The sequence below is a fragment of the Pseudochaenichthys georgianus genome, chromosome 18 (genome assembly GCF_902827115.2).
Source record: "Pseudochaenichthys georgianus chromosome 18, fPseGeo1.2, whole genome shotgun sequence".
NCBI lineage: Eukaryota > Metazoa > Chordata > Actinopteri > Perciformes > Channichthyidae > Pseudochaenichthys > Pseudochaenichthys georgianus.
Window position 1 is genome coordinate 4445819 of NC_047520.1, and position 127279 is coordinate 4573097.

Here is a 127279-nt window from a genome sequence, read left to right on the forward strand (position 1 = left end):
TCTATTGTAGAGATACTGTATCTCCACCACGCCTACATGAACTCACTTCTGAAAGACATATCTGGCTGCTAAACAACACGAACTAAGACAAAGTTGCAGGTCGTAACACAAACATATTATAAATTGCTTCACTGATTTAATCCATTGTGACAATATTGATTAGAGCAGTTTTAAAATGTACCTTTATAATGGTTGTGTTTGTTGCAGCACCAAATCCCTTAGTCACTATGTACATAACATTATCTAAATACTCTTAAAGATTTACAAGGACGCACTGCAAACCTATGGAGGGCCTTACACTCCTCTAAACATTGTCATCTCAACTGTTTGCAAGATTATAATTAATATCTTCTGTATTTTGTTATTCAAATCATTTCATTATAAACTCAAAAGCGTGATATCTATACTGGTTCTTTTTGAAAGGTTGAGCCTTATTCAAGTATATTATTTGTCACAAGTTAGACACTTCTATTATTGTTTGTTTGATGGCTCATCTAAACTCTCCTGTCATTTCAGATCCCGCTTTCCTCCAGGCCCTTGTAATCAGCTCACTTCCCTCACCTGGTCTCCTCAGCCCTTCCCCTCACCTGTTACTCATTCCCTCATCACTCCACAGTATTTATACCACCTCATTATCAGTTGTCCTTCGCCAGATTGTGTTGTCGTTTCCGCCAAGCTCTCCAGTGAGTGTTGTGCGCTAGTCCCGAGTTTTGTCCTGCCCAGTTTTCGATTCCTGCCTGCCTGTCTGACGGATTTACTGGTTTTGACTCTGCCTGTCCTTGACCTGAAATAAACTGAACATACTGGTTGTATCTGAGTCGTGCTATTGGGTTCTGATCTGTACCTGTGATCGTGGCATTATTGGCAAAGACGTTTCCAGGAAAGCAGTTCATTTATTTGAAAACCTAACCGAAAGGATTTCACTTCCGAGAAATGAGTTGACATGTAAAGAGTCATTGTGCCTTGGGCTATAGAGGGTTCTTATTATAAATCACCTGGAGTAATAACAACCAATGAAGAGTAGGCAATATTCAACTGTATAAATTACATTGTCAGGATCTTGTCAGACACACAACTGCTGGAACTCGAACAGGTAACAAATGATTACTTCACTCTTTTTTCCCAGTTAAATAAACGTTAATAATAATCTTTTGTCGGTTTAATGTTTACATTTTAGAATTGTTTATTTCTAGTCTTTTAATTCCTACTTATGTGCAATGCAAAAATCTTTACCAAATATAAGCTTTCCTGTTTTTTACTTACCTGGATTGTGACTTTCACAACACGTTCCTATGGTTAACATTTTAATTTGTTTCTGGACATTTTTAAGATTGGAAATGTAAAGTTTTGCCATTTCTTATCCACTGATAGTTATAACCTGTTTCTTTATGTGTTCTTTCATCAGGCATCTGCAAACAGCCAAAGACGTTGGACCAGAAATCAGAAAACATCATTATCGCTGGTGCAGGTCAGTGAACTGTATTATATCAAATTAAATAAAAATCAGAGATACTTTTAACAATACCACTTTTTAATAAGTCAACGGAAATAGAATGTCTTTTTACCAACTTTAATTATATTCATTCAATCATTAGGAAATGCTTTATATATTTGAATCATGTAACACATCATTGAGAACAACGTTTGGGTATCCAGCTTGGGTAACTAACAGTCAAATCTTGAATAAATGAATCGGTTCTTTACTTTCTGCAAAAGAAATATAGAGGTTTTTTTTCTGAGAGCCAGCGTCTTTATTCGATGGATCCCATTTGGTGTAGTTGAAAAACATCTATAAGAAATAAAAAACTATGGTGAAATTTCAACTATTTATAAAGAAACCCAACTAAGCTTGATGGGAATGTCAACAGTTTTGCAGATATTTAGTCAATAACTAAAATATTGTGCATGGCAATTGATATCTATAACAAATATTGTGACAACCCAATAGTAGTTGGGGCATTTTACATTAAAAATAATGTCCACCTCATGATGGAAATGTAAGACGAGTAATAAGACAAAGACCATCAAAGTCTATTGTCTACACAAAGACATTCAAGGCAGTCGAATCGATCCAATAGTTGTGATATTTCGGCCAAATCCTAAACCACACCCTACCCCTACACACACCCCTCCGTTCGTGCGGAGGGTCCGTCACATTAAGTGCTGTTCCAAACCAACGAGTGTGGAGCGGTGTGGAGGGGGAGTGGGCTATCAAGCCCTCAAACAGCGAGTCTGCATCGGTGTTGACTGGAGACCGGTCTCTACCTGACCGGTCTCGACGCGGTGTGTGTGTCAGTCCAACACAGTCTCACGGCATTTCGTGTTATAGTCACAAAATTAATCTATTGATTCGTGTTCACCAACACGATTTCGTCATTTTTTTCGTGTCACACAGAACGATTTTAATAGCAATGTAAATAATAACAAATTAGAAGGAAAAACGGATACAAAAAAAAATACAGATTTCAGAATTCTGAGCCCCATTTATTTTCCTCGCGGATGGCAAAAAAACTCCGACATTATACAATTTAAAATAAAAGGGATGGTTAGGCTTAGTGTAAGATATTGAGTAAGTACATGTTTTTATGAACCACACAGCTTCCGGTCTTCCAAGACCCGACCGGACAAAAAGACGTGGTGCAGGCACGAAACATACTACCAATAGAAATACATTGCTTTTAAAATCGTTCTGTGTGGCACGAAAAAAATGCAAAAATCGTGTTGGTGAACACGAATCAATAGATCAAATAAATGTTGTGACTATAACACGAAATGCCGTGAGACTGGGTTGGTCCGTCAGGAAACACGCTGTTTACAAACAGTTCCAGCAAACATCCACTGATAAACTGCGATGTTAACAACCTCATGATGACCTCATATGTTTTAACTTAGGATCAAACCTGTGTTTAGTCTAGAAAAGGTAAATGTGTGCATTTTATTATAAAGTTGTGTATATTTACAGACTGTTGCAAAAACTAAGAAGCTTATAAACATCAACAAACTAAAACAGAAAATTAACATAATGAAAGATGTTTGGAGTTTTATTTTAGTTTTTTGTCAAAGAGATGCTGATTTGAAACACTTCCTGTTTCTGCCGGAGAGAGGGGAGGCCGTCCCAAAGCTTGCTGCTGTGTTTACTCCCTCCATCTGACAGGAGTTCACTACGTCACGGAGGGGGAATGTGTAGGGTGTAGGGCGTGGTTTGGGATTGGGCCGCCAAGGGGTGTACGAACCGATTGACGTCATCATCCATAGACCTGAGACACCATAGATTGGTACAGTGATGACGTATTTTTGTAGGCCGACCCGGAAGTGAGTGTACTGTGACAGTACAATGAAATGGTATCGATTATTGTACACTATAAGGAAATAAAAAGACTCCCCACAGGATGATCTTATCTGTCAGGAAGGATATTTTAATACCTTATCTCTCTTCATCATTAGAGGATACCTAAACCAAGGTGCAACAAAAATATGCTCTGTTAAAATCTGTTCAGTTGTGTGAACTTCCTTTTCCAATATTACATTGCATTTGTTTCTCTGTAGTTCCTGATTTCTCTTCATGCTGCAGTTTCAATCTTTCTATTCACACAAAGTAGAAGAATATCTCAGAAACAGAGCAGCAGATTATCAGTGTTGGATGTGAAGATGGGACACACTTGGCTCTCTCTACTGGGGTTTCTCTGTGAGTACTTTGAATGTTTTAATTTCCATTGATACAACTTTTTAAATACCTGAGGTTATGATGTGTCTGTTTAATAATGTCTGATGTAGTTTCAAACTTATTTCAGTGCGGAGTTTACTTTACCGTGGACAGGAGGCTCAAGGTAATTATACAATTTATTTCTTTTTTATTTACCAAATAAAGTAAAATCTACTTATTTAACTCTCCAGACAACATCCTCTTTGTGTGTGTTCCGTGTTGTCAATTTATTATAAATGTTTTTACAAAAAGAAAACACATTTTACCAGGGTTGCCAACTTTGGGTACCTGGCTGGAGTGAGATTTTGATATCATTGGTTTAATTACACATATGCACACTAAATGACTGCTATAGTGTCAGCAGCGGGACCTTAGCATATATATATGATCTATATACAATATATACAAATACACAATATTGGACACAGACTATAAAGGGCACACAGTTTCATTCACTAATGAAAGTCAAACACATGTTTGTTTCCACTGTTTTATTGTGTGCCTGTCGCGATAAGCAATTAATTGACTTATCGTACGATAAATAAAAATGAACTCGATAAATTGCCATTTACATGAGGACGTGACTAGCAGTTTGAAAGGATGTACTTGAAGTATTATTATTATATGTTATCATTATGTCAGTGGTCTAAAATGGTCATACAGCGGTGCAGACAATATTATCGTTTATCGCAATAATTTCCGGGAAAATGTATCCAACAAAATTAATGATCGTGAGAGGCCTATACATGAAACACACACACACACACACACACACACACACACACACACACACACACACACACACACACACACACACACACACACACACACACACACACACACACACACACACACACACACACACACACACACACACACACACACACACACACACACACACACACACACACACACACACACACACACACACACACACACACACACACACACACACCCCTACAGACTTACTCCAAACTGCCAAATATATTAATTAACGCACTCTCACTCTCATATACTCTTTGACTCTATGTTGGCCGAGTAGAACAATAAGCAGCAGACTTTACTTGTTATCATTTCTGCTGGATCTCAGATCTGCGCATGCGCAATACGGGTCGGGATTGACCAACCGGCTCCCACTGCTCTGCTGTCTGTTAGCGTTGTTAAGAGTGGTGGGGGCGGATCCACAGCTTGAGCAGCTGTCAACTCAACATTGTAAATAACCAATCAAAAACGATCGCAGGTTCATCTTGTTTTTGGCGTGAGAATAGTTTGGGCAGCGTGAGATTGAGAGTGAAAGCGTGTGTCACGCGCCAGATGCGTGAGAGCTGTTAACCCTGATTTTACTTCATGTATCTTGTGATGGTTTCTAGATGCTGTGCTGACCATTGAGCCAAACTGGGCCGTTTTTTTTTCTGGAGAGTCTGTTACCTTCAAGTGTGACATGACAGGAGGCAAAGGCAGCAACTGGTCTTACTCAATCCTCCAGGATGGTGGAGCATTTCTCCCGAACCACAAACAGGAGAAATATAAATTACATTCTCTAACTCCAGGCTACAGTGGTGCGTACCAATGTTTTTTTCATCAGAAGAACTCAACAAAGGAAAGCAATCAAATCTATCTAAATGTATCAGGTAAGTGATCAAAGTAATACCACCATGACCAAGTTCAATACAAACTATTTATTTTGAGCCATGTTGATATGAAAACCCAGTTTGGACAAGTTCTAATATAACCTGTGAACTATTTTAATATTTTAACATTAGAACAGCTTCACTGATGCTGTATAGGCAGGTGATGTATGCTGTACAATCCTGTGCTTTGTGTTATCACAAAATCACGAGTATTAAAATAAGTACAAAAAGACAGCTTCTTACATCAAAGCATTTACATAAAGATAATACTTTACCAATAAACCATGTTATACTTTATAACCCATCAGTTGACTTTTTTTACTGTATATAAATAAAAAGATTATAACGTTCACCCTTAAATTTGTTTTATACGTTAGTAGAAAATATGTAGGATCCAAGGAGAGCATTTAACCCGCCAACTATAAATCATAACTTTATCATTAAATCACTTTCCAACAGACACACCTCAGCCTGTCCTCTCTGTGTCTCCATCATGGCCGAGTCCTGGAGCCTCAGTAACTCTGAACTGCAGGGTTGATCATCCTTCTGCTGGCTGGAGCTTCTACTGGTATAAGGCTGTCCCCCAAAAGTCAGACTACTCCTACCGCTTTGAGCTGCTAGCTGGCAGCGAGAATGGGACTGAACAGCATCTCTTCATCATTGATGGACAAACACACACAGCAGGATATGTGTGCAGAGCAGGAAGAGGAGACCCAGTGTTTTACAGTTGGCACAGCAAACCTGCGTTTGTCTGGTCTGGAGGTCAGTGTGTTCTTCCTTTTTCTTCCTTCCTGTAGTTTTTACCACCATTAGGCCAAACAAAACGTCTTTATCGAAGTGTGTCTGGTCTGGAGGAATGTTTGTTTTGACTTTTCCATTATTACAAAATTGAATAAAGTCACTTATTTTGGGAACTTTTCTTTTACACCAGCATCAGGTCATAGTTCAGTTTTCAAAAGTATTCTCTAAAACAGAATGATGATGAATTTATTCAGCTTCTGGACTGAATTTGAACACGAGTTAATCTCCTGACCCTCTTTTCATCCGGACACATGAGTTGTTGTTCGTCATGGTTCAACCCTTAGACTTTGTAAATCCAAAACATAATCATATAAGGCTTCCCATTACATTGTAATTAGATATAACTGGTAAGGAATTCCTGTAACTTTTATCCATGTATTTTTCCTTTTAATGTTTATTTTATTAGCTTTTCTTTTTTAATGCTTAATGTCTTTCATTTTTTGTAAAGCACTTTGAATTGCCTTGTGTTGAAAAGTGCTGTATAAATAAACTTGCCTTGCCTTTATGTTTTTAGTTGGGAATATGTTTGAAGATATTTATCTGCTGGTTGAATGGTTTAAGACATAAACAATACATAATTAAAGAATGGTACTCGTACTTTCACCTTTGTTTTCCTCCTACTTTAGTTTGTTCCCGTTGTTTTTTAGGGTAAATTAAGTAGAAGTTTTGCTGTGCCAATGCATTGTCTTTTTCAGTTTGCATGGTTTAAATGTCCCCTCTTTGTGTGTTTCAGATATGAACTCAGCAGCGTCTCTCACAGTGAGTCCAGACAGTGTGCAGCACTTCACCAAAACGCCTGTGTCACTGAGCTGTGAGGGAAACTCCACTGAGTGGAGAGTGAGGATGCTTTCCAAACCTGACTACCTTTATCACTGTTCTATCTTGGGGACAATGACTGGATCCACATGCACCATAACCAGTTACAGGTTTAGTGGAGTGTTCTGGTGTGAGTCTGAATCAGGGCAGTTCAGTAATGCAGTCAACATCACTATGAAGTGTGAGTTTTAATTATTTAAAATGTTTGTTTCTGAAGTATTATATTGTTTTGAAATGTCAAGGTGAATCAATGTATCATCTTAAAACGTGCTAACATTCTCTTATGATGTCAACATTTACACTTTCATTCATAGGCATGTAAGTGTATTGTATCATGGTGCACAATTATAAGCTTTCTATGATTTTGTGGATTTTAATAGAGCGGTGCAGTGACGAGTCCAACAACCCGGAAGTGAGTTAGCATGTCACCACTTCCTGTTCCCTGGTCTCAGAGCCAATGGGATCTCTCCATAGGATTTAGAAATATAGCTAGAAATAAGGTCTGTGGTTGAGACGCATTTAAGAGACGGATCACGTTTTGTTCTACGACATTAAATCCATCAGCAGGGACCCCACAGGTGCTTTTTGAAGAGTTGACGTGTCTGAAAAACGATGGTTGTTACGAAGTGGCTGAATAGGAATACAGAAGTTGTCGAGGACGATGTACGTCATTACGCCGAACACGTAAACCCTCCTCTAAGTTTGTTTCCCCGTGTTCTGCTTGAAAGCAAGAACCTGCCTCCGGGAAACTGTTCAAAGAACGCTTCAACTCGTACCATTTAGAATCTGTATGTTTGAATATGGATCTTAAGTTGGCGTGGCGTTGAAGTCGTGCGACCCTGCTGTAGGTCCTTTATCGCATAACATTACATTTTGCTTCTGGCGATTCGATTTATGATTCGAAATTTATAAAAGTAGGGTAGACATGTGGAGATTATCCGGCTGAACAAAACGTGCATTTATCAAACAGGTTCATTTTCCACAGACATTATTTTGAGCTATTTTTCCAAAATCCTTTTGAGAAATCCCATTGCTTTGTTGTCGAGGGAACCCACGCGCAGCTTACTTCCGGGTAAATATGTCATCCCTGCACCGCTCTATTGTCATAACTTGTGTTCGATGCCAGAACGTCAATCATAAACCATTTGTTATGAAAGAAAAAAATTATATATAAATATGCTTAAACTATACGTCTTCTTGTTTGTTTCACCCTGCTTTAAACTTGTGTATTGAAAGCTATACAGTGGTTGTAAAAAGAACTGAAATCCATTTCTAAAGTAATTTATTAAACAACAGTTTGACTAAGAAATGTTGTGTACCATTTTAATCCTGCAAGGAATTGTGTAAATGCTTTTCAGTACATTTGAAGTCAAATACATGTTGATCACGTCATAAGTACACTTTAGGTTTGCATAGAGTATGGATGATTACCCCTCACGTGAAGTGCAGGGTGAGAGCTGTGAGCCTTTTTTTGTTTTGTTTTAGTAACATGTCAGAAACTAAACATTCAACAATAATATATACTTTTTTTTTAATGTATAATAATAATTATAACAAAGTACAAAACATTTAAAAAAAACAGTTCAACAGGTGCAAGAAGACGTTTCTGTTCCTACCCCCTCTAGCGTACTTTTCCTTATAAATAAAATATTAGATTACCGTCATCAGCGTCATGTTTGTCTTGTTTTTTTTACACAACAATCAAAAATAAATAACTTTTACAGTTACAAGAAATAACAAATATGATTTCACAGGTCCTGCTCATAACCATTCAGGAGTTGGCTTCTAAATAATGCTTTCAGTTTAGATGGACTTGGACAATATTTCAGTGCATCATTAGTTATTCCACAGAACTAACATGGGATGCAATGAAGTTTGGAAGTAGTTTCGTATTTTTTGAAAATGCAGTTTCCTCTCAACATGTGTATGTTTTCTCTCCGTGTGAAAAGTCCCTGGATATTATGAGGTAATTGTCGACTTGCGGCTTTGAACATCATTTGAATAGATTTGCACAAGTACTTGCGTACCATGCTGCGAATGGATCTGGCCCTTCCTACATCCAGGACATGGTTAAACTGTACACCCCAGCACGTGCACCCCGCTCTGCATTGGCCAAACTGCTAGAATCTTGAAGTGGATTCTAGCAGTTACTGGAAGCCAGTGAAGGGAGCGGAGGAGCGGCGTGGTGTGTTCCCCCAAACTTCCACACAGTACAATTAAGAGGAGATGAGACAAGGTTGTAACTTGTACTGCTTGTTGCTAGTGGATAGAGTACTAAAATAGAAAACAAATACATATTGTATCATACTATTTAGTTATTGTTGTTTGAAGTCAAGGTCAACTTACTAAATATCTTTAGAAGTGGCAGTTGTGAGAGTGAAGTGGGTATTGTTGAATGAATGCTTTTTTATAAGATAAAACAAATACATATAGCTAGATAGAAAAAGAATTACCAATTATACTATTCCCTTTTAGGACTACAACTTTACTCATGTGTTATACAATTTACAGCTACATTTGCATAACAGTACGATTATTAATTGGGTTCGAAGGGCCCTATGCTTTTTGGTGTTTCCCTTTCCTGTGTAATATAGACCTTTTTGAACAAAAACACCTTATCACAGTACAGGGAAAAAATACAATTAGGAAACCTGAACATGAGCATAATAGAGACCCTCTTAAGGTGCTCCAACTCATACGACCAACTGGGTCGATTGTTCAAGCGCTTAATACGACCTATAATCACGTTTGAAAGTGCTCCCGTTGAATGCAAACGTTACAGAGGGTCGTATATTCACAAATAACCCTCTCTGTAAAATCCTAAATTGTAGGATAGTTTGGCCATTAAACGCTTTTTGATTAGATTTCTAGCGAGAAGTGTATATTGTACTTTTGGAATCCACGTCCAGTCGATATGTAGGATCTATAGTTTGATAGATATTACGAAGGAGGATTTGAGGTATGCGGCAGCCTCCATGCAAAGTTACGGGTTGAAAACAGTATTTCCGGTCTTGACGTTTTCATAATAAAACCAATGATCAAATGATTACACAGTGATATCTGCACTACTCATCCACTAAAAAACATCAGTTTATCCTAGTTAATTATACGACATTTATTGGTTTAAATTGTGTACAATGCTTTTGTGTTTTTCCCATAGGTTTTTCTCTTTCGATTCTGAGACACATTTATTTTTTCAGAGGTTTTGATCAAACTACACCCATAATCCCGGATGTTTTAGCCGCAATGCATGTCGGGATATGGTGTTTATGTGATATGAAATCGGAAAACATTTAAAAAATAAAAATAATACTTTATTTTGAGTGTTCTTGCTTTTCTCTTTGGAAGTCGTCACATAACGGCATTGTAATACACGGTTCGGCTGCATTACATATTACTAGGGGTGTAACGGTATCCGCATTCGTCCCGTACCGTCACGGTTCGGACGTCACGGTTCGGCACATGCAGTCACACGGCGAATACGTCTTTTTTTTACGAGTGGGAAAAAAGTCTGTCCTTCAGGGCAGCATCCACTACACTATTTATAATCCAGGGGGCGGTATTGCGCCTAAAAGCTGTTTGCCAGCCGCCCTTAAACAACAAATGAAGAACAAGAAGAAACACAACAACAAAACGAACTAAATATAAGAAGAAGAAAGTTAGTATGGTGAGTTCAGATAACACACAGGAGCTAGAACCCACCTGCTTCTTTTAAATCAGCTGTGTGGGAACATTTCGGGTTCCCTGTGGACTACAATAACGATGAAGTGTGCGAGTGGTGGATCCGAGGGGGCGGTGTGTCGGCGTTGTTCGATAGCGGTGCGGTATGCTAATGGTAACACACGCCAAACATGCTAAATCACATCAGAAGGGATCACCCAGATTTGCCACTCACCGGAGCCCGGCAAAAGACAACAGCAGTTCAACAGCTGATCCCCGCTGTTTTAAGAAGCCAATAGACATGAGAGCAGAGAGACCAAAATAAATAACGGAAGCTTTTGGCATATGTTTTTCAACGACTTTGCATTTATAAAGAAACCAACTAAGCTTGGGAATGTCAACAGTTTTGCATATTTAGTCAATAACTAAAATATTGTGCATGGCAATTGATATCTATAACAAATATTGTGACAACCCAATAGTAGTTGGGGCATTTTACATTAAAAATAATGTCCACCTCATGATGGAAATGTAAGACGAGTAATAAGACAAAGACCATCAAAGTCTATTGTCTACACAAAGACATTCAAGGCAGTCGAATCGATCCAATAGTTGTGATATTTCGGCCAAATCCTAAACCACACCCTACCCCTACACACACCCCTCCGTTCGTGCGGAGGGTCCGTCACATTAAGTGCTGTTCCAAACCAACGAGTGTGGAGCGGTGTGGAGGGGGAGTGGGCTATCAAGCCCTCAAACAGCGAGTCTGCATCGGTGTTGACTGGAGACCGGTCTCTACCTGACCGGTCTCGACGCGGTGTGTGTGTCAGTCCAACACAGTCTCACGGCATTTCGTGTTATAGTCACAAAATTAATCTATTGATTCGTGTTCACCAACACGATTTCGTCATTTTTTTCGTGTCACACAGAACGATTTTAATAGCAATGTAAATAATAACAAATTAGAAGGAAAAACGGATACAAAAAAAAATACAGATTTCAGAATTCTGAGCCCCATTTATTTTCCTCGCGGATGGCAAAAAAACTCCGACATTATACAATTTAAAATAAAAGGGATGGTTAGGCTTAGTGTAAGATATTGAGTAAGTACATGTTTTTATGAACCACACAGCTTCCGGTCTTCCAAGACCCGACCGGACAAAAAGACGTGGTGCAGGCACGAAACATACTACCAATAGAAATACATTGCTTTTAAAATCGTTCTGTGTGGCACGAAAACAATTCAAAAATCGTGTTGGTGAACACGAATCAATAGATCAAATAAATGTTGTGACTATAACACGAAATGCCGTGAGACTGGGTTGGTCCGTCAGGAAACACGCTGTTTACAAACAGTTCCAGCAAACATCCACTGATAAACTGCGATGTTAACAACCTCATGATGACCTCATATGTTTTAACTTAGGATCAAACCTGTGTTTAGTCTAGAAAAGGTAAATGTGTGCATTTTATTATAAAGTTGTGTATATTTACAGACTGTTGCAAAAACTAAGAAGCTTATAAACATCAACAAACTAAAACAGAAAATTAACATAATGAAAGATGTTTGAGTTTTATTTTAGTTTTTTGTCAAAGAGATGCTGATTTGAAACACTTCCTGTTTCTGCCGGAAGAGAGGGGAGGCCGTCCCAAAGCTTGCTGCTGTGTTTACCTCCCTCCATCTGACAGGAGTTCACTACGTCACGGAGGGGGGAATGTTAGGGTGTAGGGCGTGGTTTGGGATTGGGCCGCCAAGGGGTGTACGAACCGATTGACGTCATCATCCATAGACCTGAGACACCATAGATTGGATACAGTGATGACGTATTTTTGTAGGCCGACCCGGAAGTGAGTGTACTGTGACAGTACAATGAAATGGTATCGATTATTGTACACTATAAGGAAATAAAAAGACTCCCCACAGGATGATCTTATCTGTCAGGAAGGATATTTTAATACCTTATCTCTCTTCATCATTAGAGGATACCTAAACCAAGGTGCAACAAAAATATGCTCTGTTAAAATCTGTTCAGTTGTGTGAACTTCCTTTTCCAATATTACATTGCATTTGTTTCTCTGTAGTTCCTGATTTCTCTTCATGCTGCAGTTTCAATCTTTCTATTCACACAAAGTAGAAGAATATCTCAGAAACAGAGCAGCAGATTATCAGTGTTGGATGTGAAGATGGGACACACTTGGCTCTCTCTACTGGGGTTTCTCTGTGAGTACTTTGAATGTTTTAATTTCCATTGATACAACTTTTTTAAATACCTGAGGTTATGATGTGTCTGTTTAAATGTCTGATGTAGTTTCAAACTTATTTCAGTGCGGAGTTTACTTTACCGTGGACAGGAGGCTCAAGGTAATTATACAATTTATTTCTTTTTTATTTACCAAATAAAGTAAAATCTACTTATTTAACTCTCCAGACAACATCCTCTTTGTGTGTGTTCCGTGTTGTCAATTTATTATAAATGTTTTTTACAAAAAGAAAACACATTTTACCAGGGTTGCCAACTTTGGGTACCTGGCTGGAGTGAGATTTTGATATCATTGGTTTAATTACACTATGCACACTAAATGACTGCTATAGTGTCAGCAGCGGGACCTTAGCATATATATATGATCTATATACAATATATACAAATACACAATATTGGACACAGACTATAAAGGGCACACAGTTTCATTCACTAATGAAAGTCAAACACATGTTTGTTTCCACTGTTTTATTGTGTGCCTGTCGCGATAAGCAATTAATTGACTATCGTACGATAAATAAAAATGAACTCGATAAATTGCCATTTACATGAGGACGTGACTAGCAGTTTGAAAGGATGTACTTGAAGTATTATTATTATATGTTATCATTATGTCAGTGGTCTAAAATGGTCATACAGCGGTGCAGACAATATTATCGTTTATCGCAATAATTGCCGGGAAAATGTATCCAACAAAATTAATGATCGTGAGAGGCCGATACAGGAAACACACACACACACACACACACACACACACACACACACACACACAACACACAACACACACACACACACACACACACACACACACACACACACACAACACACACACACACAACACACACACACACACACACACACACACACACACACACACACACACACACACACACACACACACAACACACACACACACACACACACACACACACACACCCCTAAGACTTACTCCAAACTTCCAAATATATTAATTAACGCACTCTCACTCTCATATACTCTTTGACTCTATGTTGGCCGAGTAGAACAATAAGCAGCAGACTTTACTTGTTATCATTTCTGCTGGATCTCAGATCTGCGCATGCGCAATACGGGTCGGGATTGACCAACCGGCTCCCACTGCTCTGCTGTCTGTTAGCGTTGTTAAGAGTGGTGGGGGCGGATCCACAGCTTGAGCAGCTGTCAACTCAACATTGTAAATAACCAATCAAAACGATCGCAGGTTCATCTTGTTTTTGGCGTGAGAATAGTTTGGGCAGCGTGAGATTGAGAGTGAAAGCGTGTGTGTCACGCGCCAGATGCGTGAGAGCTGTTAACCCTGATTTTACTTCATGTATCTTGTGATGGTTTCTAGATGCCTGTGCTGACCATTGAGCCAAACTGGGCCGGTTTTTTTTTCTGGAGAGTCTGTTACCTTCAAGTGTGACATGACAGGAGGCAAAGGCAGCAACTGGTCTTACTCAATCCTCCAGGATGGTGGAGCATTTCTCCCGAACCACAAACAGGAGAAATATAAATTACATTCTCTAACTCCAGGCTACAGTGGTGCGTACCAATGTTTTTTTCATCAGAAGAACTCAACAAAGGAAAGCAATCAAATCTATCTAAATGTATCAGGTAAGTGATCAAAGTAATACCCACCATGACCAAGTTCAATACAAACTATTTATTTTGAGCCATGTTGATATGAAAACCCAGTTTGGACAAGTTCTAATATAACCTGTGAACTATTTTAATATTTTAACATTAGAACAGCTTCACTGATGCTGTATAGGCAGGTGATGTATGCTGTACAATCCTGTGCTTTGTGTTATCACAAAATCACGAGTATTAAAATAAGTACAAAAAGACAGCTTCTTACATCAAAGCATTTACATAAAGATAATACTTTACCAATAACCATGTTATACTTTATAACCCATCAGTTGACTTTTTTACTGTATATAAATAAAAAGATTATAACGTTCACCCTTAAATTTGTTTTATACGTTAGTAGAAAATATGTAGGATCCAAGGAGAGCATTTAACCCGCCAACTATAAATCATAACTTTATCATTAAATCACTTTCCAACAGACACCACCTCAGCCTGTCCTCTCTGTGTCTCCATCATGGCCGAGTCCTGGAGCCTCAGTAACTCTGAACTGCAGGGTTGATCATCCTTCTGCTGGCTGGAGCTTCTACTGGTATAAGGCTGTCCCCCAAAAGTCAGACTACTCCTACCGCTTTGAGCTGCTAGCTGGCAGCGAGAATGGGACTGAACAGCATCTCTTCATCATTGATGGACAAACACACACAGCAGGATATGTGTGCAGAGCAGGAAGAGGAGACCCAGTGTTTTACAGTTGGCACAGCAAACCTGCGTTTGTCTGGTCTGGAGGTCAGTGTGTTCTTCCTTTTTCTTCCTTCCTGTAGTTTTTACCACCATTAGGCCAAACAAAACGTCTTTATCGAAGTGTGTCTGGTCTGGAGGAATGTTTGTTTTGACTTTTCCATTATTACAAAATTGAATAAAGTCACTTATTTTGGGAACTTTTCTTTTACACCAGCATCAGGTCATAGTTCAGTTTTCAAAAGTATTCTCTAAAACAGAATGATGATGAATTTATTCAGCTTCTGGACTGAATTTGAACACGAGTTAATCTCCTGACCCTCTTTTCATCCGGACACATGAGTTGTTGTTCGTCATGGTTCAACCCTTAGACTTTGTAAATCCAAAACCTAATCATATAAGGCTTCCCATTACATTGTAATTAGATATAACTGGTAAGGAATTCCTGTAACTTTTATCCATGTATTTTTCCTTTTAATGTTTATTTTATTAGCTTTTCTTTTTTAATGCTTAATGTCTTTCATTTTTTGTAAAGCACTTTGAATTGCCTTGTGTTGAAAAGTGCTGTATAAATAAACTTGCCTTGCCTTTATGTTTTTAGTTGGGAATATGTTTGAAGATATTTATCTGCTGGTTGAATGGTTTAAGACATAAACAATACATAATTAAAGAATGGTACTCGTACTTTCACCTTTGTTTTCCTCCTACTTTAGTTTGTTCCCGTTGTTTTTTTAGGGTAAATTAAGTAGAAGTTTTGCTGTGCCAATGCATTGTCTTTTTCAGTTTGCATGGTTTAAATGTCCCCTCTTTGTGTGTTTCAGATATGAACTCAGCAGCGTCTCTCACAGTGAGTCCAGACAGTGTGCAGCACTTCACCAAAACGCCTGTGTCACTGAGCTGTGAGGGAAACTCCACTGAGTGGAGAGTGAGGATGCTTTCCAAACCTGACTACCTTTATCACTGTTCTATCTTGGGGACAATGACTGGATCCACATGCACCATAACCAGTTACAGGTTTAGTGGAGTGTTCTGGTGTGAGTCTGAATCAGGGCAGTTCAGTAATGCAGTCAACATCACTATGAAGTGTGAGTTTTAATTATTTAAAATGTTTGTTTCTGAAGTATTATATTGTTTTGAAATGTCAAGGTGAATCAATGTATCATCTTAAAACGTGCTAACATTCTCTTATGATGTCAACATTTACACTTTCATTCATAGGCATGTAAGTGTATTGTATCATGGTGCACAATTATAAGCTTTCTATGATTTTGTGGATTTTAATAGAGCGGTGCAGTGACGAGTCCAACAACCCGGAAGTGAGTTAGCATGTCACCACTTCCTGTTCCCTGGTCTCAGAGCCAATGGGATCTCTCCATAGGATTTAGAAATATAGCTAGAAATAAGGTCTGTGGTTGAGACGCATTTAAGAGACGGATCACGTTTTGTTCTACGACATTAAATCCATCAGCAGGGACCCCACAGGTGCTTTTTGAAGAGTTGACGTGTCTGAAAAACGATGGTTGTTACGAAGTGGCTGAATAGGAATACAGAAGTTGTCGAGGACGATGTACGTCATTACGCCGAACACGTAAACCCTCCTCTAAGTTTGTTTCCCCGTGTTCTGCTTGAAAGCAAGAACCTGCCTCCGGGAAACTGTTCAAAGAAACGCTTCAACTCGTACCATTTAGAATCTGTATGTTTGAATATGGATCTTAAGTTGGCGTGGCGTTGAAGTCGTGCGACCCTGCTGTAGGTCCTTTATCGCATAACATTACATTTTGCTTCTGGCGATTCGATTTATGATTCGAAATTTATAAAAGTAGGGTAGACATGTGGAGATTATCCGGCTGAACAAAACGTGCATTTATCAAACAGGTTCATTTTCCACAGACATTATTTTGAGCTATTTTTCCAAAATCCTTTTGAGAAATCCCATTGCTTTGTTGTCGAGGGAACCCACGCGCAGCTTACTTCCGGGTAAATATGTCATCCCTGCACCGCTCTATTGTCATAACTTGTGTTCGATGCCAGAACGTCAATCATAAACCATTTGTTATGAAAGAAAAAAATTATATATAAATATGCTTAAACTATACGTCTTCTTGTTTGTTTCACCCTGCTTTAAACTTGTGTATTGAAAGCTATACAGTGGTTGTAAAAAGAACTGAAATCCATTTCTAAAGTAATTTATTAAACAACAGTTTGACTAAGAAATGTTGTGTACCATTTTAATCCTGCAAGGAATTGTGTAAATGCTTTTCAGTACATTTGAAGTCAAATACATGTTGATCACGTCATAAAGTACACTTTAGGTTTGCATAGAGTATGGATGATTTACCCCTCACGTGAAGTGCAGGGTGAGAGCTGTGAGCCTTTTTTTGTTTTGTTTTAGTAACATGTCAGAAACTAAACATTCAACAATAATATATACTTTTTTTTTTAATGTATAATAATAATTATAACAAAGTACAAAACATTTAAAAAAAACAGTTCAACAGGTGCAAGAAGACGTTTCTGTTCCTACCCCCTCTAGCGTACTTTTCCTTATAAATAAAATATTAGATTACCGTCATCAGCGTCATGTTTGTCTTGTTTTTTTTTACACAACAATCAAAAATAAATAACTTTTACAGTTACAAGAAATAACAAATATGATTTCACAGGTCCTGCTCATAACCATTCAGGAGTTGGCTTCTAAATAATGCTTTCAGTTTAGATGGACTTGGACAATATTTCAGTGCATCATTAGTTATTCCACAGACTAACATGGGATGCAATGAAGTTTGGAAGTAGTTTCGTATTTTTTGAAAATGCAGTTTCCTCTCAACATGTGTATGTTTTCTCTCCGTGTGAAAAGTCCCTGGATATTATGAGGTAATTGTCGACTTGCGGCTTTGAACATCATTTGAATAGATTTGCACAAGTACTTGCGTACCATGCTGCGAATGGATCTGGCCCTTCCTACATCCAGGACATGGTTAAACTGTACACCCCAGCACGTGCACCCCGCTCTGCATTGGCCAAACTGCTAGAATCTTGAAGTGGATTCTAGCAGTTACTGGAAGCCAGTGAAGGGAGCGGAGGAGCGGCGTGGTGTGTTCCCCCAAACTTCCACACAGTACAATTAAGAGGAGATGAGACAAGGTTGTAACTTGTACTGCTTGTTGCTAGTGGATAGAGTACTAAAATAGAAAACAAATACATATTGTATCATACTATTTAGTTATTGTTGTTTGAAGTCAAGGTCAACTTACTAAATATCTTTAGAAGTGGCAGTTGTGAGAGTGAAGTGGGTATTGTTGAATGAATGCTTTTTTATAAGATAAAACAAATACATATAGCTAGATAGAAAAAGAATTACCAATTATACTATTCCCTTTTAGGACTACAACTTTACTCATGTGTTATACAATTTACAGCTAAATTTGCATAACAGTACGATTATTAATTGGGTTCGAAGGGCCCTATGCTTTTTGGTGTTTTCCCTTTCCTGTGTAATATAGACCTTTTTGAACAAAAACACCTTATCACAGTACAGGGAAAAAATACAATTAGGAAACCTGAACATGAGCATAATAGAGACCCTCTTAAGGTGCTCCAACTCATACGACCAACTGGGTCGATTGTTCAAGCGCTTAATACGACCTATAATCACGTTTGAAAGTGCTCCCGTTGAATGCAAACGTTACAGAGGGTCGTATATTCACAAATAACCCTCTCTGTAAAATCCTAAATTGTAGGATAGTTTGGCCATTAAAACGCTTTTTGATTAGATTTCTAGCGAGAAGTGTATATTGTACTTTTGGAATCCACGTCCAGTCGATATGTAGGATCTATAGTTTGATAGATATTACGAAGAGGATTTGAGGTATGCGGCAGCCTCCATGCAAAGTTACGGGTTGAAAACAGTATTTCCGGTCTTGACGTTTTCATAATAAAACCAATGATCAAATGATTACACAGTGATATCTGCACTACTCATCCACTAAAAAACATCAGTTTATCCTAGTTAATTATACGACATTTATTGGTTTAAATTGTGTACAATGCTTTTGTGTTTTTCCCATAGGTTTTTCTCTTTCGATTCTGAGACACATTTATTTTTTCAGAGGTTTTGATCAAACTACACCCATAATCCCGGATGTTTTAGCCGCAATGCATGTCGGGATATGGTGTTTATGTGATATGAAATCGGAAAACATTTAAAAAAATAAAAATAATACTTTATTTTGAGTGTTCTTGCTTTTCTCTTTGGAAGTCGTCACATAACGGCATTGTAATACACGGTTCGGCTGCATTACATATTACTAGGGGTGTAACGGTATCCGCATTCGTCCCGTACCGTCACGGTTCGGACGTCACGGTTCGGCACATGCAGTCACACGGCGAATACGTCTTTTTTTTACGAGTGGGAAAAAAGTCTGTCCTTCAGGGCAGCATCCACTACACTATTTATAATCCAGGGGGCGGTATTGCGCCTAAAAGCTGTTTGCCAGCCGCCCTTAAACAACAAATGAAGAACAAGAAGAAACACAACAACAAAACGAACTAAATATAAGAAGAAGAAAAGTTAGTATGGTGAGTTCAGATAACACACAGGAGCTAGAACCCACCTGCTTCTTTTAAATCAGCTGTGTGGGAACATTTCGGGTTCCCTGTGGACTACAATAACGATGAAGTGTGCGAGTGGTGGATCCGAGGGGGCGGTGTGTCGGCGTTGTTCGATAGCGGTGCGGTATGCTAATGGTAACACACGCCAAACATGCTAAATCACATCAGAAGGGATCACCCAGATTTGCCACTCACCGGAGCCCGGCAAAAGACAACAGCAGTTCAACAGCTGATCCCCGCTGTTTTTAAGAAGCCAATAGACATGAGAGCAGAGAGACCAAAATAAATAACGGAAGCTTTTGGCATATGTTTTTCAACGACTTTGCACTCTGGAAACACTTTCTTATTATTTATGATGTAAGACATTCTTTTTAGTTTTACAGCTTGATGAAACCTTTTTGTTTGACATCAGCCATTATAGATAATATGCCCATCTGAGTGTGTGTGGTACTGTTTATGGTTTGTTTTTAACTGTTTAACACAGTTAATTATTCAAAATGTCAGAGTTCCTTATTTTGAGACTGAAACTTGCACTACTGTTCAAAAATAAATAACAACAAACCTGGAATTATGCATTTGGGACTTTTTTTTGCTTTTTCTTGTTGTACCGAACCGTACCGAACCGTGACCCCCAAACCGAGGTACGAACCGAACCGTGACTTCTGTGAACCGTTACACCCCTACATATTACATATCTGCCGTAGTTCTCTATTTATAGAGCCCTGATGAGAAGACCTCTGGTTCTGGACAAACTGTAAGAACTGCCGCCAAAACTGAATACGTGACGTAGATCATAAATATATCAACAATTAAACAACATCTTCCATTTCTTTTCACACAATACGTCTCCTTGTAGTATCAACACTAATTCGGCTGACTTTTATATTTGATCCAATTAGTAGATAGTCTGTATTTACACCATAACGGTGCACAGCTGATAGAAAGGGACTTGTAGTTTTTAAAGATATTATTTTCTGAACTACCTTTCCAACTCCTCATGCAGTTGACTGTTACAGGTCTATACAAGTTAATGGTACAATGCATAAGCTTCACATCGAGAGACTGAAACTGTATTTTCCTTTACCGTTCTGTTTTAATTTCACAATAAAGTTAATAGTAATATTATGTTTGATATTATTATGTTTTATTAACTAGACCACTGTTTTTTTTAACCCGCGCCGCCTAGTGGTTAAAGCAATGATAGAAATATAGAATAGAAAATATCAAGAAGATCAGGCCCGGTTCTACGGGGGTCCATAAAGGTGCATTGCACCCTCAGTTGAGTCGTTATGCACCCTCATTTGAAAAATGAAAAGTGAAAATAAAAGAAATATTAAAAGCGAAAAATATTACATTTGTAATAACAATAATAATAGTAGTAATAATAATAATAAAAAGAAGAAGAAGAATGTAGTTGAAATAAAATAAATTGTAATTGTGGTTAAATAGCATTGTCTGCTGCATTTATTTGGTCAATTTAAGCGGTAGGTAACGTTATTATGTCAGGTGTGCGTGACCTGTGCCCCTGCACGTTCGTCATCTGCAAGGTGCTTACACAGCAGTCAATGATGGATCAGAAAATGGTTAAAACAACCAGCCCTTATCGCCAGCATACACTGCATCTACTGCAGGTAATAACAGTTCAGATCATGGGGACATTACATTACCCGCAGCCACTGTCGTGGAGAGTCCAGAGCCTCTTTCAAGAAGAGATTGAAGGGCCATAATGACCATGTACCCTTGTGAGCTGTGCACCCTAATTTAATTTGATCACATGCTTTGTACTTCAATAGCACTTTTAAATTCGACAAGCAGGTCAGCACCGTATAGTAAAATCCTGCTTTTTTAAAATAAGACTATTGGCCAAAACCAAGTCGTATTTATCTTTTAAAGACCTGGAAAGGGTTATTAACGCCTTTGTGACCTCAAGACTGGACTATTGTAACGCTCTGTATGTGGGTATGGACCAGGCGTCAATTAGACGCCTGCAGCTAGTCCAAAACGCAGCTGCACGTCTCCTGACTGGCCACAAAAAGCGTGACCATATCACCCCAATTCTGGCCTCACTACACTGGCTTCCAGTCCGGTTCAGAATTGATTTTAAAATCCTTTCATTTGTTTTTAAAGCACTAAATGGGCTGGCTCCGGCCTATATAGCTGAACTCCTCCAGCGCTACACCCCAGGCAGAGCCTTAAGATCTGCTGACCAGCTGCTGCTGGTAGTGCCTAAGACCAGACTCAAAACCCGAGGGCACCGAGCCTTCGCAGCAGCTGGCTCCAGGCTCTGGAACACTCTTGCCCTCCATGTGAGGTCGGCCCAGACCCTAGGGGCTTTTAAATCCACACTGAAGACACACTACTTCTCTCTGGCCTTCTAGTCAGAGTGGGGTCACGACTCCTGACTGTTCCATGTGTTGTTTTGATCTGTTGTGATTTATTGTCTTTTATTGTGATGTAATGTGTTTTTATGTGTTTAAATTACATGTACAGCACTTTGGCTCGACCAAAATCGTTTTTAAATGTGCTCTACAAATAAAATTTGATTTGATTGTACTGGTGGGTCTCTTGTGCACTCATCCTAGGCTGAGATTGATATTGAAAGTGGATGAGATTGTTGATGATGTTGGAAATTGTTGATAATATTGGTGATGTTGTTAATGATGTCAGGAATTATGTCTTGAATGTTGTTGTATTATTGTTGTATTATTGTTGTATTGTTTTACGTGTCGGACCCCAGGAAGAGTAGCTTTTGTCAAGAGCACAAGCTAATGGGCATCCTTAATAAACATAAACACTAACGTCCTCCCGCCTCGCCCACAGAGGCGGAGCAGCTGCAGCCGTCTTCGTTGCCCCAAACACCGCCACCCCTCAGCGCCCACAAGTGCCAGAGGACCTCGGCAAAACAGAGCCTGCCCAGGTATATTTAAAAAGTACCCAACTCGCCTGTACAGTGGGGTAAGACAGAGATTGGCTGGAATATTCATGTGAAAAATATGTCATCTTCCCGCTCATCCTAATTTTCGGCCTTGATGTAACAATATTCACAATTAAGTAAATCTAACACCCTTTTCACCCATGCAGTTACACTTTTCATTTGCCCTAGACCAGTGGTTCTCAAATGGGGGTACGCGGACCCCTAGGGGTACGTTGGGGTACTTCAGGGGGTACGTGAGATGTATTTGATGTTAATGAAAAAAACAAACATAAGTAATGCATTTAAACAAACTACTAATAGCAGATGAACTACTTTATTCAAAGGTTTACAGAAATTCTGGATAATAAAATGGGAAAAATAAACGGGGTGCTCTCTTTTCCTCTCCCTCTCCTGACAGCCAGTCTCGTGCAGCTCGCTGAACCTGTGATGAGTGACCCGACAGTAAAGAATACACATATTTATCACTAGTTTAGCTAGTTCCAGAGTAGATCAACTTGCTAAGTGTGTTAGGTCTAACTAGTGTATTTTGCTCCGCTCAACGGTCCGTCACAGCGGGGGAGCTGTGATCACGAAGAGCTGCGTGTTCTCTGTCAGCAGCAGCTGATCTGATCTCTCTCTCGCGTCCGGTTAGACTTCACTCGCGTTTATGTCCAAATCTATCAGATCTAGTTAGTTCTAGCTAATAATATGACTGCCTGCTTATCAAAGGACCTAAACAATAAGCGTTGCTTGGCAACGGCGTGTGGCCGCAAAGTATAGCACAGCATTATGCATAATGTTTATATGAGGGAGGGGTCAACATCCCATGCTCATAAAATGCTCATATTTTTTTCTCTTCATTCCCCACGCCCCAAAATAAATAAATATACCAATTTGAGGAAAAGTAACAAAGTTTGAGCAGTGTGGGTTTTATATTAACAGAGTTGCACATATTTCAAAACGTGAAGTGTAATAACTGCAGTTTGCCTCCCTGTCAGAATGACAAAGATCCTCAGTGAAGCACAAGCCCATGTTTCACTACATTGAGTACAACTTATTAAAAAGATCAGTTCAATGCAGCTAATGTCGTCTCAGTGTTATTGCATGATGTTAAAATGGGTTTGCCATGAATTTAGTGATGGATTGTAAACATTTTAAATGTAGCATTTAAGTGTTTCTCAGTTACAAGGTTGTTGTTTAATAAATCAGACACTGATGGTGCAGCACTGTACTGTACCTGTTTATAGGCATTTCCCCCCTAACAAATAGTTTTTGTGCTGATCAGGGGGTACTTGCTGATTTTTTTTTTCAAAGGGGGTACATTATTGAAAAAAGTTTGAGAACCACTGCCCTAGACGATGGGCGCTGTAAGTGATGAAAGTGAGGTGTGTCCGCGGCCAACACCCCCCACTTTCATCACTTACAGCGCCAATCGCCTGAACACTGCTGGCTTATCAGGCGTCCGCAGCTCACAGCCAAAGTGGGCGTGGGAGCGAGGGAGCGAGAGAGATAAATGCAATTTATGAAAACAAATATTTCCAATGCACACCTTTATGATTATTGGGATAAACAGGTTTGAAATCATTTCAATGTATACTATAGGACAGTAAACCAAAAATATCGTTAAAAACTGGAGAGATAAAAGATTATGCACAAATAAGCCTTTTTTAAGGTGTTGTTCAACAGGATATCGTGTGCCGGTGGGGGGATTTTAGGGAATTAATATTTTTTTTGTCAGAAACGAAACTGAAACAGTTCAGAATTAACAAATAGGAGGAGAGACCGAGAGACAGATCACTCAGAGGATCGCGAGGAGAGAGAGACAAGGTAAGATGCAGTTTGACAGCTAATCTGAAGTAAAAGTACTCATAATGCAGATTTCATTTCAGAATAATATGATATGTTTTGATTATAATTATTGATGCATTTAAGTGTTATGAAAGCTGGTGAAGGTGCAGCTAGTTTTAATGACTTTGTATAGGCTACTGCATGGTTGTGAATTTACTCCTGGTGTCTAAAGTCTGATTTAAATGTATATTATATTTCAGATCATTAATCCAAATCTGTAAAGAAGCTAAAGGTATTACAAATGTTTAGTGAAGTTAAAGTACACCATTTACCTCTAAATTGTAGAGGAATAGAAGTACAATTTAAAAACTCGAGTACAACTTCAAAATCTTACTTAAGTAGCCTACAGTACTTAAGTAAATTATTCGTTACTTCCACCACTGATCTTTTCGCCTAGGGCGCCATATCTGGGGGGGCGCTGCACTTGCAGCTCTGGGAGGGAAAAACCCTTTGTGACTGTCGCCGCTCTGCCCGCTCATCCTAATTTTCGGCCTTGATGTAACAATATTCACAATTAAGTAAATCTAACACCCTTTTCACCCATGCAGTTACACTTTTCATTTGCCCTAGACAATGGGCGTTGTAAGTGATGAAAGTGGGGTGTGTTGGCCCCCACTTTCATCACTTACAGCCAACACTGTGGCTTATCAGGCGTCCGCGGCCAACACCCCCCCCTTTCATCACTTACAGCGCCCATCGCCTGATCGCTTATCAGGCGTCCGCAGCTCACAGCCAAAGTGGGCGTGGGAGCGAGCGAGAGAGATAAATGCAATTTATGAAAACAAATATTTCCAATGCACACCTTTATAATTATTGGGATAAACTTAAAGTAGCAGAGCTCTGTGACCGGATATAGTTTTTTTTCGGCTTAGTGAACGTGCTCCAATTTAACCCCTGCATACAGTACTGCCAAAGCTCTGTATAGTTGCAACATCTATAGAGTACCACAGTGACGCGTCCTAAAACCCGGAAGTAAGTTAGCATTTTACCACTTCTGGTTCCTTCGCCAAAAAGCAATGCCATTTCTCAGATTTTGGAAAATAGCTGGAAATAAGGTCTGTGGTTGACACAAATTGAAGAGACAGATCACGTTTTGTTGAGCACACATACGGGTACTTCTGCTCTGACAACCAGGCATGATGGTTCTGTGACGTTTCGCTCTCTCAAAAGTTTGGCCATTTTGACTTCATGCGTCAATCAGCAGCTCTCAACGGAAAGAACGAGACCCCGCCTCCCACGCTGTATCCAGTTCTTGTTGCAACCTTTATAGTCTATGGTTGCAACACAGGCCGTTTCTCAATGTGAAGTAGAGCTTCTGCAGAGCCACTATTTCAAGTATACTACGTCATCGAGTGGCGCCGAAGGACTGTTTGAATGCCCAGCATTCGGTGCCACTCGATGAAGTAGTATACTTGAAATAGAGAGGCAAAGTCCCTCCCTTTCCGGGGGAGCTCCATGGGACCTTATTTCGGAAAAAGTATGTATTGCAGTCAATGGGGAGAGAAAGATTATCTTTCGATTCCAATTGAATTGTGCCACATATGATTTTTTTCAAATTAAAAGATAATTAAATGTGTCGTAAAACTGTGAAGTAACACTTTTTTTGTGTGAAACCGCTCAATGAACTACATCTCCCGTCTCGCACCACACACCAAGACGGCCGTCACGTTAGCACATTTCACTTCTTTTGTTTAAAGTATTAAACGAGGTGAAAATCACTCCAAGTCTGGGCATGTTGAGAGCTGTACATACACACAAGCAGGGCCGCCTTAATGCACGGGCTGACCTGGGCTGAAGCCCAGGGGCCTACGGATATCAGGGGCCTATCATGAGCCAATAAAAAAGTATAAAATTTTTTTTTTTTCGGATGTTTTTGAAAAACATTTAAATAAACAAAGTCTTGGCTTTCAGAATATGAAACTTTTATTTCCAAAATCACACGATAAATACATTTTTGAAGCTTGTAAAGGGAAGATGACAGCTCTCACTCGCCACTCACTCCCCCTCCCTCCGGCTGAAATTATGAATGTAAGGCGTATAGTAATCATAGATAACACGTCAGGGTCCGTTACAGTTTGTTTTCATCTAGTTTCAAATAAACAAAGTCTTGGCTTTCACAATATTAAACTTGTTTCGACAAATTCAGATGATAAATACAACGTTGAAGCTTCGGCATAATTACAAGCGGAGAACGGAGTAACTTGACGTCACAGCAGGCATAACAACAGCCGGTGTTTCTCGAGAGTGTTTTCCCCGGTACACAAACACAATACACACAAACGCAAAATTACACAAACACACACGCACGCACGCACACACACACACACACACACACACACACACACACACACACACACACACACACACACACACACACACACACACACACACACACACACACACACACACACACACACACACACACACACACACACACACACACACACACACACACACACACACACACACACACACACACACACACACACAACGAAAATATCTTCCCTCCGTAGTATTTTGATAATTTGCTCCGCTAATCAATCAGATCGATGGATTCCAGAGATGACTCCGAAACAGTCAGTGGGCACCACGTAACAGCCAATCAGAAAGAGAATATGTTTCACATGTGCCTTATTCAAATTGCGAGTGATTGAGTGACAGATGAAGGTTGTTTAGGAGAAAAAGTTTGAGAAGAAAAAGTTTGAGAGTGGCGCTCGGAAAAGGAAATTGTTGAGGGAAAAGGAGTTTCGAGACCAGCAGCTATTACAAAAAATGCCGAAGCTTACAGGTTATTTTAAACCTGTAGGCCGGGATGAGGAGGAAGGACAGATGGAGTTCTGTGCTGAGCGGTAGCGGTGCCGGCCGCGGGGCCTCGGAGCCAAGTAGGCCGTCTGGTTCTGATAGCGATGGAGTAGCGGGAGAGGAAAAACAGACAGGAGGGAGGGAGGGGAGGAGATGAGAGGACGACGAGGACTTGCTACGTGGAGGGGAGCCAACGGCAACCGGACAAATACATGAGGGAGCGACGATACGTCACTCATCTGGAGGAGAGGACCAGGCGCGCGTAGAGCAGAGTGGAGAAGTGCGATCACAGAGCCTGCCGAGGCTATACATGACTTTCATTTGTTGTTTAAATAGGGGGCCTACAAAACCATCAGCCCCAGGGCCTGATGGCAGGTTAAGGCGGGCCTGCACACAAGGGGAGTTAGTCGGTTCCATAAGAGCCAGCATGCGGGACCGGGATTCTGGCATTTGTAGTCTTTCTAGTTGCGTATTTTTCATAGTCTTATATTTCAACAGTTTTACGACAAACTGTGACTTTTTTTACATGAGATTGACAAACATCATATTCAATTCAAACGGGATAGAAAGATAAGTTTTCTCTCTCCATTGACTTCAATACATACTTTTTCCGAAATAAGGTCCCATGGGGCGGAAGTAGATGGGCGGGACTTCGCCTCTCTATAGTGAAGGCTTCTCAGTACTCTAATTTCCCCTCCTCGGCTCCTCGACTCCTCAGCCCTCCGGTAGTGACCCCATACTTGCCAACCCTCCTGATTTTCGCAGGAGACTCATTACCCTCTCCCGGTTTCCTCCCGGGGTCATATTTCTCCTGCATTTCTCCCGATTCCTGACAAAATCAGATTTACTCAAGTGTTTCCACTCGGACTTTAATACAGCTACACCATTGTTTGGTTTCCATGGTAGCGCGTCTCTTTAGTAGCGTGCAACTGAAAGTCTGAGAGGGTGAGGAAGATAGTCACAGAACAAGAATCGACAACTCAACCCTCTGCTCACTCCTTTCCTGTAAAATACAGGTCCAGCCCACACACATGCTCCATCAAGGATGGTGCTACGGGCCGCAAGGCAGTGCACTTACACCTACAATAAGCATGTTAATGTTAATCTAATACAGCTCCGGCGATCCACTAGCACCACCACCCCACCCACCGCGGTGGTTTTGGAAATGCTCCCGATTTCTGAGGTCTCAAGGTTGGCAAGTATGAGTGACCCGGAAGTGGATATCAGCACGCCATGTTGAAGGACATCTCATTTCTCTAAATGCACATCGAGGACCGAGCATCGAGCATCGCTCTCTGGAGGAGCTATAACCGAGGATACACTGATGGTTCCTCCACGGCTCCTCCGCGGATGCATTTCCGGGAACGGTGGAGGAGTGACGCACGGCCGGACTTATCTCAGCCAATGACAGCTCTGCATGCATCCCCTAGATATTACTTTAGTAACTGCTCTCATCGCAACGCGATGTTTACAGTGAGAACAGCTGTGAGGTCCGTGCAGAAAGCAGAGCAGTGTGTAAAATATATATCACTCAGTATAACAGGCCCACATTACTCTCTGTATTTGTATGCTGTAGTTAAGTAGATATCTACAAACAAGGAGTTGATATTTTTCTAAGACCATTAGGAAATGTAGGTGTGTGTGGTTCAGTGCGTAGATGCGGCGGACAGACGGGTCTCAGTTGGTTTGGTGTCCTACTGTATGCTTACTTTTAATACTAAATTAAATAACAATAAGTCCTCCAACTCATACGACCAAATATGTTGTTTGTTCAAGCGCTTAATACGTCTTATAATTACGTTTGAAAGTGCTCCCGTTCAATGCAAACGTTACAGATGGTCGTTTATTCACAAATAACCCTCTCTGTAAAATCCTAAATTGTAGGATAGTTTGGCCATTAAAACGCTTTTTGATTAGATTTCTAGCGAGAAGTTTATATTGTACTTTTAGAATCCACGTCCAGTCGATATGTAGGATCTATAGTTTGATAGATATTACGAAGATGATTTGAGGTATGCGGCAGCCTCCATGTAAAGTTACGGGTTCAAAACAGTATTTCCGGTATCGACGTTTTCATAATAAAACCAATGATCAAATGATTTAACAGTGATATCTGCAGTACTCATCCACTAAAAAACATCAGTTTATCCTTGTTATACGACATTAATTGGTTTAAATTGTGTACAATGCTTTCGTGTTTTCCCCATAGGTTTTTCTCTTTCGATTCTGAGAGACACATTTATTTTTTCAGAGGTTTTGATAGGCTAAAACATCGAACTACACCCATAATCTTGGATGTTTTAGCCGCAATGCATGTTGGGATATGGTGTTTATGCGATATGAAATCGGAAAACATTTAAAAAACAAAAATAAAAATACTTTATTTTGAGTGTTCTTGCTTTTCTGTTTGGAATTCATCACATAACGGCATTGTAATACACAGTTTGGCTGCATTCAATATTACACATCTGCCGTAGTTCTCTATTTAATTAATTAGAGCCCTGATGAGAAGACTTCTGGACAAACTGGAAGAAATGCTGCGAAAACTGAATATGTGACGTGGATCATAAATATATCAGCAATTAAACAACATCTTCCATTTCTTTTCACTCAATACGTCTCCTTGCAGTATCAACACTAATTCGGCTGACTTTTATATTTGATCCAATTGGTAGATAGGCTGTGTTTACACCATAACGGTGCACAGCTGATAGAAAGGGACGTTTTTGTAGTTTTTAAAGATATTACTGATTTACTGAACTACCTTTCCAACTCCTCATGCAGTTGACTGTTACAGGTCTATACAGGTTCATGGTACAATGCATAAGCTTCAAATCGAGAGACTGAAACTGTATTTTCCTTTACCGTTCTGTTTTAATTTCACAATAAAGTTAATAGTCATATTATGTTTGATATTATTATGTTTTATTAACTAGACCACTGTTTTGTTAACCCGCACCACCTAGTGGTTAAAGCACGTTATTGAATTTAGTTGTTGAATAAGTTATATTTGATGAAAACATTTAAATATTAAGAGTAGCCTCCATACAAAATAGGGGTCAAGGATAGAATATAGATTAGAAAATATCAAGAAGATTCTGTAGTGATTTTGCAATAAAACAGTTTAGTGCAGGACGTCCAAAGATAGAACAGACAAACTAAAATGGCTGAATTTGACTCAGGTGTAACTAAAGTCTGATTTAAGGGTTGTTTATATTTCACATCATTAATCAGAATCTGCAAAGTAACAAAAATAAATGTAGTGGAGTAAAAATACCAGGTTAACCTCTGAATTGTAGTGGAGTAGAACGAAGTAGTACATGCTGCTGTAACAAAAACCTTTCCCAACTTGGGATCAATAAAGTATCTTATCTTAAGATGATTGATGGCTATGCCATATTTACTAAATGTGCATCTGAACCTTGACGAGTGCATGTTTCAGACTTATCAATTAACAACAGGGGTCACAGACATAAGACCAGCTGTTAAATAAAGCTCTTCTGACCTTAGCTGTCATATGGGTATACTAATGCTGCCCATTATGGACAAAAGCAATTTTCACCCATTTATTAATTATATTTTTTAAATGCGATAACACCACTGTGTGTCGTATCCCCTAAACCTCCAGGGGCGTAAACAGTTCAATACTGGCAACTTCTAATTGTGGGAAATACGAAAACGTCTTTTAAAACTACATTTCCCAGTAGAGACGTGCCATAGAACATGTTGCGAAACACACAATAGCGAGCATTTGTAATTCGGGGGGGGGGGGGGGGCTGGACCCGGGGGCTGGACCCATCCAGTTTTGGATAGTCTGCCGTGGTTCCATTCCATTTCAAAGAGCTGTTTGACGCTCAGCGTAACCTTGTCACACTGCTACTCCAACATCAAATCACAGAGCTTGAGGACTAATCACAGGGTTTGTAAAGCAAGGCGGATGTTGTAGTCCCAAACGATAGCTGTGGATTCTGGGTAGTGTAGTGTCTTCGGAAACTCTGTAGTGTCTAAACTCCGAAAAAAAAAAAATGTTTTCCCCGAATTGAAGGTTAAAAACACAAAAGCATTGTACACAATTTAAACCAATCAATATTGTGTAATTTTTTGCCCCACTGTAACACGTAATTTAGAACAACATTTGGGTATCCAGGTTGGGTAAAACTGTATGGTGGGTAACTAATAGTAACATCTTGAATAAATCAATCGGTTCTTTACTTTCTGCAAAAAAATATAGAGGTTTTTTTTCTGAGAGCCAGTGTCTTTATTCGATGGATCCCAATTGGTGTAGTTTAAAAATATCTATAAGAAGTAAAAAAAACTATTTATAAAGAAAACCAACAAAAGTGGTTTGAGCTTGATGGGAATGTCAACAGTTTTTCAGATATTTAGCCAATTACTAAATTATTGTGCATGGCAATTGATATCTATAACAAATATTGTGCATGGCAATTGATATCTATAACAAATATTGTGGCAACCCAATAGTAGTTGGGGCATATTACATTAAAACAAATGTCAATAGTTGTGATATTTCAAGTGGTGTACAAACCGATTGACGTCATCATCTGTTGTTATCCCCCCTTTAGGTGTGTGAATACTGCTGCAGTACATTTGTGGCGCATTAGCATCAAGTGAAGAACACACTTTCATCTTTAGCTCACCGTAATGGAGTCGACAGTGGAGGAAAGAGTTGAACAGCTCAAGCAACTGCTATCATCAGAGAATTTGTCACAAAACAATAAGTCCCCAAAGATGCAACTATTCTCTTTTTTGGCGATGTTGAACGCATACGATCCTGAGGCCTACCTCCTGATGTCTGAGTGTCAACAGATCCTCGGACCACCTGATCCCATCCATGGCGGCCCCCCCTTTGAAAAACGAATGGAGCCTTTCATTGACTTTATCAACATATCCGGTCCGTCTGAACCCAAATGTTCGATTTACCAAGTGTTCGCGAAGAGTGCTGTGAACGAACTAGCTGCCCTAGGTCTTTCCAGGAGTGCTACCATGAAGGAGTTAATGGTTTCACTCTGTGGAGATCAGATTCAGCCACATATAATCGACTCCATTAAAACATTGCTGACAACGAGAGTAGTGGAAGAAAAGGGTAGAGAGAAGTTCTCAAGGTTGATTTCAGACATACAGGAGAAAGAGAGTTTCTACAAGGCTGTGTCTGTATTGAAAACCGCAGCTTATAAACTGACAGGGAACACCATTTTCCCCCAAACACTTTCTCGTCTCTATTACGTCAAAGGAGGCATCATTGACTATACAAAAGCTGAGGAGTGGGCTAATACTGCCATTAGAAGAGCTCCAAAAAACTCTTATGTTGCTGACACTCTCGGGCAGGTTCATAAGAACCAATTTTTGGGGGAATCAAAACCTGAGGAAATCTTACGCAAGGCAAAAGTGGCCTTCCAAGCCTTTAAAGATGTTGAGGTGAAAGCTGACGAAGAAGTGAGCCCAGACATGGTAGACTCAGCAGGTACTGAAAGCACTTCAGTTACCTTCAACAACAGAGGCTACTTTGGCTTCATGCAAGTGGCAAAGATAGCCTTTGAGAAACTCAGCGGGTGCAAACTGAATCCCTCACTGAATCACAGCTTCATCCAGGAGAAGAAAATGGAAGTTGAAGCCAAGTTTGCCTTCTTCCAATGGTACCTCGCCTATTCTCAGCCTGACATGCAATCTTTGGAGCCATCTTTCTTCTGGAAGGATGTTGTTCTTTGTTACGAAATGTACACAACGAACAAAGCAACTGAGTCCATCACCTTTGCAGGCCTCCTCGATAGTCTGAATCGAGGCCTTTTCACTTCAAAGGGAAGGCGCGCTTTGTTTGAGGAGCACCAGGAAACAGTGTCTGATTTGGAGGCGAACCAAGTCTTTTTGAAAGCCAACTACGAGGTCAACTTTGATGTCAAAGCAGCTGAAATGTACATTCTCTCTAACATCAACTTGAGCAACAAGATGCACAACTCTCCTCTGCTCACCCCGGTGAAAGAACTCCAAGCAATAATAGACCGATTCTTGGACACAGAAAAACGCTGCAGAAGCCCTGAGTTTTACCTTTTGGTTCTGCTGTTGTTTTGGTCTGACGGACAATCTCTGGCCGTGCAGGACGAGGAGAATGAAGAAGACGAACAACAGAGCACAGAGGATGACCTTTTGGAGGACACAACGTGGGAGGATGAGGCAAGCGATGATGATCAAGAAACCAGAGAAGAGCTTGGACAACTTTCTCTTGACCGCTTACTTGACCCTGATCTGCAAGAGTATGTCACATTAATGGAGCAAGCTTTTGAGACAACCAAATATGCCAAGTACCTTCGAGGTCGGTACCTTTTGCCTCTCTTCTTTCTGGGGAAGGGCTCTGGACTTCGCAAATGGATTCACAAATCAAAGTTGGATGCAATTGTGGAAGAAAAAGTGCACGCTGAGCTATCTGATGAACAAGGGGAGAGAACGAAAGAGAAATGGAGGCGGATCCATAACATGTGGATCACAGGGGATGTGTGGCGAATCCAAGAAATCCAAGACATGCTGAGCCCAATCAACGTGGAGCCATGCCAGTCTCCACTATCTCCACAGGATCACAAGATGGTGTATGTTTCGGCTGGGGGGAAGAAAATAGAAGCTAAAACCATAGTTTACCCTGATGATGATTCAGCGCCAGGCCCAATGCTTTCCTATCTTGGCTTCACCATCCAGGGTCCTCTCGTCTTCAGAGTGAAGAGCATGTCTGGACAGTGATTGCATGAATGACCACTTTGGGACTACAAGATGAATGTCAGTTCCAAGTGTCATGGCCACCCATTCAGAAGTTGCTGAGATATGTCAGTCTGGACAAAAATGGTGGACTGACCAACATTGTTATCCCTAGAGCCTGCCTAATGTGTTTTACACAAACGTTGCATTTGTAACAGAAAGATACAAAAATCATGAAAAATAGGTTACTAATTATTTTTGGTGAATTGGTGTTGAATAGAGATTCTCTCAAAATCAGATATTCATTCTTGACTACTTTAACCTTATCCGTATCTTAACCACGTGGCTTCCATTTTAATAATGCTGGTAGTGTAATTGAATATAATGAGTATTGAGTCTGATTTCATATCAAAGACATTTTTATTTTAATGTGCTTTTTACAATTGTCAGGATTGGGGAATATAGGACCCAAATGCAGTAAAAGACAACACATCTTACATTTTGTAATATACAAGAAGAGACTATTGGCCATTTATTTTATGACTGCTTGTATTGTAGAATATTGTGGTATGTAGAATGTTTTATTCGGAAAAAGACGGGACACAAAGTTCAACTCCAGGACAAAGACATTCTTTTGTACTTCAGGGATGATAGTATGGTTGCAGATTTTGTCTTTTTTGTGCAATTAATTGTATTTTTAGGGACATTTCATATCCATGAAAATAAATGGGCTGACTACAAACCACATTTTGTACATTTCTATCAAGAATGTAAACAATATATTAGCACTATTAAGAACATTAGGAATAAGAAGGCAATCAAAACTAATTTTAAAGTATCAAAATGTATTTTTCTTTCTTTTTTTCTTTATTTACTGCATATGTAATGTCTTGTTGCTTTGTAATTCTGCCCATGGACTTTGTCTGTTGTACAGTATGTCAAGATGAATAAAAAATATACATACAAAAAGAGTATTGTATTAAATACACAGAAGGGTAATCACAAGGTGAAACACAACAGGTGAACACAATGAGACAATCAGACACAGGAAGACCAGACACGGAGAGAACAGAATTTCACAAATAAAACCATGACTAAACACACAAAACTAAAATCATGACAACGATGTACTTTTCCAACACAGCCTACAATACATGCATATTAAAATAAATAGGAGACGGAATTGATTGTATTTGCAGTTCTTGTATTTTTTGAGTTCTTAGTTGTATTTGTTGCTAATTTATTATGTATTAAAGGAACATACAAATATCTTTGGAAATAATGTATGCATGTTTGTTGTTTTGGCAATATATGTATTTACATATTAGAGTTTTGATAAAAATAAGGCCTGTTTTAAAAACCGTGCGGTCAAGCAATAGTGAAACAACGCTAATAACCAGTGGTAGAAAGTAATACATTTACACACATTTACTGTACTTAAGTACACATTCGAGTTACTTGTATTTCCATGTTATACTACTTTATACTTCTACTGTACATTTTGGAAGCCAAGTGTGTACTACAGTGAGGTGATGTGACTTTTTCTGTGGTATTTCAATAATTGTTCCATAAAGTTGGAAACAAATGTGTGTATGAAATATTTTGCTAAAATAAACAAATGACTTATTACACATTCTGGTATTCCACCACTGGATAAAACAACAGCATTCTCTGAAAATGGGACGCAACATTGATGTAACAGCGCCCTCTGCGGACACTCATTTCCGGTGAACATGGAATAGCAGCGTAATTTCCGAGGCTCCCTGAACGCAGCCTTTTCACCGCATCAACCTGCCCAGTTTATAGCCGTTTAGTCCGTTTGTCTTTCATACAGGTGTGTTTCCACTCGTCCTTTTGTGTCAAATGCAGAAAACTCCAGATTAGAATCTAAATGGCCGGTGACTCACAACAGACCGGAATGTTTGTGGGAAACAAAAAAACAACAACGGTGACATGTTAGCCTCAGTAGGACAGGTGCCTGTCGACATTTGAAACGTTAGCAGCATTGTTGTGCTACAGAAATCAGTGTTTTGGCTTCACGAAGACGGCATAAAAGGACATCATTTATCAAGGTAAGAAGAACATTTAACTGTCTGTATGTCTAGTTTTGTTAAGCTTATTGCACTCCCAGGAACTCAGCCAGTGTAGCTAACAAGTAGCAAATTAGCTAACGGTTGGTTGACCCCTTAACCTAGGGTAGTGTTAATGTAGCTAACGGTTGTAATCTGGGAATACGTGCTATAAATAACGACTTTCTAATGGCGTGTTAGAGCAGGTTCACAGGTCTGCGTGAGGTGGAAGAAGTACTCTTGTACTTCAGTAAAAGTAGAAATACCACAGTGTAGGAATACTCTGTTACAAGTAAGAGTCCTGCTATCAAAATGTCCCTCAAGAAAAAAGTAATTCTGCAAAGTAACTAAAGGCATTAAATAAGTGTAGTAAGTAAAAACACACTATTTACATTTTGAATTGCAGTGGAGTAGAAAAACAGTCCCTCACAATTATATTTAAGTACATAACTTATATTTAGTTACTTTACACCGTGTTCATAGCAGATTCACAGAGTGTTAACCCTCAGGCTGACAAGTGGAAAACTCTGTTGACTAATTGGGATACAACTTTTTGACGGATGTCAACAACACGTGGCAGGTTTCTACTTTATCTCGAGGTCATAGCATTTAAACAGTCTGTTTTAAACAAGCTTATCTGAGCCAGCAGGACAACAGACTTGTTTCAGAGGTTGTCTCAGGGCCTTACTGTAAGTTACAGTGCATTTTACTTTCATTTTTACTTTGTCTGTGGTGTGGTAAGTACATTTGATGTATAATGAGCATTTCTCCTGTTTCTTCTTAAAGCAACCAGATACCTCCAGAGGGTGGAGCTCCACATCAGGAAACCTGCCGCCTCCTCCCTCTCCCCCTCTACCTGTTCTGCCTCTCATCCTCTTCCCCCCCACTCCCATCCCTCTCTCACCTGTCCTCACCTTCCACCTTATTATCTCCTATCCCCACAACTTCCTCTTTTCCCCATCTCCATCCATCGCTGACATGGCGTCGGCTCAGTCGGAGCAGTCCAGCTTCCTGCAGGACGAGCTCACCTGCCCCGTGTGCCTGGACTTGTACCGCGACCCTCACTTGCTTCCTTGCGGCCATAACTTCTGCAAGAACTGCCTCAACCGCTTAAGGCGACAAGCGGATCAAGGTCGCTTCCGCTGCCCAGAGTGCCGCGACAGCCACCGCTGTGGCCTCAACTTTCAGAAAAACTTCAAACTAGCAAATATTGCCGACGACTACCGGCACCGGCGCAGCGCCACCACTGCGGCTGCTGCAGCTTCAAAATCCAGAGAGCCGCTGTCCTCTAGTGTTTCAGTGCAGCAAGGCAAGAGTGTGTCGGCTGTTCCCTGCGACTACTGCCCCGCAGCGGCTGAAGAGGCATCGGGCGTCTGCGCTGTGGACGACAAGTATTCTGCTGCTTCGGGATCTGTGGTGGTGATGGAGAAGCAGGAAGCCGCCGCCGGGTCGATGTTTTGCCGTCAAGACGTGCCTGAAGTGTGAAGTGTCGATGTGCCAGGAGCACGTGAAACCACATCTGGAGCTGCCGGCGTTTCGCGAGCATCCGCTGACGGAACCCATGAACGACTTGTGGAAGAGGAAGTGCCCGGATCACGATGAGATATACAGGTAGGAGGCAGGAGCGCACATTCTTAAGAGGAACTGCAAAATGATCCATGGACAACGTTTGTCTTGTGTTATATTTAATAAAGTAATAAAGAAAGCTTATATACAAGTGACATCGATCTCAAATGTAGGAACAGAGCTACTTCCCCCTCAGAGGACAGATGTTCTGCACCCAGAACACGGCTCACAGTCACACTATATATATATATATATATATATATATATATATAAAAGTAGATATCCAACTGGTCCCACCCTTAAATTCCCTTGGGCATCATCTACACATCCCCACCATTAAACCATTACACCCCCCAGTCCTTTAACCATTTGCTAATCCACCTTTCACCCTTCCTGAAATGTAAATCCTAAACATATGTCTCTGTTAAACACATAGGATCATTTAAACGAGTAAAAGGCATTCGGAGTACAAGACATAATATATTTTAAATGATTGTATGAACATTTGACACAACAGTAATATTTTTAAGATATTTAGTTGTTGCCCTTTCCTTAGCAAGCGCAGCTGTGTTTACAGACGACCTGTCCTTTGAAAGTATTTTATTTGGTGTGAAACTCCAGGTATTACTGCATGGATGACAAGATGTGTGTGTGCAACGCCTGCACCATAGAAGGAGGACACTCGGGACACAAAATCAAGACCCTGAAGAACACCATGAAAGATTTCAAGGTACACCTTTTATTATCACCATGGCTTTTACACGGGTTAGAAAACAGTCATTTTTAATATTATTTTGGTGATTATTGAGGCAACTTTCCCATTTTGTTTAAGTTGCTTTGGAAAGCCCTATATTTCCCCCGTTGCATTATAAGGCTAACAAACCGTGTGTGTGTGTGTGTGTGTGTGTGTGTGTGTGTGTGTGTGTGTGTGTGTGTGTGTGTGTGTGTGTGTGTGTGTGTGTGTGTGTGTGTGTGTGTGTGGTGTGTGTGTGTGTGTGTGTGTGTGTGTGTGTGTGTGTGTGTGTGTGTGTGTGTGTGGTGTGTGGTGTGTGTGTGTGTGTGTGTGTGTGTGTGTGTGTTGTGTGTGTGTGTGTGTGTGTGTGTGTGTGTGTGTGTGTGGAAAGAGTCACATGACCTTGTGGTCTGTCCATAGGAGAGTTGAGTCCACTTCCTCTGCCTCCATTCTCCGGCACAGAGTGTAACGCTGAGAGGCTTCCAGTTCCCTGCTCAGAAACCTGTTGAATTGAACATGTGGCATGAGTCACACAGAACTGACCCCAAATCAGTGTCTTTTCCAGAAAATGTCCCTTGTGTTGGCAGCGAATGGACTCAATACAACAACAGTGGAATAGACTCCTCGGTTTCTTTGTACAGACGGTGTTTATAAGAATCATTCATGACGACGTCTTGGATCGGATATCACTGGATATTTCAATGGGTTTTAGGTCTGACATTATAAGCAGCCGTGAAACAAAGTACTTTCCATTGGCTTTGGAGCGATCACACCGACAGACTTGTGTTTACATTGTTTAAATCTATTGTGACTTTATTATCACTTTGCGTCGTCATGGTCACCAGGGCACGCTGGATAAACAGATGCACAGGGTGGAGAGGAAGTACAGCATGGCAGAGAAGAAACTCCAGGAGCAGAAGGAGAAGGAGAGACAGAATAAGGTGAGATGGCTGTTATGGCTCACTGCGTGTGATCGCTCCTCACACCGACCCGCTTGACCTGTGGTGTTACAACGTCTGTGTGATCACGATGAGCAGTGGACAGACACGGCTGCTACTTCCTGGCACACAAGTTGTCTCTTGTTTTAAATCAACAGCATGATTTTTAACAATTAATACTTTATTTGTTTCTTATGGTTTCCCAGTAGCAGAAGGGTTCAGGATCTGATAATAGAATTGGGCTCCAGCTAACAATTAGTTACTTTCATATTGATTCATCTGCTAATTATTTTCTCAAGCAATTGACTAATATTTAGTAACTAAAACATTGCAAAAAAGAAAAACGCCCATCACAATATCCGAGAGGCAAAATGTATGCAATCAAATGTCTTCTTTTCGTAAAGAAGACATTTTTTAAGCAATAATTGACTGGTATGTCTAAACCGTGTGTGTGTGTATATGTATATATATATATATATATATATATATATATATATATATATATATATATATAGTCTACACAGTACAAGCCAATTAAATGCTTGCATTGTATACAACATGTTTTAAACAATTGCAGTGAAATATTCGTTGACATTCTGAAGAAACATTTCTAGTTAACTTTACAAGTCTAGTATATTTACATTTAAGTCGATGATAAATGAATCCGTCATACTTACCCCCTCCTCCTCCTCCTCTTCATCACTTCCCTCATGCAGACGTTTTTGGACGACTCTGAGCAGTGTTTGAACCGGCTGGTTGACGAGATGAAGGCCAAAGTTCTCCGCTTCGTCACCAGACTGCGGGAATGCACGCAAGCTCACTGCGACACCAACGGGCCGGGCATCCAGAAGAACATCTCCACGATCTGCCAGGACCAGGCCCGGCTGCAGGAGGTCCGCTGCGGCCTGGAGAGCCTCGCGCACGAGAACGACCCTTTCCGCTTCATCCAGGTGAGCGCCCAACTCTGCCCAGCTGTTGTTTAAAGGCCCCCTATTCTACTGTTTCATTCATATATCACAGGTCTCAGATATATCCAGAGCCTGTCTCTGATTGGCTGAAACACCAAACAGATCATTGCAGCATTACCCATAATCCCCTCTGTTTCAGCCCTGTTTCCAAAGTGCGGATTCTCTGTCTGTTACTGTAGATGAAAATAAGGAGCCCCTCCCCACGCCCCTCTGAGAGACATTTGGTTACAAAGAGGGGGGGGGTTACCTTGTTACTGATTGGCTAATGGTTACACAAGACAACACATCGTTATGACATCACAAAGTGGACACAATCTGATCAGCTCATTTTCAGACAGGTTTTTATAGAAATGGATCAAAAAGAGAGAGAATCTTTGTTCCTGAAACTTTCAGAGTCTCTTTCCACAGAGGGGACACATGTTGATGTAGAAGAGACATGTAGAAGAGGGGACACGTGTTGATGTAGAAGAGACATGAAGAAGAGGGGACACATGTTGATGTAGAAGAGACATGGAGAAGAGGGGACACATGTTGATGTAGAAGAGACATGAAGAAGAGGGGACACATGTTGATGTAGAAGAGACATGGAGAAGAGGGGACACATGTTGATGTAGAAGAGACATGGAGAAGAGGGGACACATGTTGATGTAGAAGAGACATGAAGAAGAGGGGACACATGTTGATGTAGAAGAGACATGAAGAAGAGGGGACACATGTTGATGTAGAAGAGACATGAAGAAGAGGGGACACGTGTTGATGTAGAAGAGACATGTTGATGTAGAAGAGACATGAAGAAGAGGGGACACATGTTGATGTAGAAGAGACATGAAGTAGAGGGGACACGTGTTGATGTAGAAGAGACATGTTGATGTAGAAGAGACATGAAGAAGAGGGGACACATGTTGATGTAGAAGAGACATGGAGAAGAGGGGACACATGTTGATGTAGAAGAGACATGAAGAAGAGGGGACACATGTTGATGTAGAAGAGACATGAAGAAGAGGGGACACATGTTGATGTAGAAGAGACATGAAGAAGAGGGGACACGTGTTGATGTAGAAGAGACATGTTGATGTAGAAGAGACATGTTGATGTAGAAGAGACATGAAGAAGAGGGGACACATGTTGATGTAAAAGAGACATGAAGTAGAGGGGACACGTGTTGATGTAGAAGAGACATGTTGATGTAGAAGAGACATGAAGAAGAGGGGACACATGTTGATGTAGAAGAGACATGGAGAAGAGGGGACACATGTTGATGTAGAAGAGACATGGAGAAGAGGGGACACATGTTGATGTAGAAGAGACATGAAGAAGAGGGGACACATGTTGATGTAGAAGAGACATGGAGAAGAGGGGACACATGTTGATGTGGAAGAGACATGAAGTAGAGGGGACACGTGTTGATGTAGAAGAGACATGTTGATGTAGAAGAGACATGAAGAAGAGGGGACACATGTTGATGTAGAAGAGACATGGAGAAGAGGGGACACATGTTGATGTGGAAGAGACATGAAGAAGTGGATTTAGCATAATAGGTGACCTTTAACCCTAACTGCCAACCTTTCCCCGAAGTGTACAAAAAGACCGTAGCTTCTAACATGCGTGTGTGAACTACAAAGACATGTCGTGTCCTAAAGATTCCCGGTGGAAGTGCTCGGCGCTGCGTTACTGAAACATTTGAATGAAAATGTACTTCTGTTGTGATTCCGTTTTCAAGCATGTGTTGTTTCCATCTCTCCTTTAGGCGTACAAGACGACAGGAAAGCAGTAAGTGCTGCTTCAATGTTTCCCATGTTCATTAATGTCCATTAGCTGCATTTGAGAGAAGCTGCAACCAGCATGTTTTGCATTTCTGTTTTAAAATGACCGAAAAAGTTCCAGATTTTTCGATTCAAAAATCAACAAATCTTTATTTTCAATATTTGATTGAATGAAAACGGAAGCGCTGATCCGTGGCGTTTGTGTTCTAGGTGTCGTAAGCAGCTGAGAAAGAACATGTTCTACCCAGAGTACGTGGACATGGAGACGGAGGTCCTCGGGGTGATGATGCAGAAAGAGATGAGGAAGTTCCTTAATGAGGAACTTCCGTGTCACATTGGCGCCGCCATCAACTCCCTGTGTAAGAACTTCGTCATCTCCGTACGCGCTTCACAACAATGGACGACATTAAGAGCGTAACACACGTTAGAGACACGATAATTAAACATGAATAAATGTGAGATGTGAATAGTTCAATAAAAAGTAGCGGCAACAAGAAAAGTCTTCAGCCTGGGTTTAAAAGTAGTCCGAGTCACTTTTCTAACCTCCTTACATGTGTATTTGATAACTCTTCTTCTCCACTTGTTTAAGAAATGCCACAAGTTAAAATGTTCAATGTTGTTGTTTGCGTTGTTTCAGAGATGTTCATTTAACGTAACGGTACATTCCCAGGCTGCCGGTTGTGGCGCTCCAACGTCACATCAGGTCATCTCTCAGTCGTGGAGGAGGAGGAGGAGGAGGAGGAGGAGAACGAGGAAGAGGCTGTTGACGATGACGACGACGACGATGACAGCAGCGTGGAGGAGATGAGGAGCGAGGGGGAGGAGGAAGACGAGGAGGAGGAGGAGGATGATGATGAGGAGGAGGAGGAGGAGGAAGAAGAACATGACCACAGCGAGGCTTACAGCTTCAGCCCAGGGGAGGAGGACGAGGACGAGGAGGAGGAGGACGAGGAGGAGGAAGAAGAGGAGGAGGAGGAAGAAGACGGTGAGGATGACGGGGTTCCCGCGGGGTCTTAAGAAGTCTTAAATATGATCCAAAAAATAAGCAAGATGTGATTTAGAAGGTTTTAACGCTCCTGTTGTCTTCACACACACACACACACACACACACACACACACACACACACATATGCACACGCACACACACACACTAGATGTGTTCCCCCCGCGTTTGCCCATCCCCCCATATGACACACACACACACACACACACACACACACACACACACACACACACACACACACACACACACACACACACACACACACACACACACACACTCTAGATGTGTTCCCCCCCACATTTGCCCATCCCCCCATATCACACACACACACACACACACACACACACTTTGTAAGTAATTATGGGACGTATTTCTTCTTCCATAGCAATTTTCCTTCATAGCTTCTTGCCGTGAAATGGGTCTTACATTCTTACAAAGTCTTACATTTGAGTTTGTGAAACCTGCAGGAGTCCTGGATGATACCGTTGCTGGAGAAGAGGAGGACGAGGCAGAGGGAGTTGTTTAACCCAGGATTTGTAAACATATATTTTTACACCTATTAAAGCACTTTGGGCTCGAGCAGCTAGCACACTTTGCCTCGAGCAGCTAGCACACTTTGCCTCCTACAATATTCTGAAACGACACTCTGGATGAACCCAGCGCTTCGGTTCGGCTGCATCCTAAGGCTAACTCTGCTCTGAGGACGTGGACGGGGAGCTCAAGCCCGGTTGCATTCTGCTAAGAACTTTACAAAGGTGCTTTAGAGTCGGAGACGTGTACATACAATGTAAAAGGACACAATGTGGCTGGAAGGACTCAAACGGAAGGTGGCCAAACCTCAGCATGGATTTTCTACAACTTTGGTTCAAACTTTATGGTGAATTTTCCGAATCAGAATTTGATCTAACCTTTTATCTGTAGATCTTTTGATATAACGACCGGTGCTCAGCAGAGAGAGCTTTTGGAGTTCCTTACATTCAATAAGAATAAGTGTTTGAATCTCTTGAGTTTCTCATTGCCGTGTGTGTGTGTGTGTGTGTGTGTGTGTGTGTGTGTGTGTGTGTGTGTGTGTGTGTGTGTGTGTGTGTGTGTGTGTGTGTGTGTGTGTGTGTGTGTGTGTGTGTGTGTGTGTGTGTGTGTGTGTGTGTGTGTGTGTGTGTGTGTGTGTGTGTGTGTGTGTGTGTGTGTGTGTGTGTGTGTGTGTGTGTGTGTGTGTGTGTGTGTGTGTGTGTGTTGTGTGTGTGTGTGTGTGTGTGTGTGTGTGTGTGTGTGTGTGTGTGTGTGTGTGTGTGTGTGTGTGTGTGTGTGTGGCAGTCTATAAGATGAGTTTGCTTTCTGTAGTTGTGCTTTAAAAGCTGTTCATGCATTATTTAAAACGTGCTGTGCACAGTTCATACATTGCTCCCAAAATATCAGTTTCAGATGTTGAGGAATTTTGCACTTTACTACTGAAACATTTTGTGTTCGGCCCGAAAATGAATGTACAAGACTGATTTTAATTTTGATACGGGTGACTTTGTGAGGGGCCTAAATAAAACGAGATGTCTACATACGAATAATAATAAAGCTTATCGAAATGTGCCCAGTTGTTTAGCTATCTTTTTGTAAATTCATTTTAAGAGCATGATTTAACTTTAATGTTTTGTGAATGGCAGAAAAGAAGGAGATACATAATCTACATTTAACTTAACTACATTTTAGAAGTTAATAAGACTGAATTTCATTACTGAAATGGCTGAAAAATAATCATGATGTGGGCAGTAGTTCATGAACAAGGCAACACATAATTACTTCTTCATGTTATAATGACCATAAGACATTTTGAGAAAGCATTAATTAATAAATGGATTTTTTGCATAAATACAAATATTTATGATTCCATAGCTTTAAATCCACAGTTTGAGTCTGAAATCAGGCTATAATAGATTTCAGAAGAGAACTGTCATTTTTGTATTAAAGAAAAAAAAAACTATTTTCACTACCAGCCTTATTTAATAACAATTTATCATGTACAAAAAGACAACACTGTAAATAACGCAATGACAGTGAAGCCTAACTGTTTCACAATTTAAACATAATACATACATTAACAAGTCAATATAATATATATTACAGAATATGACGGGATTCCCCAAATAAAGCAACACAAAATCAATATTAGAGAGAAAGTCCGAACGTGATTCCTGTCCCGGAACCTTCGTTCTGGACTCAAATACGGACGGACTCATCTCTGGTACACACTTCCGGTATCAGCATATCATGTGTTTTGAACGCTTTTAACACACATTTAATGTAAGCAAACATCAAGCGTGTGTTGTCTTTTAACACAGACATAAGGAGGTCGAGCTATGAACGCGGTCTTTCGAAAGGTAACTCTATATTTGTATGTTCTCTGCTAAATGTTGAGTTTATTCACAGAGGTCAAAGCTGCAGCTCTGATACTTTCAGCTCAGTTTTTTGTTGTTGTATCTGACTGTTACATTAACATTAGTTCCATATCAAACCAGGGTTAACAGTCACTGTTTTGCACGGGTATGTTTGTGAGCTTTTGTACAGATTTGACTTGATGGTGTTCTTCTTTCGATTAATCACCCTGAGCACAAGTTCGATTAACCCTCCTGTCGCGTTCGTTTCTCTTCGCTTGTGTCTGTTGTAACCATGGTTGTAACCTGGATGTATACTAAGAACGTTGTAACTGCTCTAACATTAACACAACAACCATTCATCATCGCCACTTTGTAATACATACCATATCATTCTTTAAACAATGTCTCAGACTACTGGTTTACATTCTGCAGTGAATAGACAAAGAATAGACGCCGAAAATGTTTTCCAAAATGTCCATGGTTGTTGTTTTTGGTTGTGTAATATCTTGGGTTACCCATTCATTTTGGACCAGGAACACCAATAGTCGTTATAAAGTTGACTAAACCACTCATAACTCAATGAAAGTAGGGATCAGCCGTTGTTTATGTTCAAATGCCTGCTGTTGAGAATAGCATCAGGCCGTGAAGAAATCAAATGTAAAACACTAGATGTATGATTGATGTAGTAAATCGGTCAGATTTGACCCGAACACGATAGGAGGGGCTTTGATATCTCTTCAACCATCAGTAAAAAAATATATATATAAAACGTTGAAAGTTAGAACCAGTTTGGTAACGTCAAGGGATTATCTGATAACAATTGGTCCATTTAAATACATTTGTAATGTTCAATTGAACAACCCAGCCATAGACTACAGCTGAAGAAATACACCCCAAAACCCACTAATCTGCATTTACCAGGTTACATTGTACATTGTTACATGTAACCTGGCAGTGTATTTAGCTTTTAACGTGATCTATACAATAATAACATCTTAATCTTACCAACAGCATATCTATACCAGTACTGGGTAGTATGGTACTGCCAGAATACTTTAATACATAACAATCATGTGATTTCAGCAAATATTGCCTGTGTGTCTTACATTAAAACAAACTGGATTTAGGGATTCTGTATTCAAAATGTGTTAAAACTAGAATATAGAGACAGCTATGTTGTAGCTGATGGTATTATTTGTTTCCAGTTGCAGGCGTCTGCCACCCAGCAGGCCTTTGTGTTGAATCACGCACTAACAACATGCAGGTAAGTCCTTTCAAATTCTCATACCTCAAATGTAATGGCCGATCATTCATAACAACATTCGTAGATCCTAAGCTCACATAAACCCTTTTTTATTTTACCCTTGGACTTCAAACATTTCCTTTCAACTTGTGTATTATTTAAAATTGTGTTGCCATGTTTGTTGGTTATGGTCACATTTTATGCATTTAAGTAACTGCGGCGACATCTCAACAAAAGTGGGGTGAGATGATCTGATTAAATTATAAGTAAATCAGAAGTTAAAAATAAATATCTAAGCCACCTAATTTGGCAGGAATCACCAATATAAGAAATGGAAAAATTACTTATAAAATAAGAATCTAAAGTTATACTAAAAGGCAACTATCCAATGTGTTGCAGGTGTACACCCATCAGTTGTTATTTCTAAGAACGGTGATATGATCCCTTTCTTTAAATCTAAGTGTTGTCTAACTGTGTGATTACAGAGCAACGCCATCCATCCAGCATCCTGTTTGGGGTGAGTATTTCAAAGACTACAATGAATACAACACATAGTATGTAGGAAACGTTATTTTTGATTAACTTCAAGTCATTTGTAGACATGTGTTTCCAGAATATGTATTAAATATGACGTTTGTTCTCTTCACCCTCAGCTTCTGTGAACGAGAGACAATATAAATCCATGCCCACCCACGGGATCGGGAGGTGGAGATATCTTTTACCTAAAGATCCGGTACGACTCTTTCAACTGGATTTCATTTTAGAAAGAATAGTTGATGCCTCTGAATGAGCTGTAGGTGCATCCATGAGATCATGCAGATAGTTTCCAGAAACCCAGACATCCACGTAAGGCTGTAGAAAATAACTTCTAATGGAAGGTTCTTTTTTGTTGTCGTTGAAAAATGACATTATATATGCAAGAATCAGAATTCCTTTATTAGTGGACATTGTTACAGCAGAAGTGAAGATAGAGGCACCAAATAAAACACTATTGGATAAAGGGCATGCACATAATGGTTAAAATACAAAAGGGAAAGTTATTCCAATTTACATTACATTGCATTTAGCTGACGCTTTTATCCAAAGCGACTTACAATAAGTGCGTTCGACCAACACGATACAAACTTGAAGAAAACAGAATCATATAAGTACATCAGGTTTCATAGAGCAAAAACATTTCAAGTGCTACTCAACTGGCTTCAGATAAGCCAGCCCTTTATTAGTATATAAGTGCTTTGTTAGTAATTCTATCGCTCGAAGTGGAGTCGAAAGAGAATTAAATATTGCACACAAGTGTTATACTTCCTTCAAGCCTGGAGCATTGTAATTACACTGCACACATTTTGAACAGCCAACGCTGATGAATGGACAAGGAAAACATAGACGGAAAATAATATCACGGATACATATTTGACATAAAACTAACTAACTGACTGACTGACACTCAAAACTCCTATTTTTTTTAATATTTGGGACGAGAGTAGTTATGGTGAAGTTTTAGATCTTCATTTACAAATGTATAAAGTGTAAAACATGAGATTGTGAGGAAACATGAATTGATTAACGAGATTTCCTGCTGATGGTAAATGCTACTTTTTTCCTCAATGTAAATGTAATTGTTTACATGCAATAGTATAAAAAAGAAGAAAATAATACAAACACCAAACTTTATTTACTTTTTTGGGCAAATTGTAAATGTATGTCCTAGCTTAAAGGGGACCTATCATGCAAAATGCACTTTGTGGTGTCTTTTATACATCAACATGTGTCCCCGGTGCGTCGGGGAACTCACGCGGCGTCAGAAAATAAAACCCTCTCTCTTTTCCTCCGTACCCAAATCTTTTAAAAACGAGCGGATACAGATTTGCTGCCGAACTGACATCAAATCGGCGGCGGACCCACAGAGAGTTGCTATCAGAAACAACGCCTGACGTGTTTTGGACGTAATCTCGTCTTTGTTTACATTAGCAAGCCTCGCTAACACTCAGAGCTAACCTGTACTGGAGAGCACGTGTTTTAAAAGCAGGAAATAAAAAAAGAATTCACTTTGTGATAAACCCGCAAGAGAAAAAGCATTTGAGCTCCAAACTGTTTCAGAAATAATCCTTGATGTGGTTTAGAACAGGATGGCGTTTTATCACAGCAGAATTTAACTTTATCTCCGGTAGAATTCTGATCAGGCATTAGCTCCGCCTCCTCTTATTTATTTATTTCAAGCTAAGGACCCAAGATCAGCGTTTCTCTAACAGGGCTGGAATAGAGGGCTTTGAGCAGCATGAGGCATGGCTGCAACGGGTGATCTGTTTGGGATTTTGAAAAAAAAACTTCACAGACATGTTTTATAAAGGTATGGCCCTCCAATATGTTTTTCAAATATAGCATGATAGGTCCACTTTAATTGAGTGGGAGGTCAATAGGAAATAGTGAATGTATAGAGCGCCCTCTGCTGGACCTAAAAGGCAACATATTTCAACGGTCTGTGAGGCTGTGCATTTTCTGAATAGATCATCACAGTTTGAGTATTTACATTTACTCAAATGTTTGCCCGACTCTTCAGTGGGTTTGATCTGCATAAGGCTGGAAAACAACTGCGTTTTAAATGTCTGCTGTAATTAGTTTTTGTTGTTTTCAGCCAAAGAAGAAGAGGGACAGGCAGCAGATGAAGGAGATCGTCGTGGAGACGGAGACGACGTACGCCACTCTGAACGTCAACGTGTCGGGTTACGACATGACGGTGGTGGAGCATTTCTCCCAGCACATCCACAACCTCTGCAACCGGCTCGGCATCAAAGTGTTGGACTGGTGAGGACATTCAGATGTAACCGTGTGTACTGTGTACGTTTAGGATGCAGTTAAATCTGGTATTTACCATTGAAACTGGGCTTTTTGTTTTCTATAGTTTAGTGAAATCATATTTAGTGTGATTTATATTATTGTTGTTCATATACATAATTTGAATGAACCACTTAGGAGAATAAAAGCCAGGATAAACTGGTGGTTTCTAGGAGATGTTTTTTATTTGAAAGCACGTAAAAATACAAAGTTTTGTTTTGTATAATAGCAAAGTATTATATCCCTTACAAAGACGTACAAGCCATAAACACATTTTTGAATTGTAATCCAGTCGAATCTTCAATTGTAAAGCACAAAAGGATGTTTACAATTTTATATATATATTTATTTTATTGTTTTTCTCACGCAGCTATGCTTTGCAAACCAAGACCACCGAGGTGTGGCTGATGCAGGATCAAGGAACCAAGATGTCTGTGGACTCCTTCCTGAAGACTCACAACCGAGTCGTGCAGGTACGACTCTGCCGGTTTCCTTTCCACTCAATGCATACCTTGTTTTTTTAGAAGTATTTAAAAATCTGACATTTGAACTGTGTTTGTCTTTCTAGTTAAGAAGTCTGAACGCCACCATGTGTCCTATTTTCCTGGAGGTTCTTTTGAAGAATCAACCCGAGGGAGTGCAGCTCTCTGTGCAGGAGGTGAGTTAGTCACATTATACTGAAGCTATGCTGGGAATAATGTGGACATTGTACACATCTTAGTCAAAGAAAATTCCCAAATTGGGATTAATAAAGTACATCTAATCTTATTTTAAATAGCTCTAGAAATGTCTTGATTTTCCTAATTTCTCTGTTGGTAAAACATTTTTAATTTCCGGAGATAAGTGTCCAAACCCAAATTTAATAAATATGAACCAGATTAAACACCTAATCATTATGCATACCCCTCTTCATTAGAGTCAGAAACACATCTTATTTATGTTTTAAAACTTTATTAATCAAGAGTGATTTACAAACCTTTAAGGCACTTATTTTAGTCAATAACATTGAAATACAGTATATGTTTTATGTAATCAAGTGACTTAGAGACAAACTCTAACCACACACATCTGTCGTGGACATCCATTGTCTCACACTAATGATTCCTCTTCCTGTTTCCTCTCAGCACACAGAGCTGGATTACAAAACTCGCTTCAAGGGCCGTCCTGAACTCGAGGGTCTCAAGGCGAAGATCACCAACTAGGACCCCAGACTCACCTTCTTCACTTTCCTGACTCCTCAAACTGTTCGTCACTCACATGTTGGATCTGGTGACCTGTGTTTAATTGTTTGTATTTATTCACTGCTGCTTAAGGTGATCATTTGCATAAAAAAAGAACTGTACACATTCATGTTTGACTTTCTTTTGTGACAATAAAACCAAGTCTATTTTTTACAACGCAAGACATTGTCATATGTATTGCTCAAATTCTGTTACTTTATTTTTTTTAACATTTCAATGACATACAATTTTTTCGGCATTAAAGAATCAAACCAACAAAAAAAAACTTCAATCTCTTCATTAGTCATACAATCCTAACATTATGTACATTAAGTCAAGCACGTTGCAATACAACATCAAAAGTCAAGGACTCTCATTTCTTTGATGAATTAATCTACTCACAAAAGCTTTAGAACTGCAATAGATAAAAAAAAGTATTTCAACATTATAATATCTGTCTTTTTAACTTGACATACATTGGGTTTACATCACCCAAGATATTAAACATGGAAAGAAAGATGTGTAATGTGTAGTTGTAAAGCGCTTTGAGTACCTTAAAAAAACGCTCTAATAAAAAATTATTAATATGAAAAATATATAAAAAATAAAATAAGTCTTATGACTTTCAGGGTTTCACAAATCCACTAATAAACCACTAAAATAGGTACTTTGTAAAAGAGTTTAAGGAGCTACATATCGTCACGCTGGTCCTCTGAGTGCCGATGATATTAAACTGTACCGTGACACTGGTTTTCACAGCAGATGCTTCAATCGTCCATAACAATACAACCTTTTACTTCCTCATCCTGAAGCTCAGAAACAAGAGCCCCCCCCCCCTCTCTTCATCCTGTCGAAACAACTCACATCGTAGGTCTCAGAGCTTGAGTTAATCCAGGAACGGTTCTGTATCGTTCACTGTGTTCATCAGAGCCGCCTGATGGCGATCCACGAAATGCTGGGGAAAAAAGCAAAGGAAAAAAAAGTAGAATTTCTAGTTTTGTGTTAAATTCTTCATCTATCAATCCAACGTTGCTCGTCTTACCTTGTTAATGATCAGCGCTTTTATTTTGGTAGTCTCCTGAAATGAAAAAAAGTCACAATGCTGGTGGTTTTTCCTGAAACTTTCAGAGTCTCTTTACACAGAGGGGACACATGTTTATGCTGTACTTCCTTAAAAGGGACCTCCAACAAAACAACATATTTGTCGTCTTAGCTGTAGTTCTATTTATCAATACAAATGGTTGTTTTGGGTTTATTTGCAGAATGTTGGAGATATCAGGCTTCAGAAACATTTACCTTCTCTTGGATATAGTAACATGTGATGGCACTCGACCACTTCTGCGTAATGATACGCGATAAATAGTTCGTAAGTGAAACAAGATACGTGGATTATCTTGAGTAACCAGTTCATTATTTAAAGAAAGAGACTTTGCTGCTGAGTTATTTCAAATGTACTTCTTTGTCACTTTGAGCACAGAGTCGAGTGCCATCGAGTTCCATTATATTACAGAGGAAAGGAATATGTCTGATTTCTCTCACACCACAATTGATTAATAGCAAAGAAACTAAGAAGAAAGTGTATTTATGATTCGGGGGATTAACCCTTTTCCATCACGTGGGGTCAGTGCATTGTAATGTGTTACTGTACTGAAGAGGCAGTCATTACCTATAGGTTTGAACCTCATCCACTCTGTTGACTTCAGGTTTAAGTTTTGTCAAATTCCTGGCATCCTGTTTTCAGAAGGGAAAAGGTTTTATGAGCAGTCATGGTTGTTGGAAAAGCAATTTAAATTAATATATATAAATGATCATCCATTTTTATTTCATGTTCGAATGATGGGAATTACACCTTGAACTATATTAAAAATGGCCAGATCGATGTTCACTTATGCTTGAATTATAGTATCTTACCCTTCGTGTCTGCAGTTTCAGTCTGGATGGCAAAGGCTACAGGACCTTTGATGGTGAATCCAAGGTAGAAGGAAACCTTGCGTTTTCTCCAGAGGCTGTTTCGGAGGTTTGCAACCACCTCGATCTCTTTCCCATCAACAGTTGCAAAGAGTCTGTACTCTCGTATCTCCCCTTGAACTTTAAGAAGGCGTTCTTTGACCGATGGATCTTGGAAAATCTTCTCATCGCTCCAATCTTGCATTGTCTCCCAATCGCCCTGACGAGCCGACTCCTCTAGGACAGTTCTGTGAACTATCCTGTTCAGTTCTTGACCTTTTCCGATGAAAAACAGAGGGCGAAGGTACCTGGAGCGAAAGTGTTTCGCATATGCTTGTTTATACAGGTCTTGCGTACGCTTAATCATTGCACTGAGGTCAAGGATGCATGTGTCTTCATTGTCTGTCGGCCAGTGCAAGAGGAGGGCTAACATATGGGCCTCAGGTTTATCCGTGAGGTGCATTTCCTGTTTGAAGGCAGTTAAATGTTTGCAATCAGACTGTGTTGCTCCCATATTTCTTAACATGATGTGAGCGAAGATGTTGTTGACCATAGCTGTGTCCGGATCTTTATGAAGACAGATTTCCTCCCACAATGTAGTTATTTCCTTAAGGTCCGATTCAGTGCATTCTCTGTCAAGACATGAGAGGACTCCCGTAGTGGTGGCAGCCTGTTTGAGTTTAAGCTTCTGGATCAGATCAGCGCCTTGTTCTTTCAAATGGCTGGACGTGGAGTCTCCAACATACTTCCTGTAGCAAGCCAAGGTTTCTCTTGAAATGTATTCTGGATCGTCTTCCTTTATGTCAGGCTTGGAGTAAGTCAGAAATCCGTCAAGAAAAGCACATTTTTTCTCAACTGCATCTCTGAGTCTGTATATGAGATCATCGAATCTTAAAAGTGAGCGATCTCCAAGAGATGGCAGGGCCGAGTCCAAAGACACCTTCTTCGTGAGAACTTCTCTCCAAGTTGGGTTCTGACGGACAAGTAGGTCATACACAAGATTGCAGACCTGCAGGAAACCAAACATCCCTCTGCTGTTAAAGAAGCGTGAGTCATGGACATTTCTTTTCATGTTTGTCCCAACTTCATCTTTGGCAAGTCTTTCTTCGTCTTCGAATGCTTGAATGGCCTTTAAGGCAAGAGCCAAAATGCCTCCTGGTTGGGCCGGTCGCCTCAGGTTCTTCAGACGGTTCTTATGGACTTGGCCCAGTGTATCAGCAACAACTGACTTTTTGTGATCTCTTTGCTTTGCCTCCTTTGCCCACATTTCTGCCTGATCGTAGTCTCTTAGTACTATGCAATGAAAACGAGCAAGTGCTTGTGGAAAAAACGGATTTCGATCAAACATATTTGTTGCCATCTCTAAAAGTGATACACACTGAGAGTCGTCCTCCTTTGTTTTAATATGTAGAATCAGTCGAGAAAATGAATCTGAAGCACTGCATTCTTTTTGTTTTGGTCTTCTTTTGGTTAGCATGTATTTCACAAAAGCAACCAAAGATCGAGGGACTTTATCTCTGCACAAACATGTCAAGAGTTGTTTTGCTGTGTCACTTCTGGTCACACCTGCTTCAGCCATCAATTCAGTACAACACTGTGCTATCAGAGGGTGGGCCATGCGGACTCTTTTTTCAGGACCATCTGGTTGGATAGTGATAATGAGATGGCTAAAGTCGTCCAGCCTGTCTTCCAGTGATATGTCTCTATGGCCGTCGTTGGCATGTTTGAACACATCCAGGCACTGAGACTCAAGGAGATAGGAGTCTGGTACATATGCGTTCAGCAGGGAAAGGAAGGCAGCAAGCTGGGGTTTCTCTTGTATTCCTGTTTCTTTGATGGTTTTGAATACAGAGCACGCCTCCTGGATGTAAGCCTCAGAAAAATTGCTTTGCATTATGTTAAAGCCATGGAATCGTTTGCATTTATCACCGTACTGCTTGTTGAGCTCCGTCTTTTTGTCATTAAAATGATTCTTCTCTGAGTCAGAAAGCACTTCTTGAAGGAAGACATCATCACTCTTTAAATCTGCATCTTCTCTAATACAGCTGAGTAAAACCACCACAGGCATACCGGTGACTATCTTCTGATTAGCAATCGTCCTGATAATGCTTACTTGTAGATCTTCCAAAACGTGCACACCATTCACCAACAGCAGCACGGTCTTCTGGTCGCCTCGACTGCCTGCTGTGAAAAGGTGGACCACCTCCTCTGCAACCTTTGTGATGTCCGAGGTTGAGTCTGTTAAAACAGCACTCCTTAAAGTTTTCCTAAAGTCCCACAACACCTTCATGGCCAGTGTTGTCCCCCCACATCCTGGCTGGTGGAACAGTTTAACTATTGATATTCCAGGGTGTTTTCTCAACTTGTGAATTTGCCTTTCAAGTTTATCGTATCCATCTCGTTTAATGAAAGGAGATCCGATGCCATCTAACTCTGCCTGTTCACTGATGTGAAAGTTTAACCATTCGGGTGGGGCCCCTCTGTAAAAGTTTTCCTCCGTCTCCTCAAGTATGTCTGGATCGAAAGACTTCCCTTCAAACTGATTTGAATGGAGAACGTCCAACAGTGAGAGGGAGCGTGTGACAGTGGACAGGGACGGTCCATTCGCCATCTTGGACTCTTAGTTTCCTGCAGCAACGGTAAACACACAGATTGTAAATCACCTTAACCTTTTTATAAATATATATATATATACACATATATTTAAAACCATAAATACATACACACACATATAGGGATGGGTATCGTTAAGGTTGTAACGGTACTACTACTTTTATCGATACCGCTTATCGATCCGGTCGTTTAACGGTACTCTTATCGGTTCTTTTGAAAAAATTCAAATGGAAAATTAATGGTAGGGTCGGTAAAAATGGAGAAACCAGCTTGAGTGCGCTAGAATTTGAAAGTACAGAACCGGGGAAAAATCTGCCCCTTCCTTCAGACTTCCTTACAGAGCCCCTCCTCCAACACACACGAACGCGCACATGACCAATGAGGGCACGAGATAAGTTTGTGCACGAGATGGAAGACTGACAGGCAGGTAAGCCATCCAATTATCTGCAGATAATTGGTCGTGCTTTTTACAGCGCCACGGCTTCCACAGATGAAATATTTGTATATATTTATTGTCAAAGCATTTAACTTATTCATTGCTATTGAGATGTTAAGAGCATTCCATGGAATATAACAAAAAGTGTTTCTGAAGTGAATTACCTACCCTACCTAACCTGTTGAACCCCATCGACCCTTCTCCGGGCGGAAAAACGCATAATCTGTAGGAAACAGCATCTGACGGCTTCTTAATATTTAATAAACTATGAATGCGTTATATTCATGTAACGGGAAGAAACTCAGCTAACTGATCAATATTTTTATTTTTTTGCAGAATAAACCACAAAGCTAACACTGAGCCTCGGAATTAGCCACGAGCAAAAAAATGCTAACGGCGGTTCTACAGAAACTCATTCATAACACCCTTATTACTTATCATAGCTGCACTTCCAGCATATCGAATAGCATTGTGAGAAGACACAGAATCGATAGGTATCTAGATCATCACTCCATGATAAGAACTCGTGACTTTATAAACAAAAACAGACATCACATCAGATGGCGCGGTAGCAAACACGGCAAAATGGCTTAACTTGGTCGTTGTCTGGTCAAAAGTGATCTTCAATGGCATTAAAATGATAAAAACTTGAAGGTTAATCCATAGGTTAATCCAATGTGTCTGTGTCCCTTTGAAATGATTTCTGATAATCCATCAGCAATAAACCTACTTTTAAGTTTTCAGATTTCAGAGCATGCGCGTAGCCCCCACTTCACAATGGTAACGTTGGTGTGTATGTGAAAATTCCCCTTCGATTCTATTGGCTCTAACGGTTACAAAGAGATGTCAATCACCAAAATCGACCAATGGGTTCCAGAGAAACGGCAACAACGCCCATTTCCACCCAAATGACCCCAGAGGTGGAGTTTATTTTTGCTAAATCTCTCTAAAAAGGTCAAATGTCACTTGTTTTGCATCAATCTTGATACAGGGTACTTATTATGTTATATTTTGGATTCCTAAAGCTTTCAGTCTACCTTACCATCATTCAAGGGTAGTTTTCACTATAAGTAAAAAGTAATTTTTGGACAGACACAATAATTTACAGTTTATAATTTATGTATATTTCTGTTATTTACAGAAAATAATTATATATCTGCTCAAAAAGTCCCTCTTTTTCAGATTGTAGCCATTTTACAAAAACTTCAACTTATATACTTACATAACATACTTACATACTTACTTACATAACAACTATGTTCAATCTCAATTTTCTTTAAAATAAAAAACATCTATATTGATTCTGACTTTTCTACATCCAACTCACAGGTTTATCATTACTTTGAGAGAAAAGGTCAAAGATTATAAAGTTACCTCTAATCATCAACCCATGTTTGTATAATTGAGTTAACTCTGTGTGTTGCTGCTAGCATACATAATACCTGAACTTTTGCAAGATGTTTAGACAAATGCTCGTGTTACCGCCCTTACATGCTAAACTCTTATTGCACTTTTGGCAACGAGCATTAGGCGCATTCACACTGCGGTACTTTTCCCACAAAGGTTCATGTGAACTCTTTAGTTCGCATGAACTAAGTACAGATCGCGTTCACACCGGAATAAGTCCCTGGGGGTGGATTAGGCAAATGAAGCCGCTGACGTCACTTCTTCTTCTTCTGCTTTGGGTTTACTGGCAGGCCGCAAACCACTTCACGGCGTATACTGCCACCCCAAGTCCCCGGCCGGAAGTCCCCGGAGTTGGGGAAGGCTTCAGTAGAAGCTGCTGGGAGTCCCAGCAGCTTCTACTGAAGCCTTCCGAGTAAATCGCCAGAACGCCGACACCTCCTCATCTCCACCGCTCCCATGTTTTATTTTGTGTTGCCATAAGTTAGTCTCTCTGCGTTTCTGCGCTGGGCTAATGCTAATGCTAATAATGCTAATGCGAGGATAATAAAATGGCGGCTTCACAAAACTGTTTGGGAGTTTTACGGGGCGTGGTTTGCAATCCGCCCAGCCAATCAGAAATATAGCTCTTTTCTCACAAAAGGGGGTAAAAAGGTTCGCAATCGCATGAACTAATTTTAGTACCGGCTCTTTTTGGTGTGAACGCGATGATGAACTAAGGGTGTGTTCACACCTAATAGTCCGCTCTCTGGTGCGCACCAGACCACAGTTTGTTACATTGTTTCATTTTTCAGAAGGTTCGGTTTGCGTTCACACGGGCAAAACTCAAACGGACTATAAACTTTAAACACAAGTCATGTGCTCGGAAATGCTGTTCAACCATTGGTCAGACATTAAGGGGGTACAAACGCAAATCCCGGCAATTTCTAGCGGAGCCTCCGCCATGGAGCATCGGCACTTTCGGCAGGTTATTCTCATGCTGCTTTTAGTCTGGAGATCAACAGACACTAACGGCCCGCGCATATGATTATATAATCAGACAACGTCCGTTAAAAAACATTATTACATGGCATTGTTGAATACTCGATTCTGATTGGTCAATTCAAAACACGTGACACGTTTTTAATCCAGAACAGACAGACCACTGTCAAGGATTTATTGACCGTTGTTAAGGACGCTCACATCTGCATCTCACATATTCAGTGTGCAGTTACTTTGGCATTAGGGCAGGGATATCTAGATACTCTCCAAGGTTTGACATAATGAATTGTGCTACTTTTAAAGCAAGCAACGATGTTTTCAAAGCTGTAATCAAAAAGCTCCTCAAAAACGCTATCGAAGCAGTTCCTGCCGTTGCTCCTCAAACAGTAACAACGGACTATTTTTCTTAGCGGATGCATGTCAATTTAAATCAATACATACAACTATTTTTTAAATCAATACAATCATTTTCTAAATCCACAAAAGCATTTCAATTAATATTGGGAGTCATGTCGTTACTTTGTTGAGAACGTGGCCGTGTAATAAGCGGGATAATGTGGGCAGCGACTTGGTCATTATGGGGAATCCGACAGGATCTAGATCCCTCCGCTTCGCGTCGGGCTCCTGATCAGCCTGTTGGTGTTCTTTTCCCCATAATGACCGCGCTGCTGCACATTATCCACGAAAGACGTTCTGCAGAGGAGGGGCGTTTCACCGAGGACAGGTGTTCTTACTTTGATGTAGCTGACGGAGAATTTTTACTTTACTGTTCAACACTTAATTCTGCTTTACTCTTTAACTAAACAACCGCGGATGTCTTGAAAGACTCTTTCACTAAAGATTTTTGAAGATATCCGCGTTCTTGTGACACGTAAATACTGCGCTTCCTATGTTTTGGTGCGGACTGCGTTCACACCAGCGATGAACCGCTCCAGAGTTCGCAAGCAAGCGCTCCGAGACCACCTATTTTAGCGGACCAGAGTCCGGTTGTTTAGTTCACTTCAGAGATCTCGGACTGCGTTCACACCGACTCAAATGAACCGCACCAAGCGGCTAAACGCACCAGGGTTCGATTCAACCGGACTATACAAGGCAGGTGTGAACGCACCCTAAGTTCGCATGAACCTTTGTGGGAAAAGTACCACAGTGTGAATGCGCCTATTGTCCACATCGAGACGGGTAAAGTGTAAACACACCTTGGAGCAGACCCGGCGTCATGGGCCCGCCCATCCAGGATTTGGGCCCGCCCATCCAGGATTTGGGCCCGGCCATCCAGGATTTGGGCCCGCTGTTTTAATCAGGGCTGAATATAGGGTGACCAGATGTCCCGCTTTGCGCGGGACTGCACAGCATTTTCACGACTTTTGGTGCGTCCCGCAAATTGAGACGATGTCCCGCATATTTCATTTTGATTGGCTAAAACGCTTTTCTTTAAAATCAGATTCATCCAATGGCTGTTGAGAAAGCAGGGAAGGCTATCATCAGGGGGCTGTGTTTGCTGTCAATCAAACTGTAACACACGGCGGGTGCTGGTCAAGTGTTAACCAATGAGAGTAACTCACTCACACCCACCCCCCCACCCCGCCAAACAACAACAACGAACGCAGGCGACGCAGCAGGTTATGGAAAATGGAGGAAACTGAAACTACAGCTAAGAAGATGCACATACAACAAAGACTGGGAAGACACTTACCCGTGGGTGCAGCCAGTGCAGGGCGACTCTCAGAGATTTTTTTGCAATCTTTGCAAGAGTAATTTTTAAATTTCACATGGCAGTGAATACGACGTCAAAAGACACAGAGAATGCGATTCTCACAAGAAACGTGTCGCTCAAAAAGAGACATCCCACTATATGGAGACATTCCTACTCAAACCAAAAAATGATGGTCACTCAGACAAGGTAACAGCAGCAGAAATAATCAGTGTTTACCATAGAGTGCAACACTCCCATTCATACCGGTCAAATGACTGGCAACAAGCTAGCGCCGACCATTTTTCCAGACTCTGAGATAGTAACGAAAATGTCATGTGGTCGTACAAAAGCAGCGTCCATAATAACAGATGTGCTTGCCCCTGCCTCTGTGAAGAGTTGTTTGACAGAGTCAAAGACACCAGTGGTTCTAGGTGACAAAATAGCACAGCAACAAAATAGCACAGCAACAGAAGGTGGGCCCCCACGTGTAGGGGCCCACCTTCTGTTGCTGTGATGGACAAAACTGAAAGCTATTTTATTTTATGTATTATTGTGTTTCTGTTCCCTCCTGGCCAGTGTTGGTTTTATTTTATCTATTAATTTATGTTGTGCCTACTTGTACAGGTAATACACTAGTTGAATTAAGAAGATGCATTTCTAAACACTTGAAGTGAATAATGCCTGCTGCCTTGGTTAGCCTTAGTTTACTTTTCTTTATTAAAAAACTGCATTTTGACTTCACTTTCTGCTCTGTTATATATTTGTTACGGTTTTTTTTCCGGGGGTTAGGGGGTGCTGTTGAGAGGGTGTCCCACATTGTCCCACACAACCATACTCCTTGTCCCACATTTGGTTTGTTGGGATCTGGTCACCCTAGCTGAATACAACATTTTAATTGTTTTATTATTATGTTCAGTGGCGGAGCCAGGGTATACTTGGGTAGGCTACAGCCATACCAATAAATGGCTTAGCCCCACCATGAAAAATGATTTTAAAGTAAGCTAAATAAAGTCCGCCAACTCGCGCGGAGTAAATTGCACAGACAGCAGTTCGTAAGATTGATTTCAGCAGTCACTTGTCTGGAAATACCGAAGACTAGAAACAGTTTGAAAACTTTTGTCACGTAGTGATCATCTTCTCAATAGAACATCTTTGATAATGTCTTCTGGCCAATCAGAATCAAGATAACGACGTGGTGTTGTTGCAGGAAGTCCCGACGGAGAATATTTTTGCTGTAGTTACAGTACATCTCTATATACATCGATACAACCTTACGCAGGCCCGGACTGGCCATCGGGAGCACCGGGAGGTTTCCCGATGGCCTGGCCTGTTAAGTGGCCTGCTGGCCTGAGGATTTTTTTTATGTATGTATTGTGAACGCAACGCTGGTGGGTCTGACTCTGCCTCACAGAGGGTGACTGGCTGTCTACTACATGATGTGGCCTGCCGACATGGCCACTTTCATACAGACCATACACTAATGCCCTCGATTGGTCATTCAAGCTCGGGAGTGTGTGTGCGTGTGTGTGTGTATGTATGTGTGGCGCAAGCGAGCGAGAGAGAAAGCGCGCGCACTGGTTACGTGTAGGCTATTGTTGTTGTTAGCATCTGGTGCTAACTAGCTGTGCTAACGGATATAAGGAGCTGTTTCAACAACAAGGTGGAGGAGAGTCCTCTCCTGTCAGACTGAGAGACTGATACATACAGCTCAGGTGAGTGTTTAGATAGTTAACTTAGTTCTCAGTGGGTCTCACGGTTTGGTCACCATTCATGTAAACACATATTTCCATTTGAAGGGGGAGTGATTAGTCAAATATGCATGAATAATAATAAAAAAACGTTAACTGTGGGAATAAATGTAAGATAAACTTTAAAACTTGTTGAGAGCTAAAACTAGTCTTTGCTTCTGCCACAAAGAGGAGAAAGGGGGAGACAGGTGAGGCTGGTTCAGGAGCCCACACTCACAACTATAAATGAACCAAAAACAAATAAATAAACAAGTTTCAATGTTTTTTCATATTGGATATGGTATGTTATTGGTTATGGCCATGTTATTATGATTGTATGATTATTTAAATGTATACAGTTCTGTTTCATGTGGGTGTAGTCTCTCTCTTTATTTCCCCCTCAAAGTGAACCAGATTGATGCATTTAATTCCAACATTTAAAAAAAATCTTACCGGGGGAGAATGCCCCCGGATCCCCCTATAGGATTTGAGGTCCACCCCAACTAAAAATATGTTCACATGAATAGGTTCCTAAATAGATTTGCACATTTGTTTAAATAGTAACCCATCTCCATATGTTTATTTTTTGGTAGTAGATTTAGAGGTCTATCACTGTGGGCAGCAACGCTGTAAATATTGACATGGTAGTGGCCTGGCTGGGTGTATAATTCCCAGCCTGACTTATTGTCCCAGTCTGGCCCTGACCTTACGTGATGATATAAATCAACACTTAATTAAATAAGACCCCACGGTTTGATGATTGATGTGTGGGCTGTCTTTCATTTTGACACACAGAACAATGGGGGCAATCCACCCTTATCCACAATGTAAAGTAATTCACAGCCTCTTCCCTCTTCTCTCTGTGAGGAGCAGCAGGTTCAGCTTTCAGAACAAAGTAACAAAAAACTGAAATGGCATTCATTTTTTTTTTAAATATGTTGTGTAGTAATAGATTTATTTATTTTTCTTTCTCAAGAGAGGACCAGAATGTGTATTTTATGTTAGTATTTCAAAAAATCTCCTGGGGGAGAATCTCCCCAGACCCCCCTGCAGGCGTTGGGTTTTCAGCATGTCAGCTCTATCACAATTCAGTTTTTCCGGGAAATGTAAGTTTCGGGGTGGGCCCGCCCTGGTACATCAAATGCCCGCCCAGACACATATGTCTGCCGCCGGGTCTGCCTTGGAGCGCTTGTGTGTGCGTGTGTGTGTTTTATGCATGTAGCAGCCGTATGTGTGTGTAAATTGCCCCGTCCCCTCGCACACAGACGGGGGAGAGAGATCTCTCGTCTGGATTGGAAAAATCGAAATTACATCATAGACACATTTTGTATTGTATAAGAGAAACGGAGTTGGCGAAACTAAAACTGCAATATAATATTTATGTATCAATAATACATATGACATAAAATATGTAAATGTCCAGTAGTAGCATACCAATAAAAAGACCGATAACTTCGGAGCTTAACGGTAGCCTACCACAGTATTTAATAATTCAGCTCGGTAGCCATCCCTAAACACATATATTTTGAGTAGTAGCATTTCAAACTTCTGCACCCAAGATGCTCCAAATGATGAAGTAAATGAATACATGTATACATAAATGAAATAGTAAATGTTAAATATACTCAATATAAAATAATTGTCTTACCTTTCCCCATACGATCCAGATGTCTCTGAAGTGTGAACATACCGTGCCACCGGACCGGTGACTATGTACTTTAGTCTTATGTAATGGAAGATAACAACAACATGACACACCCACATGTGTGTGTGTGCGTGTGATTGCAAACAAGCGCTGTAAAGATGTCACGTTGAGCCTTTTGTGGAGAAAAGGAAACCTAACATTGCAGTTTCCTTTTCTCCACAAACGAAACCTAACAATGCATCCTTTCTCTTACAAATTATTCACGATTTTAAACTGTCAATATTTCTCCAGAGCATGATGAAATATTTGTTTTTGCAAAATGGTTCCAATGTTTAACTATGTTTTGTAAAGATTAATCTGTGTGATGCGAGAAGATCCCATCACAATTAATTAGGGTCCAACGTGACATCTTTAACATTGTTTTGTCCGACAACTTTTTGACAGGGTATTTATGGATATAATTATTAAATATAATTAATTCATTTGAGGAGCTGGAACCATGTTACATGTACGTTTTTACCTGAAACATGAAAAAAGATCATCAAAATACTTTCCTATTCCTTATTTTCAATTTGCAAATTGACTTACCATTAAAATAAAGGAAAGAAAAAGCCCATATCCAAGCAATGAACAATTGTTTTAATAGTTTGAAAAGAGATTGTATTACTCATTTTGGATATCATGCTCTGTATGGGGCTGACATCTCAACGTCATAATATGTCATACAAAAATAAACAAATTAACCTCTCGAACGTCTTTGAAAGAAAGCAACTTCACATGATATATTGGTTAGCAAATATATTTTAATATATAATATTTATATTCATTTTAGCACAATGACAAAATGGCATAATTTCAGTTTAGTCTCATTTAAATCATGACAAAAAGCCACACCTTTATATCTGTTTGAATAATACATCATATCATAATTTGTTGCAGTCTTTTGCAAAATCACACCTTTATGTACTTATTGCCCCATGAGAGGAAAAACCTTAGCAGAAGTTTCTAACAGCATTGAGCCTATGGCATCCAACGGGATTATGTTATGAGCTGTAAACATGATGTAATGGCGCTCTTCACTGCATCGTTAAGAAGGGTCCATCCTCCAAACCCATCACTGAGAACTGGATAAGTTCATTGTCTTAAACCAAATTCAAATGTGTCGCATTGTCCAACAGCCGTAAATGTAGATTAATTATTTAAGAGCAATAAGTCTTGACTAACAGGATGGACTGGATTGACGCACCTGTCACTTGCTACACCTTTTGAGAAAGAAGCACATCACAAAGTAACAGGCAGAATATGAGAACACACACACAAAGCGCAACAAAAGTATTAGATGCAGCAACAACCTTAAATCAAAGATAATGTATTTCTATAGCTTGTTTCTAACACTATCAATCTCCACTAACACAACAAAACTGTCAAAAGTAAAGTTTGGAGCTGAAAAACAAGAGACAGGGGGGGGAGGGGGGGGGGGGGGGGGGCGGGGCATAAGGCAGACTCTTCACGCTAACGAAGGATCACTTCTTCTTCAGGGCAGGCTAAGCAGTTCGCAGGCTACTGTCCCGCAGCTTCTGCCTCTCTGTTAGACTCCGGTACTGCACATTACTCACGAGACGAGAAAAATTGCTTCAAGTGAAACATTCGGGGATTTTCAGAAAACATCCGGGGCTTGAGCCCAAGTAGCCACCCCCACTGACACCACAGTAAAGGTATAATTAATTAAACCGTAACAAAGTTCAGATTACATCTAAAATAGCCTCCATAGTCCACGCACACACGTCAGAGCATCCCAGCCACAAGCGTTAATGTGAGTCAGAAATTAAGATTGTTCACTACAAACATTATGAGACATTGTTTAAAGTCAAGCATGTCATGATCTCAAGTCCATGCATCCCAGCAGCTTTCAACTGAATGAAGTTGGCACTTTTACCACAATGTAAACTTTATTGGTTAAGCAGCTCTAGAGAAATGAAAGTAGGTGTTTTAAAGAGCGTGTGCACTATGCAAGGCATAATGTAAGTCACGCGCTTTCTGTGAAGGTTATAGGAAATCATAAAAACATTGCTGCACAACTTTATACGACATTCAGCATTCCTAACATTGACACACCTTATGATCATTAACACCATGTGACTGTACAGCAGCCTTGTGCAACACCTGCCACATACAAAACAAAACTTACTCGAGGCAGAGATAAACTCAGATGTTTATCAAAGCACAAGCATTTATTTTTCTCTGCCATCACCTCAATCAGCTACAACCCAAACTACTCTCACTCATGTAGTTGCTTCTTCACTTTATAACTTCATACATGCGTCCATTAAACATTCAACAACACCCACTTGAATACAAATAGCAAATGAAACTATGGAGCCTCATGTGTTCGATGTTGAACAGAAACAAAGTACATTATGAAACAAAATGGCATGAAAACATTGTGTAAAATATATAAAGAAATATACTTTTTTTATTCTAAAAGGCTCAACTTCATTAGGCCATTAATAGATGTTATTTAACCATTCTTACATTGAACAAATGTTAATTTGATTTAAATGTATTTTCTACCGTAGTTTTAAGCTAGCAAGCTCAACAAATGCTACCAACTTTAACTAGTTAGCTTGTGTTAGCATTAGCAAAAACAACACCCTACTAATTACAATTCAACCAACTAATAACAGAGACAATGACTAACCTTGTATTTGTTTAGCTCAACAAGCATAGACATGCTAACTAACTGCTAACTAGCTAGAATAGTTTGTTAGCAATATTAGCTTGTAGCTAAAGTGACCGCAGACTGTTGATGCTCATCTAGTTGACAGCATGTGCAGTCTTCTTTGAAAAAAACCAACATATATAACTAAAAGGTTAGTTTCCGTCTCTGCCGTTTATTTTTTTTACAGCTTGTTAATTGTTAGTTGAATCAGAATTACTTTGACGTTATCTTTGCAAGATCAGGAGTAAACTGGCTAAATTTGATAGCAGTGGTTGAGCTTGTTTGCACAGAAGTTGCTAAATTGCTAATTTAACTGTATGTATCCATTTGACAATTAATGTTATAATTAGGGCTCCACTCAAGTGACTGCTTATTTATCAGATAGGGGTTGCTACTCTGGTTTTGTTGTATACCCACTGGGTAATTGTTGTGCAAGTACAATGAGTTAATACTTTCAAGAAATCTGGTAATGAAAACCACACTCTACTAAGTCAGCAGTCATCATGTCTTAAACTTTCTATACGCACATGGTCAACATTTAAAGACAGTAACCTACTTATATTTCCCGCTCTTGGTGCGATGTGCAAGTGACAACAGATCTTGTATGAACAAAATGGCCGATTATGACTTTGTGACTGCTTTTATATTTTGTCATGATTTGGAAACTCTCTGAATAAAATCATTTTACAAGCAGTGACCACAACACATCTGATCAAATACAACACAGTAAAACATAATGTTACATAGCACAAAATACAATTAAATGAATGTCAATTTCTTTTTTTTAAATCATCACCCAAAGCCGAAACAGCAAAACATGAATGAGCAGAATAACATGAATTATAAAAGTGTTGATGCATGGTCTGCTTAACGTTAGATAAGCAACATGTTTTCTCCCCTTGATTTGTTTCCAGTTAGTTAAACTAAATCAGGATACGTAAAACAACAATATATAGGCATTAAATAAATTAATCAAGTTCAAAACAAACAGTGATATATTCAAAATACATATATTTACAACCTAATAAAATGAAAAAACGAAACCTCGTCTTTTAGGGTAAATGATGTTGGAATTAATTTTAATTGACGGTTGGCTGAATACCTTCAAAGCAATATTTACCTCTTGATTTCCTACATCTATGTATTGGCTATTATCAGATATTCACCATTAATACATTTATTTTAGTATGTTTATACTTTTGCAGCATTTACTAAGTTGATATGTACTTGGTACTTGAAAATCCAAATTTGACATAATCTGTGACTGATATGTTTATATAGTATGTGCCGAAAATTGTGAGCATTGCCAAACACTTAATGAAGTCAGAGGGGCTGTGCCATAGTGACATTAATACTGGTTGACTTTTGAGGAGTAGGAAACAGGAAGTGGAAAATGGGGGAGGGTGCGGCTCATTACACTTTGGTTTTATTAATCCATTGACTACACCTCTCACCAGAAGCCTCTAGAGAGCATCACGCAGTTTTTTTTCTTTTTCTGATGTGTACAGATATCGCATGGACACACTACTGACAAACTACCACTAAATTATTAACATGAATCCGTTGCCTACTGAAATTCTGAGAGAGAGAACAAAAAAAGTCAAAGTCACATACATCGAAATTCACAAGTTGCTATTCAAAAAGCACTTCAAATAAAAAGAAGAAGAATAAAGTAAAAGAAAATCGCCCAAATCCAACCCTGTTAAGATTTTGTACACTACTGGAAACACGTGCTAAGATCTGGAAAGGAAAACCTGCCTTGTGGTTTGTAAAGTCACCAAAGCGGAGTGGCAATTTAACATTTGCTGCCAATAATCACATCCATTAAAAGCTGGAAAATACCATTACCCACAGGTCATAGCAGTAAGTACAACTGCCTCCCTTTGCCCGGAAAACTGTCTCCGTGAAATGCAGCACTTTGTGTTCACTAAGATCGAGCTAAAGGGAAGGAGCTACCGCTTCACTTCGGGTCAGGTCGAGCGTGGGCTAGTCCGGACGCTGAAGGGAAAAATCCACCCAGAAATACTCAAAACACGGTCATAAATCTGTGTAAATCAGTGCATATACCGGGGTATAATTAAGTGTTGACTACAAATTGTAGTTTCAAATGGTGACGCTTGGCTAATTAATGTCTCTGTGCAAAACTACAAAAACACAGTTTGAAGAAGCTCGTTCACTTTGATTCTTAAAGGATAAGGAATAAAGAAAAATATACTTGAAATACAACTAAAGTATTACTAAACTCAGATGTGGCTTTATCGATAATTAGGACTAAAAGTAAGTCAACGCAGTTTAAGTTCTAGCTTAATGCTAACGTTTTTAGGCTAATTTGCCAAAAGACATCTTGGGGTCATAAACTCAAGTACTGGACAACACAAAACCTCTGTTGGCTCTAGATGAAAAGTCAGAAGATCACCAAAGGCATCAGGATTGATCCTAAAGCGGCCATGAATGTTTGTACCAAATTTCATGGCAGCCCATCCAACATTTGTTTTACACCTTATCACTAAATTGGTGGACCAACACTGCATTATGGGCCCGGTTCAATCGAACGTACAGCATAGTGTTCGAGTATTTCGGTGTGGACCGTCCCTCTAACAGTACAATAAAAGGCTTCATCTGGCCTAGATTAACTGTAAACTATATACTTTTGAATGTTACTGTATGACTTTGCTTGCAAAAGGGTCGAGTTGTACAGTATGGTTGGTCTAACAAGTGTTTCCCCCCAGCTTTTAACACGTTCCTGAACTGCACACTTTCCGTCATGCAGTTTCAACAACTTCTTATCTGGATTACGTGACTTGTCGAGAGGATACATTACAGTGCAGATGTTTCCCTACAGACGAAAATGCATAGGATAGAAATCAGTCCAACACTACAGTATACGGCGAGCAATACAAAAGAAGAAGAAAATAACGGATCACGTGAACTGTGATCGAAATAAAAGTCGTGGTCATTGGCACTGGGGTTGGAGTGGAGCGGTGAGGAGAAGGAAGGAGGGCCGGGAGAAATTACTCGTCAAACACTGATAGATTAAACGTTATCCGTTTTGTTTTTTTATCCCACAGCTTTGACAGCAATAAAAACGGGGGCAGAAATAAACCCAAAGACATTCTCGACACTGAAGTCCTTCGCTAATTTCAGAATAAAAGTGCCCTCTTTAAAAGTCAGAGCTGATTTTTGAATAACTTGACGTGTGTGCCCGCCATCCTTACACACACACACACACACACACACACACACACACACACACACACACACACACACACACACACACACACACACACACACACACACACACACACACACACACACACACACACACACACACACACACACACACACACACACACACACACACACACACACACACACACACACACACACACACACACACACACACACACACACACACACACACACACACACACACACACACACACACACACACACACACACACAATCTCTCGGGGTGAACAGAAAGTCCGCTAAGGCTTCAACGCGGGGAGAAAAAGAGACACAGTGTTCGAGAGAGCAGTTGTCATGGTGACGTTTCAACAGTCTTGCTAGCTATTGTGTTGGTGCGTGGCGGCTTACGAGTCGTCACAATCTGCTTTATGTACAGCTTATCACACGCCATGTTTGCTTTCCGTCCTTTCCTCCCTTCGTTCACCTTGTTTTTTTCACTTCTAGAGACCTTACTTCTCCGACAGTGAAATCTGTACAGCGAAGGGGGGAAATCAAATTTGCCACACAACGTTTACACACAGCAAATATAATGTGGTCTCTCAAAATATTCTGTAAAGTAGAAGTGCTTGCTAAATGTTTTTCATCTCAATTCGTCGAGGAGAGACGCTAAGTAGTTTCAGATTAGACAAAACGAAGGCGAGTGAAACTGACAGTGGACATTTGAGTGTCTTCTATGAAACACACAATATATTGTTTCTGCTATAGCCTCTGATATATTATTCGTATATATACAGCGCACACGACAGACCTCCATGCTAACGGTTTCCCCTTTGATGAGAAGAGAATTTATGTGTTGGAATAATTGCAATAGCTTTCTCTATATGTTTCTAAATAACTCTGATTATAAGCTAAAGGCAAATATTGGCTTTTCTATGCAAATCAACTTGAAGTATCTTCTAAAATATAAGAATTGTTTCTGCTTTTGAAACACGATATAATAATCTATGTACGAGTAAAGGGAGTGCATAAAGAACTGTCATGTACGTGTTATATTATGAACACGGTGAATGTGGCCGAAGGAGGGCAACATATGCAATGTGTTTATTGTAATTAACCAATCACGTGTGTTACATTATTACTCACGTCTCAAAAAGAGAATAATAGTCTTTTCGAAAATATTGAATAAACCCTTTCACACCTGAAATATCAACGCAGCTAAACACAAAAACCCTTTTAGAGATGAAGCAGTCATAGATGTGAGATTAAGGTGTTTTTCTAACTTTAACTGCAGTTTAATCTCGAAAATCCTTTTGATTTTATAGATTTACATGTTTCAGTTCTCCAGAAGAAGTTTTATGTCCATCATTTGTACCATTTTGGCCGTTAAAAGAGCTCTGCTGGATTATGTTAGTCGTAGTTATGCATCGCTGTATATCAAATAAGAACAACGCTTATTTGTTTTTATGGTGAGCCTCTTTGAAGGCAGGACACACACACACACACACACACACACACACACACACACGGCCCAATCTCCAGATTTCTTCTTCTTCTAATGTCTCTTTTTCCGCAGCTTCCCGTCAGCTCGAGAGGAGGTGGCCTCGCTACGATCTGATTGGTTGCGTGGTCGGTGGTGGTTGTGTGTCATGTGTTAGTACAAGGAGGGGGCGTGGCTGGATGTGTGTGTGTGTGTGTGTGAGGGGGGGGGGGGCGATGTGGGGCGAGCGATGGGGGTTTGGTCAGATTCGGTTGGTCGGTTGATTGGAGTGCCAGAAGTGAAGAAATCAAGGTGCAAAGATTGGGGCTGAGGGGCGGGGCCTCACACCTTTTTAGGGGGAGGGGCCAACTTGATGATCTCATCTTCAGAGGGCTGGCGGATGATGTCTTTTTGGCGAGGGGTAGGAAAAAGAGGGAAGAGAAAGAGAAAGAGAAATCATATGAAACATTTTCTCCAAACACAGAAATGTATAGAAAGTCATTACATCATATTCAGCATCACAAGCAGAGCTGGATAATAAACGGATGCTTTTTGTACAAAGTCAACCCAAATAATGAAAATAATAAAACAAAGAAAGTAGTTTAAATGTTAACTTTTGTAATAGTTATACTAACTTGGATATTATGTTTTTAGTATTTGAGTTCATTTCACTAATTTATAAGCACTTTTCTAGTCGCTTTACAACACATTTGAAATTAAGTAAAATAAAAACATGACAAAGAAAAATACTGAACATTAAGTGAGCATTACTTAGAAGTATTCATTTAATTATACTTATTTATATTGTTTGTGTGTCATTTCGTGCAGTAATAAGAAGCACTTTTCTTATCAGACTTTTTGTACTTAATATATAATATAATATTTCAATATATATAAGTACAACAAAGATAGTGCTCTCTAGAGATAGAAAGGTAAAAGACAATGACAGGACAAAGCAGCCAAAGGAGACGAATAAAGCAATAGACATAACAAAAATATAACATTTTTGTAAAATATCTGTAGAAAAATCACAGAGTATTTTTTTTAAAGAGGAACTCAAGTTATTTCAGTGCTTGTGTCAAAAGTGACGTTTTGAGAGAAGAACTGAGACAAGCAGACATTTCATCTCTTTTTATAGCAGAGGGATTGATGTTTTTAATTCAGCCATTGCACCCGTTGTAACTCAAACAGGCGTAAAGCTGTGAGCTGAACTGAGCTACAAAGACGTGTAGAAAATACACCTCATAATGGCAGCAGGAAGCCGGTTGAGAGAAGCATCCGGAACCTCTTCTTGAAGCTTTTTAATTTATTTGACACACAGAAGAACACACATACGTTTACAATTAAATCAAGATGAATGCTTTAAAAGCACAGTTCATCCAAATGGAAAACGGTGAAACCAAAGCAGGGGAAAATAAGTTGTAATGAAACACGGCCAGAAATGTAATTTAAAAAAAAAACTAAGGCAAGGAAAGGCTTCCACAGTAAGTGTCCTAAACGTAGTTTCTCAATAACAGAGACATAAGTCTAACCCTGTGTGTGTGTGTGTGTGTGTGTGTTACCTTTGTATTTCTTGGCTGAGGGGATGCGTGTGAGCTTGGTGTCGATCTCGTCGTCCTCGGAGATCTTCAGCACGGTGGTGCGGTACTCGATCACCCGCGTCAGCAGGTCCGGTCGCCGCGAAATCTCGAAGATGTGCTCGAGGTACGACAGGTTATCTGCACGGGAAATATGGTTACATCAACATGTGTCCCCTCTTCTTCATGTCTCTTCTACATCAACATGTGTCCCCTCTTCTTCATGTCTCTTCTACATCAACATGTGTCCCCTCTTCTTCATGTCTCTTCTACATCAACATGTGTCCCCTCTTCTTCATGTCTCTTCTACATCAACATGTGTCCCCTCTTCTTCATGTCTCCTCTACATCAACATGTGTCCCCTCTTCTCCATGTCTCTTCTACATCAACATGTGTCCCCTCTTCTTCATGTCTCTTCTACATCAACATGTGTCCCCTCTTCTTCATGTCTCTTCTACATCAACATGTGTCCCCTCTTCTTCATGTCTCTTCTACATCAACACGTGTCCCCTCTTCTTCATGTCTCTTCTACATCAACACGTGTCCCCTCTTCTTCATGTCTCTTCTACATCAACACGTGTCCCCTCTTCTTCATGTCTCTTCTACATCAACATGTGTCCCCTCTTCTTCATGTCTCTTCTACATCAACATGTGTCCCCTCTTCTTCATGTCTCTTCTACATCAACATGTGTCCCCTCTTCTTCATGTCTCTTCTACATCAACATGTGTCCCCTCTTCTTCATGTCTCTTCTTCATCAACATGTGTCCCCTCTTCTTCATGTCTCTTCTACATCAACATGTGTCCCCTCTTCTTCATGTCTCTTCTACATCAACACGTGTCCCCTCTTCTTCATGTCTCTTCTACATCAACACGTGTCCCCTCTTCTTCATGTCTCTTCTACATCAACACGTGTCCCCTCTTCTTCATGTCTCTTCTACATCAACATGTGTCCCCTCTTCTTCATGTCTCTTCTACATCAACATGTGTCCCCTCTTCTTCATGTCTCCTCTACATCAACATGTGTCCCCTCTTCTCCATGTCTCTTCTACATCAACATGTGTCCCCTCTTCTTCATGTCTCTTCTACATCAACATGTGTCCCCTCTTCTTCATGTCTCTTCTACATCAACACGTGTCCCCTCTTCTTCATGTCTCTTCTACATCAACACGTGTCCCCTCTTCTTCATGTCTCTTCTACATCAACACGTGTCCCCTCTTCTTCATGTCTCTTCTACATCAACATGTGTCCCCTCTTCTTCATGTCTCTTCTACATCAACATGTGTCCCCTCTTCTTCATGTCTCTTCTACATCAACATGTGTCCCCTCTTCTTCATGTCTCTTCTACATCAACATGTGTCCCCTCTTCTTCATGTCTCTTCTACATCAACATGTGTCCCCTCTTCTCCATGTCTCTTCTACATCAACATGTGTCCCCTCTTCTCCATGTCTCTTCTACATCAACATGTGTCCCCTCTTCTTCATGTCTCTTCTACATCAACATGTGTCCCCTCTTCTTCATGTCTCTTCTACATCAACATGTGTCCCCTCTTCTTCATGTCTCTTCTACATCAACATGTGTCCCCTCTTCTTCATGTCTCTTCTACATCAACATGTGTCCCCTCTTCTTCATGTCTCTTCTACATCAACATGTGTCCCCTCTTCTCCATGTCTCTTCTACATCAACATGTGTCCCCTCTTCTCCATGTCTCTTCTACATCAACATGTGTCCCCTCTGTGGAAAGAGACTCTGAAAGTTTCAGGAACAAAGATTCTCTCTCTTTTTGATCCATTTCTATAAAAACCTGTCTGAAACTGAGCTGATCAGATGTTGGCCACTTTGTGATGTCATAACGTTGTTTGGGCTTGTGTAACCATCAGCCAATCAGCAACCAAGGTTTGTATATATATTTCGATACGCAGGATCAGGTCTCCGAGTGTCTCACCTTGGGCCAGCTTGTCGTTTTTCTCCAGGTAGCTGAACCACTCCTTGGAGGAGGTGATGTTGTTGCTCTGGTCCTCGGGGATGTCCTCCTTGCAGGCGGACTTGAGCTGCTCCAAGTCCTCGTTGGTGATGTTCTCAGACAGGTCGCTGAGGAGAGAGCCGTACTCCGCCATGGTCTGCTCCACACAAAAGAGAGGGGACACGTTAAAGCTTTCCAAATGCAACAACAGAAAAAAACAGTGATTGAAAATATCCCCGTGTGCAAACAGCCCACCTGCTTCCCACACTCCAGAATGGGAAGTTGGGACATGTTAGCTAATGATAAAAACATACTGTAGGGGACGGATGAGAACATATTATATCAAACATGTCAATCGTCTCAATTTTGTAACTGAAAGCAGGGATTGTCAAAAAAGGTCATATAAAGGACGCCCAAAAGGGGGACATTTGCACAGTGACATGTCTCTTCACGACAGAGAACATACACAGTTATTCTGACTCGATCACACACATCGTCCCGCTACTTGAAATATTCACTATAGCACCAAATGTCACAGCTAAATAAAAGAAACCTCTTTGAGTAAAATAGGGTTTAGATAAGAGGCTAAGGAGATTCCTGAACCTTTAAAAATAATCAAACTATATACATGTGGGCGTTTTATTGTTTTCATATTTAGTGGGAACCAATTGGGTTGGAGCAAAAAAGGCACAGCAGATTTGAAATAGATGAACGCCTTTTCATGGGATATGTTGATAATAAGAAAACTACAGAACAGCCTCGTCTATTCTAACTGCTTAAAATACTTTTTTAAAGCTAGTAAAGTATAAATGTATCAACAATATTATGAGTGAAAACACATCAAATCAACTCTAATAGACATTTACGAGGCTCTCTATCTCCCTCTAGTGGACACATGGAAGAACTACATGCTTCTGTATATTAAACAGGTGTTTGTCAAATCTGGCTTATTCTTTGTGTGTTGGATAATAAGCAAGTCCTCCTGCGAGAGTTTCTGCTTCATTAATGTTCACGCTAATGATTTACGGAACAATAGGTTCCCTATTTATAGCCATCCTACTCGACAGAAATAGATCACAGACGGCTCGGCATGCAGCGAAGATACTCGAGTACTTGATTTCAGATTCAGACCTAACAGAGGAACAGTGGTGAAAGGATTCAGAACATAAGCATGCAGCGGGTACAAATCAGGCGAGTGTAAAGCAATGGGTTGCCCTGCGTGTGTTTGGGTGTGTGGGAGTGCTTTTGTTGGCATGTGAGGAGTTTAAAAACAGGCAGAAACCGGTTGGAAAACGATAAACAGACGTGATTCGGGCGAGTTGTGAGGCTCCTTTCAGCCGTTTAGACGAAGCAAAGAAAACGGATCCAGATGCCATCTCATATCTCGGGTATCAACAGATTTGGGTCGAGATACTCATTTGCATATTCATATACAAATGTACAGCAAGTACCTTTATGTTCCTGCAGATATCACACAGTACATAATATATATATAATCTGTTAGGGGTGCATGAGGTAAACCTTACTAATCAGTCAGTTCTCTGGGAACTTGTTATGAAGAATATTACCCCTGACATTTGATAGAACAAGCGATTTAGCACAGCCATTAATCATTATTTTTTGAATATCAAATAGTTTGCCGATTATGTAACTTTAAAATGTCGTGTCAAGTGTAAAAAATGTCTCCACACATGGTTTTGAAATGTCTTATTTGGGTAGATACATGATAGTACATTGTACATGATAGGCTAAGGGGGTCTAAGCAGTCGACCAATCACAACAGAGCTGGCCAGCTAACCAATCAGAGAAGACTGGGCTCTGGTTTCACACAGAGGGTGAAAAGAGGTGCTGCAGAACAGGCAGTGTGAGAAAAATACTTTTTGAACATTAAAGCATGGAGACATGTAGAGACACTACATACTGATATACACCTGAACATCAGCAGGAGAGGACTCTTTAAAGTAGAGACACTACATACTGATATACACCTGAACATCAGCAGGAGAGGACTCTTTAAAGTAGAGACACTACATACTGATATACACCTGAACATCAGCAGGAGAGGACTCTTTAAAGTAGAGACACTACATACTGATATACACCTGAACATCAGCAGGAGAGGACTCTTTAAAGTAGAGACACTACATACTGATATACACCTGAACATCAGCAGGAGAGGACTCTTTAAAGTGGAGACACTACATACTGATATACACCTGAACATCAGCAGGAGAGGACTCTTTAAAGTAGAGACACTACATACTGATATACACCTGAACATCAGCAGGAGAGGACTCTTTAAAGTAGAGACACTACATACTGATATACACCTGAAGATCAGCAGGAGAGGACTCTTTAAAGTAGAGACACTACATACTGATATACACCTGAACATCAGCAGGAGAGGACTCTTTAAAGTAGAGACACTACATACTGATATACACCTGAACATCAGCAGGAGAGGACTCTTTAAAGTAGAGACACTACTTACTGATATACACCTGAACATCAGCAGGAGAGGACTCTTTAAAGTAGAGACACTACATACTGATATACACCTGAACATCAGCAGGAGAGGACTCTTTAAAGTAGAGACACTACATACTGATATACACCTGAACATCAGCAGGAGAGGACTCTTTAAAGTAGAGACACTACATACTGATATACACCTGAACATCAGCAGGAGAGGACTCTTTAAAGTAGAGACACTACTTACTGATATACACCTGAACATCAGCAGGAGAGGACTCTTTAAAGTAGAGACACTACATACTGATATACACCTGAACATCAGCAGGAGAGGACTCTTTAAAGTAGAGACACTACATACTGATATACACCTGAACATCAGCAGGAGAGGACTCTTTAAAGTAGAGACACTACATACTGATATACACCTGAACATCAGCAGGAGAGGACTCTTTAAAGTAGAGACACTACATACTGATATACACCTGAACATCAGCAGGAGAGGACTCTTTAAAGTAGAGACACGACATACTGATATACACCTGAACATCAGCAGGAGAGGACTCTTTAAAGTAGAGACACTACATACTGATGAACATCAGCAGGAGAGGACTCTTTAAAGTAGAGACACTACATACTGATATACACCTGAAGATCAGCAGGAGAGGACTCTTTAAAGCAGAGACACTACATACTGATATACACCTGAACATCAGCAGGAGAGGACTCTTTAAAGCAGAGACACTACACACTGATATGAACCTGAAACTGAGCGTATGGCTCCTTTAAGGATAAACGTGTTCTAGTGGGATGACATTATGCTACAGTGGGAAAAAAACTAAAATACTTCCAACTGTTTCAGCCTCACAGCCAATCGAATGGCTGCCTCAGGATTTCCAAAAGCTCGGTCTCCCAACATCCTGCTGAGATTGTTCCCCCGGCAGCGGTTTAGCTACAGTATGTGCAAATGATTAAGGTCACTTAAAAGCAGCTGCATTTAAGGGATCCAGTCCTTTGCTCAGGGGCGCTTTGGCAACTTTGTGTAGCATTACAAGTTGCATCCTCCCTTTCCTCAACAAGCTTCCCACAAACATTATGCATCTCTTTCTGTGTCACACACCAACCCCCCCCCCGCACGTTCCTGGCATCTTCGCAGCTGGCGAGAAGGCTGCCGCTCAATGCAATGCATTATGGGCAATGGCACGAAGCTCAGATCGCCTCGCTCTCCTCGCAGATCAACACGGCGTGCAGAAAGCCCAGAAGAGGCTCTGCGATGAGAGCTGTGACCTATATAACACGGGCTGCTGTTACATGTAGCCGCCACCAGAGGGCGCCTCCGAACTGTGCACCAGATACCACAGATTAAGCATTTGATGGTGCAACAATGCTATCAACGTTAGCATGCTCACAGAGACAAATAGGAATTGATGGAAAAAAAGGCAAATTCAATCAAAAAAACTGACAATTCCAGTTTACTGACTGAAAGGTTTACATGTACTGACAAACGGTGAAGGAGTCTTCAAGGCAGCATGCATATTATGGGATGCTGCAGTCCCAAAGCGTCCTTGGGTCTCTTGAAAGGCGCTATAGTATACAAATTGAAAGTATTATTATTATTACTTTGGGTCATGATTTGTTTGTCTGTTCTCTAATGGCTAATTGGTGGCATTTTGTTTGGTCTGTCTGAGGCATAATCTCAGCCTCAGGGAGAGGGCACGAAGATGACAGAGCGCTTTTACAGAGCATGAGGCGAATGAGTGTGTGTGTATGTGTGTGTGTGTGTGTGTGTGTGTGTGTGATGTGTCTCATTTCAGTTTTACATTTCACATTCATCTCCTCTCCAACCAGAGCAACTTGCTCCATCAACACAAAGCGGTGCGTGGGAGCGAGCAGGGATATGCACCTTAACTCAGATGAATACAACTGTGAGTGTGTGTGTGTGTGTGTGTGTGTGTGTGTGTGTGTGTGTGTGTGTGTGTGTGTGTGTGTGTGAGTGTGTGTGTGGCTCCTGGCTTGAAATGCAAGTATGTGTGTGTGCGCATGTGTGCATGAACTTAAATGAATGTGTGTTTGAACGCTTCCACTCACAGCTAGTGAATTGTGTGTGTGACGGAGAGAATACGTGTGTGTGTGTGTGTGTGTGTGTCGCCCCTCTCGACCCAGGCCGCCCTGCCTGCTCTCGGTTTTGCACCACAATGGACTGGCGCTGCTTTTGTGTACTTTTAGAGGAGAAGAGTGAACAAAAAACAACAATGGATAGAGTGGCTACATTTACATTTTTTACTTAGTGTTCCTCTCTCTTTCCCACCACCTCGCTCACATCCCTCCCCCCTGCCTCCCACTTTTAACTCTTACCCAGCCAACACATAAAGATGTTTCCATCACAAACTGTCAGCGATGGCCATGCTTCAAATACACAAATGTTACGACAGCTTTGAAAGCCCACAAAGTACATTTTTAAAAGAAAAATGTGACAAAAATAATTAGTTTTTCCCCATTTTCTGATAGCCACTTACTTAATACATTAATAATAATGTCATAATTCTGTTTAAATGTTTTCTTTTTGGCCTAACTGGGCTTCTGTACAGATCTCACTCATGGTTTCTTCTCCTGTTATAAGGTGTAAGCAAAACGTCATTATTTAATATTGCTTGTTCGCTAATATTCTGCAAACAAAGCACTATTTAGTTACAAGAAACATTGTCATTATTATAACTTTATACATTTCGTTATTTATTATTTATTTCGAGAAAAGACATGTTAATGGGAGGTGATTGATTCCTCTTACAAAGACAACAATTATATATACAAATAAATGAAAGCACCGTTATTGCGTGATTATCTATCATAGTGGTCATAGAGAAATGTCACATCCATTTCCCCGCAACCATGACTCAGCATTTATGTAAAAAAAGCGACACAAAAAAGGCGAAACTGAAAGAAATATGTGCTTCTTTCATTTCCTGTGCGACACTGCAGTCATCAGGCGCACCAAGGAAAAAGAGTCTGTGAAATCCCCTCAAACTAACACCACCCCCCCCCCCCCCCGCTTCGGACGAGCCTGACACTGCGACCATACATAGAGACCCACTGTGCTTCACATTCTCATGCACACAGACGTGCTTTTGTCTGCTCGTTCCTCTGTCTGTGTGTGTGTGTGTGTGTGTGTGTGTATAAATAGAGAGTTGGCACTACATGTATGATTCAAAAGTGAGTATCCGCTATACATCAAAAAGTGTTCAATAAGTCTGAGCGATGCAAATACATGTTAAAGAATGTTTTTGGGATGAAACCAATGGAATAAAATATAGCAGTAAGAAAATACCCTCCAATATAGATGTTTAACTATTCTTAATGTATGTGGGTTTGGTGAAATATGGAAGTTCATTCGTGACGAAACTTCTGGATAAATGTTTTCAAGCGGCAAAATAAATACTTTATTGGAGCTCATGAACAACATTGGCACCCGGGCATCAAGAGAGTTACTTTTTAGTTTGTAATTCCTTGCTAAATGTGAGATTAGGAGGTTGATATCACGCCCATATTGGTCTTTTAAATATGAAGCTACAGCCAGCAGCTAGGCTAGCTTAGCTTAGCATAAAGACTGTACACGGGTGGAAACAGCTAGCCACGCTCTTTCCTTAGAAAGCTAAAAAAACAAGACAACAAGTCACCAGTGTACCTACATTCCCAGTCCTTATGCTAAGCTAAGCTAAGCATACTTAAAAAAAGAAGAAGCTTGAATTACTTAAGCACTATAGTTTTGTCGTTGATGAACTCCATAGCCCTCGTGGCATGAATGGATGCTTCTTCCTCTCCGTGACTAAACTGTTAACCCCCCCCACCACATCCTCCACAGTGAGCTATTGTGAAATGGAGCCATTATCCACCCAGACGAGCCCCACTGTTCTCCTTCATCACTCTTTCCCTGACCTCTCTTTTCTCGTCTCTTTCCCTGATCGATCCTCGCCCTAACGCCCGTCTTTCGTACACAGCATGCAGGCTCATTTAGAGACGACACAGCAGCAGCTTGATCAATATGTGGCATCGAGCTCATGAATGCAGTCCTGACGAGGCAGAGTCAGTGTGTAGCAATACAGATGGGAAAGACCTGGGTCTGAACGCTGTGAGGAAATGTTAGAAAGCACTTTACAGAAATAAAATCTCTTATTTCATTTTCCATCAACTTCGTAACACTTTCACTGCTCAATGTTCTCCTGCTTAGATAGTCAACCTGCTGACAGCTCTTTTGCACACACACACACACACACACACACACACACACACACACACACACACACACACACACACACACACACACACACACACACACACACACACACACACACACACACACACACACACACACACACACACACACACACACACACACACACACACACACACACACACACACACACACACACACACACACACACACACACACACACACACACACACACACACACACACACACACCTCCTTTCACCCTCCACACCAATGACGTTGCCATGGATACCAGGCCTAGCTTTTCCTTTAGGCCTGGAGACTGTTACCTAGCGACAGGGCAGAGACCATCCTCCCCTCCTCACAGAATAAAAGACCTCATTAGGGTGATTGACAAACTCCAATAAAGCTCACACTTGTTTCAAAGTGTGACGTTCTGGGATTATAATCCATTTGCAACCAAAGAAACTGCATGTTGTTACAAACAACACCCGTTTGGGTTCATCATAACCACGGTGGTGATGAAACATTCAATAAAGGTGTCAGGAAATCACCGTCCACACATCTGTGAGTGAGCACAGGAGGACAGTATGAGACGTCGTGACACTCTGCTCCATTTGCATGCTTACGCAACTCTCTTTTTCATCAACTCACACACACAAACACAGCGCTGGCCAACTGTGCTGGACTTCAGCATGGAGACAAGCCTTTAGATTTCACCATGGCAACCAAAGCACTGGGATAGCAGCTCAAAAATCTCTCCGACTGAGATCTGAAAAGAGGAATAGACTCCGTTGTAATGTTTTCATTTCAATGTTTCCAGAACCTGCGTCTTTGCCAGCTTTCGCTCATCCCTCCTTCCCCTCATGTATTGTCCTCTTGTTGTTGTTGTTGTTGTTGTTGTTGTTTCTAGTACGTTCTGGCACTTGAATTGATATATTACTTTGTGTGTATGCTGAACAATAATGCTTAGTTGAATACTCCATTCTGATTGGTCAATTCGGACATTTAAGAGGTTGTTAATACTTGCCAACAGACCGCTGCTAAGGAGGAACAAGGGACTATATTCAGTCATATCACGTAATCTGTGGACAACAAACACTAGTCTTCTCCATCAGAAAACATAAATACATTTGGAATATTCATTTTTATATTTCGGCCCACGCTGCACACTTTCACTTACTTACTAACATTACATGTCTCTTGTTAGACGCTTTTATCCAAAGCGACTTACATACTCAATACTGTGGACAATCCCCACAGGAGACATTTGGGGTGAAGTGTCTCAGGGACACAACGACTGCAGTGGGACTCGAACTTGCTACCCCCTGATTCGAAGTCCAGCACTCTACCCACTGAGCCACAGCCTCCCACCACTGACCACGTCGTTGACATGTTTTTTTTATATAGGTCGTTTTGGATAGAGATGCCCAAAAGGTAATATTGCCTTGTTGTTTCAACATTGATTAAAATAAACTACTTAATCTTTAATTATCATTATTTCCTTGATTTTATGTTATTTATTATTTATTTTAGATTTTATTGATCTGTGTGAATCTTTGCTGTACTTTTTTTTTTTTTTTTCACGCTTACCCTGTTGCTGCTTTGTACAACTGAATTTCCGCTCGGGGATTAATAAAGGTTCATCTTATCTTATTATCTTAAACTGCTTGAACTATCAGTGCATGCATATTTTATTCTATATTTTCTGGACTGCTTCCTTTCCATTAGCGAAGTCGCTCTTGATTGGCTGATATCACGGTGTTATTGTTATTCCTTTTAAAGATTGATGTTGTAGGGCTGCTCGATTCTGGCAAAAATCATAATCTCGATTATTTGGGTCAATAATTGTAATTGCGATTATTAAATGCGATTACTCATTGACTTTGAAAACATCCAACTGTTCAGAAAATGTTGAACAGTATGTTTTTGTTGATTACCCTGATTGTTAAATATAATTCAACTGAAAAACCCAACAAAAAAAAGTTATAAAAAAAATAATATAATAATAATAAAAAGATAATCGTTTTATTTCGATTACGTTGTTTTCGTAATCGTTGCAAGCCATACTCGTAATCGCGATTAAAATACGATTAATTGAGCAGCCCTATGATGTTGTACACCCTTATTGTTTGTGATGAAACTCCAGTTGATTGATGTTACATGTGGTAAATGATTAAATACTGCACAACTTCCCTACCTCGTCATACTCTCTTCGACTTCCCGCGCCTTTGTGATGCTTCTCGTTTTACTCGTCGAGCAGAAGCAGTTAGTCTCGATCCCCCTCATTACATCTCTTATTAAATAAACCCTGACATTTCACAGCCTCCTATGCTCTCCTTTTCTCTCTCTCAGTATTTTTTTTTCTCTTTAACTCAAATGAACTGAGTGTAGGAGTCCCTCCCACTCTCCATCTTCATATCTCCCATGAAACTCACGTCGACTTTAAAAGAAATCTGTTCGACTGTCCATGTGCGGCTTTTCCATTCTTAAAATACACAACATGAGAAATGACCTCGTTAAACTTTCCCTGCAACGCGTTTTCAAGTTTTAGGGATGTTAGCGTCTCCATTTTTCTTTTGGCTTTCCGTCTTTTAATCTATATGTCTCGCTCTCAGTGCCATTAACCATCTTCCTCTCGCTCAGAATGTGTCTGCAGTCCTGCAGGAGCAGCAGGGGGTGAGGATTAGAGAGCGGGAGGCAGAAGAGCTCACAGCTGTGGTTCGGAGCGTTTGTCCGCCTCCAAAATCTACCTCTCAGGTCAGAAGTCTAGATCGTTTTGAAACCTGAAACTAATCGTCTTATCAAATTCACTCGTTCTGATTCTCAATGTGAGACATTATTCAGAAAAGATCCAACGGTATATATATATAATATTCATGAATGCTTGGATTTACCTTACGTTAATACATGCGTTAAGAGTCCTTTTAAGGCAGCATGCATTACACTGTACTTGTTATCTTCATAATACCTGAGTGCTGGTATCTGTGGGAGCCATTTTGTTGGCAGAGCATTGGTACAATTCTTATATATTGGCTCTCAACTTAAGACTCAGGTTACAGTTAAATCTATAGTGTAGCAGAAGTATTGAGGCATGCCCTAACCCTAACCCTAGCCAAGTGGTTAAATCATGGGTAAAAATGCACATGGGTAAAAATGGCAAAAATAAATGGATCTTAGTTTTGGTGGTTGGGTGGTATCCTAGAGTTGTTTGCAGGGAGTCATTCTAGACCAGGCAATGATAGGCTATCCTCGGTCACACATGGAACTTATTTGACTGGATGTGGTTTCTTGCCATGTTGACAGATTGAACTAAAGACATGGTTAAATATTGGTTTTCATAATACCTCATTTGGTATTCAGTAGTTCAAGAATCCATTTCAACTTCTCATTATTCAAGATGAGTGAATGCGATTTAGAGGTGACATTATACCTCAAGAAATACATAATACATGCCTAGCTTAAAAACATACTCATAACCAAACCAGAACTTCCTGTTTGAGGTTGCTACAACAGTTCTCTGAGTTTCTTCCTGCAAATACTGTGGTGTCAGGCAGGAAGTCCACTGAACCACATGTTCAGTGGACTTCCTGCCTGAAACCACAGTATTTGCAGGAAGAAACTCAGAGAACTGTTGTAGCAACCTCAAACAGGAAGTTCTAGTTTCGCAATAGACCAATCGGACTGTCTCTCAAGCCACAGTCGGACATTGATCAGTTCTCAATGCCAGCAGCACGAAAGCGATCCAATGTGCCTCTCTGCGGGTTTCCTTTCCAATGGCAACAGACGACAAACGGACGACAGCGAGCGAGGGGGAGGAAACACGGTCCGGTCTCTCCAGGGGTCACGAAGCCTCGCTGCACATCGCTGTGTATCGGCTTTATCCACCGCTGCTAGACTACAGAAAGCAGCTGTGCTCCTTTTCCCTTTCTGACGGAGGAAGTTGGGGGCAATGGGAGTTTTATATATGTCCTGCTTCTGGCATTGGTTGACATCGTAAAGAATTTACCAAATGATCAAATAATAATAATAAAGCTTTATTGATACAACACATGCAGCTCAAAGTGCTTTACAAAATGACACATCACAAGTTGAAAGAAATTCCCCTCAGATTATTTGTTAAGAACTTTAAAAGGTGCATGCAGCAAAATATAACACTTGATCAGGTCAATAGACACAAGGAGGTAGAAGGTATGGTCATAATATAAATAAATAATGGTTTGCCTCCGTCAGATAAGACACAACTGAGTCGATGCAAGAACATCAAATATAATATAAAATAAAACCTCATAAAACTGTCGTCGCAACAAATCAGCTGCCGTCTCGAGTAAAAGACGAGTTGGGCAAATATGCAAAGAAACACAATATCGATATAAAGTATTTTGAGATCTTCATTTAATGCTTGCAAGCAGTGACAGCTCCAAAAGAGTGTCCTGTTCCGTCTGAAACAGACCCTCCTTATAGGAAGACAACAAAGGTTATTGACATTACAAACAACATGTTGTGAAGCTGGTGCCCCATGGCACTGTATGCAAAACCTCACACCCTACAAAGACGGGGTCTCCGCAGGAGTCCTGGAGTCAAATGTAACCTTTTAAGACCTTCTTTAAGACCCTTTCCATACATTTTAAGACCTCATCGCCACTTGGAGTTCTAACCGGTTACCTTGGCGACACACTTTACCTCACATTGACTATACAGTATGGATTGTCCTTCCTCCTTATCCTCCAACCATTTGGACGCAGACTTCCATTTCCCCATAACGATGCTGCTTAGCAACCGGCGTAAACGGACCTTCGTGCTATCGAGCAGTGAGCGTGCGATGTCCTGTTCAGATGACGTCAAACCCAACGGGACGCCATGAATAAACTCCACAGAATCACACTACACACCTACGCCATGACTACATTCAGGCAGACGGTAGAACACAACCTCTCTGGACCATTCATATACTTATTGAAAACAAGATACAACATGTAATACCTTGGGAAATGCCGGTTAATACTTTTTAATAGTATTAATTTTCGCTAAATTGATTTATCAACTTCTAATACTTTTTAAGACCCCGCGGACGCCCTGAAAGAACACATGGGATATACAGATAACCCCTTATCGTAGATTCCTTCCACTCATCGTGTCTTCCTGTGGTTGTCATAAAACCCCCTTCCAACGACATCCGTTTATCACAAATCCGTTTACATGACACTCTCAGGATGCAGCAGTTACATTTCATTACATACCTATCTATCTATCCATCTATCTATCTATCTATCTATCTATCCATCCATCTCATCTATCCATCCATCTATCTATCTATCTATCTATCTATCTATCTATCTATCTATCTATCTATCCATCCATCTATCCATCCATCTATCTATCTATCTATTTAGGATTACACTGTATTAAGCTTAACAAAACAAAGTGAACATATAGGTACAACAGAAATACAAAAAAAAGATTAAGACCTATACAATAAATATATAAAATAAAATATAAAACAATATAAAGGTAGGTAAATAATAAAGACTAAAAGAACATTTAAAGGGGGGGTTGCTAATAAAAAGCTGATCTAAAAATATGTGTCTTTAGCCGTTGTGAAATAAAAGTGTTAGTTGATTGGGTGTGGCATGTTTTATGTCGTAGTAGCAGATTCCTGTCATCACACTCAAGAGTTCATCCAGATATCTCCTAAGCCTTTTCTACTGTAATACTTGAGTTATTACCTCTAATGTGTACTTAAGAACAGCGCCGGGGTACTCACGGTGCAATACTCCACCACTATTAGGTAATGCACTTTCGAGGCTGGCAAATATCACAATTTAGCTGACTCAGTTTACAATAATCACATTTCTGGAAGTATGAAAGGGATCCAGTAATGGACTTGGTATGATTTATTCAAACCGGATGATGAGCTAACAGTTGAAGCACTCAGTCAGACGTGTGGATATTAAAAACGGGTTCTTTTAAAACGCGGGTTTAAATGAGGCAGATGACATTTACGTTGCCATGACAGTATGCCATTAAGCGTTGCTGCCACCTGGTACAAGTTTTTACGCACACACACGGACATCTCAAATCAAACTACGATCCCGTCTCTGAAAGGTCGAACGCACTGCGCCGAGGTTTGGACATGTGCCTTCCACACCATCCTCAAATGCCCCTCCTTTTCTGGTGCTTTCTACTTCTTGGTCTCGACCTTACTTTCCATCGTTTCTCTGCCTTTGCTCGATGCCTTCCTTCTTCATAACTGCAGCCCGTAGTACGCATCTCGGGGGTCTCTACAGCACAAGTCTCTCGCTGCCTGTGTACAGTCGCCAAATGAAACACCAACTCTCCTGTCTTTTCTCTCTTAAGCTCACGACGTGTGCTGGCCTTCGAGCCCCCTTTCTGTAAATCCTGCCGTTTCTCTTTTGGATGTCCCGTTTGTTTTTGCATGCTTTGGAAGAGATTCCCCTCCCCATGACCGCGGGATTAACCCTCGTCCGGTCGGTCGAGTTACTGCACCGCTCAACTGCCATTCCCACCACAAGCCTGGACAGCGAAAAGAGGGATATCTTAGGGAAAAGGAAGGGCAGAGGGAGGGATGTTGTGCACAGGATTATGGTTTGAGAGGGGGGGGGGAAGAGAGGGATGAGAGGGGGTTAGAGGATGGAGAGAAATAAGGAGGTTTGGTCCTTTTCCTTACAGACGGCCTCATGTCCACTGAGGCGGCGAGCACTGCCAGCTCTCATCAGCTCAAAGCCCAGAGCGTGAGGAATCGGGAGGGAGAGAGGGAGAGAGAGGGAGAGAGAGAGAGAGGGAGAGAGAGGGAGAGAGAGAGAAGAGAGAGAGAGAGAGACTGAGGGAAGGCGGAGGCGCTAATCTGGGGAGAAGCCGTGAAGCGCCGGAGAATATAGGCCAATGGTCCATTTTTCATTGAGGCGAAAAGAAGATTTGCTGCTTGTAAAAATAGTGCAGTTGATTTAAATATATTTTGTCTAAATCACTCGTTTCTGATTTGGTGCATTTGTGCGAAGCCTTTTTCATGAGCTCGGTAACTTTATTTCATTAACTTGATTTGGGACATGTTTGAACAAGTGAATCAATATAAATGTCACAAATGCTATTTTTGGGAACGTTGGCAGGATTGGCAATAGGTAGCTGTCATGGCAACCCAACGCTACCGTGCTTGTGTTTAGGTATACTGTTGTTAATACTTCTTAATTTGTGTTACTAAACTCACAATACGGCTGAGGCTGATGTGAACGATGTTTGATTCACAGATATTTAGTAATAAACCAGATTACTGGGCAAACCATCAAATCATTGTTGAATTTGGACTAAAGTGATCGACCAATCAAAGAGACCGTTGTCTGACGTCTAGAAATAATCCATGGCTAAAAATAGCCCACCACACATGCACATCTTACTCCTTTGAACAACGCTTTCTAAAAACTACAGTATCCATCTGACTGTGGCTGCGAGGGGGTGCGGTCGTCTTTCAACCAGAAGGTCGTGGGTTCGATCCCAGCCCGTGCCGCCAACATGTCGATGTATCCTTGGGCGAGATACTGAGCCCCGAGTTGCTCCCGATGGCCAACGGGGTGTGAATGTTAGGTCCTAGAGTGCTCTGTATGAATGGGTGAATGACATGTAGTCTGTAAAGCGCTTTGAGGGGTCTTAAGCTCTGGATAAAGCGCTAGTTACAGTCCATTTACCATTTTCAGTAACTCATAAAGCCATGCAAAAATGAAAATACAGGTTTGCGACCCGTTTCAAATGTTTGATTCGTCATTAAGAATGAAAGGGCTTGGCGAGTCGAACACATTGTACCGTCATTCATTCAATTTGTTGACATATATCTGAACTTTTAAAGTGCTCAGGAAATCATTTCCATGACAACCGGGCTCATCCATCTGCTGTGTAGGATACTGTAATACGATTGAAATCTGGACCGCTGGCCTTATCCTTTAAATCCTCAGCAGCTACGGTTACCATGCAACTGGTCTCTCGTTTCAGTCAATCGAAAGCACAGCGTAATAGCCAACATGGATTTCATACACAATGCATTTTTTAATAAGCATACTTGATGGAAAGAAATCTATCATTATGTTGGCTCGCTCGATCAAACCTCATACAGTCCCGTGCTCCGCGTGAATGCAACTTGATTAAAGGCTGAAGGCAGAGCTGACGGAGGCTTTGTGCTCTCAGAGAGGACTAACAGAGGTCTTAAAGGTCAGGGTATCCAAAGGACAAAGACAAACATGTTCAGATTACATATAGGGGCAGGGATCTGGTTTTATAGGTCGATTTTTGATGTTGTTTTTGCTGCTTTTCCAACACAAAACCTCTCGATTACAAATGATGTTTTCTGAAAGTCTCACTTCCCATTTAGTGTACTTCTCTCTGCCATCCTAGAAATATAAGAATCTTGCTACAAAATTGTCTTAGTCTTCAACTTTATGAGGCTTCTTTATTGTCTCGTTTTATATGCACAGCTACTCAAACGTATACACTAATCTCCAGCCAATATCCCTCTGCAGCCATCTCTGAACTTGTGAACGCTTTTGATTGATATGCCAAACAATACCTTGATTTGAATGTACATAATCTAGTATTATACATATGTGTGTATGTATGATAAACTAGTCATAGTGACTGTGATTCAGTTTATCTTTGTATTGTAATGAACTGCAATAAAGCTGTACTGGATGAATATGCATGGGTGTGTATACTTTAATTGTTATATATTTGAATAGATAATATGTAATGGTGTTGTATGTAAATTAATGATTTTACTAAGTCTTATTTTTTCATTTTGAGATATACAGTACCAGAAAGTAATAATAAAATCGTACATGTTTGTATTTCTACATGCATGATGGTATTTTCCTCATCCTCCTTTTTCTCTAAGCTATAGAACAACGCCTGTGAAGAGCTTGTGTGTAGGCAGCACCAACAATCAATCCTCCCAAGTGACACACACACACGAACAGACACACAGACACACACACACACACACACACACACACACACACACACACACACACACACACACACACACACACACACACACACACTGTGGGCACTGTGTGGATGTGTCCTGCATACGGATGGACCTTCTTTTTTTGGCACAAGCTCGGGTAAAGCCAGAGGGTTTAAAGGTCAGGAGAGGAAGACACCACGGGAGACTTTCTGCAACTAGATTGAAAGTGCTGCACTGGGTGAAGACCAGAATAAAAACCAAATGAGAAAATGTGAGTGTGGAGGCATGTTCTAAAAGGAGAAGAACCTGCATGTGGACGCGAGTGTCACCGTGGGTGGGCAAACAAAACACAACATGGCACTTTCAACTGTCTTTCCTCTGCGATTCATGACAGAATAACTGATAAATAAGCTTTGTACTGCCTCGCTTGATCCAAAATAAACACAAAAAACACATCAGAACTGCAAAAGATAACTCCCCAGACTGCTGGAGAAAATGAGGACATTCAAATGCAAATCATTATCATGTTTTCTGGGACTGTTATTGAGGTCTTTTGGAGAGAGAAAAGAAAAGAAAGTCAACTTCAACCTGCTGACAGCTCTTTTGCACACACACACACACACACACACACACACACACACACACACACACACACACACACACACACACACACACACACACACACACACACACACACACACACACACACACACACACACACACACACACACACACACACACACACACACACACACACACACACACACACACACACACACACACACACACACACACACACACACACACACACACACACACACACACACACACACACACACACACACACACACACACACACACACACACACACACACACACACACACACACACACACACACACACACACACACACACACACACACACCTCAAGAATGGACTAAAAAAAACATTTTAAACATATTTACAAAATGGAGAGGATAACATCATCTGTCAATCACAAACTGGAACTATTTGTGTCACGATGGAGAAAGTGGACTGATTTCGTAAAACCTCTTAGGCCAGATTTTATTTTTACAAACGTAGGATTTTACTGTGAAGTCCTGATCTCTCCCTAATGTTTGTATTGTTCGTACTTTTTACTGTTTTTATTTTATCTTTGGAAAGGCATTTCGGACAGACAAACCTAAGAGGTACAATTACTATGTATTGAAAAAACACTGTAATTGTTTGCTGCCAAATGTCAATAAAGAATATGTGTGAGGAACTAGTTGTGTAAGAAAGCAAGATATTTTGAGGAGTTGCAGACCGAGGGTCGCGTGCCGTGGAGACCAGGCTGTGAATGACCAGCTTTACTTCCTGCCGTCACCATGGGAACACTTCCTGGCCCCGGGTGTAGGGCAGCGGAAAAAACAGCAAGGGAGAGGGAGAAAGAATAGATAGAGAGTGGTGGAAAGAGGGGAGAGCAGAAAGGATGGAGGGAGGAAGAGAAGGAGAAAAAAAAAAGCTGGGAATTAAAACTGGAGTTAATCCCTTCTGCTTTGTTCGACACCGGCCTCGTCCTCCTGTCTGTATCTCTTCCCCTCGGGGCTTTACGCGGGACATTTTGAAAATGATTGTTCTTAAAACTATGTGCAGAAGATGCTTCAAACACATCCACAGGAACACGATTGTGATGCACATTAGACTTTCACACCAAGTACTTTGCCGCACTTAGTTCCCAGCACTTAGTTCCCCCATGGCACTAAGTTCAGATCGCGTTCACACCGGAATAAGTTCCCTGGGGGAGGATTAGGCAAATGAAGCCGCTGACGTCACTTCTTCTTCTGCTGCTTTGGGTTTACTGGCAGGCCAGTAGAAGCTGCTGGGACTCCCAGCAGCTTCTACTGAAGCCTTCAGAGTAAATCGCCAGAACGCCGACACCTCCTCATCTCCACCGCTCCCACGTTTTCTTTTGTGTTGCCATAAAGCATGGAATACAAAAAGTCAATTACGGAATCTGTGCTTTTCACCGCTCTCGCAATTGTTTTACGCTCAGTGTCAGAAAGAGAATTGCTTCTCAACTTATTAATGAAACTGATTTGCTTGACTGTCTCAAATTGTAATGATTGTGTGCATTGCTTGAATTTTACTTAACAGACTGTATGTGGTTTGTCTTGTGTGTCATGTTTTGCATTTGTCTGTAAGTCGTTGCTGTTGTCGGGACCCCCTTGAAAACGAGATGGTGCATCTCAAGGGGTTTATCCCAATCAATAAACATTTCTATATAAGTTATTCTCTCTCCGTTGGTGCGCGGGGCTAATGCTAATGCTAATAATGCTAATGCCAGCAAATAGAATGGCGGCTTCACAAAACTTTTACGGGGCGTGGTTTGCAATTCGCCCAGCCGATTGGTACTTTTTTCTCCTCAGGAAAGTACCACCTCTCAGCAGGCACTAAAAATGGGGGTAAAAGTTTCCGGCACTAAGTACTCTTTTTGGTGTGAACGCAAACACTTTTATTGGCAACACTTTTCTGTGTTTCAGTTCTGATCACGACTGGAAAAAGTCATCACTTTAAAGTCGATGTCAGCAAACATTGGAGTTGAGTCAATCAGAGATGGAGCATTCATTTGGATATGTGGTGCGGTCCACCCTATATTTAGGTCTAAATGTCACACTTTTAGCTCTTTTTTGGTCTCCACCGACTCCTGAGGAACATTTTTTGTTGAATGCGCCGATATATTCACCAGCTATTGTCTTAGTTTACCAGCTTTACCATCACACAGCTGCACAACAAACTATATAAAAAGGTGATATCCTTTATAAACCAAATAGCGACCAATTATAAAGACAGTATTTCACTTAAGATAGATTTGCTATTCGTAGTTTCTTTTTTGCCATCACAATAAATATCCTTAACAAGTTGCTGAACATATAATCTGATTACTACGATACAGCCTTTTCAATCACTTATTTGATTCAGTATCAAATGCATACTTATATATAGCATTTTGTTTCTTTTGATTCAGGTAGCAGGATCCTACAATGCTCATACATACAGTAGATCATTTTGTATAAAGTAATGAGAAACAAACCCTTTAAATTAAAGCTATTCTTACCTCAAACATAGTCACAGATTAAGGTGTAGGCTACAAGTGAGCTCTTATACAGCATTACATCTGTGCACATACTTCAGGACAGGATATATAGCCTTTTGTATCCTACATTATACGGTGTGTTTGCATTGCTTCTGGTCTGAATGCCTGAACAAGGGTTGGCAATGTATTTGTCTGTATGCATGAGAAGCTGCATGAATATGAAAAGCTGCATGTGCCACACACATGTGGATGCGTGAGAGCTAGAGAGAGTAGAGAGTTACTCCCTCCCCTGTCACTGCTTCTGTTGTAATACCAGATGGCCACGACTGAAGCAGAGAGAGAGCAGATGTGTAGCGACGCAGGAAGAGACACCGGCTTCAGAGAAAGAAGGGGAATAAAGTCTGACATGTAGGAGATGAAGGTAAATGGTTAGAGCATGTGCAGGAATCCCAGGAGTTATTATGCAGCCTCCCACGTGTACGTTTAAACACACAGAGATACACAGTGCTTTATCCTTCCTCCAATTAAAGCAAATCCCCGTTTATTCTGGGACAAACCTCACCTCGGCGACAGCGGTCACGTCATGACGAGACGGCACTTGCAGTAACGCAACACGCCCCTGCGTCGCTGAACGTCCAGGTTTAATTCTCTAATCCATTCAAATCCTCCCGTGTGAGAATAAGCCTCCATAAGCAAGCGGGTAACCTTCAGCACCTGGCAAGTCGGAGCAGTCGACAGACATTACAAGCTGTTTATGCTTCAAAGTTGTGTTAAGCTGCCATTAGTAATGTCGTTTCCTTTTGTTTTCACGATGCAGGCGTTGCTGCCTCGAGCTTATTCAGACATCTTCCTCAACTGAGCCCCTGAAATCTGTTCTGAGGGAACAATGGCAGGTGTGTGATAGCCTCTCACTATAGAGATGTCTGAAGCCCATCATATTCAGTGATATCATGTGTTTGGCAAAACTTTAAGGGGCCCCAATACGCTTCTTGGGGTTCTCCTGTAGTGTGTTGTATTGGTGTTTGTGCATGTACATCGTCTGCAAAGGTTAAAATCCTGAAACGCCTCCATTAGACTCCTTTGTTTACTTCCATAATGTAACACTCATGCTTCTATTGGCTAGCGCTCCGACACATTGTACGTGATAGGCTAAGGGGCGGGACATCTCTAAGCGGTTGACCAATCACAACAGAGCCGGCCAGCTAACCAATCAGAGCAGACTGGGCTCTGGTTTCAGACAGAGGGTGAAAAGAGGTGCAGCAGCACATGGAGACATGTCACAGTCGAGACAAAGGAGGCGTGTGGCGCAGTGGGTTGTCCATTGGTGTTCTGATCAGGGGGTCACAGGTTCAAACCCCACGGCAGTCAGCATGTCGTTGTGTCCCTGAGACGCTTCACCCCAAATTGCTCCAGTGGGGATTGTCCGCAGTATTGAGTATGGAAGTCACTTTGGATAAAAGCGTCTAACAAGTGACATGTAATGGAAAGTACAGACACATAATGCACATTCGCAATAATCAGGTATATATCCAATGGCACACAGTATGAATCCACTACTGTTCATACAGCACATTCAAAACAGAGTGGCCGAATCCACCGCCTGCACAACTTCTGGATTCAGCCATGAGGCGTCGCTCCATACATGCTGTGTGTTTGCAGAGGACTATCAGACATCCATCCTCACAATAAGCCACCAGAGGACAGGTATGTTTCTCTTTGCCTCGGCACTGACCCGATAGCATCAGGGAGGAATGATATCACGAGATGCCAGGATGCAGTCTGTGTCTGTGATAAATGATAATATGTGGCGTCATGTGGACTGGACACACATGCCGCGATGGCGATAACATGATAGGGACAACTCTGGGTCCCATGTTGTAGGTTAAGGATGTGAAAGCAGTGGTTATTAATCTTATGATACAGAAGGAGAGGAGAGTGTACTTCCTCATGTCTGCAGATACTGACATAAATCAAGTTCAAATGTGAATACACTCATTCAAATGACCTGTAGATTCATATGTGTGTGTGTTATTCGTCGACACAGTCTATCGTCAACATCCTCGGATCAAGTAAATGGACCGGAGAGAAGTGGCATCATCTCACCTCGCTGTCTCTCTTACCCAACGTGATTTTAAGGCATGATTAAACGTCTGTCTACGAGGTACAATTATCACTGAAATGCCTCCGACACGAAACATATTTGACGCTCGCGCACTGCGGCAGTTTGTGTTCACAACAGCAGACGGAGATGTTGCCGCGTGTGGATCAGCAGCGCCGGATTTAGAATTAAAATAATCACGGAAATGTGTTTGTGTCGTCGATGCTTCATTAGCGTTTGGGCTTTATGGGAGATAAAAATATCTTCGTGCCTCTGGGAGGAGAGCGGATGAGGAGGGGAGGGGCTGTCTTTCTTATGCGCTGAATGTGTGTGTGAGGGTTAGACGGTGAAATCGCTTTGAGCAAACATCTCCAGACAAAAATGAGACAAAAGGTACAAATCACGAGCCGACGTCAGCCTCTCCAGACACCCTGCTGTGAGTCGGAAATATCTCGCGTCCTCATCTCTGCCGCCTCCTTGATCTAAAGCCACACTGCAGGCTTCTGGAAAACCGTGTGCAGCGGTGCAGGAAAACGTGCGATGGTAAGCAACAAAGAAATTGTAAGGAAACGATGTCGCCTGAGAGCAAGCTAGCAACAGGCTTTATGACTCACCTTTCGGGCCGATTCTGACAATGACTAAATGGTGCGTCATTACACCAAATTGCACTAATTCCAGATTCATTTGTTTCGCCGCGACCTGCTGGGTAATTACAGAGTAGTGCAAGGTTTTTAACAACTGGCTTTCACGTCAAAAGTGGGCAGTTGAGCCGAGGGATGAAACAGAGGACAAAAGCTTGAGACTGTTAGGGAATAATTTGCTTACTGTAGGTAGTCAACCTTCGACACAGTTCATAGTTTTCTCCTCTCACTGTCTCCTTTCCCACGGCTATGTCTACGGCCTTGGGTGTTGCTGCTATCTCTCTTAAGGAGGAGCAGCTTGGGCGCATTGTTGTTGCCAGTCTGTGACAGAGCACAAGCTGCCATGAGGTCGTTTACTGTTCAGGGACGAAGGCTCCCTGGCGCACATTCTTTCCTATGGACGAGAGCTCTAGTTAGATTCAGGGTGCGTAATGTTTGGTCTCACTGATGAAGAATGTTGATTATTACACTCCAAACTAGATACAACCTCGAGCTGCGGAAAGAGTTCTTCAGAATTGTTTTGGCAACCGCTGTGTCAGCTCGTGACGCACCACCTGTCTCGTCAACTCTCCGGCCGTGACTCCAAATAAACCGCCAGTGTTTGACATCAAAGCTCCAGCTCACCCCGTGCCTCCTTCATGAGTCGGTGACTCCCACGGCACTGCTACACAGAAGTTTCCTCCACAGAGATGAAGGACTGTTTTAGATCACAATGAGAACAGAATCAGCGAAATATGGACTCAATATATCCAAAAAAGAGGTCGGTGAAAAGACACCTTGAAAAGAAGACGCATAAATATGTATCTGCATGATCCTTCATATTGGGTTTTACATTCCTAACAGTCATGCCATGTGGTGATCATCTCTGTTTTTTTAGTCTTATTTTTATAAAAGTCTAAATAGGCGCTTTCACACCGCAGTACTTTTCCCACAAAGGTTCATCAGAACTCTTTAGTTCTCATGAACTAAGTACAGATCGCGTTCACACCGGAAAAAGTCCCTGGGGGTGGATTAGTCAAATGAAGCCGCTGACATCACTTCTTCTTCTTCTTCTTTGGGTTTACTGGCAGGCCGCAAACCCCTTCACGGCGTATACTGCCGCCCAAAGTCCCCGGCTGGAAGTCCCCGGAGTTGGGGAAGGCTTCAGTAGAAGCTGCTGGGACTCCCAGCAGCTTCTACTGAAGCCTTCCGAGTAAATCGCCAGAACGCCGACACCTCCTCATCTCCACCGCTCCCATGTTTTATTTTGTGTTGCCATAAATTTAGTCTCTCTTATGCTAATAATACTAATGCTAATCATGCTAATGCGAGGATAATAAAATGGCGGCTTCACAAAACCTTTTGGGAGTTTTACGAGGCGTGGTTTGCAATCCGCCCAGCATCAGACACAGGAACCTTTTTCTCAGGGACGGAAAAGGGGGTAAAAAAGGTTCTGATACTCATTTTAGTTCCGGCTCTTTTTGGTGTAATTTCAGAACTAAAGTGGGAACAGTACTGCGGTGCGAACGCGGCTCATGTGACTGCAACATAATGATGAATTCAGAATAAATATTATGTTAATATTAGATTGTTCTTGTGAGGAACTTGACAGTCATTTGTTTGACTGCAGGCGACTCGCAGTGTTAGAAAGTTAAAGGGAATTAAAAGGGACAGTAAGTTTAACTGGATTTATTATATCCAGCCCCGTTAATGTCACATGACCAATGTGTGCCGTGTGAACAAACAGACGCCGCAGAAAAACACTAAATTCACAGATATGTTTAAAAATAACTTAATAATAATAGAAATCAAAGCATATCTAAAGAAAATAGATATAATAATTGTGTTTCAAGGTATTAATATTTTGGTCAGCACTAATTTAATATATAATAATGTATTTTTAAAATTGCTTTTTAAAATTAGCTACTTTTTTATTTATATAGAATTTGTGTACTTTTATTTTCAGATAATCCGATTTTTTTAGCTTTAAAATGAAGGACGTTTTTCTAAATGGTCAGTTTATCCGATTTAAAGGATACCCGATTCTGAAATACAGGGTTTTCACTGGATGGCAAACATGGCTCAACTCACTCGTAGCCAACGGGCTAAAACATGCACAGAAGGATCGTCTTAGCTCAAATGTATTTAAAAATGAAACATTTTGTTTCTCAAATCCACACAAATCAACCAAAAAAATTCCGCATTATACATTTTGCCACTGAATGTCCCCCCTCTGGTTAAAAAAACAACGAGTGCCAGGCAGACAGGTGGCCAGGTAGTCAAGCGGGAAACTAATTAAGAGCCAAAAGCATTGAGACGCCTGCAGGGAGACGCTGTCAGGTGTTTTGAACTTTCGTCCAAAAATGAAGACAATCAGACACTGGCTGGTCTCAGATCAGCTGATGGCCTGTTGGTGCGTTTTTACAGAGGCACGAACACACAGAATAAAAAAGACAAGCAGAGAAACAGCCCTGAGGGAGAGGAGGAGGAGGAGGAGGAGGAGGAGGAGGAGGAGGAGGAGGAGGAGGAGGAGCGGTGTTGAGATGTTAAACTCCAGCAGCCTGTCGTGAGATACGCTTTCACTTGACTTGTGTTTGGAGGCATTTACAGGCCGTCTCCTGAAGAGAAGATGAGAGCCAGGTGGCAGAGAAGTCTAATGACACCTTGTTTCCTCGAGGGATCGGAGTTCACAGGAAATATGGGGTAAAAAGGACGAATACTATTTGGTCAGGAAGCAGAACACGAGCATGTATTGAGCTCAAAGCCTCCTTCGATCATAAATGCAAACACAGCAAAAAAAAAAAAAAAAAAAAAAAAAAATCACATGTTCCGAATATTTGATACACGAACAAGGACTGGTTTGTTGAAAATACTGCATTAACTTTAAAAAATACTCTCAGACACCTTGTTACCTTCCATGGTATTTGAATGATATAGGCTTTTCTTTTCAACTCCGACTGTAACACAACAACAACAACGCAAAGTCGGCCATCTTTAGGTACGGATTGAAGCTGTGAAAACGAGTTTACGAGGAGCACTTGAAGGCATCACCACTGCTGATAGGGAAAGTGTGCTTCAATATAGATGTTCAATCAAAAGAGGGAATGTAAAGAAGATATTTAGAGCTCCTTTGTTGCCTTTATGCTAAGCTAACGAGCTCATATTTAGCATACAGACATGACATGGGTGTTGTTTTTCTTCTCAAAATCTCTTGTGGACCCTCCAAAATGAAAAGTGGACCATTTGAAAAGTGTCTGTGGCTGTGATTGTCTTTGAAGAGACATGTAACACTTCAAGTGACGTCAGTAAAGGAGAGTGCTGCAGGCAAAGAAAAAAAAAAACTTAACACGTGGCTTCGTTTTCTCTTCTCACTTTGTCAGTTTCCGACACCTTTCTTCGATTTCCCATCCCCTATTTTCTACCCCGAACATCTCCACCACCTCCGTCCTTCACTCCCATCACATTTCTCTTTCCCCCCGCTCACATAATCTCACACCTTCTATCGTTTCCCCGTTACGCTCTCTGAGAATCTTCCAACGTCTAACAATCTGTCGTATGTGAACCCGGTTTCTGTCATCTTGATTTCTACGTTTTTTATCTCTTTGATGCACTCTGGAAAGCAGAGCTATGTCAATCAAGAAAACAAACTCTCCGTTAGCGTCTCACGACTATTCCCGTCTAATGCAACCAAGACGCTTTCCAGTTTTCAGAGTCGTATTTTTATATGCTTCCATTTTAAATCTGTGTAAAACATGTTTACGAGCATGAAAGATTCTTTTGGCACTTCCTGTTCGACGCCATCAATCACCGGGGACTTGACTTGAGCCACTCGGGCGGCACTTCCTCTCGGGCTGTGTCACTGGGTTCAGAAGCTTTTGTCAAAACCCTTCGCCCTAGTCTCAACCACAAAGGAACAGTTTGGGATCTTGGGGAATATTCCATTCACTTTCTTGACAAAAGGACAAAGAAATATTCCCAGTACGAAACTCCCTGAATCCACAAAGAATATATAGTGTACATTTGCTTTAGAGGAGGACTCTTGAACATAGCCATTAGTGTTTCCCCCCCCAAGTCCTTGTGCTAAGCTAAGCTAAACCGCTACGGGATATCGCGTCTTATGATACATGTTTTATTACTTGTTTAAAATGAAATGTGTCTTTAGGTTGACTTACAAAATCCATGGGAGCCTGCCTGCAGACCTCCACTCTCAGGACACCTCCACTGTCAGGACAGGAAGTGACGATTCTGACGCGTTTTTTCCCCGCCCACCGACGGACTCGTTTGATGGAAGTTTTCAAATCACAATGGAGACTCATCACGGAGGTGATGAGTCCGCCCACCGTGCACTTTGGGTCGGCCTTGGTCAAGCCCTTTTGACCCCCCCAGCCTGGTTCTCGTAAAAGTTTTTCGCTCAAAAGACACCATGGAGATATGTAACGGGAGTTGACAGGGGACTCTGCCCGCCTCACGAGTGCCTATTTTCGGACACTTTTTTCCACTTTTCCCCGGTTTTATTATTTTCTAGGTTATTTCACCCGGTTTCTACCGGGGACATTGCCCGGTCTCGGGTGTCCCCCCACGGCCTGTGTCCAGCCCCCCACCACACTCCTCCATATATTAACGGATTTTGACAATTGTTGTTGCATTTTTCTCCTCTCACTGATCGAATGGCAAACGCGACCCACTGTCGGAGGGCCTCCGCGCCGGCCGATATGAAGCGTGACCAAGACGCACCGTCCAGGGGTCCCACGGGTCCCGCAGCGGGGTGGAGGTTCCCAGCTGGAACCTCTCCACCTCCGCCGCGGTGCACCCGGCAAACACGGTTGTTTCTCGAACCTTCCACTGTTGTCTAGCGGGTGTAACTAAAATACAAGATGTCGTATTTAAATATATAAATAAATATATATATCTATATATATATATAGATATATATATATAGATAATAAGTGTCAGTGCTATTTTATGTTGTATTAGCGTGCATTTCCTGTTCGGAAAGTGGTGCTGTACTGAGAGTAAACAATACAAGGTGTCCCTATTTTTATATATATCTATATACTTTATGTATATAATAAGTGTCAGTACGATTTTATTTTGTATTTGCGTGCATTTCCTGTTCTGAAAGTGGCGCTGCGGCTGTACTGATAGTAACTACAATACAAGATGTCCGTATATGTATTATATTAAGTGTCACGATCCGATTTTATTTTGTATTTGCGTGCATTTCCTGTTTGGAAAGTGGCACTGTACTGATAGTGGTGATTTTATTTTGGAATTCTTAGCATGCACTTCCTGTACTGACAGTGGAGGTGTCCTGAGAGTGGAGGTCTGCAGGCAGACCCCTCTCACAAAATCTGTCCAGGGACTACAGATGGAAAATAGCCTCTTGGCTAACTGTGGCACATTTACAGAAATGTTAATTAATGTGCACTGTCCCCGTTAAATAAATGAATACATAACAATTCTTAAATCTTCGACCAAAAACGCATATACGGATATTTCCTTAACTTGGTATTCAATATGAATGATTTGATTGGTAGTGCTTGTGAGGGGTGGCGCACCTACCTGGGAGTCTGCACTCAGGGAAACAACATCCTACCTGGGAGTCTGCACTCAGGGAAACAACATCCTACCTGGGAGTCTGCACTCAGGGAAACAACATCCCAAAACAAATCCTAAAACATTGAGAAGAACAAACAAAAATGACTAAAGACTAATTTATGCTTTGATTAAACGCTTTGACTGTAGCAGATAAATGACAACAGCCTGGACCATGACGTGGCTTTTCTGCCTTGAAAACAACAACAACAACAACACCTCCATCACACAATCGTCTCTCTCCTTCCAACAAAGGTACTGAAACAACACCAGGTCCAAGTGACCCACATGCTGGGTCAACATCTATCGAAAGCACTGCTGATGAAAGGTCCACCGCGTCTTTGATGGTGCAGGGTTTGTTTCTCACTTCCTTTTGCACACGGCACCTTTGCATGGACACGTTCAAGACGCTGACTGCACAAAAACAAGACTAGTTCCTGTTTGCCTCATCCCAGATGGAAAAATGCTTCTGGAGAGTTTGGACGAGAGAAATAGTTTATAGTTTAGTTAATTTATTGAACATGTCAGAAACAAAAAAATATAACAATAATATATATATTCTCTTTTTTTCACTCAGATTAATAATTATAACAAAGTACCAAAAAAACAAATAATAACAAACCAAAAAATAAAAATAATAATAATAATAATTTTCAGATAGTCTCTGTTCATGTTCAACAGGGGCAAGAAGAAGCTTAAAAAAACTTTTCTGGTCCTACCCCCTCTAACATATATTTTTCTTATAAAACATTAGGTCATCGTCATCAGCGACATGTTTGTCTCGTTAATATAATTATCGCTCGTGTTATTCTGCTTTGAGGACTCCACTATAAGACGGCGTTTTCTTTCTCCAGCTCCATCCACTGCACGTTGTCACACTGCCTCTTTGTATATTTGACGGACACCTGCACATTTCTCACATTCTCCAAGCTGTTAGAAACGATCGTCTTCAACAACATGTTATTCTCTCCCCTTGTTGGCCTGTGGTATTTGTGAGTGTGAGGCATATGCAGGAGTGTTATCCTGCCATGGGAAGTGAGCCGCACCGAGGGAAGGAGAGAATGGACCAGACACATGTTTACTTTTCATTGACCCTGGCAACTACATCTATTGTTTAGGGATGGATCAGTGTAACACCTTCAAGAAGGGAAAGCTTCCCGTGGTTTCCTTATCAGCAGATTGGGCAGCTGTGGGGTTTTTGTCTTGTAAAAATGAGCCAATATTCGGGGCTGTAACTAACTATCAACTGATGGTTTGGTTTAGAAGAAATCTGCATTGAGGCTTTATGCAGTACCACCACATTACATCTGTGTTTAATTGGGTCATATATACCGCGAGTTATCAATGGATTACTTTGTATGTTATTCAACTATTAAAATGTCAGAAGATATTGAAGCATGACCAAAAACATTTCATAGATTTAGAAGTTGTATCAAATTGTTGAAGAGCAACAGACCTTCACATCTGAGGAGCTACAACCAATACATTATTTATATATATATTTTTTTTTAAATAACTCAAAACTATTAATTGATGATCCAATTTGATTTACAATAACCCATTCAGAGTGTTTCATACATACTCCACATTTAGAATAGTAGTGGAGTATAATTTTCAAACATCACACACACACACACACACACACACACACACACACACACACACACACACACACACACACACACACACACCACACACACACACACACACACACACACACACACACACACACACACACACACACACACACACACACACACACACACACACACACACACACACACACACACACACACACACACACACACACACACACACACACACACACACACACACACACACACACACACACACACACACACACACACACACACACCACACACACACACACACCACACACACACACACACACACACACACACACACACACACACACACACACACACACACACACACACACACACACACACACACACACACACACACACACACACACACACACACTTTCCACAGTGATAATGGGGCTGCATCTCACTGTAATGCACAGTTTACTGAGGCTGGCTCCGCTCCAGATGGAGAGGCAGCAAGGAAAAGGAACAGGATGCCATAACCTCGCCTCACACAGTGGACAAGAGCCACAGCTGCAGACACACACACGCACGCACGCGCACACACACACACACACACACACACGCGCGCGCACACGCCTGTATCAACCCACACGAATGCTTGCATCTACATGAAAACAGATGCACTCAACATACGTTTTATCATAAAACATGTCCACTTTTATTTTTAATTATTTATTTATTTGTATTGGTTTTTCAGTTGAATTATACTTAAAGTTCAGGGTATTCAACTGTTAAAAACATACTGTTCAAATGAATTTTTTCAATGAATGGATGTTTTCAAATTAAATGGATAATCGTTTTTAATAATCGCGATATCAATTATTGACCCAAATAATCGAGATTATGATTTTTGCCATAATCGAGCAGCCCTACTTTCAAACACACAGTTCGATGCACAGAGGCCGACACACTCACCAGAACAAAAACATCCTCTACACAGTCCACACACACCTTCACATACACCTGCAGTACACTGGCTGTAGTCATGCAGCACCTCTGAGAAAAAATATTTTTCGTGCGAGAAGAAAGGAAATGAGAGGATTTGTCGCAGAAAAGTAATAATGTTATTCCGCCCCGTTCTGACCTGTTTAGATGAGAAAGCAAAACAAAGCTTCCTCTGCAGCTCAGACCCGCAGGAGCACAGCGGGGAGCCAATGGAGATCTGCACGACACTGACTGTGTTGTTTTTTTCTAATTAGTAGGATTTTTGTATTTAACCCGGCTGTTTCACTGAGTGCAGTTATTTTGCCAGCCAAGTATTAAAGACATCTTTCGTTCGGATGTATTTGAGTGAAATCAGATATTCGTGGTTCCCAGAGGTTGAACCGTACTGCCTTTTTTTAAATCTCCACTGAAGACACACTTCTTCTCTCTGGCCTTCTAGTCAGAGCTGAGCCGGACATTTCTCCGTGTTCTGTCTTTATAATTATTGTCGTATGTTATTGTAGTGTGTTTTTATTACATGTACGGCACTTTGGCTCGACCGAAAATCGTTTTTAAATATGCTTTATAAATAAAACTTGATTTGATTTGACTTGGAAAAAGACAAATTAAATACCTTAAAGTTTCTAGTTTCAAAAACCTTGAAGAAGAAAGGAAGAAATCCGTCACATTGCTCAAACATCAACAACACTCAATTATATTGGTTGCCATCTTTCAAATCTGGAGGACCTTGTTGGTAAAATATAATTGCTTTCTTTAAAAAGGGACCTGTATGTATAAAAGGTTATTTTGTCAATGAAGTCGTGGACAAGCTTGTAAAAAGAGTTTTATTGCGATATTTCTCTTGATCTCGACTCGTCAGCATTTAAGAAAAAGGTAATCGGACGTGTGTGAAAGTACATCTCTTCCCTGATCTTTAATCTACGATAACTGCTACAAGGAAACCGAAGAACTGCTAAGATGCAGCTCAGGAAGAAGAAAAGGGGATGGAGGGTAACATGAAGGATAAAGGAAGAGGAAAGACAGGAAGAGGGGAAGGAGAAGAGAGGGGGGGGGAGTCTGAGTCATCGTCAGTTTCAGGCATCATGTGAGCCGAAGGGGGAGAACACACACACACACACACACACTTAGAGGAGAGGCAATCTGTAATGGCAGCTCCCCATTTTCTTACGGCGACGTGGAGTCAAATGTTCAGGGACAGTGGGGAATGGCTGTCCATATTGGACACACACACACACACACACACACACACACACACACACACACACACACACACACACACACACACACACACACACACACACACACACACACACACACACACACACACACACACACACACACACACACACACACACACACACACACACACACACACACACACACACACACACACACACACACACACACACACACACACACACACACACACACACACACACACACACACCACACACACACACACACACACACACACACACACACACACACACGGCTATATCAATAAACTTTGATTTGATGTTTCAGACTCCAGGCTTGACCGAAATTGTCAGATTTATCTTCCCACAAACTATTTTCCTCTTCAACTCGTCCTTTATTTCTCTTTCCCTCCTCTCTATTGACCCATTACTAGATCAAGTGCGCCGGTACAAGCGAAGAAGACGGGTATATTTCAGAGGAAATGAAACTCAGTCCATCAGCCGGCATCAGGGGAAATGTAAGAAACGTAACCGGCGTACTTCACCTGCCTGCTTCCGTTGCCTCTTCACATTAAGGCCGTTATGGATTTCTATAATAACACCGGTTGATGAATTCTCCGCATGTCTACAAGCGGCTATTTCTCGTCCGCATTATTAAAGGTAATAACTCTGAGTTAAATGTTGTTCCTGTTGGCAGAGCAGGTCTACGGGGGTGTTTGTGTTTATGTTGGCACCTGTTGACGGACGAGGGGGGGTGCAACTCGTCCTGTTGGACAAGAGTCTCCCGCCATGAAGCTGAATTAAGAGATGTGGCGTATAAGATAACTGCTAATGCATGAATCCATTCCCTATCAAATAACAATAAACACAATTTCAAAGCTAGTTCACTGATGTCTTGGTGGTGTAATGTTCTGATCATCAGCATTTAAGACGAATACCAGCAGACGTATGGTTGGACGATATAGCAAAATACGTCATCAAAACATTGTATTGATCAATTATCAAGTATTCTCCTTTACAAAGATACCTAGAGAAACCAGAAGGGTAGGTTTATAATAGTCCCATGATATTTTAAGGTAAGCTTTGACAAACGATTACAATGTATTGGCTGTGCGTTTAGTATTTGGTAGATTGATTAAAAAATGACTTGACATATAATTATTGTTGTGTTCAAAATCGGTTGATTGCACAGCCCGAATAATGCCTCGGTCAGGTATTTGATTTTAAACTAAACTATGACAAAAATCTAAATGTGGACCTCATATTGATGCTGAATTTTAAGCTAGATCATTTGAAAGTTGTTGAGACTTTACTCAAAACCACGGAAAAGTAAAAAGTAAGGGGGAATCTGGTTTCATTTGGAAACCATGAATGTATGACAATAAAATCGTGACAATCCATCCAATCGTTGTTGAGAAATATCACTCAAAAACGAAGATTAACTTTTGTCTAACTAGGGGAAAGGTAAAGGTATCACCAGTGGAGTCATTAGGATCAATCCTGTGGGAACCATGAATATCAAACCAAACTATAAAATCAAATCCATGATTAATTGTATCCTTTAAGATACGTGGTACTTGTTACATAAAGCGCACTTCCATAGCCCAGACGTGCCCATAATTACAGCGAAAGGACGACCTCAAGGGTATCGCTGCCTTTACATCCTATAATTACCACGTGTCGACTGAATTATTGCGAGACGTAGTTCATCATCATAAAAGGTTAGCTCCTTGGTTACCCATTAGCAACCAAAACAGCTCTGTCTTCTGTCAGTAATTATCACCGTGGCTCGAACGCAACTTTACTCACCCCTATTGCTACGATGCAATTACTGCTTATGTAATACAGCTATTTAATACAGCGATTACACATCCTTGTTGTCCCACTAATGTGAGACGAGACGCTGTGTGGGGTCTTTAAAAAGGAACGCCGGGTTATTTAATGCTTCCCTCTCATTTCCTCATTATGAGCCGCTTCCTGTTAATGCTGAAGTAAAGTGGACTTTCCTGCTCGATTGTTCCCCGTCTGTCGAATCCCCGCCGAGAGACTGTGGACGAAACGAGGCGCAGAGCAGAGCTGTGATGACTAAGATGTCGTGAAGAGTGTGAATCAGTAATGAGATGCATGCAGGACGCCGTCAACAGTTAGAAAACAGCAACAACAAACTGGATCTTAAGGGATTTGGTGGCGCTTCAGTCTAGAAACTGACTTACAGAACGGTATCTATTGACACTTTGATATACAGTCATTTTACCTCGTGAATAAGAGCATGTTCTGAATAGAAAGTGCTTCAAAGAAAGCGACAGATATGGATCCGGACTGAACTCAAACAGTGGATCGTGGGATGCTCGCTTCCCACCTCGGGTTTTATCGTCTCTTAAAAACTCGGTGAAAAATGTATAACATGAAAGCTTCTTCTAGTGCGGGCCTTTATGCAACGGTACAATGCATTAGTGCGAGCTGAAATACTTCAAGCACGAGGTGGGTACACAGGTCCCCAGAGGGTTACATAAACACAATACACATGCATTGTGTATTGCATCAGTTTGAGCGGAGAGAGGATACGAGTGAGATTCTCATCTCTGTGTCTGCGAGGTTAACCTGATTCCTGAGGCGTTCTCTACCACACAGTAGGGCTGCTCGATTATGGCAACAATCATAATCTCGATTATTTGGGTCAATAAGTGATATCACGATTATTAAAAACGATTATCCATTTACTTTGAAAACATACATTTATTGGAGAAAACACATTTGAACAGTATGTTTTTAACAGTTGATTACCGTGAATTTTAAATTGTACTTCAACTGAAAACCAATAAAAAAAAATAAAAAAATAAAAAAAATAATCGTTTTATTTCGCAAGCCATAATCGTAATTGCGATTAAAATACGATTAATTGAGCAGCCCTACCACACACACATTACACTAACATGCACATGCGACCACATGAGGAGCGGAAGGAGGTAATAACATGGAGGCAGGAAAATACATGTTTTTTAGATGCATGCCATGGATGCTGAGAGAGAGAGAAAAAAGAAGGGAAATGCAATGCATAGGATTTAGGTTTAAACATGTGTTTCACCAGCCTGTTGTCCAGAATGAGTATTTCAACCCAGAATGTCTTTAAAAAACTGGATAACATTTGGTCTAATGAAGGGTGACACATGAAAACGGCCGCTCTGAATCACCTCACCGAGGCCCTCATGGCTCATCAGCTGTTTAAGCCCCGTACTTCCACCCACGCCACTAGTTCCTTCATCTCACACACACATATTCGTCATCACCTACAGAGCAGATGAAGAAGCACAAACACCCCCGACGCCCCGAGAGGCATGGCCAGCTTTTCCCCGTGTTCCATTTACAGCACGACACACCAAAATCCATCCCCTTCATTGTAATAATACCCCACTTTAACCCTTATTCTATCTTAGATACTGGACTTTCCCACAACCCCTGAAGGCAACACGTAGGTTCATTCTGCCTGGAAGTCGCTGCAGGAAGCCAACCTGCCTGTTAAAGTAATCGTGACTTGTGTGTTTGTGTGTGTGTGTGAGGATCTGTGCAGATGTGGTTGAGAAGACCATGTGAAATGCATCAGCTCGACAGCACTGAGGGGGACTCGGGGGGGGGGGGCTGACTACAACACATCCTGTCTCATGATGTTTCCCCCAGGAAGTAGCAGATAGTGTGGCATGATTACATTTACTGTGTGAAAACAATTTAATGCAAGGACTTTTTCACAGTCGATTTGATTATTAAAAGTGATGTGAGCACTAGAGAGAGAGGGAAAGGCAATCAATACCCAACAAAATATCCTGCAACACCTCAAACACACACACAGACACACACCGCAGTCCTGTGTTCAGCTCCCTCACCTCCTGCTTCAATCGAATCAACGCCTATCAAATCCAATCAGACCCACTGAAGCGTTTCATTTTGGAGTCGAGCGGTGGAGTTATATTATGCAAACGGGCGGAGGGGAATGGCCTGAATTGAAGTGTGTGTGTGTGTGTGTGTGTGTGTGTGTGTGTGTGTGTGTGTAGCCACGTGTTTGTGCTTGTGTGCCCATCTGTACTGTTGCTGTTTGTGTGTCTCTTTCCGACTGTGTAGGCTTAGGTGTCGTGCGCGCGTGTGTGTGTGTGTGTGTGTGTGTGTGTGTGTGTGTGTGTGTGTGTGTGTGTGTGTGTGTGTGTGTGTGGATCACTTCATCCATTAATCTAGCCACTGTCAAACAGATTGGGTTTATGAAACCCTTCCACAGCTGTGTTAAAATAGGCAACAGCATCACTAAAATCAACAAAATTGCTCACGTTTCTTTGGCACTAAATCACGCTTAAGGCAAACCTTTTTCATCCAACCCAGCGGAGGACATTTGAAATCTCTACAGCATGACGTTCGCATGGATTCAATACATCAGAGAGCAGATAGCAGCATGAAAAGTGGAAGCAAAAAGTAGCTTTGTGCTGGTGTAGGCGTCACTTGTAGCACAGCAACCAACTGACCACGCAACCAAGCAGTTGCTGCAGGGATTATATCTGTTATTGGTGCGTGTGTGTGTGTGTGTGTGTGTGTGTGTGTATGTATGTGTGTGTGTGTCCATGTGGCTGCAGCATGAGATAGAAAGGCTTAACCTTAGCAGGGTCAGGGAGTTTATAATAAATCAATGCACATGTTTCAGCTATACAACCTACTTATCAAGATACACATCTTCTTTATGACTGGATGCTCGTTTTTACATCTATGCTATGTAATCATCAACATAATCATCATGCCAAATACACCGACCTGCACATGAAATGATACATTTTCATATTCTGTAGGACAGTGGGTGGGTTTGTTTAAAATCTATAAAAACAACCTAACAAAAAACACCCTTTTTGTTGCATCTAGATCAGGGGTCAGCAATTAAATTTGGCCTTGGGCCGGAACAAAATCAAAGGCTTTGAAGGAATTGATTGTTAAAACATGCGAGACGTTTGAATGCGTGGGGGGGGGGGGGGGGGGGGTGCTAATGAACTGACAACAGGGGGGGGGGGGGGGGGGGCCTCGCTGCGGTGCCGTTCTGTGATTCTCCAGATGGCCAGTCCGCCCCTGCTCACAAGGTTATTAAGATCCAAAGCTTTAGTGCGTTTTGAAAACAGCCAATGGGCTACAAGCCTCGCGCTGCATTCACTTGCACTCGGACATTTGGGATTTTCTCTCATAAATGTCCGATGAGCCAAAACCTTTCTTTCAAAACAAAGCTGCTAACTGGGCTGGCAGCATATGCACCACCACCCCTCGCCCTCCATGATCAAGCGGCTTCTCCAATTTTGTTGTCAATGTTTTGACTGAACTTTGTTACTGTTCACATATAGGTAAACATTACGTTTGAATTATTTAGTGAGCTGGTGTTGTTATTTTTTTTAAACCACAAACCGCATGTTGTTTTTTTCAGCCCCATGCTCTGTCCTCCTACTTATTGATCCACTCTCAGCGTCAGTGCACCCCGCTGCCAGATTGTGCCTGTGCCAATAAGCATTCTTCAGGTGTAGGTAGATTCTCTATTCGGACAGTATAGCCTATATGTGCGACTGTTGGTCCGATATTGTAAAAAAAAATATATATATTTTATTTTTATTCTCAAAATAATTTTCCGGGCAAGATATTATTGCTGACTATATATATTATATATTATATTATATATATTACTATATATTATTGCCGCCTGTTGCCGACCCATGATTTAGATCAGGGGTGTCAAACTCAATTTCATCCCGGGCCACATCAGCATTATGGTTGCACTCAAAGGGCCGGTTGTAATTTTAATTATATATAAATAATATACATATGTAAATATATAATATATATGAAATAATGTATTCTATTGTTGGCCCTGCATTGGATTATTATCAGTTCTGGTAATATCTTCCTAGATAACTACGTCTGAAAGCAGAAGTCTAGGGCAAATAATTGAAAGTAAATATTCAACAATTACACCAATTGTATTGTATATTATGTTCTTTGCAAGCTCTTGCGGGCCACATAAAATTAGGTCGCTGGCCGGATTTGGCCCCCGGGCCTTGAGTTTGACACCCCTGATCTAGATGAAAGAGAAATCTGTGACAGGGAATAACAACCGGTGATGTAACTGGAAGCTGAACTTCCCCTTTCAGGCATGACTTCCTGTTTGCGGAGACGGATATATCAGACTGAGGACAGTTCATAAATCCAACAAGTCAGCTCCGATGTTTAGCGCGAATACTCAACTCTTGGTTTGGCCGTTTCTAAGTTTATAACAAGCCATGCTGTAAAACTGAATGGCTTGTTGTACAATGACGCAGCTGCACAGAGGGCACAGATGTGACTGACAAATGAGGTTCAGCTCGGGGTTTGAAAACTGATTAGTCATATCATTTAGGTTAAGGTGATAGCCAGTTAGTCAATGGGAAGGTCTTGGACATCATTTGTCAGTTAAGCGTCAAGGATGTGTGTATTTAACCTTTACTTATACGGTTAGTTTCATTCATAGACAATCATTACCTTTTTGACTACATGCCGTTTTAATGCTTTAATTTGGTAACTTCCTGAATAGCATAATTACTTCTGCCAAGGATGACGTTTTCCAGTTTGACCGTCAGCAGGATTACGAAAAAACTACTATGTTTATGAAACTTGGTATTAAGATAAAGCACGAGTCAAGGAAGAAGCTCTTAAGATATTGGAGCGGATCGGCATTAACGGATATCAGATTTATTCAACTGTCCTTCCAGTTCTCTTCATCATTTCAAGCATTGTCCTGGCCTGCCGGATCTACAATGTCAATGTTTTGCATGTTCGAACCTCAAGATATTTTGCTTGTTGCATGTATAACACATGTGTAATTGTTGGTCCGGAAGAATTAAATGTTGAGTTAGAAGTCGCCATCTGCTCCAATGGTTGAATCTGTAAATAGATACCTAGAACCGACCTGATACCTAGAAGGGAAGACAATGCAACCGGGAGAACGTAGCGCAGAGTATAGGCAGTGATGTAACCAATGACAATGACCCTCTGTAACTCTCTGAGAGTCCAGCGCACACAGGGTGGAAGTTAACAAGCGCTCAGCGGGGGGGGGGGGGGGGGGGACAAAAGGACGGGGTCGTCTGACAGTGACATATTCGTCCCCTCTGTGTAGCAGGAAGTGACCCTTTCAGAGGGGCTGAACAACACGGGGGGTTTTCATGACATCCGAGTCATTACTTTGACACAACGCACTTCAACAGTACAGTTCTTAATTACCCCTAATTGCTGTGTTGACGGGCATTGTTGCCGGATCAGGCAAATACTGGGCTTTATTAAATATTGAATGTCGGCCTGTCAGTGTGGAGGCAACGGAGGTTAGTCTGGGTCTCGTGATAATTAAAACGTTATACACCGACAACAATGCAAGCCTTGGGTTCAAGGTTCTTTATCGTCAGACTAACATCGCTACAGAGTAATTATGTCGCAGAAGATCTTAGGTCACAGGCTTCTCCAACAATGCATCACAATAATACAGATAAGCAGACAATATTAACCAATATTAAAATATACTATATTAAAAATACAAAAAGAAAAATGTTTTTTCTTTAGATCCTCAATCCAGTAAAGAATTGGAGTTCAGTTGGTTCCAAGCAAGTTTGACTTCTACACTAAAATGTAGAACTTGCTTGGTTCTAACTGGACTCCAAGTCTCTTTCTATAATTAAGCCAAAAAAGCTTTTAGTGCTCTGACTGGAGCTTTGTGATGCCTCCGGAGGCAAATGCCAAAAGAATGTGGACATTTTAAGTGTTTTTGACGCAACATATCTAACAAATAAGCTAATGGAATAACTGTTTTCTATGCTTTAGATTTTGTGCATTTCTTCACGAAATGTCGATATGAAAAATACAAAAATATATAGTTGAACTTGTATTACTTTACAAGATAATTGGCTACATTTTAAATGTTGTTTGTGCATGCTGAGTCAAATGACTAAACTGTGGAAATAGAGTTATTAAAATCTGCAAAGATCTTAATTTCTAGGGGTTTAGCTGGCCACATGACCTGACCTGTAAACGGTGAATTTTAACTCAAATATGTATTGTACTGTAAGTCAACAACAGTTTAAAACATTCGATATTTAACTTATGTTAATATGCTCCGTTATTTGGAAGAATGAATCATGAAGCTTGAAAGAAAACAATATTTTCTTGGCAGTATTTTACAGCTTCACATTTACAGATCAAATGAAAGAGAGGGAGGAAATGGATCAGATGTTTCTGAGTCAGGTTTCGTCGGAACGATATTCCATTCCTCATTTGTTCCGTGGTCGCAGAAGTGACTCAACTCCAGACTTTCACATTGTGGGGACAGTTGAGTTAAAGGTTTCAGTTCGCTGTGGAAAGATGCTCTTCCCTGCATACTAATAAAAAGGAGTGAAAACTTTAACCACAATTGATTTTTTTCGGGTTACGTTGAGGTTTATTGTATTGGGCGTGCTGGAATCTGTGAGATTGAACAGTTGGCTGAAAGAAAAGTCGATCCAAGAAGGAAAAAAAACTGACATGTTTTGCTTTTGATTGTGTAGAGTTACACCGGTTTACCGCTGATCTTCCCGAAAACGGTTTGACTCAGCCGACCACAAACATTCCCCTGGCGGCGAGGGGACAACACACACACACACACACACACACACACACACACACACACACACACACACACACACACACACACACACACACACACACACACACACACACACACAACACACACACACACACACACACACACACACACACACACACACACACACACACACACACACACACACACACACACACACACACACACACACACACACACACACACACACACACACACACACACACACACACACACACACACACACACACACACACACACACACACACACACACACACACACACACACACACACGAAGTGAACCCGAGAGGAAGCACATTTCTGCTGCGCTGCCCACTTTTTTTCCCCTTCACCGTCCGAGAAGACGGATCGATATGTATCAGAGAGGAGACAGGCACCTAAAAAGCTGAGTCACGGCACACACACACACACACATATATATATTTGTACTTGTATGCATGTGAGGACCCTTGCTTCTAACCACAGCTCAAAACTCTTATGTTATCCTTTAAAAACCTCAACAGGAAACCACTAACTTCCAAAAATGCAATTCTTGGATTGCAGGGATGCTAACTCGTGTAGCATTCACCGTTTGGAGAATAAATAAAGATGACCATTTTGCCGTACTGGGATTGTTTGAAAGCGTGGAGGGATAATATGACTGGAATGCAGCCTCGCAGGAAATGGACTGACAGCTGTCATGCTGTCCAAGTGTCACACACTCTGTAATTGTGTGCAGCATATGGATGAATGTACTGTGTGTGTCGCAGGGGGTCAGGGTGCAAGAGAAGGACAGTGACGCGATCAGGAAAATCAATCAAGGAAGTGTCGAGATAACTGAGGAATCGTTTGTCACTTCGACACAACCTTGAACTCTGTGAGATAACACTAAACGCTTTTCCACTATTTTCTGAGAGGTGACGATAGACTTTTAGACCAAACGAGAAAATGAATCGTCGTCATAAAAAAATCACAATGGCTTTCACTGCTCTGTGGAACACTGCCAGTCGTCTATTAACTGCGCAGTTATGAGTTCCTAAGAATTAACAAGAAGTGTATGCAAAACCGAAAAATAAAGTCTTAGCTTTGCAAAACCTGTTTCTGTTTACTTTGTGTTATTGTCTTATCATGTTTTATTTTATGTATTCTGCATCAAATCTATTTCTAATTTAAACGGAGACAATACTGGGATTTTAGGTTATATAAAACAGCTTTTGGTGAGGGAGAGGAGTACTAGTCACCCTCATCCCTTCCAGCACTCCGGACAAATCCATTCATAAAAGACCCACCCCTTCCACATCCGCTCACACGAACACACACTCACAATCACACACACAGCCATCCGGGACGTCACAGGTGGTCACCGGCAGTTTATTACCACCTTCTTCCTGTGTGTGTGTGTGTGTGTGTGTGTGTGTGTGTGTGTGTGTGTGTGTGTGTGTGTGTGTGTGTGTGTGTGTGTGTGTGTGTGTGTGTGTGTGTGTGTGTGTGTGTGTGTGTGTGTGTGTGTGTGTGTGTGTGTGTGTTTTAATCCAGAACATTATTGATAAACTGGCTGCCGTGAAGCGTCCAAATACAGATGTATGACCCAGTTTTGAAAGACTGAGTAACACAGCTATAGGTTAATATTGTAAGTTATGCAACTGAATATGATTCAATAGAAAGACACTTGATACTATCAATAGCTCTTGTCTCATAGGAATATTGTGGGAATATTCGCCTGGCACGTAATGAAAAGGACTTTGGTGAATGCCTCCAGCGACACTAAACCCGATCCAATTAGTTGAATCAATGGTGTGTTAAATGCCCTCCTCGGAGTGGGACATTTACCAACTAGCCACTTAACAGTCAAGTTCAAGACTGAGTTGTGTCAAGTCAACAAGGCGTTGCAAATGTCACATGGCTCGTTACTCCACAGCACATTTTAGATATAGAAGAAAGTCCTGTTTCTATTTAAAAAATATGTTGATTTAGTTTTTTGGAGATAGAAGGAAGTATGTTCATTTGAATGAACTTGATCATCTATTAAGACCATGAATGCCCCATTTCTTATACTTTCCCACCTCAATTGTATACCAAAAACAAGTTGGAAAACTGCATTTTACAGGCCCACTGTGAAGAAGCCAATCTCACACAGACATCAATTATTGGTTTATTTGTTCAGTTATTGTTGTCAATCGTTTTTTTTGGAGAAAGTTGTTGCAAAACATGTGAATGTTAATGACTTTGGCTAGATACAAAAACAAGTGTCTCTATTTAGGCCAGGAAAGCCCCATTTCTTCAACTTCCCCTCCGCAAAATGTGATGCCAAAGCTACATTTTACAGACAGGCTGTGAAGTTGCTCACACATACATCATGTAACATTACGCAATGAGGGAAATTATCGTATCCCTGACTGACTCCCAGCATGATGCACTTAATGAACTACACCCGGGAGGGGTTTGTCTTAAAGAAATATCCCCAAACACAAAAAAGACAGCGTGTTGCATATGAGGAAAATAAAGAGAAAAAGAGACTCGGTACTCACCCCGGACGCAGCGAATATGAGTCAGCTACAGACGGGGAGAGATGATGGGAAGATAATCTCCTCCGGATCAGGAAGCAGCTCTGTGGGAATGTTATGTCGGCCTGAGAGAGGATAGACGGGAAGAAGAAGAAAAAAAAGTCCACTCCGTCAGTCACTTTTTGCAGCTTTAAGTCGTGCAGGGATGGGTTTTAATGTTTGGCATCGGCGTGGGGAGACGGGTCCGTGAAGGGGGCACCGGGGAGATGAAGTGTCACTCAGTGTAGATAGAAAGAGACAGAGATATTTAGGAGGGTCGTGAGTCTCTGTCCGCGTGCCTCGCTATCCGCTGCTCAGTCACCGGCTGCAGAAACGTGGAAACGCCTTTTCCTCTCTCGCTCTCTCTCTCTCTTTTTCTCTCTCTCTCTCTCTTTTTGTCTCTCTCTCTTTCTGTCTCTCTCTCTCTTTTTGTCTCTCTCTCTCTCTTTCTGTCTCTCTCTCTCTCCCGCGGTAACGGTTAAGCACGCTGTCTGATTCATCCAGAGATCCTCTATTGCAAACGAAGTCTCACTCTCTCAGTAAACCCATTGACTGTATATGCGTAAACCCCTGAGTGACTGAATGTTTGCATGGAATAAAATACAAATGAATCTGATTCAAATGGGGATAAACAACCGAAAAACACGTGTAATAGCTACGTTGGTGCACAGGGCAAAATACCTCTCAATTGTGACATGTTTTTTTGAGGAAAATTTTAGGATAGTTTCACCAAAAAATGTATATTTTACTATCAGAATAATTTTTTTTTGGAAAAATTGGTTTCAGCAGAAAGTCCAGTACATAACAATATACACTCACTAGCCACTTTATTTGGTACACCTTGCTGGTACCGAGTTGGACCAGTTTTTGCATTCAAAACTGCCTTAATTATTCGTGGCATTGACTCAACAAGCTGCTGGAAACATTCCTCAGAGATTTTGGACCATATTGACATGATAGCTTTTATCGAGAAATGCATGTTTTACTTTCAGAAACTAAACATTGGGCACGATTGGGTTTCCGCAAAAAGTCCAGTACATTGCAATATATAGTGTTGAAGGAATTTGTCCTGAACACGGAAATTAGTTAGCGTTAGCACTGCATGACCTTTTTTTTATTCTTTTTTGGTTATAAATAAGGTGGTTAACACAAGCTTAAGATATGTTCTTGTTTTGTTCTACATAATATAAAATAAGTCAGATAATACCCCACTTGTGAATGTATGAAGCTTTGGTGCATCTTCAAAACGGCAGTTGCTAACACGTGACAAAATAAGACCAGTAAACATCATCACGTCAAACATGACACCGCCTTTAGCTTAGAATTTGTCATGCATCATACTCAGTGTTTGGGCCAGCGATTTACTGCCGTTGCTAACAAGTTGATGTTTAGCAAAACTTAAAACTATTTCTGGTCAATGTGCGGAAAGAGAACAGATATTTTTGAAAATCAATCCACTGTCAAATCTTGGATGGACGGATGGATGTTAAGATGTGCTATATGCTATATGTTACAAACTGACTTCATCTAAAATGGTGTATTATCATTCATACATTTCTTTGATTGGCTGTTTCCTGTTCTCCTTGCACAGCTCAGACAAAAGCACAGAGTGAGAGCTCTGTTTGACCCGCTTCCTCCCAATTCTGCTTTTCCTCAGACACACACATTTGCACACACATTTTTCAATGCTGATGTCACCGCGCTATCCGGTCCCGGTCCGCCTCATCCTCCCCTCTCTCCCATCACACGATCCAAAACAACACCATCGCACCACCCCATCCCCAAACCTCTACCCCTCCAACCCCAACTCCATTCTTTTAAAAAGTGACAGCGAGCCAACAGGATCTGGGTGTTGATCCATTAAATGAAGTTAAATCACCCCTCAGGTTCCCATGTCTGTCCTCCTGAAAGAATGGCTGCCATGCTGCATGCAGTACAATTTAACTGGATTCAAAACCAGCTAAAAATATCTTTATATTTTTGAAGATTTATCCTTGAAACAGCCTCCATCCATCCCTCCAAAATGCTCATATGTGGGTGTGTACAGCTGCTTTAGCTCTTGTGCACAGTCTTTAAAGAGTAACTTAAAACCGGACGTTCACAGGTTTTGGAGAGCAGAGTGTCCACAACCACACATGAAGCCTGCTTGCAGTATATATAGTTTTAAAGACTTATAATGGTTTCACATTCCTCAGGTGCGTGTGAACGTAACACGTTTCACTTTTTATTTGATGGTACACTATATAAATTCTCACATGGTCAAAAGATTCAAATACACAAAGGGAATGAAAAAAACAAGTATGACTGGGTTTGATCTTTTTCAATATTTTTTATTTTATTTTGATCAGTCCATGCTTTTGAACTCAGTCGCTCAGAGCAATATTTTGTGGTCTGGACATTTCAAAAAATATGTGGTGCAACTCATGACCTCCCGTCTTTCAATCTGTGCTCAAATTCTGATCAAAGAAATAAGTAATAGCTCTGCAGTGTGTCCATAACTCATGACAAATATTTGGACATGAATTAAACCTCTGTGTCGTGAGGTCTCTGGTCCTGAGGCAAGGAGGAAGTCTTTTTTTAACACCAATAAAAACACACATGCACTAAGACACACATTTGCTAGACATAAAATCAAAGCCTTATGACTATTTGAGTGACAGCGAGCCAACAGGATCTGGGTGTTGATCCATTAAATGAAGTTAAATCACCCCTCAGGTTCCCATGTCTGTCCTCCTGAAAGAAAGGCTGCCATGCTGCATGCAGTACAATTTAACTGGATTCAATAGGAAAACAGCTAAAAATATCTTTATATTTTTGATGATTTATCCTTGAAACAGCCTCCATCCATCCCTCCAAAATGCTCATATGTGGGTGTGTACAGCTGCTTTAGATCTTGTGCACAGTCTTTAAAGAGTAACTTAAAACCGGACGTTCACAGGTTTTGGAGAGCAGAGTGTCCACAACCACACATGAAGCCGCTGAGAGAAATGGTCCTGCTTGCATATCGTTTGAAAGACTTCTAATGGTTTCACTTTCCTCAGGTACGTGTGAACGTAACATGTTTCACTTTTTATTTGATGGTACATTATATAAATTCTCACTATGGTCAAAAGATTCAAATACACAAAGGGAATGAAAAAAACAAGTATGACTGGGTTTGATCTTTTTCAATATTTTTTATTTTGTTTTGATCAGTCCATGCTTTTGAACTCAGTCGCTCAGAGCAATATTTTGTGGTCTGGACATTTCAAAAAATATGTGGTGCATCTCATGACCTCCCGTCTTTCAATCTGTGCTCAAATTCTCATCAAAGAAATAAGTAATAGCTCTGCAGTGTGTCCATAACTCATGACAAATATTTGGACATGAATTACACCTCGTGTCGTGAGGTCTCTGGTCCTGAGGCAAGGAGGAAGTCTTTTTTTAACACCAATAAAACACACATGCACTAAGACACACATTTGCTAGACATAAAATCAAAGCCTTATGACTATTTGATTTTATGAAATTATATTGACTTTATTTTTAGATGCAGATTACTTTACGATCCACACTCATGATCAGCCAGAAAAGATGGTTTTTGTGTGTTTGATGGAGAAAAGGGACCTTCGATATGTCTTCAACAATAATTACAATTAGTTGTGTGCAAAACTAGGCCTATGAAAGCATCATTTATAGTTAAACGTTTAGAGGCCGACTCTTTGCAACAGCTATCAGCTTTGAATGAGGAAATTATGAGCTTTGCTTCAATGGTGATTCAGTACAGTAACATATTTGTTTTTAAAGACTTGTTTGTACTTCTAGTTACCGTCAGCGGGAAAAATTAAATGTGATTAGGACCTATTGGGTTTAAATGATATTCCTGACTAATTGTGTTTGGTTTCTTTAATTTATTTTGTGATATAGGGTTAGGGATAGAGGGCTACAAATATACTGATAAAACATCCAGGCAAACTATTCCATCAGTTTACGTTCTTCAACTCCTTTTAAGTGCATTTCTGTAAAGCTGTGTATTAACCTGTTTAGCACTGAGCCTGTTTTTCAGGTCTCAGGCTCGAAAATGACATTCCCAGAACAAATGACCATATCTTCCCTTCTAAAAGGGATTAATAATCTTTTTTCCCAAAGTAATGATAAACCTGTGAGTTGGATGTAGACAAGTCAGAATCAATATAGATGTTTTTTATTTTAGAGAAAATTCAGATTGAACATAGTCTTATAGTGTCCGTCCAAAAATTCTTTTTTACTTATAGTGAAAACTACCCTTGGATGACGTTTTCACACACACACCTTACCATTGAGAAATGAGAGCTATGCGCACACAGTTTTGCATGAGAGCAAACCTATCTCTCGCTTTGACATCTGGAAATGGAAAAGCAGGTTTATTGCTGATGGATTGTCAGAAATCATTCAAAGGGATACAGACACATTGGATTAACCTATGGATTAACTTCAGCAACGTTTTTATCGTTTTAATGCCATTGAAGACAACTTTTGACCAGACTACGACAAAGGTAAGCCATTTTGCCGTTTTTAGCTACCTAGCGCCACATGTTTTGATGTCTGTTCTTGTTAATATCTCCGCGAGTTCTTATCATAGAGTGATGATGTATGAACCTATCGATTCTGTGTCATCTCAAGATGCGAATCGATGAGTTGGACGTTCAGCTACTATAACTAAGGGTGTTATGAGTGAGTTTCTGTGCAGTAATGCGTTAGCATTTTTCCGCTCGTGGCTAATTCAGAGGCAGAGCGTTAGCTTTGTGGGTTTAAAAAAAAAAAAAAAAAAAGATCAGTTAGCTGAGTTTCTTCCCGTTGCATGGATATAAAACATTCATAGTTTATTGAATATTAAGAAGCCCTCAGACGGTGTTTCCTGCAGATGACGCGTGAAGTCCTCTCACGGTGTGAACGACCTCCACCTGTGACGGCTGAATGAAAAGGAGCGCTCTCACCGTCTGTTCCTCTGAGACAATGTGCACATTGTTGTTAATGTATGCAAAACACCATTTGCATAGAGCAACAGAAATGACTCATTAGATGCACAAGCATCCAAATGTACGTACGCAATAAAGATCTACATTTTTGGAGGGTTTAACTTCCCCTTTTATAACGAATTCGAAATGCCAACATTTGTCCAAACTGAATACATGACAACCTATTTTTCATCAGATATTCAAATAGCTCTCAGTGGGAGACGTATGAGTCAGTTGATGATCAGCGGCTGCCTGTGAGGCAATATGTTGATTAGCATGCTGGGATTCATGGAAATGCTCTCAAGACAGACAGGAGATCTCAAACTTTGTAGAACAAGGAACAGAGTGAGATCTAAAAGGTAGACAACCTGATTCTGCAACTGTATTAGCACGTACGGAAAAAAACAGTACATTTGTTCGAGCTTCCTCTTGTAACAAAAAGCTTTCACGTTGAGTTTGATTTATAGAAAGGGAAGTGTGAAAAGGGAACCTTACAGTGGAGAAAACACTGGTACAGTATGGAGCATTGATCCATCAGCCGCTCTATAGGAGTCTCACAACATGCTCCGTTTACAAGGGAGCAATTAAAGTTCCCTCTCTGCCCATTTCAGTCTTTCTTTAACTCTTTAAAGCTCTGTTACCATGGGGCTTATGTGTATAAAAACATGCAGAAGACATGAAACATGCAGAAGACATCTACTATATGGTGTTTTGTGATGCAACCATGAAACTATGGATTTCCAAGTCTGAATATTTCTGGTAACAAAAAGCAAATTCAACGGCTTAAAGGTGGGGTAGGTGATTTTGGAGAAACCGGCTCGAGTGCGCTAGAATCTGAAAATACACAGCCGGAAAAAATCTACCACTTCCTCACAGAGCCCCTCCCCCAACACACACGAACGCGCACATGACCAATGAGGGCACGAGATAGGTTTGTGCACAGATGGAAGGCTGACAGGCAGGTAGGCCATCCAGTTACTTTAGCCGAGCCGGCTCAGATGATTGGTCGTGCTTTTTACAGCGCCACGGCTTCCACAGATGACTTTTATGTATGGATTTGTTGTCAAAGCACTTCAGATATTCATTGCTATCGGGCTGTTAAGAGCATTCCATGGAATACAACAAAAAGTGTATCTCAAGCCGGTTTCTCAAACTTACCAACCCCACCTTTAACCTAGCGTTTTGAAAAAAGAAAACCCTAATTCATGCTTTTTTAAAGATTCATATAACAAAAACTAAGAAAATGGGCACTACGTTCGTAGAGGGGTATTTAAAGGGTCCATCCAATATTTCACAGAATTCTGGAACAAAGGAAAGCTAACAAGATTTCAAAATCACATGGGATGTGAGTGTGTGTGTGTGTGTGTGTGTGTGTGTGTGTGTGTGTGTGTGTGTGTGTGTGTGTGTGTGTGTGTGTGTGTGTGTGTTTACATCCTTGGGAATGTGGAATTAGCTGTTCTTACTGCCAAACAGAAAACAGATCTAATACAAGCTCTCTTTCTCTCATATATAAAGGACATTTAAAGGGGCCCTATGTATGTAGTGTCTCTACTGGGACATGTCTCCAGGCTTTAATGTTCAAAAAGCTCTTTATTTCTCTCATACTGCCTGTGCTGCAGCACCTCGTTTCACCCTCTGTCTGAAACCAGAGCCCAGTCTGCTCTGATTGTATAGCTGGGCGGCTTTGTTGTGATTGGTCAACTGCTTAGAGATGTCCCGCCCCCGTGGCCTATTTTAGACCGTTATATAGACCGTTTGGGGATTTGAGCTTTTTCAGACGATTTACAAAAACAAAATAGGACACTACAGGAAAGGGAAAACCACACAAAGCATAATAGGGCCTGAGGAGTTTGGGTTCAACCACATTTAATAGAAAAGCACATGTACTGTGTGTGCCTAATGCTCTTGAGTTTGTGCGTTTCCCCCAATACATGGGGAAGTTCCTGTTTTCTCATCACAAGGCCGGTTCTTCTAAAGGAGGGGAGGGAAAAAGAGCCACAGAAAGGAAGTTCTCCCAAACAAAACAACTCTGGGTTCAGCTGAGAGAAAGGACAGAGGGAAAGAGAGGGAGATGGAGAGAAGCATTCAAGAGGAAGAGATGACAGGAAGGATGGAGGAAGGACAGAAAGAGAAAGGGAGACGTTGTGTCAGTGAGGGTGAATGTGCTCATTCAAAGGGATGAGTCAGTGGAACGAGAAAACAAAGAAAATGCAGAGTCACTGCACTTGTTTTTATTCAAATCTCTTATTCTGCTGCTGTTAGTTTCTCTACTCCTGTTTATTTTAATTGTTTGTGGATCAAAGGCTTTACTCACAGCTGAATGCTTCCCAATTTGGATTTTGTACACAAGTTGCAAGTCATAGCAGGTTGAGTCCTATTTCTCCATTTCTGACTGTGGAAACCAAACATATAGCTTGACTTATATCACCTTCGGTCTGATACTCAGGCGTGTCCTTTTAAATTGGGCTGGACGCGGTTTCCATTTGGAGCTTTTTGGTTTGAATCGGTGATGGAAATGTCAACAAAATTATGATATGGCTGATTCCTTAATTCGTGTCCAGGCCTCTAGTGCTCATTTTATCAGTTATTTATTTATTTATATCCTTTGGTCTCTGCTTAATGTATTAGGTTAACCTCACCCTGTTTTAAGTTGACTAAAAGTTTGGGTCTTCTCTTAGCCGATGACAACCCCTAACCATTTTAGTTTTACTAAATGAAATCTGATGATATTTGAGTCTTCTTTTAGTCATCAGATGATATTGAACATTTCAGTCATTCTCGTTTAGTTAACATCCTCTGTCTTCTTTCTCCTAAGCCTTTGTTGAGTTAACTTTGAGTTATTAAGTTACTCGGTGCAACAAAACAAAGTAAGATAATGGTAACATTCTTTTTAATAATCACTGAGCATGGCGCCTACATTACCCACAATGCAACTCAACCGCACCGCAGACTGTTTCCTAGGAGACTATTTGTAATAGCAGCGGCGAATGAAGCCTCAAACTGCTAGCCTTTACCAGATGTATATCATTTTCAACTTCAGCCTTAATCGACGCTGACGATACTGACATCACTCGAGGCAATTTATCTATGCAGACAAAATACTTTTTACAACTCACACATTCAGTAGGACTCCCAAATACCCACTGTAAAAATAAATAGGGTGTTTTAACTTAAAAACTCAAGTTCAAGAGCTATACCTTATATACATGAGTTGACCTAAGTTATACAAGTTGTTTTATTAATGATCATGCATTGTTATAACTTAATACTTTGAGTTAAAGAAACTTACAATTTTACGATTCAAGAAATGTTCATTATCTAGTAAAATCAACTTTAAATTCTACCTTATCTTAACTCACAATTCTAAGCAAGGAGAACTTGTAACTATATTTATTTCCAATTCACAAATTCAAGTTAGGGTGACTCGTGTTTTTAAGGCAGCAACTGCACTTACATTTCCATACTAAGTAAACTAGTGTTTGTTTATTTATAACTCTTATTATAATGATAAGTTCACCAGTTTCCTTAAACTTCTTACTGACTTAACTTTGAAGTCACCCAAATGTATATAAAATGTATATACAAAGGAGATCAAGGCTTGAAGTTACAAATGCACAATTTATTTTTTAAGTAGAACAAATAAATACATATACACAAAACAGATGTACATACTGTGCATACACATGAATTATAACATTTCATTTTACAAATAGGACAGAGGGTGAACAGAGGTGCTGCAGCACAGGCAGTATGAGAAAGAAAAAAATAGCTTTTTGAACATTAACCCTTAGATGCATAAGTGGGTCTTTTTTACCCGGTGAGGTGGTTTTCTTGAAGCATCTTTGTAATGACATGTTTTTTTATCATTTCATATTCCAGCTATTCCTCAAAAAACATGTTTTGGATATCATGCCATTCAAATTTGAAATGTACATTTTAAGAAATTGTAGTTTTTGTATTACTAGCACAAGTGGGTCAAAAACTACCCGCATGCATTTTCTATGGAATCCTATTATATGAGAAAACGTTTTTTTTCAAAATGTAAAAGAAATGTCTAAAATTATAAATAGTGAAAAATTAAATATAAAATATTTCTAGTGTGAACCAAAATATAATACAAGTGATTTTTCTTAACCAAAATGACATAAAAACACATTATTCTAATACGGGTCCTTTTTTACCCACTTATGGAAGAGTGTAGGGTCCAGTCACTCTAAGGGTTAAAGAAGAATAGAATCCTATATTGTCATTAGACGGGTACACTGAGATGAGTAGAGCTACTCCTTTTTTAAGGTGCCATCAAAAATACAAAAACCAACCAGAGACGCACACTCAGACTTTAATGTGCAGAATTGACGATGCTCTTCTTTAAGAACATGTCCAACAGTGAGACAAATCATAAAAGGAGCGTTGGATTCAACATCATCCGGTACTTCGTCACACTGCAAGGAGCTCATCCCTTCTCGCTGTCATTCATCATTCTGCCATCCCGCCTGCCTGCAGTCATCACTCACTGAATGCGCCTTTTCACCCTCGCTTATAGACATGTTTCCCCGTTTTACTCACTTTTCATTCAACGTTTCTTAGCAGTACTTGCATCTAATCTTTGTTCGCCACCTCATATTTTCATCCCCCGCCTTTCCAACATGATGCCACGACTGCAGCAGATATTAAAGGCCGAGGTATAATGACTGACGGTACTAAGTGCAGGCCAGCAGCTCAGGACATCACTCAGACCCATTACGAACACAGAGAGCGTCGGTAATGACAAACCTCACCAGAGAGACAGAGATCCCTTGTTAAGCCGTGACACCGTTTAATGCTGCGCTGCAATTAAATACAATATACTATTATCATGCACAATATAAAACGTCCTTGTGAATATGGCGCCCTTTTAAATTGGTATATTTACCAGGTGTGAATGTGAAGGGTGATATTAAACGTGGCTATTTTGGTCGTTTTTCATAGTTTAACCCTATGAGGAAAAGCACATATTATCAACACACAGTAGGTACGTCTTCCAGTTCAATTAAGTGCAGCTCCACTTTCGAATAAAGCCTGATCAAATGAGTTATTTTAGGGTTTAACATCATGCTTTTCTCCCATTGATACTTGGATTGTTATCAGTTTTTGGGTTTGTTTTAATTGTACGCCAAATCAAAGTCAACTTTATTGTCAATCTTCCAGTTTGCATGTACAGACAGAGAGATCGAAATACTGTTTCCCACAATCCCGAATATAAAACAAATATATATACAAATACCAGTGGTGAACCTTCAGGGCCTTCAAGGTATTCAGAGAATACCCTGGAACACATGTGTGTGTCTACAGAAGGTCCAGTTGTGATAGACACGGTTCGCCAAATATGTATATATATATAAATACACAGAATCAAAGACATGTGCTCACATTAAGACCAAAACACAACAATCAATATACAAAATAACAGTCACTTCAATATTTGAGAATGTACATTAGTGCACAATTGTACACTGAACAAAAATATAAACGCAACACTTTTGTTTTTGCTCCCATTTTTCAATAATCATGCTGTCTAATCAGCATCTTGATATGCCACACCTGTGAGGTGGGATGGATTATCTCGGCAAAGGAGAAGTGCTCACTATCACAGATTTTTTCAGATTTGTGAACAATATTTGAGAGAAATGGTTATTTTGTGTTTATAGAAAATGTTTTAGATCTTTGAGTTCATCTCATGAAAAATGGGAGCAAAAACAAAAGTGTTGCGTTTATATTTTTGTTCAGTGTAGAAAGTGCAAAAATATGAGTGCAGGCCTTTTATGACGTATTTGACAAAAATAATCTACAAGACAAACTGATATATTTATCTAATCGTGTATTTGGCAGGGACAATGCACAGTAATGAACACTTAAAACATTCAAATGTATCAAGCGTAACGGTGCCAGATTTAGCTTTGAGCTAATTTCCATCCGCAGTCCCTCACATAAAACATTTAAGAAAATTACATTTTATAGCAAAAACAAAATACATGATATGCAAAAAGTGCAAAAGAGCAAGAGCAGCATACACAAGTATTTATGACATGGCAGTACAACATAGCAGCTACGACATATAAGGTGCAAGAGAAGATACACTTCGGACAAAGAAGTCAGA

The 127279-nt window shown here is 40.7% G+C and overlaps 6 protein-coding genes across 8 annotated transcripts; 4 read left to right on the forward strand and 2 right to left on the reverse strand.

Annotated features, from left to right (window-relative positions):
• Positions 1 to 1047: 1047 nt before the first annotated feature.
• On the forward strand, positions 1048 to 7690 carry LOC117464001 (uncharacterized). Its single transcript, XM_034106530.2, has 7 exons — positions 1048 to 1093; positions 1406 to 1468; positions 3600 to 3685; positions 3775 to 3827; positions 5074 to 5334; positions 5794 to 6096; positions 6869 to 7690. Exons 5-7 carry the CDS (start codon positions 5145 to 5147, stop codon positions 7141 to 7143), a joined length of 768 nt encoding a protein of 255 aa, XP_033962421.1. The 5' UTR covers positions 1048 to 1093; positions 1406 to 1468; positions 3600 to 3685; positions 3775 to 3827; positions 5074 to 5144; the 3' UTR covers positions 7144 to 7690.
• Positions 7691 to 24512: 16822 nt separating this feature from the next.
• On the forward strand, positions 24513 to 35025 carry LOC117463374 (sterile alpha motif domain-containing protein 9-like). 2 transcript variants are annotated; one of them, XM_034105597.2, is made up of 2 exons: positions 24513 to 24552; positions 31959 to 35025. In XM_034105597.2, the coding sequence occupies exon 2, from the start codon at positions 32038 to 32040 to the stop codon at positions 34120 to 34122; it is 2085 nt and encodes a 694-aa protein (XP_033961488.1). In that variant the 5' UTR covers positions 24513 to 24552; positions 31959 to 32037; the 3' UTR covers positions 34123 to 35025. The 2 variants fall into 2 exon arrangements, with proteins under 2 accessions (XP_033961488.1, XP_071062606.1); XM_071206505.1 differs by lacking the exon at positions 24513 to 24552 and adding an exon at positions 25047 to 25091.
• A 769-nt stretch (positions 35026 to 35794) lies between these two features.
• LOC117463322 (E3 ubiquitin/ISG15 ligase TRIM25) lies at positions 35795 to 44178 on the forward strand. Its single transcript, XM_034105507.2, has 10 exons — positions 35795 to 36149; positions 36933 to 37517; positions 37585 to 37757; positions 38334 to 38442; positions 39291 to 39386; positions 40100 to 40333; positions 42099 to 42121; positions 42325 to 42473; positions 42785 to 43099; positions 43585 to 44178. Exons 2-10 carry the CDS (start codon positions 37125 to 37127, stop codon positions 43641 to 43643), a joined length of 1551 nt encoding a protein of 516 aa, XP_033961398.1. The 5' UTR covers positions 35795 to 36149; positions 36933 to 37124; the 3' UTR covers positions 43644 to 44178.
• Positions 44179 to 45321: 1143 nt separating this feature from the next.
• mrpl48 (mitochondrial ribosomal protein L48) lies at positions 45322 to 50908 on the forward strand. The gene is made up of 8 exons (XM_034105578.2): positions 45322 to 45486; positions 46689 to 46747; positions 47212 to 47243; positions 47380 to 47459; positions 49359 to 49528; positions 49929 to 50031; positions 50127 to 50216; positions 50683 to 50908. The coding sequence occupies exons 1-8, from the start codon at positions 45466 to 45468 to the stop codon at positions 50758 to 50760; spliced, it is 633 nt and encodes a 210-aa protein (XP_033961469.1). The 5' UTR covers positions 45322 to 45465; the 3' UTR covers positions 50761 to 50908.
• LOC117463368 (sterile alpha motif domain-containing protein 9-like) lies at positions 50746 to 63330 on the reverse strand. Of its 2 annotated transcripts, XM_034105577.2 has the most exons (6): positions 63228 to 63330; positions 52690 to 55353; positions 52445 to 52509; positions 51821 to 51856; positions 51643 to 51733; positions 50746 to 50832 (listed from the first exon to the last, which is right to left on the reverse strand). In XM_034105577.2, exons 2-3 carry the CDS (start codon positions 55334 to 55336, stop codon positions 52484 to 52486), a joined length of 2673 nt encoding a protein of 890 aa, XP_033961468.1. In that variant the 5' UTR covers positions 55337 to 55353; positions 63228 to 63330; the 3' UTR covers positions 50746 to 50832; positions 51643 to 51733; positions 51821 to 51856; positions 52445 to 52483. The 2 variants fall into 2 exon arrangements, with proteins under 2 accessions (XP_033961468.1, XP_033961467.1); XM_034105576.2 differs by lacking the exon at positions 50746 to 50832 and having other exon boundaries at positions 50975 to 51733.
• Positions 63331 to 70858: 7528 nt separating this feature from the next.
• Positions 70859 to 116552, reverse strand: LOC117463974 (astrocytic phosphoprotein PEA-15). The gene is made up of 4 exons (XM_034106506.2): positions 116153 to 116552; positions 74131 to 74305; positions 72172 to 72327; positions 70859 to 71016 (listed from the first exon to the last, which is right to left on the reverse strand). The coding sequence occupies exons 2-4, from the start codon at positions 74300 to 74302 to the stop codon at positions 70952 to 70954; spliced, it is 393 nt and encodes a 130-aa protein (XP_033962397.1). The 5' UTR covers positions 74303 to 74305; positions 116153 to 116552; the 3' UTR covers positions 70859 to 70951.
• Positions 116553 to 127279: the final 10727 nt, after the last annotated feature.

Coding starts and splice junctions, on each gene's coding strand:
- LOC117464001 (XM_034106530.2), top strand. CDS start 5,145: ATGACAGGAGGCAAAGGCAGCAACTGGTCTTACTCAATCCTCCAGGAT. Junction 5,335..5,793: donor AATCTATCTAAATGTATCAG/GTAAGTGATCAA, acceptor ACTTTCCAACAG/ACACACCTCAGCCTGTCCTC. Junction 6,097..6,868: donor TGCGTTTGTCTGGTCTGGAG/GTCAGTGTGTTC, acceptor TGTGTGTTTCAG/ATATGAACTCAGCAGCGTCT.
- LOC117463368 (XM_034105577.2), bottom strand. CDS start 55,336: ATGGCGAATGGACCGTCCCTGTCCACTGTCACACGCTCCCTCTCACTG. Junction 52,510..52,689: donor TGAAACTGCAGACACGAAGG/GTAAGATACTAT, acceptor TTCTGAAAACAG/GATGCCAGGAATTTGACAAA.
- LOC117463374 (XM_034105597.2), top strand. CDS start 32,038: ATGGAGTCGACAGTGGAGGAAAGAGTTGAACAGCTCAAGCAACTGCTA.
- LOC117463974 (XM_034106506.2), bottom strand. CDS start 74,302: ATGGCGGAGTACGGCTCTCTCCTCAGCGACCTGTCTGAGAACATCACC. Junction 72,328..74,130: donor AAACGACAAGCTGGCCCAAG/GTGAGACACTCG, acceptor TTTCCCGTGCAG/ATAACCTGTCGTACCTCGAG. Junction 71,017..72,171: donor CTCAGCCAAGAAATACAAAG/GTAACACACACA, acceptor CTCGCCAAAAAG/ACATCATCCGCCAGCCCTCT.
- LOC117463322 (XM_034105507.2), top strand. CDS start 37,125: ATGGCGTCGGCTCAGTCGGAGCAGTCCAGCTTCCTGCAGGACGAGCTC. Junction 37,518..37,584: donor CGGCTGAAGAGGCATCGGGC/GTCTGCGCTGTG, acceptor AGAAGCAGGAAG/CCGCCGCCGGGTCGATGTTT. Junction 42,122..42,324: donor TACAAGACGACAGGAAAGCA/GTAAGTGCTGCT, acceptor TTTGTGTTCTAG/GTGTCGTAAGCAGCTGAGAA.
- mrpl48 (XM_034105578.2), top strand. CDS start 45,466: ATGAACGCGGTCTTTCGAAAG. Junction 45,487..46,688: donor TGAACGCGGTCTTTCGAAAG/GTAACTCTATAT, acceptor ATTTGTTTCCAG/TTGCAGGCGTCTGCCACCCA. Junction 47,244..47,379: donor CATCCAGCATCCTGTTTGGG/GTGAGTATTTCA, acceptor CTTCACCCTCAG/CTTCTGTGAACGAGAGACAA.